The sequence below is a fragment of the Perca fluviatilis genome, chromosome 2 (assembly GCF_010015445.1).
Source record: "Perca fluviatilis chromosome 2, GENO_Pfluv_1.0, whole genome shotgun sequence".
Lineage (NCBI taxonomy): Eukaryota > Metazoa > Chordata > Actinopteri > Perciformes > Percidae > Perca > Perca fluviatilis.
Genome location: NC_053113.1, coordinates 34,470,591 through 34,586,757, shown reverse-complemented (window position 1 = coordinate 34,586,757; position 116,167 = coordinate 34,470,591). Strand labels below are relative to the sequence as shown.

Genomic DNA, 116,167 nt, shown 5'->3' with positions numbered 1-116,167 from the left:
GTTTCTATTTCAATAATATTTTTATTTTATTATATAATATGTATAACCAATGTGCACCTTTAATAGGTTCTCTGTTTTAATCCCATATTATAGAATGATTGCATTGCTGCAGGAAGAGGTCTCTCTACACTATTATCCCGAATTAGTTTACTTAACTAGAAATGTGTGTGGAAACCCATTGCCTTAAACCATTTAAGTTGTATTAGCACAGAGCAGTAAGTTGATGCAGTAGATAAAACCATAGGTAAACATAGTTCTTTTGTTCTGGAGTCATGCTAAAAATAAGTATGTCAATGACAAGAAACATAACAAATATAAAAAAGTCTACTTATCACTGTTAAAAAGAAAATACATTGATATACATATTGTTTTATCCTTGATTTTAATAATATTGTATTGAATAATTTTTTTTCAATGATACAGAAAAGCAAACAATTGACATAAACAATGATATTTTCCAGTGTTCTATGTTTCAAGAAGAATTGCCCTCAGGAGACAAGTATACTTATCTCTGTCATTTCCTTCTGCTTCAAAAATGCCTTCTCACTGTCCAGACCCAATCTGTTCCCACCCGGGTCTCGGTCATGGTGCAACAATAAATTTAGATAAACATGATCCTAAATCAACCATTCAAAATTAAAACCCAGATATAAAAAATGCTCACCCAAAACACTAACAGGACATTATTAAAACACACTTTAACTAGGACAAAAAATGTTCAGAACATATATATTTTGTCCGATGAGCCTTTGCAATAGCCTGACAAGCCAGACCCACATCAAGATGTTGGGTCTGGGAACTCACCATTGGCAGGGCTCAATCCAAGGGTTAAGGGATAAACGGGTGTCTTTCAAATTCCCTCTGCACTCATAGCCAACCATAGCAACGATAGTTGATAGATTAAACTTTTGCTGTATCCAGTCGGCTAAACTCCGAACACATCCTTTTTTAAGAATGACTTCAGTGCTTAACTCCAAGTCTTCCAGAGTCGTGACCAAAGCCAATTTGAAAGACTGCTGTTCGACAGCAGCAGCCATCTTCTTTGTTTTCAAGTAGCAGGGAATTTACACGGAACTGCCGCAACTCTGCCGTCCTTATTAAGCCCGCCCACCGACTCTATACACGATGTGATTGGCCTGGCCAGAATTTGGTTTTTCCAGCTCGCAAGCCAACGGAGAGTTGCTAGACTGACCCTGGCTGCAAATTACATTTGCTGCCGCTAGGGTGCGTCTAGATTTCTAGGCTACCTTTGCACCGCTTCAGCCAGAACAGTTCAAATGACCTCGCCCCTGCCCCAGCTTTAGTGCAGATTATATTTTACATGCAGCCCACAGAAAAGAATTAGACATGAGTTAATCAAAGGCCACTAGATGCAAGTCCATCTCGCTGCAGCCTGCGGGAAGGCGGTGCTTGACATAAATGTAAATGGTCTGAAAGAAAACCGAATATTCACCAATTTTAAAATGACATGAAATTATATTTTGAAACTTTAAAAGGACTGACAAATAAGAAAGCCTGAACATTTCAATGCCTTCCAACCTCTTTAATGTAAATTTCATGCGCCCCTTTTTCATGTATGTATGTATGCATTTAATGTTTTCAATGTGTTTATGTATCTGTACATGAATAATAAAGTTTTTTGAAGACAACAAAAAAAACGAAGCTGATATAGCCTCTTGTTTCACATTAGATGATAGAAACTGATGATGTAGGCTAAACACAAACGGCATTTCATGCAACAACAGTGAAGTTTTCTTGTAGTTACTGTAATTGGGTCGGTGTACTTTTTCGTTCATTTGATTTGCGATTTTGAAACGATATCCAAATTTGAAAAATTGGTAATTTTAAAGTTTGTTAATATTGATGACAATGTGTTCAAACAGAAAATGAGCCTTATTTCATTTAATTTAGCCCTCAAAGTAGAATGGTGTGTTGTTTCGTTATGGACTTTCATATTAACAGCAAGAATTCAGTCTCCATTACAACCAAATGTACAAAGGGGCGATTTTGCTTTATTAACAGGTGAACCAGAAGCATACGGTGAAACTTGAAAAATTAGAATATTGTGCAAAAGTTCATTTATTTAAGTAATTCAACTTAAAAGGTAAAACTAATATATTATATAGACTTACTACATGTAAAGCAAAATATTTCAAGCCTGTATTTGTTATAATTTTGATGATTATGGCTTACAGTTTATGAAAACCCTCAGAAAATTAGAATATTGTGAAAAGGTTCAATATTGTAGGCTCAAAGTGTCCTACTCTAATCAGCTAATTGATCCAAAACACCTGCAAAGGGTTCCTGAGCCTTTAAATGGTCTCTCAGTCTGGTTCAGTAGAATTCACAATCATGCGAGATGCTCCTCGGGTATTCGGCTTCACTCAATGACCTGCACAGTAACAAACCTAAGTATTTCAAAAGGCCGTACACACATACAGATATCTGAGGGTTGAAGTTGCATTTTAATGGGGCGGTGCAAGTTGCGGCTGTGGTTTAGCTGAAGCTAATGCCGCTTGAGTTTTCACGTTACAATATAAAAGGTGTTGACCGTTGACTTAGCTAGCATGCAAACAGTTAATTTACATATCTACGAGCATGTTAACAAACTACACCAAGAGACAAATACCGAGGAATATTGATAGAAAGCAGGGGAAACTAGTACTTTCATACTTTTTAGCATTGGCTAATTAGCAACCTGCCTGCCATTAGATGTTAGCTTTTGAGCTAGTTAGCAGCTAGCCCCAGCAGCTCATGAAGACAAGGCTTTCACTGGAGCAGTCTTACGTTATTTCCAAACCACTCCAATTACAGTTCACTGTTGTGGCATTTAGCCTACATCAGTTTCTATCATCTAATGTGAAACAAGCGGCTATATCAGCTTCGCTACCAGGCTGTCTTGGTCCGTTCGAATGTATGGGCAGTGACGTAGGCAAACAAAATTTGCTGACTTGGATGTAGCCCCGACTTCCCGCAGGCTGCTGCAAGAGGCTCCTCACTAGATGAGGCCATCCTCAGTCTGATGTACAGTAAGATGACGTACAGTAGAAGGAGGGAAACCTTTGTCTAAAAATCAATAAAACATACATGTAGTATGCCCACATGCTGTGGAGATATTTGCAATTATTTTTGGACTAATACTGTGATATTTTGTATTTTGGTTAAGGCAGAGAAGAACAACAAGAAACATTTAATGAACAAAAATAAATCCTAAAACATCTGAGGTTTGGAAATAGTTAAGTTGGTAACATACACTATAAATCGGGCAGTGGTGGCCTAAAGGTTAGAGAAGCGAGCTTGTGACCGGGAGATCATCGGTTCAATCCCCAGACCGACAGGATAAAATCTGGGTGGGGAAAGTGAAAGAACAGCGCTTTGCTCTCCCTCATTACCATCACTGAGGTGCCTTTGAGCAAGGCCCTTAACCTCCAACCGCTCTAGTGGAGCTACTCAGTGGCCAGCAGATCAGACTGTGGTTGTACTGGGCAGCTTCCAGGTATGAATGTGCAAATGAGAAGTTGTTCTCAATTGACTTACCTGGATAAATAAAGGTTAAATAAAAATAAATAAAATCTTATGCTGTGCACATCCAACAAAGTCTTCATCTTGGTTTTTTTGTGAATTTCCTTTTAATAGTTAGGGTGTTGTGGCGGTGGAGCAGGTCTGTGATGTAGGAGATAGAGAGCTTTGTGGGTGAGTAGGAGGACTTTAAACTGGAAGCGTTGGGAAACAGGGAGCCAGTGGAGGTTCTGATGGACAGGAGTGATGCGATCACAGGAACGGGTGTGGGTGAGGAGACGGGCAGCAGAGTTTTGGATGTATTGGAGTTTATTTAAGGCTTTTGCAGGTGAACCATAGAGGATGCTGTTGCAGTAGTCAATTCTGGAAGTGATGAAGGCGTCAATCAAAGTTTCGGCAGCAGAGAAGGTGAGTGATGGGTAGAGACGGGCAACGTTTTTGAGATGAAAGAAGGCAGTTCTGGTTATTTGGTTGATGTGGTTTTCAAAAGTCAGGTTGCTGTCGAAGATGACTCCCAGGTTACAGATGTGTTGGGATGGAGACAGGGTGGAGTTGTTAACAGTGAGACCGAAGTTATGGGTGTTCTTTGTGAGGGATTTCGGGCCGATGAGCATCAAGTCGGATTTATTGTAGTTGAGTTGGAGGAAGTTGGTTTGCATCCAGGTTTGAATATCAGTGAGGCAGTTGGTCAGGGTGGAGGATATAGCTGTGGTGATGGATTTGGTAGATGTATATCTGGACATCATTGGCGTGACAGCGGAAGTGAAGACCATGTTTGTGTATGATATTTCCGAGTGGCAGGATGTAAAGGATGAAAAGGAGAGGATCAAGCACCGAACCTTGGGGTCCCCTTGTGACAGAGGAGCAGTGGAGGAGGTGCAGTTGTTGATGTGTATGAACTGTTGTCTGTTGGTGAGATAGGAACAGAGCCAGGAGAGTGCGGTGCCACTGATGTTGCAGTAGGTTTCCAGTTGGGATGGAGTGGTTAATGGTGTCAAAGGCTGCAGTGAGGTCAAGCATGATAAGAATGGTGAGGTGGCCAGAGTCAGAGGAGAGGAGGAGGTCATTGGTAACTTAATCCAGATCAACCTGGTCTCACAGAATTCCGTGAAATGAACACAGCCCCTTAACTCAAAATCTGTGGCAAATTCCGTGATGGGCCCACGGAAGCGATGCCTATGTAAGTCAATGACAGGCATCATCCGTGGTCTACGCACAGATTCCCTGATCACAGAACAATTCTTTCTGCAAGTCAGGTTGCAGCAGAGAAGCTGTATACAGCTTTGCTATTATTGGTATTTTTAGCCCAATAACCACTGTTTTAATCAACATTTATTCACCAGATCTTATCATGGTTTATACGTATTTCTTTGAATGTTATTATTTTGGTCTATTTCAGCCAGGGAAGCTGGATTGGATTTAGTTGTTTATTGATATTTTTAAAACTACAACGCTACATCTATCAATATATATTTAGATGTTATCATAGTATGCATTTCTTTATTTTAATGATATTATTTTGGTCTTATTACTGGTGAAATATTACAGTAGGCCTATGCTGTAAGACAGAACGCTATACAATAATACGATACGATACTGATCCAAGCTGGGCGCATGCAAAGCCGATATCCCACAATGTAATGTGTGCATTCATAACAGAGAATTGGACAGCGATCAGCGGGTCTTTAATGACAGTAGCGTTTCAATGTACATATTTCATGAGTGGTTTTGTCACCAGCAACAACACATTGCTCTGTTTTGTTCCAGTAAGTTAATGCACCGTAATAACATTTAAAAGAAAAATCTGGTTGAAGACTTATAGGAAAGATAAAATTACATAATATTCATGTATTTGTCTCATGTACTGTTTGCTTGGTCGGCCGGCGGGCGGCGGCAGTCTGAAATGGAATGAAGCCCATTCATGGCAGACAGCAGAAACACAGGAGCCAAACAAATCCAGCCACCCACTCCGGAAGAACTACAAGTATGCTAGCTTTGTAACAGGTTCTGGGGCGCGTCTATAGTGGGAGTTGTAGTTTTTAAATATATTGGTATATTTCTCATAGTAGAAGTTGGCAGTGTAGAATTTTGGATACATCCTGGTTTTTTTTGGGATGGGGAGCACACTGGTATCATCAGATTTTAAAAATCTAATCGTTAAATAGGTGAAAATAGCTTATTACCATATTTGACAGTGCTTACAGTGGGTAAACTTTGGAGACCATATCTGTGTGTAGCACACTTCTGTTGCTAAATGACAAACCTTCAAACATTTACTGGGTTCAGTGGTTGGTGTATTTATGCCTAAGCTCTCTACAGCAAGGATTAACAAAGCCAAATCATCTACTATAGACCTATGGAAAGGTGCAGCAGCACAGGTATCAGTCCTAATGACCTCAGCATCACAAGAAGTAGAGGAGGGCGATTAGGCAAGGTGTGATTTCTGTTTTTGTTTATTTGTTTGTTTGTTTTGTTTTTTTCTTTCTTTTCCTCGAGACCACAGAGGGTGGAGGGTGGGAGAGGGTGGTTGGTCCTGTTTAAGTGTATTTGTCTGTTCTGATGTTTAAAATGAAAAAATAAAAATAAAAAATCGATCTTACATTTTTTTTACTGGATTCAGGGTTCAGAGGTTTCAAAGCAGAAGTAATATATCCTCTTCAGACTGACATATGTTACTGTCGAGGTTGAGACCTTTCCAAAATTTGTGTTTGCTTTAGTCCTATGACGTTTTCAATTTATCATGGAGACCAAGTTGAAGGTGATATGTTATTGTCCCCAGAGGGATATCTACCTTGAGTTAAAATGCTTCACACATAACACTTGACATATTGTTTTATCATACAGCTGACATATACTTACAGTAAAAAAAAATAACATCAACAAAGTGATATGTAGCCAGACTGAAGCACATCACACAGCCACAATCTATTGCTCATCTTTCACAAACAGTGACAAGAGCAACCTACACATAACCCTATGCATCATATCATGAAGCTATAGCACAACAAGCCTCAAGCAACATTATTTAAAGGGGTGATAGAATGATTATATAGGGTATTTTACACTGTTCCTTAAGGTCTCCTAATGGGGTATGTAACATTGGTTGGGCTGAAAATTGCCCGAATGCTATTTTATTGGCCCTTAACTACCCTGTGAATATGGCTCTATTTGTAACAAGAGCTTTTCTTCCAAAGATGGTATGCTAATGAATATTCAGAATGAGCTATGATTGGTTTGAGCAAACTACATAGAAACACATGGGAGACTCGGCAGCAGGCCTCATATTTCAGACACTGCAAAGTGGTACATTGTTTGTCGGGCTATTTCGTTATTAAATTCATTTCTGAGACTTTTTTAAGCGAGAAATCAACAATATAAAGCTCAAATATGGGCCGCTTTACGAAAATTGATGTCTAATTGCAAATTTGGTAAGACTGTGTGTCGGAGTTCAGCCGCTGGTGCTGCCTCGCTGCCCGGCGGTGCTGCCTCGCCGCCCGGCCTGCCTTCCTTCACAGACCCCGGCCTGCTATGAGGTACTTGGAGCTCCGTCACGACTGGCAGCCCACAGCAGGGACTACCAACACCGCTGCCCTGACAGAGCTCCAGGGCCTTCAACTCCTCTCTTCCTGCTAGCTAAATGGCCCGTTGTGTGAGAGTGAGAGCGCGGTCAGCGAGCTTGTTACACCAGCAATCTCTTACCACGTTACACACATGTCACGCCACTTATACAACATCTTACTAAATGTTTTATAAAGCTAACAACGGTGTCCGATTTCAAGTTAATGAATATTTGTGAAGACAAAGTGTTTCGTTAGCTGTGACTGTCCATTCAATCCTAGCTACAAATCACGGATAGTTAGCTTCCTTTTCGCCTTAATTCGAGTATATTTACAGTTTGAATTTCATCACGCCACTTACACAACATCTAACTAAATGTCTTATAAACCTAACAACGGTGTCCGATTTCAAGTTAATATTTGTGAAGACTAGCTAGCTAGGTGTTTCATTCGCTGTGACTGTCCCTTCAATCCTAGCTACAAATCACGTATAGTTAGCTTCCTTTTCCGCGTAATTCGAGTATTTTGTTACGCCACTTACACAACATCTAACTAAATGTCTTATAAACCTAACAATGGTGTCCGATTTCAAGTTAATTAATATTTGTGAAGACTAGGTGCTTCGTTAGCTGGGACTGTCCCTTCAATCCTAGCTACAAATCACGGATGGTTAGCTTCCTTTGCGGCGTAATTCGAGTATATTTACAGTTTGAATTTCGTCACGTCTCCTATACAACATCTAACTAAATGTCTTATAAAGCTAACAACTGTGTCCGATTTCAAGTTAATGAATATTTGTGAATTTCAGAGGAATTCTAAGAGGAGGCTAGCTAGCTAGCTCTCATTGATAGAGCTACATCCAGCCGCAGACTCTATCAATGAGACTCGCGGACAAGCGGCGTTTATTTCCCCAATCGTTTGTTTATATAACTCAACACATTATAATTACACACATTAAAAGATTAACTGGAACCTGTGGTAACAGATTGCTGGTGTAACAAGCTCGCTGACCGCGCTCTCACTCACACACACTGGGCATTTAGCTAGCAGGAAGAGGGGAGCTGCAGGCCCTGGAGCTCTTTCAGAGCAGTGGCGTTTAGTAGTCCATTAGCGGTGTTACCGGTGACTCTGCGTGGGTATGGAGTGCTGTGGGCTGCCAGTCGTAACGGAGCTCAATCGAGCTCACGGCAGGCCGGGGTCTGTGAAGGGAGGCAGGCCGGGCGGCGAGGCAGCTACACAGGCAGCACCGGCCGCTGAACTCCGACACACAGTCGGACAAAATTTGCAATTAGTCATCCATTTTCGTAAAACGGCCCATATTTGAGCTTTACATAGTTGATTTCTCGCATGAAAAAGTTTCAGAAGTGGATTTTGTAATGGAATAGCAGAGATCTGCGCGACCTACAGTAGATTCAGAAGACTACCTGATCTCAGGTCAGTTGTGTAGCCTATGTAAATGTTGGGGCGTGACCGTTCTCTTAATACACCCATGGCCGTGACAAAGGTTCCGGATTTTGAGATGCTTGCACAAGCAACTAGCTTTGTTGAGATTCGCCCGTTTGGCAGTTTCAAAATATGAGATTTTCATAGTAAAGGAGTGTCAATGGGATTTTGAGCTTCTATGTATGTCCTATTTACCCACTGAACTGTCGTTATTCAACTATGACAGGGTAAAATCGGTTTTGCATTCTATCACCCCTTTAAAGTTTTAATTGAGGTAGGTCCAAATTTGGGCCATAGTTTAGAAATATTTAGTTTACATTGGGGTGCCAGCAGAGGATAAGTTGGCATGGAGAATAAAGATAGATCAGACCATATTCTCTGTGCTTGCCTGGAGAGACTAGTTTTTATTCCTCTCCACAACCCTTCATGACAGTCACCTGACAAGCAAACTTTAAATGAAATGTTTATAGTTATTGTCATACTTTCTGACATAGGAATATGCTCTGTAATGCAGGGTTGTATAACATAAACCCTCTGATTCACCGTGAGTTTCTGCTCTAAATGAACACACACTTTCAACACGGGCCTTCCAGCCAAAGGTGTTGTCCATATGAACACCAAGGTGCCTATAGGAGCAGAGCCGATTGATTGGTTAATCATTTATGACCTCTGATACCCTCTGACCCATGTCATTACCAACTACTCAGTTTGCGAAAGAAAATGCCAAAACACATGTTATATACACATACCCATATTTAATTTCCTGAAAATGCTTCCTAAATCTAGTCCCTTCTTAATTTTGAAAAGGTAGTATCAGTAAAGGCTACAAAGGTTAGTATGGCTACAAGCTGTAACCACGGTGATTGATATGAGGATCATCTCTGAAAATAATACCATAAATTGATTTCAAAAAAGTCATTTATTTCTTCATTTTGTGTTTCTTTGTTCTGTGCACCATCCAATATTACCTGGCACATATTGTGGAATATGTTCTGTATGTCTGAATGATAAATGATGCTAATAAAAATGTATCTAAAATAAAAAAAGTTATTTATTTAAAAAAATAAATAATGCAGTGTGATGTTAAATCAAACAAAGTCCCACACATAAATATGGTCGTTTTTTTCCCTTTAGTCTTTGCTATTAACATTCATCAACTGCAAAATATTAAAATTGCGTTTTTAAATAACGATGCATGGAAAATAAAATAAAACATAAAAATGCTTCGCTTTGTAAATAGTTTATTTTTTGTTTTTCACAACAGAACAAGTCAAAATAAATGTAAAAATAAAAGTAAGTCAAACAAGCCATTTGGCTGTATTTCTAAACACTCAACTGTAGTTTTTTTTATAAAGGCCTAGTATTTTTCTGTGACAAGGCATATCAAACTGCTTAGCATAAAACACTATTTTTTCATTATTGGTATTTAAATATGTACATTGTAAGCGCTACTGTCGTTAAGGTTTTAAAGACCCGTTGATCGCTGTCCGATTCTCTGATATGAATGCGCCCAGCTTGGCCCATATCGTGGTGTTCTGTCTTACAGCATAGGCCTACTGTAATATTTCACCGGTAATAAGACCAAAATAATATTATTATAATAAAGAAATGCATACTATGATAACATCTAAATAAATGTTGATAGATGTAGCGTTATAGTTTTAAAAATATCAATAAACAACAAAGCAATCCAGCTTCCCTGGCAATAAAACCGAAATAATAACATTAAAAGAAATACATATAAACCATGGATAAGATCTCGTCAATGAATGTTGATTAAAACAGCGGTTATAGGGCTAAAAATAACAATAATAGCAAAGCTATATACAGCTTATCTGCTGCAGCCCGACTGGCAGAAAGATTTGTGCTGTGATCAGAGAATCTGTGCATTTTCATCGCTTCCGTGGGCCCATCACGGAATTTTCGGCAATCCTGTGAAACTGCCACAGATTTTGAGTTAAGTGGCCGTGTTCATTTCATGGAATTCTGTGGGACCAGGTTGTCCAGATTGAAATGGTTCAAACAGGTTATTGGAGGAGAGGTTTTGATTTGGGCAGCGACAACACATTCCAGGATTTTTGATAGGAAGGGGAGTTTGGATATTGGTCGGAAGTTGGACATGGTGTCCAGGTTTAGACCAGGTTTCTTGAGGATGGGGGTAACTGATGCAAGCTTGAGTGTTGTGGGGACAGATCCGGAACTGAGAGAGGAATTGATGATTGTAGTTGCAGAAATTCAGTGGCAGATTTGCAGCTGATGTTGTCGATGTGGAAGTTGAAATCTCCAAGGATTAAAAGGTGTGTATTTGTTAGGCTTAACTGTTTTATCAAATAAGAAAGGAAAAAAAGTTTAAGGGTATTAAGGCTTTAGAAAATCTAGCCATGAGGGGAAACTGTGGTCAATCACCGGTTATTTCAGAAGGACAGAGCATTCATATTTTCTGTTCTGCAGATGCATTGCCCGTGCAACAGAGAGGGGAGAAGGAGGGCTGCATTCTACCCACTGCAGCTTCAATGCAGATTATATTGTACATGCAGCCTACAGAAAAGACTTAGACATGAGTTAATCAAAGGCCACTGGATATGGCCATCTTCTCTCTGATGTACAGTAAGATGACGTACAGTAGAAGGAGGGAAGCTTTTATCTGAAAATCTATAAAGCACACCTGCAGTATAAACACATGCTGACAGTTGAGGGATGGAGATCTCTGCTCTCTGTATTGGCCTGATCCTGTCTCTGGGTTTGTGTGAACTGAACTCAGCTCTTGCCTTGAATGGTTCTGAGGATGATGTTAAACAAAGGGCTGGGCTTACTGAGGATAGGACTGGTGCTGGGGTCAGCACTCAGACTTCATCTGTGAAATGTAAGCGGCAGGGTACCACTCGTCTCCCTGTGTTCTCAACGGATGGTGACTACGTTATTGGGGGTGTTTTCTCCATACACCAATATGTTTACACAGTGAACAATAACTACACCACCATGCCTGAGCCACTACGATGCACAGGGAGGTTAGTAAGAGGGAGAAGTGGGGGATAAGAGGATGTTAGACTGTATGGAAAGAAATGTTGTGATTTTTATGATGTGCACAATGATGTTGGAAAGTTTTTGTGTATTAAAAACTTGCAAAAGTTAATTAAGTGCCAAATCACTATTTGGCCATATAAAGATAAGATAAGATAACATGACATGAAAAAAAAATAAGATAAGATAAACCTTTATTGATCCCTTAGAGGGGACATTCAAGTGTTGTGTAAAATGCAGGTATTGTATTCATAAAATTGTAGATATGAAAAATAAAGTGTTTTGTAATATTTCTTAAATGAAAATATATGTTTAACAAATGATTAACACATATTTACCAAACAAATACATATTTTAGATTTAGTTGACTGTGCATTAAGATTCTTGTGAATGTTGGACTGATATCTAATCCTGTGTTTTTTTAATTTCAGTTCTCCCAAATCATGCATTTCTGTTAAAATTGTGAATTGTAAAATTTAAACAGTGACATGAGTGTCTGTGTGCAGCATTAAAACCCGTGAACTGCGCTTCTCACGTGCAATGATCTTCGCCATCGAGGAGATAAACAACAGCACGGAGCTGCTGCCGGGAATCAAACTCGGTTATCAGATCTACGACTCGTGCGCCTCGGTGACCGTAGCGGTGCATGTGGCATTCCAGCTTTCAAATGGCCTGGACCCGGTGTTTTACACCGGTGACAATTGCTCACAATCTGGTATGGTGAAGGCTGTCGTTGGTGAGACTGGTTCCATGCCATCTATCAGCATGTCACGCATCATCGGGCCCTTTAACATTCCTCAAGTAAATATTTTGGATTTCTGGGAAACTTTTTGTAATTTAGACCAGTGCTGTTTTTGCCTGTCCTGAGAAATAATAACACTGTTGTTGTTGTTTGTTTTAGGTGAGCCACTTTGCCACTTGTGCATGTCTGTCCAATAAGCAGCAGTACCCAAATTTCTTCAGAACTGTCCCTAGTGATCAGTTCCAGGCGGACGCGCTGGCCAAGCTGGTAAAACACTTTGGCTGGACTTGGATAGGTGCTGTCCGGTCAGATTCGGATTATGGCAATAATGGTATGGCGTCTTTCCTGGACGCAGCACGCAAAGAGGGGATCTGTGTGGAATACTCTGAATCTTTCCATCGGACCCACCCACATAGCAGGATCCAGAGAGTAGCTGACGTTATCCGAAGGTTTGATGTTCCCTCTGCTTACACTGACCTGCACAAAAGCACAACAAAAATGTTCTGTAAAATATAAGATTGGAGATATTTTTATTACCTCAGTGGCAAATTAGAAATGTATATATTTTTCATCCTGTTTATGTAGTACTGATGTTATTATAAAAATGGTCAGTCAGACCAAATACTAAAGTTTCCTATCTTGATATGAATTAAAAAACTTAAATGTTTCTTCAGGTCGACAGCTATGGTTGTTGTGGCGTTTGTCGCCTTGGGAGACATTAGGATTCTGCTGGATGAGCTGTCGCTCGAGCCATCTCCACCTCGCCAGTGGATAGGCAGTGAAGCCTGGGTAACAGACCCAGAATTGCTGAAGTTCATCTTCTGCGCTGGAGCCATCGGATTTGGCATTGAGCGATCTGTCATCCCAGGTCTGAGAGACTTCTTGCTGGATCTCTCTCCCTCTAAAGTGTCTGTCTCTCCAGTGCTTACTGAGTTCTGGGAGGATGCATTCAACTGCAGGCTGGGAAAAAGTGAGAAAGTTTCTCAGATTTTTAGCATAGGACAGACAGCTGGACTTTTTTGGTTATGTTGTGTTGTTTTATTGGATGTCTGAGTGGATTTTCCTGTGTTAAAGACCATCCCCAGATTAACAGGGAAATTAACGATATTGATCAAAGACATGAGGTGGACATAAGGTTATGATTATCTTTCAGGAAAAATGTAGGCACTCTGCTGTCTTTGTGAAGATTATGTATGAACTTTGCTGAAGTGATTTCACAATGTCAACACTGAAGTCCTGAACACAAGCACACAGTAGACATTCTCCTGCCCACCAAGCTTAAGTAGGCTACAAATCAATTTCTTAAATTGTTCTTACTGGAATGTATTAGTTACAGTTAGTGTGAAGTTGTTATTATAGTGACAGTGATTACTGATCAGTCATTAGTTGTAATTTTTAAGTTCTTAATTGTAATATGCACAACAATTACAGAGACGTAGCCGTTGGCAAAAATGATCTAGATCTCAGGCTCCCTCCAACAATGAATATTTATAAAAAGAAAATCATGAAATAAAAATGAGAATCTAAGACATAAAATAGTGCAAAGTTAAAATATAAGGGTAAAGTATAAAATGAAATATATATGTGGTAGACAAAGTGTACAGTAATTGCAAAAATAATAAACTGTTGTAATGTCAGCAGGAATGTGGTAAATGTATGCGTAATGAGAGGTTGTGAAGTATCTTATGGCCTGTGTGATGAAGTTGTCCCTAAGCCTGGTAGTGCAGGACCGGATGCTGCGTTAGCGTCTGTCAGATGGCAGCAGGTAGAGCAGTTTGTGGCTGAAGTGATTTGGGTCTCTGATAATCCTGTTGGCCTTCTTCATGTACTGCTGAGGGTTAGAGGTCCTCCTTAAAACAGGTCAAAACAATAATTAAAGGAAAATACATGTTTGGCTTTTATAAATGTGACTTATTTTCTGATGACTGATTTGTGTTATTTTTTTGAGTTGGCTTACATGAAGGCTGAAAAAGATATGACTGAAACAGCTACTATTTAAAAAAGAAAAAGAAATGTAGGCAAAACAGTGCTTGATGGTGTATAATTGTTTTTAGTAGGATAGGGCTTATTAAAGAAATGTTTTTATTTATTCATTAATCACTATAGTAGTTGGTCGGCACGGAGACATGAGAGAGTGACAAATAAAGTATCTATCATCTATCTAATGATAAATACGCAACAGTATAGCTATGTGAGTTTCTACAAGGCATGTTTGACAGGTTAAATGGAACAAAAAAGAACAATAAACACAAAGAAAGAATGGTAATTTTAAGGTTAAAAAAAGACTTTCTCTGTCTCTGTGTGTTTTTAGGTGCGGCAAAAGACGAGAGATTATGTGATGGAACTGAAGACATAAAGACGCTCCAGAGCCCGTACACTGACACATCTCAGCTCCGGATCACTAACATGGTATACAAGGCTGTTTATGCAATAGCTCATGCCATTCATAAAGCAGTGTGCCAGGAAACAAATTCTACAACTCAGTGTGACAAATTCACCAGGATAGAGTCCAAAGAGGTCAGTTGAACATAAACCCCAATGCCATGTTTTGCTTTAATTTCTAAAATGAAATAATTGTTTTATTTAATATTTAATTTCTGTCCCTCACAGCTTTCCTTTATTTTATCTTCACAGGTTCTTACTCAGCTGAAGAAAGTAAATTTTTCCCGAAATGGTTATGATGTGTCGTTTGATGCCAACGGTGATCCTGTGGCCAGATATGAACTGGTTAACTGGCAAAAAAGTGAGAGTGGCAGCATTAAGTTGGTGACAGTAGGGCACTACGATGCATCACTGCCGGTAGGCCAGAAGTTCAAAGTCAACAGGAACATCACCTGGGTGGACGGTGGCACACAAGTAAGGAGCACAAAAGCAAAAATTTAACATCAAATATGATGATCTTATAGGGTCTGATATGTGTACGTACATTTCAAAGTAACAATATTTTCAGTATGACATTCTTCCTTCATATTTTACAAAAAAGTATTCCCTTGCTGAGCTGTAGAGGGATAGCAACAAAAGAAAAAGGGAATTTGTACAAAAAAAGACTATAACGTTGAAAGACAACCACTTGATTTGTCTAACTCAGACTGCTAAAACCTCATTTTGGCTTCAGCTGAACTTTAGAATGAATTTGACACAAAAACTATGGATTTTGTCCCTCAGCAATTACAATGACAATATACATATTGACATGTGAGTATTGTTTTAGCACAGGATTGAAAAAGCTTTGAAGCACACCTGAACATATGTGAGTTTGTTTCTCTCTATGTGCCAGGTTCCTGTGTCAGTGTGCACTGACAGCTGTCCTCCAGGAACCCGTAAAGTGCTGCAGAAAGGAAAACCCATCTGCTGTTATGATTGTATACTGTGTCCTGAGGGAGAGATTAGCAATGCTACAGGTATTGGTTTTTCTCCTGTACATAGTCAATATACTGAGCAAAATCAAATATACATTACAACCACTAGAATGCATTTTGTTTTATTTTTTCAGATTCCCCTGATTGTTTTCCTTGCCCCAAGGAGTTCTGGCCTAATGCAGAGAGAGACACTTGTCTCCCCAAGCCTGTAGAGTTTCTTTCCTACAACGAGGTCCTAGGAATCATCCTGGCTACATTCTCAGTTGGTGGTGCCTGTCTGGCCATTATAACAGCGGCTGTGTTCTATCGTCACAGGAAATCCCCGATTGTCAGGGCCAACAACTCTGAGCTGAGCTTCCTGCTGCTCTTCTCCCTGACTCTGTGTTTCTTATGTTCATTAACTTTCATTGGAGCACCCTCTGAGTGGTCCTGCATGCTGCGCCACACAGCCTTTGGGATCACCTTCGTTCTCTGTATGTCTTGTGTTCTTGGAAAAACAATAGTAGTGTTAATGGCCTTCAAAGCTACACTCCCAGGTAGTAATGTGATGAAATGGTTTGGTCCTCCACAGCAAAGAATGACTGTAGTGTCTTTCACGTTTATTCAAGTTTTAATATGTACTATTTGGTTGGTTCTTAGCCCCCCTTTTCCAATGAAAAACCTAACTATATACAAAAAGAGAATCATCCTGGAGTGTGCATTAGGCTCAGCTATTGGGTTCTGGGCTGTGCTCGGGTACATAGGCCTACTGGCTGTCTTTTGCTTTGTGTTAGCTGTCCTAGCTCGGAAATTACCTGATAATTTTAATGAGGCCAAGCTCATAACCTTCAGCATGCTGATATTCTGTGCAGTCTGGATCACCTTTATCCCAGCATATCTCAGCTCTCCTGGGAAATTTACTGTTGCTGTGGAGATATTTGCCATTCTGGCCTCCAGTTTTGGACTAATACTGTGTATATTTGCTCCAAAGTGTTTCATCATATTGTTTAAGCCAGAGAAGAACACCAAGAAACATTTAATGAACAAAAATCAACCCTAAAATATCTGAGGTTTGGAAATAGTTAAGATGGTAACATACACTATAAAGTTTATGCTGTGCACATCCAACACAGTCTTCATCTTGGCTTTATTGTGAATTTCCTTTTAATAGTTATCTTCTTATTTTACAAATATTCTTTCATCATGGGCTTAAAATATAAAATTAAGTGAATAAATAAAGTCAAAATTCACAACATAAATGTGTGTTTCTTTCTCTTTTATAAAGTAATTTCTATTTCAATAATACTTCCATATACACATTATGTAAAGGTCCAATATGTAATATATTTACTGTAATAAATCCAAAAATTACCCCAATGCGTCATCAGATATTAAGGAAACATGCTAAGTTGAAATACTATCTTTTCTGACAATGATAATGCCAATATTTTCTCCTTTTGAAATTTCCGTTCCGTGGCGGAATTTCTGTTTGTGTTTTGAACTGTGTGTTATCAACTGCCCAGTTTGACAGCCAGGCCGCGTTGCCAGAAATACCTGTAAAAACTAAAATCCAGCGTGATACAGTTGCGTGACCAGAGACGTTACAAATCCCGGGTAAATATTGGAGATGTAGTTTGAAAGATGGAAAAAGCTTAGAGCCCAAAAGGACGCCAACTTGGCTTATTTCCTTCTGAACAAGTAAGCATCAGCTTCAGGCTTATACATCATGGCTACAAGGGACAGGCATTTTATGTCATTTCAACATTTGTGTACTCACACATTGAATTATATAGCTAGAGTACCCGAGTTGGTTACTCACAAAAACAAATTGAAACACAGCCAGAAAAGTGATCCCGACTGGTTCTGTCTAACGCCGCAATGCTAACCCTGCTAACCGCTAACGTTACCGGAGGACCAGGCAAGTGGGCCACTGCTGTTTACAACGTGTAGCTTGTTCAGTGGTGGAAGCCGACAACGGTGAGTTATTTTAAGACAAGGGAGGGGGGCTGTAAATTGGGAAGACAGGACAGTGAGTTTGCAGTGTGTTTAGCGATTGTTGCTGTAATTCTAAGCCAATGAATTGTGTTCAGTCGGGTGGAGAGGACGGCAAGGTAGTGTTATTTTTAGCAGCTCCTACCGTAATTCTAAGCCTAGGAAGTGTGTCTGTCAGTTGGTTACAGAGCTCCGCGTGAGCACGGGCTTCTAGGACTGTCAATATAGCCAGCATCTAGCTACTCCGCTATGCTTTGAAGTAATGTCTGGCTATGTGAGACAAGCGTCGACAGGGACGGACTGTGGCTAAAAAACAGCCCTGGACTTTCTCCCAAATAGGCCCATCATCCGGCCATTCGCCCGTAGCCGTGCACGACAGACACTAGCCAGGATGTCCTGATACTATGCCACAATACTGTAGCCTATCAGACAAGGTATTCACAGCAAGTAACATCTCAAAACCAATGATGATAACTGGGGTTTTGTTTATTAATGAAGCCTCAGCCTTCAATGCCATTACATCTGCATTGAAAATAAAATACAAATAATGAATTGTCACTGGCTACAGAAACCCCAAATTACACAAACTTGTAATTATAAAACAGTACAGAGTATTACTGACAACACTTTCAGAGATAAAGTAGGCTACTTGCTGTACCTGAACATGGGGATTAGATTAGTGTAGTTTTAGGTCTATACCAAAACTACACTGACAGTATATATTTATTATTTATTATTATTATTTATTATTTAACACTTTTGATTCATATTAAGGCTGTGAAATGATGAAAATGACTAGGCCCTATCAATGTTGTCTGTGAAGCTTTCACAAACAACCACCAGGTCTTTGCCAGTTCCACAATAGTAAATGCAAATATGAAAGACAAGGAAAAACTGCACTCTGATGGAAGACAGACAGAAAGTGCAAGCTAGGATGTTTTGGTTAAATTTTTGGTTACAATTGGTGAATTATTTAGCCCCCTTCCCTGTTTGTTAGCACGTTTAGAGTGGTACCAATGCATGCCTGATGTTTTCCCGTTTAATTTAATACCATAATCTTCATCCTAGTGTGGCGACACGAGAGCTGACTGAACAGAGGAGGTAGTATTCTAAATGAAGCCTACCTCAAACACACAGACAACGCCACCCTGGGAATTTCACCCAGAGAATGCTATCACTTACTAATGAATGATTTTACGTCCAATTGCAAGATTGATATATTTAAGGTCACACAGGTCAATATACAAAGGCGCCAAAGACGATGTTCAACTTACAAAAGAATACAATTTTATTTCAATAAAAATCCATAAAGTTTAAAACAAACAATTTAAAACACATTCACACTAAAAAGGGGAAAAATAATTAGGGCTGAGGCTTAACAGTGGAGGGGGAGAGGGGGATCCTTGGGAAAGTCACCCGTGAACACACAAAAAAAAAAAAACACAACAATGAACACTGCAAATGAAAACGGGGAGACACAGCACACAGGAAAGGAGATACCACCACCCGGACACCAACACCACCACCTTCGGCTCTCAGCAACTAAAATTGGGATGAGAAAGGGGAAACAAACCCACACCACAATTAAAGGGGTTCACTCCACAAGAAAAAAAATCAATATAAACAAAGTTATAAAGAAACAAATTTAACACAATACAGATACAATATAAATGCAGAACCAGTATAGGTTCCCACAGGCCGTACAAAACAAGAATTCAAAAGAAAAAGACTTTGCTATAAACTCAAAAGAAACAAAACAGTTATAATTAACACAATAACATAACCAAGTCAATGTTTTAATAAAAAAACTCACTGAAGATAAGAAAAAATATAACTAAAACTTTTAACTAAATTTAAAAAACTGGAAAGAAAGTAAAGAAAGAAACAACTAAATCAACCAAATTAATGTAGGGAGCCAAACCCCTCAGCTACATACATTCATTCATATAAAAACAGGTGGTTTATACATTGGCCCAGTAGCCCTAAAGGCAACACAGGCGTGCAGCAATAGTTACGATACTAAGGATTTTTAAAGGACAGCAGCAATCCCGGCAAAAGCCTTCTTAGGCAAAACACAGCCTCGTCAAAACAGCAGCCTCGGCAAAACAGCAGCCAGTAGTTGAAGTACTAAGCAGCTAACAGGGACCTCTGGCAGCTTCAGTGTTCCTAGCGTTTACAGAAAATAATAATTAACACCAAATAAGTTTAACGAATAAATCCGACCCCATTTAGCCCACATACCGTTCAAGCAGAGTTTTAGTAGACCCAGAGGGAGGCAGCTCCGAGCATGCAAACCGCAGCAGCTATCAGTTTTACTCGCTTTTCATTCACCGCCGTTGAACCGGTAAGGTGAAGGACAACCCGCCAACCGAAGATCTACAAAGCGTTCAATATATAATAATGGCAACAAAATAACCATGACAATGAGTGTGGAGGCAGCCAAGCCGCTACCCTACCTGTAGCACAGCAAAACACCTCACGGAGTGAGCGACCCAGAAGTGTAGAGGACTTCTGTCACCAACGAGCAAGAGCGGAAGGGGGACAGCTAGCTGCTTTTATACAGGGCCCTTAGCCAGTGATTGGTCAAAAGAGCGCCAGGTAGTTAGGAGTTCAACTCATACTGCTACACTAGCAGCAAAAGAGAGCTCAACACAACCTCTCATATACAACCAAGTGAAATCGCGGTCAACCCGTGATTCATTTCTAACGCGTTTAATGTTTCAAATTAACCTAACAAAAATTATTAAACACGTTAAGTTTGACAGCACTAAATGGCACGATCATTTTCATAATCATGATGCACATGTTGAGCTGACTATGCAATTCGCTAAGATAGGGATAAAGGCAGCCTACAATGTTTCCTGCTCCTGGCACAATTAACTCACGTCTAATGATGTAGGCCGACTCTTCTTCTTCAGTTTTATGTTTACACGTAGCATATAAGTGATTGTATTTGCGCTCCCTGCTGTTGGCTGTTAATATCGCTTTAATAGACTTTGTTTTTTTGTGCCGACGGCCGTCAGTTGGACAGCCGTTCTGGAATTTTCCAGAACGCACAGATTGTCAGTCCGTCCCTGAGCGTCTAGCAACATTTTTGGGGATGCTCCTTCAGCGTGCTTTGGAGGAGGGTCTGGCAAAGCGAGGTCTCAGTCTGGCAATCTCCGTGAACTTTGAGTCTGGGGAGGAGGGGGCGGGGGAGATGACTATCTCCAGTATTTGTATTTGTACTGCAGTAACTATTTTAAACACTAGCTGTCAGTATTACATATAGCACCTTTAATATGGGGTTAAACCACAAAACCCATTAAATGTTTGTATGTGTTAGGCTTAACTGTTATATCAAATAAAAAAGGAAAAAAGGTGTAAGGATAGGACAAATTTAGGAAGACATCTTGCCTCTGTTTTAAGGCTTACAAAATCTAGCCATGAGGGGAAACTTTGGTCAATCACAGGTCATTTCAGAAGGTCAGAGCATTCATATTGTCTGTTCTGCAGATGCATTGCCAGTGCAACGGAGAGGGGAGAGAGAGGGCTACAGAAATATGTCTCTACTTCAAATTCTGGCATTTTTATTGTTGCATTTTACCCACTGCAGCATCAATGCAGATTATATAGTACATGCAGTCCACAGAAAAGACTTAGACATGAGTTAATCAAAGGCCCCTGGAGAAGGCCATCCTCTCTCTGATGTACAGTAAACTGATGTACAGTAAAAGGAGGGAAGCTTTTGTCTGACAATCTATAAAACACATGCAGTACAACCACATGCTGACTGTCGAGGGATGGAGATCTCTGCTCTCTGTATTGGCCTGATCCTGTCTCTGGGTTTGTGTGAACTGAACTCAGCTCTTGCCTTGAATGGTTCTGAGGATGATGTTAAACAAGGGGCTGGGCTTACAGAAGATAGGACTGGAGCTGGGGTCAACACTCAGACTTCATCTGTAAAATGTAAGCTCCAGGGTACCACTCGTCTCCCTGTGTTCTCAATGGATGGTGACTACATTATTGGGGGTGTTTTCTCTATACACCACTACATGCACACAGTGAAGCATAACTACACCACCATGCCTGAGCCACTAAGATGCACAGGAAGGTTAGTAAGAGGGTGAAGTGGGGGATAAGAGAATGTTAGTCTGTGTGGATAGAAATGTTGTAATATGTATAATGTGCTTACAATTGTATTGCAAAGGTTTTGTGTAGCATTAAAAACTTTAAAAAGTGAATTAAGTGCCAAATCAGTTTTTGGCCATATAACGTAAGATAAGATACACCTTTATTGACCCCCAGAGGGGAAATTCAGGTGTTGTGTAAATGGCAGGTATTATATTCAGAAAATAGATTTCAAACAAAGATTTCTTTTTTTTGTATATCCTAACTGAAAATATGTATGTTTAATAACTGATTTGTACAGATTTACCAAACAAATGAATAGGCCTTCTTTAGATTAAGTTGGACTGATATCTAATCCTGTGTTTTAGAATTTCACCTCACCTGTATTATGTATTTTTATAAAAATTGTGAATTGTAGGCTAATATTCAAACAGTGACATGAGTGTCTGTGTTCAGCATTAAAACCCGTGAACTGCGCTTTTCACGTGCAATGATCTTCGCCATCGAGGAGATAAACAACAGCACGGAGCTGCTGCAGGGAATAAAACTCGGTTATCAGATCTACGACTCGTGCGCCTCGGTGCCCGTGGCGGTGCATGTGGCATTCCAACTTTCAAATGGCCTGGACCCGGTGATTTACACCGGTGACAATTGCTCACAATCTGGTATGGTGAAGGCTGTCGTTGGTGAGACTGGGTCCTCGCCATCTATCAGCATGTCGCGCATCATCGGGCCCTTTAACATCCCTCAAGTAAATATTTTGGATTTCTGGGAAACCTTCTATAATAGAGACTGTTGTAGATTTTTTACCTGTTCTGTTAAATAGTTACACTGTTGTGTCCCTTTAGGTGAGCCACTTTGCCACTTGTGCATGCCTTTCTGATAAGCAGCAGTACCCAAATTTCTTTAGAACAATCCCTAGTGATCAGTTCCAGGCTGAAGCGCTAGCCAAGCTGGTAAAACACTTTGGCTGGAATTGGATAGGTGCTGTCCGGTCAGATTCGGATTATGGAAATAATGGTATGGAATCTTTTCTGGACGCAGCTCACAGAGAGGGGATCTGTGTGGAATACTCTGAATCTTTCTATCGGACCCACCCACGTAGCAGGATCCAGAGAGTAGCTGACGTTATCCGCAGGTATGATGTTCCCTGTGTTGACACTGACCTGCAAACAAAAGCACAACAAAAATGTTCTGTAAATGTAAAATGTAATCATTTTTTTTTTGTCGCTGCTATTGTTATACAAATGCTCTGTCAGACCAAATACTGAAGTATACCATATCATATGTCTGTTTGTGTTACCTATCTCAGTATAAATTTAAAAATCTTAAATGTTTCTTCAGGTCGACAGCTATGGTTGTTGTGGCATTTGCAGCCTTTGGAGAGGTGAGGCTTCTGCTGGAGGAGCTGTCGCTCGAGCCATCTCCACCTCGCCAGTGGATAGGCAGTGAAGCCTGGGTCACAGACACCGAATTGCTGAGGTTCAGCTTCTGTGCTGGAGCCATCGGATTTGGCATTCAGAAATCTGTCATCCCAGGTCTGAGAGACTTCTTGCTGGATCTCTCTCCCTCTAAAGTGGCTGCCTCTCCAGTGCTTACTGAGTTCTGGGAGGATGCATTCAACTGCAGGCTGGGAAAAAGTGAGAAAGTTGTCCTGATTTTTAACGTAGGAGAGACACTCACAGTTTGATTCTTGTGGTTATGTTGTGTTGTTTTTAGATTCTCTGTGTGGAATCTCCTGTGTTAAAGACTCAGCAGCTGCTTTAAGACCATCCCCAGACTGAAAGGGAAATTACCGATATTGATCAAAGACATGAGGTGGACATAAGGTGCATCTCATCTCTTTCTAAATTCACTTGTTATGATTATCTTTCAGGAAAAATGTAGGCACTCTGCTGTCTTTGTGAAGATTATGTATGAACTTTGCTGCAGTGATTTCACAATGTCAACACTGAAGTCCTGAACACAAGCACACAGTAGACATTCTCCAGGTCTCCAAGCTAAAGTGCTAATACAATTCTTAAATTTTTACTTACTCGTATGTATTAGTTACAGTAAGTGTGAAGTTGTTATTATAGTGACAGTGATTTCTGATCATGTATTTGTTTAAATTTTAAGTTCTTTATTGTAATATCCACAACAATTACAGAGAAGTAGTCATTGGTAAGGAAAATCTAGATCTCAGGCTCCCTCCAACAATGCTCATTAAATATGTTTAAAAAAAAGAAAATCATGTCATAAAATGAGAATCTAAGACATAAAATATTGCAAAGTTAAAAACATAATGGTAAAATATAAATGTGATGGACAAAGTGTACATAATTGCAAAAAAGAATAAACTATTATGTCAGCAGGCATGTAGTAAATGTATGTGTAATAAGAAGGATTAAAGTATAAAGGTAAAGTTCAGCAGTCTGATGGCCTGTGTGATGAAGCTGTCCATGAGCCTGGTAGTGCCGAACCACATGCTGCTGTTTGGCAGGTTAAATCCAACAAAAAAGAACAAAAAACATGAAAGAAAGAATGATAATTTAATGGCTAAAAAACACCTTTCTCTGTCTCTGTGTGTTTCAGGTGCAGCCACAGATGAGAGAGTGTGTGATGGAAATGAAGACATAAAGACGCTCCAGAGCCCGTACACTGACACATCCCAGCTCCGGATCACTAACATGGTATACAAGGCTGTTTATGCAATAGCTCATGCCATTCATAAAGCAGTGTGTCAGGAAACAAATTCTACAACTCAGTGTGACAAATTCACCAGAATAGAATCCAAAGAGGTCAGTTGAACATAAATGAAAACGCAAATGCCCTTTTTTGCTTTAATTTCTGAAATGAGTTATTAATTTTATTTAACATTATTTAATTGCTCTCCCTCACTGTTTTCCTTTATTTCATCGTATCAGGTTCTTACTCAGCTGAAGAAAGTAAATTTTTCCCGAAATGGTTATGATGTGTCATTTGATGCCAACGGGGATCCTGTGGCCAGATATGAGCTGGTTAACTGGCAAAAAAGTGAAAATGGCAGTATTAAGTTGGTGACAGTAGGGCAATACGATGCATCACTGCCAGTGGGCCAGAAGTTTCGTATCAACAGGAACCTCACCTGGGTGGACGGTGGGACACAAGTAAGGAGCACAAAGCAATAATGTAACATAAAATATGGTAATCTTAAAGGGTAACTACCGTTTTTTTTTTCAACCTGGACCCTATTTTCCAATGTTTTTGTGTTTAAGTGACTGAGGGGAACAACAATCTTTGAAATTGGTGAGGTATTAAACGAAATCCCTGCATTGCAACCCACCAGACTCCATGTAAATAAATAGTAATTTTAGCATCGTAAAATACACTTCATTCAAAGTCGACAGAAACAAAATAAAACTATGAAAAGCCGTTTTGGATTGTCTTTCCACTTTTCCAAACATCACAACTCTAGTTTTGGTTGAAATTAGTTTACCGATTTACATGCGAAAATATTTTGGCTCTATACACGTTAAAAGTATTGTTTTTTAAAATGGAGTCTGGTGGGTTTAGCGCTAGTGACTTCAGAGCTGTTTCTGGTTAAACAGAAAGGTCTCAAAGAGGTTTTAAAGTTCTATCACTGAAGGGATCCTTTCCATGTTGTCAGACACTTAAAATATTAATCAGAGCCTGTCAGTGGCAGTCGATCATGAACTTATTGTTCTTCTGAGTCAAACTTGAATTTTTGATGCTGTTTCCGACATTTATGTCATTTCTTTCGCTGTTTTTAAACGTTTTTGTCACTTATTTCAACACTTTTTATATTCCTGTTTAGTAAACCTAATTCATATGACAGTATAACAAATTTTTCATTTAAAAAAAAGCAGAAATTATGTGTTATTTTGAATAGTTAAGATCAGAGCATGGGTTCAATACAGCATACATCCATGCATCCATGTTATTTTTTAGGCAATTTGGTTGAAAGAAAGCCTGATATAAAAAACTTTGAAAACGGGTCAAATTCGACCAGAGGACAACACAAGGGTTAAACCATCTGTTGACTTTTCTTTCCTGAATAGAGAGGGTTCTGTAGTGGGGGGGACTCTGTGGTGGGTAATGACAAGGCCCCGACACCTATGGGGTTGCTTACTGCACGTTGTCCTGCGGTGGGATGTAAACACCAGCCAGAATGAATGAAGCAAATTCATGGGGGGAGTAAAACGGTTTGTAGATGATGAAGAAGGTTTCTAGAAGGATAGTTACGTATTGTAATACGAGATTCTATGAGTATAGGCATAGCCCTCAAAGAGAAGTTTTTTTTCCGCGCCCTTGTGCCCTGCACGGGCCTCTGTTACATCCGCAGTTACTGTATATTACATCTGCGAGACCAGAGATCTGCTCCCCACATCAGCATTGTACTTCAGCCAATGTTGGTGAAGCAGGTGGTCTGGATCTTAGAGGGCTATGCCTATACTCATGGAATCTGGAGTTACAATAAATAACTATCGTTCTATTTCGTATAGGCTTTGCCCTCTAAGAGCTGTTGCTATTGTGTTATGGTTGAAGCTGATGTAGTCAATGCCACCGTGGATGCTGATAACACTACCTCTGCACTTGTCTTGGGTGATAGCCTCACACAGCCAGTGAGACAGCTGCTGTTTCTAAAGAGCAGCACCTTGTGAGTGTTCTCTGTAGTGAACGAACAGCTGCTGTGTCCATCTAATGTTTGCCGTGCGTAAAACATACTGAGATAACATGTGCACTGGAAAAGTGTTTGTTATGACTTTTGGCGTGAATGATAGATTTGGCTGTAAATTAGCCACGTTCCGGTCCTCTCTATAATAGAAAGGCAGGATGGTAAGATCGACTGTGCACATAAGTCACTCACCCTCTTAGCCGACTTCAAGGCTAGGAGCAGCGCTGTTGTCAGGGACACCATTCTAAGGGAGATTTGTGCCAGAGGCTCAAAATGGGAACCCCAGAGCCCAGAGCCCTGGGATTAAATCCCATTGCGGTGCTAGGTGACGAACAACAGGTTTCTGTCGTCTGACCCCCTTCAACAAACACTTCACCAAGGGATGCACAAAAATCCATCTCTGTCCATAGCCTTTGTGGCAGGATGAAATGGCTGCAACATACACTTTAACTAGATGGAGCCAAATCATTATCCAGCAGTGTCTGAGGGTAGGTTAACACGAGAGGCAGAGGACACAACGTGGGGTCTGAGCCTTTCTCCAAACACCAGCACTGGAAAGCGCACCACTGTCCAGCGTAACACGCTGAACGAATAAAGCTGCTAGTCAGTCTGTGACTTAATCTGACTGTTCTGTTTAAAGATAAACATACCCAATTTAACCACAGGGTGGAGCTGTTGCCCAATCAGCGCAACGAGACACCCTAACCTCTCTAAGCACTCCCGTTCAGAGGCCAGGGCAACAGCCGTTGGCTTATTACTGGGGGGTGGGAGATCGCACCGTCCAGCTGCGACATTGCGTCCCTGTGCCATTCTTTTTCAATGTCGCCATGGTACCTGGTAAACGGTGCATAGCGGGACACTGGTGCCCTCAGTCTCCTCCATTGGGAGAATGCCTACTCAGCATCCACAAAAAAAAAAAAGCTTGGCTGTGGGCTGTGATGCGGAGGAGAAATTCGCTGCTACGGGCTTCCGCTCTAGGGACAGAGAGAGCCGCAGTGGCGGGGCTCCGTAATACACTTCTGTTTGTAGCTACAGTTCTCCCAACGGGGAGGAGGAAGAGCCGAAGAGATCCCCTTCTGGGATGTCTTGGTGTCGCCAGTGGTGGTATCCTGTCGGTCCGACTGGCTGTCATCGCCGTCACCTTCAACCCCAAGGGCCAAGACGGAGTCAGCCTGCCGCTTCAGTTCCTCCGTCGGTAGGAAGGTGCAGAACTGGCAAGCTGTCTGCAGGTAGTGCCAGCCTGGCTTACAGGCCAAAGCACACCTCGCAGCTTGGGTAGAGAACTGACAGCAGGATGTAGTCAGTCCATCAGCTGGTACACAGGCGGACACCGCTGTACTTCGAAGTCTTCATACAATTTGTCGCTTAAGAAAAAGTTGGAGCAGATCTCTGGTCTAGCAGCTGTAATATACCATGACTGCGGACGTAAGGCAGGGCACAAGGGCGCAAAAGAAATCTTCTCTATTGCGCATGCGCAAGGGATAAACCCAATAGCAACAGCTCTTGGAGGGCGAAGCCTATACAAAATAGAACAGGAGAACAGTGCTGTAGAACCACCAGAGTGCGAAATTTCTGCCTGCAAAGCCAAACGAACACGCCAGCACGTCTACCTCTTCTCCTCAGTCACTGCACTGCATGAGCCACAGTGAGCACACATTTGATGAGAATGTCTAATAAATACATGGAAGATACAAGAAAAGTGGGTAGAGTAATTTGAGAACTCAATTTTTAAAATGTGCTCTTGGGTATCGCAGCAGAAAACTGAGTTTACAACAAAAACTAAACAGAGCTCACCAAATCACCGAAGCGCCCTTGGTCAGCATCTTATTAGATGTTAGACTGTAACTTTGAAAGACATCCACTTGATTTGTCTAACTTGTCTATTGTTTTAAAGGGGTGATAAAATGCCAAACCGATTTTACCTTCTCATAGTTGAAAAACGACGTTTGGTGGGTAAATAGGACATGCATAGAACCTCAAAATCCCATTGACACCTCTTTCCTCTGCAAATCTCACAATTTGAAACTGCTGCTGAAAACGGGTGAATCTCAACAAAGCTAAAAGTTGACGTCAACTCCTCAACTCCTAGTCTTTGTCACGCCCCAACAATTGCATAGGCTACACCACTGACCTGAGGTCAGCTTAGTCTTCTGAATCTAGGTCACGCAGATCTCTGATATTACATGACTAAATTCACCTCTGAGACTTTTTTATGCGAGAAATCAACTATGTAGAGCTCAAATATGGGCTGTTTTCCAAAAACTTAGGGCTAATTGCAAATTTGGTAAGACAGTGTCGGACTTCAAGAGCTCCACAATCTGCCATGACAGCAGGCGGCTGCGGGCCGGGTTTGATGCCTTCCCGGTCAGCTTCTCCCCCTTCACAGACCCGCTGAGCTGGAGCTCTGTCAGGATCTCCCACACAAGCTGCACTGTGTACTTTAGAAAGAAGAAAGACAGTTTTGAAGTTTTTCAAGGATATTGGAAATGAACCACGTCGTAAATGTAGTGTTCCAGGCTGTACAATGGAATACTGGCCCAGAGAAAAGTGTTTAGAACGAGTATATCGGACAATGGAGCGGGAGTTTGGAGCAGCGCAGAGGACGTGCCTGCAGGGATTCATTCTCCGCTAAATTTCCCCACGCTGACTAGCTACAGGGTGAGTTTTGATTCTTTGGTGGCGGTTCCAAGGGTAACGTTACAACAACACTAGTTGTAATAAAAGTGTCGAAACTTTGCCTTTTGTCTCCGCTGTTTTAGGCGCGCTGCGCCCGGGCATGTCTGTGCATGTCACAGAGTGTGTGTGTGTGTGTGTGTGTGTGTGTGTAGCTCCGTGTGTGTGTGTGTGTGTGTGTGTGTGTGTAGCTCTATGTCTCTGTGTAGCTCTGTGTGTGTTTGTGTGTGTAGCTCCGTGTGTGTGTGTAGTTCCATGTGTGCGTGTGTGTGTAGCTCTGTGTGTGTAGCTCTGTGTGTTTGTGTAGCTCCATGTCTGTGTGTGTGTGTGTGTGTGTGTGTGTATGTGGTTCGCTCAACCAATCAGTGCGCAGCTCATCTAAATATTCATGAGCATACCATGGTTGGAAGAAAAGCTGTCGTTCCAAATAGGGCCAAAACACAAAGATGCATAAAATATCAACTGGGACATTTTCCGCCCAACGAATGTTAAATACCCTATTAGGAGACCTTAAGGAACAGTGAGAAATACTCTGTATAATCATTCTATCACCCCTTTAAGACAGGATGGAAAAAGTTTCGGAGTGCACCTGAATATGTGTGAGTTTGTTTTTCTTTATGTGCCAGGTTCCTGTGTCAGTGTGCACTGACAGCTGTCCTCCAGGAACTCGTAAAGTGCTGCAGAAAGGAAAACCCATCTGCTGTTATGATTGTTTACTGTGTCCTGAGGGAGAGATTAGCAATGCTACAGGTATATTCTTTTCCTCATACATAGCCAATGTACTGTACAACATCAAATATACATTATGACTGGGAAAAGCCCTTTTTGTTTCATTTTTTCAGATTCCCCTGATTGTTTTCCTTGCCCCAAGGAGTTCTGGCCTAATGCAGAGAGAGACACTTGTCTCCCCAAGCCTGTAGAGTTTCTTTCCTACAACGAGGTCCTAGGAATCATCCTGGCTACATTCTCAGTTGGTGGCGCCAGTCTGGCCATTATAACAGCGGCTGTGTTCTATCATCACAGGACATCCCCGATTGTCAGGGCCAACAACTCTGAGCTGAGCTTCCTGCTGCTCTTCTCCCTGACTCTATGTTTCTTATGTTCATTAACTTTCATTGGAGCACCCTCTGAGTGGTCCTGCATGCTGCGCCACACAGCGTTTGGAATCACCTTCGTCCTCTGTATGTCTTGTGTTCTTGGAAAAACAATAGTAGTGTTAATGGCCTTCAAAGCTACACTGCCAGGTAGTAATGTGATGAAATGGTTTGGTCCTCCACAGCAAAGAATGACTGTAGTGTCTTTCACACTTATTCAAGTTTTAATATGTACTATTTGGTTGGTTCTTAGCCCCCCTTTTCCAATGAAAAACCTAACCATATACAAAAAGAGAATCATCCTGGAGTGTGCATTAGGCTCAGCTATTGGGTTCTGGGCTGTGCTCGGGTACATAGGCCTACTGGCTGTCTTTTGCTTTGTGTTAGCTGTCCTAGCTCGGAAATTACCTGATAATTTTAATGAGGCCAAGCTCATCACCTTCAGCATGCTGATATTCTGTGCAGTCTGGATCACCTTTATTCCTGCATATCTCAGCTCTCCTGGGAAATTTACTGTTGCTGTGGAGATATTTGCCATTCTGGCCTCCAGTTTTGGACTGATACTGTGTATATTTGCTCCAAAGTGTTTCATTATATTGTTTAAGCCAGAGAAAAACACCAAGAAACATTTAATGAACAAAAATCAACCCTAAATTATCTGAGGTTTGGAAATAGTTAAGATGGTAAGATACACTATAAAGCTTATGCTGTGCACATCCAACAAAGTCTTCATCTTGGTTTTATTGTGAATTTCTTTTTAATAGTTATCTTCTTATTTTACAAATATTCTTTCATCATGGGCTTAAAATAAGTGTGTGTGTAATTAAGTGAATAAATAAAGTCAAAATTCACAACATAAATGTGTGGTTCTTTCTCTTTTATAAAGTAATTTCTATTTCAATAATACTTCCATATACACATTATTTAAAGGTCCAATATGTAATATATTTACTGTAATAAATCAAAAAATGACCCCAATGCGTCATCAGATATTAAGGAAACATTCTAAGTTGAAATACTATCTTTTCTGACAATGATAATGCCAATATTTTCTCTTTTTTCTATATTTTTTGAAATTTCCGTTCCGTGGCGGAATTTCTGTTTGTGTTTTAAACTGTGTGTTGTTATCAACTGCCCAATTTGACAGGCAGGCCGCGTTGCCAGAAATACCTGTAAAAACGCAAATCCAGCGTGCTACAGTTGTGTGACCAGAGACCAATCCAATCCAACTTTATTTGTTAAGCGCTTTAAAACAACCAAAGTTGAACAAAGTGCTGTACAGAAAAAAATATCAAACATCATAAATAAAATACATAACAATATAACATGAATACAATATATTAGTTGCAGAATGAAAACCAAGCAAACCAAATAATTAAAAGAAGTACATCAAGTCAACATCATACTAGGTGTCAAAGGCCACAGAGAAGAGATGGGTTTTAAGACGGGATTTAAAAACAGACACAGGAGAGGCCTGTTTAACGTGCAGAGGCAGATCATTCCATAATTTAGGGGCCGCCACAGCAAAGGCACGTTACAAATCCCGGGTAAATATTGGAGATGTAGCTATTTGAAAGCTGTAAACAGCTTAGAGCCCGAAAGGACGCCAAGTTGGCTGTTAACGTTACCGGAGGACCAGGCAAGCAGGCCACGGCTGTTTACAACGTGTAGCCTGTCTTGCAGCAGAAGCCAACAACGGTGAGTTATTTTAAGACAAGAGAGGGGGGCTGTAAATTGGGAAGAGAGGACTGTGAGTTTGCAGTGTATTTAGCAATAGTTGCCGTAATTCTAAGCCAATGAATTGTGTTCAGTCGGGTGGAGAGGACGGCAAGGTAGTGTTATTTTTAGCAGTTCCTACCATAATTCTAAGCCTAGGAAGTGTGTCTGTCAGTTGGTTACAGAGCTCCTTGTGAGCACGGCCTTCTATGACTGTCAATATAGCCAGCATCTAGCATTAGCTACACCGCTGTGCTTTGAAGTAATGTCTGGCTATGTGAGACAAGCGTCTAGCAACTTTGTTGGGGATGCTCCTTCAGCGCGCTTTGGAGGCCTGCCTGTTTTACATCTGGCTGGGGGACTACTGATGAAAATTAGCACTTTTGAGCTAACTCGGGAACATTTACATTGTTTCAATGTTGACTAATGTTCACTGTCCCCTTTCAAAAATAAAGAAATTGAAATTGAGGAGGGTCTGGCAAAGCGAGACTATGGATGCTGCGGTCTCAGCCTGGCAACCTCCGTGAACTTCAAGTCTGGGGAGGAGGGGGCGGGGGAGACGACTATCTCCAGTATTTTTTTTTGTACTGCAGTAACTATTTTGAACACTAGCTGTCAGTATTACATATTGCGCCTTTAAAATGGGGTTGTGTGGTTTAACCCCAGGTTTGTATTTGTTAGGCTTAACTGTTATATCAAATAAAACAGGAAAAAAGGTTGGACAAATTTAGGAAGACATCTTGCCTCTGTTTTAAGGCTTAGAAAATCTAGCCATGAGGGGAAACTTTGGTCAATCACAAGTCATTTCAGAAGGTCAGAGCATTCATATTGTCTGTTCTGCAGATGCATTGCCCATGCAACAGAGAGGGGAGAGGGAGGGCTGCAGAAAGATGTCTCTACTTCAAATTCTGGCATTTTTATTGTTGCATTTTACCCACTGCAGGTTGAATGCAGATTATATAGTACATGCAGTCCACAGAAAAGACTTAGACATGAGTTAATCAAAGGCCCCTGGAGAAGGCCATCCTCTCTCTGATGTACAGTAAACTGACGTACAGCAAAAGGAGGGAAGCTTTTGTCTGACAATCTATAAAACACATGCAGTACAACCACTGCCAGTGACAGTCGAGGGATGGAGATCTCTGCTCTCTGTATTGGCCTGATCCTGTCTCTGAGTTTGTGTGAACTGAACTCAGCTCTTGCCTTGAATGGTTCTGAGGATGATGTTAAACAAAGGGCTGGGCTTACAGAGGATAGGACTGGAGCTGGGGTCAGCACTCAGACTTCATCTGTGAAATGTAAGCTCCAGGGTACCACTCGTCTCCCTGTGTTCTCAATGGATGGTGACTACATTATTGGGGGTGTTTTCTCTATACACCACTACATGCAAACAGTGAAGCATAACTACACCACCATGCCTGAGCCACTAAGATGCACAGGAAGGTTAGTAAGAGGGAGAAGTGGGGGATAAGAGAATGTTAGTCTGCGTGTGGATAGAAATGTTGTAATATGTATAATGTGCTTACAATTGTATTGGAAAGGTTTTGTGTAGAATTAAAAACTTAAAAAAGTTAATTAAGTGCCAAATCAGTTTTTGGCCATATAACGTAAGATAAGATACACCTTTATTGACCCCCAGAGGGGAAATTCAGGTGTTGTGTAAATAGCAAGTATTATATTCAGAAAATAGTAGAGAAACATATAGATGAAAAACAAATATTTTTTTTTTGTATGTCTTAACTGAATATATGTATGTTTAACAACTGATTTGTACAGATTTACCAAACAAATGAATAGGCCTTCTTTAGATTAAGTTGACTCTGTGCATAAAGATTATTGTGAATGTTGGACTGATATCTAATCCTGTGTTTTAGAATTACCTCACCCGAATTATGTATTTTTATAAAAATTGTGAATTGTAGGCTAATATTCAAACAGTGACATGAGTGTCTATGTTCAGCATTAAAACCCGTGACCTGCGCTTCTCACGAGCAATGATCTTCGCCATCGGGGAGATAAACAACAGCACGGAGCTGCTGCCGGGAATCAAACTCGGTTATCAGATCTACGACTCGTGCGCCTCGGTGACCGTAGCGGTGCATGTGGCATTCCAGCTTTTAAATTGCCTGGACCCGGTGTTTTATACTGGTGACAACTGCTCACAATCTGGTATGGTGAAGGCTGTCGTTGGTGAGACTGGGTCCTCGCCATCTATCAGCATGTCACGCATCATCGGGCCCTTTAACATCCCTCAAGTAAATATTTTTGATTTCTGGGAAACCTTCTATAATAGAGACTTGTAGAATTTTTACCTGTTCTGTTAAATAATTACACTGTTGTGTCCCTTTAGGTGAGCCACCTTGCCACTTGTGCATGCCTGTCCGATAAGCAGCAGTACCCGAATTTCTTCAGAACCGTCCCTAGTGATCAGTTCCAGGCTGAAGCGCTGGCCAAGCTGGTAAAACACTTTGGCTGGACTTGGATAGGTGCTGTCCGGTCAGATTCGGACTATGGCAATAATGGTATGGCGTCTTTTCTGGACGCAGCTCACAGAGAGGGGATCTGTGTGGAATACTCTGAATCTTTCTATCGGACCCACCCACGCAGCAGGATCCAGAGAGTAGCAGACGTTATCCGCAGGTATGATGTTCCCTGTGTTGACACTGACCTGCATACAAAAGCACAGCAACAATGTTCTGTAAATGTAAAATGTAAAATTATTTATTACCCTAGTGGCAAATTGGAAATTATTTTTTTTTAATCATGTTTTTTTTGTCGCTGCTATTGTTATACAAATGCTCTGTCAGACCAAATACTTAAGTATACCATATCCTATGTCTGTTTGTGTTACCTATCTCAATATAAATTAAAAAATCTTAAATGTTTCTTCAGGTCGACAGCTATGGTTGTTGTGGCATTTGCAGCCTTTGGAGAGGTGAGGCTTCTGCTGGAGGAGCTGTCGCTCGAGCCATCTCCACCTCGCCAGTGGATAGGCAGTGAAGCCTGGGTCACAGACACCGAATTGCTGAGGTTCAGCTTCTGTGCTGGAGCCATCGGATTTGGCATTCAGAAATCTGTCATCCCAGGTCTGAGAGACTTCTTGCTGGATCTCTCTCCCTCTAAAGTGGCTGCCTCTCCAGTGCTTACTGAGTTCTGGGAGGATGCATTCAACTGCAGGCTGGGAAAAAGTGAGAAAGTTGTCCTGATTTTTAACGTAGGAGAGACACTCACAGTTTGATTCTTGTGGTTATGTTTTAGATTCTCTGTGTGGAATCTCCTGTGTTAAAGACTCAGCAGCTGCTTTAAGACCATCCCCAGATTGAAAGGGAAATTACTGATATTGATCAAAGACATGAGGTGGACATAAGGTGCATCTCATCTCTGTGAATAAACTCACTTGTTATGATTATCTTTCAGGAAAAATGTAGGCACTCTGCTGTCTTTGTGAAGATTATGTATGAACTTTGCTGCAGTGATTTCACAATGTCAACACTGAAGTCCTGAACACAAGCACACAGTAGACATTCTCCAGGTCTCCAAGTTAAAGTGCTAATACATTTCTTAAATTTGTACTTACTCGTATGTATTAGTTACAGTAAGTGTGAAGTTCTTATTATAGTGACAGTGATTTCTGATCATGTATTTGTTTAAATTTTAAGTTCTTTATTGTAATATCCACAACAATTACAGAGAAGTAGTCATTGGTAAGGAAAATCTAGATCTCAGGCTCCCTCCAACAATGCTCATTAAATATGTTTAAAAAAAAAAAATTATGTCATAAAATGAGAATCTAAGACATAAAATATTGCAAAGTTAAAAACATAATGGTAAAATATAAATGTGATGGACAAAGTGTACATAATTGCATAAAAGAATACACTTTAATGTCAGCAGGCATGTAGTAAATGTATGTGTAATAAGAAGTTTTAAAGTATAAAGGTAAAGTTCAGCAGTCTGATGGCCTGTGTGATGAAGCTGTCCATGAGCCTGGTAGTGCCGAGCCAGATGCTGCTGTTTGGTAGGTTAAATGCAACAAAAAAGAAAAAAAAAAACATGAAAGAAACCGGGTTAATTTAAAGGCTAAAAAACACCTTTCTCTGTCTCTGTGTGTTTCAGGTGCAGCCACAGATGAGAGAGTGTGTGATGGAACTGAAGACATAAAGATGCTCCAGAGCCCGTACACTGACACATCTCAGCTCCGGATCACTAACATGGTATACAAGGCTGTTTATGCAATAGCTCATGCCATTCATAAAGCAGTGTGTCAGGAAACAAATTCTACAACTCAGTGTGACAAATTCACCAGAATAGAATCCAAAGAGGTCAGTTGAACATCAATTAAAACCCCAATGCCCTTTTTTGCTTTAATTTCTGAAATGAGGTATTTGTTTTATTTAACATTATTTAATTGCTCTCCCTCACTGTTTTCCTTTATTTCATCTTCACAGGTTCTTACTCAGCTGAAGAAAGTAAATTTTTCCCGAAATGGGTACGATGTGTCATTTGATGCCAACGGTGATCCTGTGGCCAGATATGAGCTGGTTAACTGGCAAAAAAGTGAAAGTGGCAGCATTACGTTGGTGACAGTAGGACAATACGATGCATCACTGCCAGTGGGCCAGAAGTTTCGTATCAACAGGAACCTCACCTGGGTGGACGGTGGGACACAAGTAAGGAGCACAAAAGCAATAATGTAACGTAAAATATGGTAATCTTAAAGGGTAACTACCGTTTTTTATCAACCTGGATCCTATTTTCCAATGTTTTTGTATCTAAGTGACTGATGGGAACAACAATCTTTGAAATTGGTGAGGTATTAAACGAGATCGCTGCATTACAACCCACCAGATTCCATGTAAATAAATAGTAATTTTAGCATCGTAAAATACACTTCATTCAAAGTCGACAGAAACAAAACTATGAAAAGCCGTTTTGGATTGTCTTTCCACTTTTCCAACCATCACAACTCTAGTTTTGGTTGAAATTAGTTTACCGATTTACATGCGAAAATATTTTGGCTCTATACACGTTAAAAGTATTGTTTTTTAAAATGGAGTCTGGTGGGTTTAGCGCTAGTGACTTCAGAGCTGTTTCTGGTTAAACAGAAAGGTCTCAAAGAGGTCTTAAAGGTCTATCTCTGAAGGGATCCTTTCCATGTTGTCAGACACTTGGCAAAACAAGCACTTTTGTGATGGTATCCAAAAGCTGAGCCAAATTGCCCTATTAACTGACATTGTAGCTTGTTTCACCTCTGCTGACTTAATACTGGAAAAATTTCATAGATTGTTGTTCCCATCAGTCACTTAGACACACAAACATAGGAAAATAGGTTCCAGGTTGAAAAAAATGGTAGTTACCCTTTAAAGGGTATGCTATGTGTACATTGAAATAACTTTTAGTCACTGTATATTCCTCACGTCCATACTGTGAAGAGATCTATTACAAAGTTACAGTATTTTCAGTATGAATTTTTTCCTTTATATTTTCCAAAAAAGTATCCCCTAGATAAGCTGTAGCAGAGGGATGGTAACAAAAGAAAAAGGAATTTGTACAAAGAATCAGATTCAGAAATTCATTTACCAGGTAAGTAGCACTTACTAGGAATTTGCTTTGGTTGATGGTGCATACATAAAAAAAACAATAATATAAAATAAACAACCAATAAATATACAAACAAATAGCATATACATACAATTAACTGTTTGACATTAAGTCAATCATCATCATTAACAACAACGTAGAGGGATGTGCAAAAAGTTCAGGATATATAGAATGGATTGTGCAGTGGACAGGATGTAGGATTAAGATTCAATGTGTGGGGGACCGGGGCCTTGTTGGTCAGGCTTACTGCGCAGGGGAAGAAACTGTTTTTGTGGCTTAAGGTTTTGGTCCTGATGGACCGCAGCCTCCTGCCAGAAGGGAGGGGTCCAAACAGTTGGTGTCCGGGGCGTGAGGGATCAGCTACAATCTTTCCTTCATGCTTTAGCATCCTGGAGGCGTACAGATCCTAGAGAGACGGCAGATTGCAGACAATCACCTTGTCAGCAGAACGGATGTTGCGCTGCAGTCTGCCCTTGTCCTTAGCAGTAGCAGCAGCGTACCAGATGCTGATGGAGCAGGTGAGGATGGACTTGATGATGGCAGTGTAGAAGTGCACCATCATTGTCTTTGACAGGTTGAACTTCTTTAGCATCCTAAAGTTCACAATCATCTCCACTGTCTTCAGAGCATTTAGCTCCAAGTTGTTCTGACTGGACCAGGTCACCAGGTGATCAATCTCCCCGCTACAGGCGGAATCATCTCCACCAGAGTTGAGTCCAATAAGTGTAGTGTCATCCGCAAACTTCAGGATCTTGATGGACTGGTGACTGGAGGTGCAGCTGTTGGTGTACAGGGAGAAGAGCAGAGAGGAAAGGAGCCTTGAGGGGAACCAGTGCTGATGGTCAGAGAGTCACAGACGTGTTTCCCCAGCTTCACACACTGCTTCCTGTCAGACAAGAAGTCTGTGATCCACCTGCAAGTAGAGTCAGGCACATGCAGCTGGGTCAGTTTGTCCTGTAGTGAAGCCAGGAGGATGGTGTTGACAGAGCCTATGTCCACAAACAGGATCCTGGCGGTGAGGGTTTTGAGGTGAGCCACAACAAGGCGCTCAAAAGACTTCACAAACAAAGAGGTCAGGGTGACGTGATCTTTGTTTTCTTGCGGACAGGAATGATGGTGGAAGACTTGAAGCAGGCTGGTACATGACATGTCTCCAGTGAGGTGTTTGAGGTCCAGCTACTTTGCGGGGGTTTTGTTTTTTTAACCCTTGTGTTGTCTTCCCGCATATCATGATTTTTTGCAATGATATTGTCCTTCTGAGTCAAAGTTGAATTTTTTATGCTGTTTCCGACGTTTATGTCATTTCTTTCGCTGTTTTTAAACGTTTTTATCACTTATTTCAACGCTTTTTATATTCCTGTTTAATAAACCTAATTTATATGACATTATAACACATTTTTCATTTAAAAAAAAGCTGAAATTATGTGTTATTTTGACTAATAGTTAAGATCAGAGGATGGGTTCAATACAGCATACATCCATGCATCCATGTTATTTTTTAGGCAATTTGGTTGAAAGAAAGCCTGATATAAAAAAAACTTTGAAAACGGGTCAAATTCGACCAGAGGACAACACAAGGGTTAAACCATCTGTTGACTTTTCTTTCCTGAATAGAGAGGGTTCTGTAGTGGGGGGGACTCTGTGGTGGGTAATGACAAGGCCCCGACACCTATGGGGTTGCTTACTGCACGTTGTCCTGCGGTGGGATGTAAACACCAGCCAGAATGAATGAAGCAAATTCATGTGGGGAGTAGAAAAGTTTGTAGTTGATAAAGAAGGTTTCCAGAATACATAACTATCGTTCTATTTCGTATAGGCTTTGCCCGCTAAGAGCTGTTGCTATTGGGTTATCCAATCCAATCCACCTTTATTTATAAAGCACCTTAAAAACAACACTGTTGACCAAAGTGCTGAACACAGACTATGAATAAACAATAACATACAACAGAGGCACAACACAAAAATAATAAAACAATAAAAATAAATACAGCAATACAAAACTCAAAGTCAACCCTCAAACTGAGTTAAAAGCCAAAGAAAATAAATGAGTTTTAAGACGAGATTTAAAAGCAGCAAGAGACTCAGTCAGTCTGATGTGCAAAGGCAGCTCATTCCAGAGTCTCGGAGCTGCCACGGCAAACGCACGGTCACCTCTGGATTTACGTTTAGTCTTGGGGACGACCAGTAGTGTCTGGTCAGCCGACCGGAGCAAACAAGAGGGTGTGTAGGGCACGAGCAGATTAGACAGGTACTGGAGGGCCAGGCCATGCAGACATTTAAAAACAAATAACAGAATTTTAAAATCAGTGCCTAAGTGCACAGGGAGCCAGTGGAGTGATTGGAGGATGGGTGTAATATGGTCAAATTTTCTAGTTAAAGCACCACAGTAAAAAGAGCAGATTTTGTTTTTTTTGACTAGCTGTAATCGTGCCATATTTGATTTGCTAATACCAGTGTAAAGTGCATTGCAATAATCTAAATGAGTGGTGATAAAAGCATGGATTAAAATTTCTAAATCATGTCGAGATAGAACCGGTTTACTTTGGCTAGTTGCCTCAGCTGGAAGAAGCCGGTCTTCACCACTGCACCAATCTGCGCATCAAGTTTTAAACGACCGTCCAACTTGACGCCCAGGTTTGTAACCACAGGGCAAATGTGTCGGATTAGACAACCCACATCAACACGAACCGCAGCAGCTGAGTCACTAGGAGCAAATAACACAAACTCAGTTTTGCTCTCATTTAAATACAAAAAATTCATAGCCATCCATGCTTTCACTTCATGGGTGAAGCTGATGTAGTCAATACCACCTATGACACCAAGGTCCAGAAGCAGATAGCATAAACTAGCTCATATTCCTATACTCACACTGTAAAAGTTTTTATGTATCAAAATTTACATTGTTTTGTTAAAAACCTGGTCTCCATGACTGGCCTGTTTAATGTCGTGAGGCCCTGCCGCATGAATTCTGAAGGTGCTCCATGATTACAGATTAATATCATCATTAATTATTGCAAAGCACATTACTCACGAGCACAGTGGTGCAGGAGGATGGAGACGATGGTATACCAGATCAAACAGCGCATCATCTGCCGTTAAGTGCGGATAAGACCGAGTGAATTATAGAGGACTCAGACACATCACGCAATAAAAGTGGATGAAAGGGCATGGAGATGCCCACGACTGGAGCTGCGCAGATATCAGACACTGTCATGCCTCTGAGGGAGGCCGTGGATGCTGATAACACTCCCTCTGCACTTGTCTTGGGTGATAGCCTCACACAGCCGGTGAGACAGCCGCTGTTTCTAAAGAGCAGCGCCTTGTGAGTGTTCTCTGTAGTGAACGAACAGCTGCTGTGTCCGTCTAATGTTTGCCGTGCGTAAAACATACTGAGATATCACTGGAAAAGTATTTATGACTTTTGGCATGAATGATAGATTTGGCTGTAAATTAGCCACGTTCCAGTCCTCTCTATAATAGAAAGGCAGGATGGTAAGATCGACTGAGCACAGAAGTCACTCACCCTCTTAGCCGACGTCAAGGCTAGGAGCAGCGCTGTTGTCAGGGACAACATTCTAAGGGAGATTTGTGCCAGAGGCTCAAAATGGGAACCCCCGAGCCCAGAGCACTGAGATTAAATACCATTGCGGTGCTAGGTGACGAACAACAGGTTTCTGTCGTCTGACCCCCTTCAACAAACACTTCACCAAAGGATGCATAAAAACCCATCTCTGTCCATAGCCTTTGTGGCAGGATGAAATGGCTGCAACATACACTTTAACTAGATGGAGCCAAATCATTATCCAGTAATGTCTGAGGGTAGGTTAACACGAGAGACAGAGGACACGACGTGGGGTCTGAGCCTTTCTCCAAACACCAGCGCTGGAAAGCGCACCTCTGTCCAGCGTAACACGCTGAACGAATAAAGCTGCTAGTCAGTCTGACTTAATCCGACTGTTCTGTTTACAGATAAACATACCCAGTTTAACCACAGAGTGGAGCTGTTGCCTAAGCAGCGCAACGAGACACCCTAACCTCTCCAAGTGCTCCCGTTCAGAGGCCAGGGCAACAGCCGTTGGCTTATTACTGGGGGGTGGGAGATCGCACCGTCCAGCTGCAACATTGCGTCCCTGTGCCATTCTTTTTCAATGTCGCCATGGTACCTGGTAAACGGTGCATAGCGGGACACTGGTGCCCTCAGTCTCCTCCGTTGGGAGAATGCCTACTCAGCATCCACAAAAAAAAAAAAGCTTGGCTGCGGGCCGTGATGCAGAGGAGAAATTCGCTGCTACGGGCTTCCGCTCTAGGGACAGAGAGAGCCGCAGTGGCGGGGCTCCGTAATACACTTCTGTTTGTAGCTACAGTTCTCCCAACGGGAAGGAGGAAGAGCCGAAGAGATCCCCTTCTGGGATGTCTTGGTGTCGCCAGTGGTGGTATCCTGTCGGTCCGACTGGCTGTCATCGCCGTCACCTTCAACCCCAAGGGCCAAGACGGAGTCAGCCTGCCGCTTCAGTTCCTCCGTCGGTAGGCAGGTGCAGAACTGGCAAGCTGTCTGCAGGTAGTGCCAGCCTGGCTTACAGCTTGGGTAGAGAACTGACAGCAGGATGTAGTCAGTCCATCAGCTGGTACACAGGCGGACACCGCTGTACTTCGAATTCTTCATACAATTTGTCGCTTAAGAAAAAGTTGGAGCAGATCTCTGGTCTAGCAGCTGTAATATACCATGACTGCGGATGTAAGGCAGGGCACAAGGGCGCAAAAGAAATCTTCTCTATTGCGCATGCGCAAGGGATAAACCCAATAGCAACAGCTCTTGGAGGGCGAAGCCTATACGAAATAGAACAGGAGAACAGTGCTGTAGAACCACTGTTACATCATTACACCAGCCACTGCTAATAGGTAGGTAGTGGAGTGCGAAATTTCTGCCTGCAGAGCCAAACAAACACGCCAGCACGTCTACCTCTTCTCCTCAGACATTGCACTGCATGAGCCACAGTGAGCACACATTTGATGAGAATGTCTAATAAATCCATGGAAGATGCAAGAAAAGTGGGTAGAGTAATTTGAGAACTCAATTTTTAAAATGTGCTCTCGGGTATCGCAGCAGAAAACTGAGTTTACAAAAAAAAACTAAACAGAGCTCACCAAATCACCGAAGAGCCCTTCAGCATCTTGTTAGATGTTAGACTGTAACTTTGAAAGACAACCACTTGATTTGTATAACTTGTCTATTGTTTTAAAGGGGTGATGGAATGCAAAACCGATTTTACCTCGTCATAGTTGAAAAACGACAATTTGGTGGGTAAATAGGACATGCATAGAACCTCAAAATCCCATTGACACCTCTTTCCTCTGCAAATCTCACAATTTGAAACTGCTGCTGAAAACAGGCAAATCTCAACAAAGCTAAAAGTTGACGTCAACTCCTCAACTCCTAGTCTTTGTCACGCCCCAACATTTGCATAGGCTACACCACTGACCTGAGGTCAGCTTAGTCTTCTGAATCTAGGTCACGCAGATCTCTGATATTACATCACTAAATTCACTTCTGAGACTTTTAATGCGAGAAATCAACTATGTAGAGCTCAAACATGGGCTGTTTTACGAAAACTTATGGCTAATTGCAAATTTGGTAAGACAGTGTCGGACTTCAAGAGCTCCACAATCTGCTGTGACAGCAGGCGGCTGCTGGCCGGGTTTGATGCCTTCCCGGTCAGCCTCTCCCCCTTCACAGACCCGCTGAGCTGGAGCTCTGTCAGGATCTCCCACACGAGCTGCACTGTGTACTTTAGAAAGAAGAAAGACAGATTTGAAGTTTTTCAAGGATATTGGAAATGAACCACATCGTAAATGCAGTGTTCCAGGCTGTACAATGGAATACTGGCCCAGAGAAAAGTGTTTAGAACGAGTATATCGGACAATGGAGCGGGAGTTTGGATCTAACGCAGAGGCGCAGAGAACGTGCTTGCAGGGATTCACTGTTTTAGGCGCGCTGCAGCCACGGCTGCGCCCAGGCATGTCTGGGCATTTCACAGTCTGTGTGTGTAGCTCTGTGTGTGTGTGTGTGTGTGTGTGTGTGTGTGTGTGTGTGTGTAGCTATGTTTCTTTGTGTAGCCGTGTGTGCGTGTAGCTCCGTGTGTGTGTGTGTGTGGGGTTTGCTCAACCAATCAGCGCGCAGCTCATCTAAATATTCATGAGCATACCATATTTGGAAGAAAAGCTGTCATTCCAAATAGGGCCAAAACACAGGGATGCATACAAGGACCCATAAAATATCAACCGGCACATTTTCCGCCCAACAAATGTTACATACCCTATTAGCAGATCTTAAGGAACGGTGTGAAATACCCTATATAATCATTCTATCACCCCTTTAAGACAGGATTGAAAAAGTTTCGGAGTGCACCTGAATATGTGTGAGTTTGTTTTTCTTTATGTGCCAGGTTCCTGTGTCAGTGTGCACTGACAGCTGTCCTCCAGGAACTCGTAAAGTGCTGCAGAAAGGAAAACCCATCTGCTGTTATGATTGTTTACTGTGTCCTGAGGGAGAGATTAGCAATGCTACAGGTATATTCTTTTCCTCATACATAGCCAATGTACTGTACAACATCAAATATACATTACAACTGGGAAAAGCCCTTTTTGTTTCATTTTTTCAGATTCCCCTGATTGTTTTCCTTGCCCCAAGGAATTCTGGCCTAATGCAGAGAGAGACACTTGTCTCCCCAAGCCTGTAGAGTTTCTTTCCTACAACGAGGTCCTAGGAATCATCCTGGCTACATTCTCAGTTGGTGGCGCCTGTCTGGCCATTATAACAGCGGCTGTGTTCTATCGTCACAGGACATCCCCGATTGTCAGGGCCAACAACTCTGAGCTGAGCTTCCTGCTGCTCTTCTCCCTGACTCTATGTTTCTTATGTTCATTAACTTTCATTGGAGCACCCTCTGAGTGGTCCTGCATGCTGCGCCACACGGCGTTTGGGATCACCTTTGTTCTCTGTATGTCTTGTGTTCTTGGAAAAACAATAGTAGTGTTAATGGCCTTTAAAGCTACACTCCCAGGTAGTAATGTGATGAAATGGTTTGGTCCTCCACAGCAGAGAATGACTGTAGTGTCTTTCACATTTATTCAAGTTTTAATATGTACTATTTGGTTGGTTCTTAGTCCCCCTTTTCCAATGAAAAACCTAACCATATACAAAAAGAGAATCATCCTGGAGTGTGCATTAGGCTCAGCTATTGGGTTCTGGGCTGTGCTCGGGTACATAGGCCTACTGGCTGTCTTCTGCTTTGTGTTAGCTGTTCTAGCTCGGAAATTACCTGATAATTTTAATGAAGCCAAGCTCATCACCTTCAGCATGCTGATATTCTGTGCAGTCTGGATCACCTTTATTCCTGCATATCTCAGCTCTCCTGGGAAATTTACTGTGGCTGTGGAGATATTTGCCATTCTGGCCTCCAGTTTTGGACTAATACTGTGTATATTTGCTCCAAAGTGTTTCATCATATTGTTTAAGCCAGAGAAGAACACCAAGAAACATTTAATGAACAAAAATAAATCCTAAGACATCTGAGGTTTGGGAATAGTTAAGATTGCAACATACAGTATAGAGCTTATGCTGAGCACATCCAACACAGTCTTTATCTTGGATTTTTGTGTGAATGTCCTTTTAATGTTATTGACTTATTTTACAAATATTCTTTCATGATGGCCTGAAAATATAAAATTAAGTGAATAAATAAAGTAACAATTCACAAGACAAATGTGTGGTTCTTTCGCTTTCATAAAATAATTTATATTTCAATAACATGTCCATATACACATTATTTAATATGGGGTCAAACCACACAAAAAGTAGGAAGATATCCTGGCTCTGTTTAAAGGCTTTAGAAAATCTAGCCATGAGGGGAGACTTAGGTCAATCACAGGTCATGTTAGAGAGACAGAAACTTCATATTGGCTGTTCTGCAGATGCATTGTCCGTGCAACAGAGAGGGGAGAGGGAGTGCTGCAGGAAGAGGTTTCAAATTCTGCCGTTGTTTTTTGTATTCCACCCACTGTAGCTTAAATGCAGATTATCATGTACATGCAGCCTACAGAAAAGACTTAGACATGAGTTCACGACATACCACTGGAGAAGGCCATCCTTTCTCTGATGTACAGTAAACTGACGTACAGTAGAAGGAGGGAAGCTTTGTCTGAACATCTATAAAATACATGCAGCATGCCCACATCCAGATAGTTGAGGGATGGAGATCTCTGCTCTCTGTATTGGTCTGATCCTGTCTCTGGGTTTGTGTGAATTGAGCTCAGCTCTTGCCTTGAATGGTTCTGAGGATGGGGTTAAACAAAGGGCTGGGCTTACAGAGGATAGGACTGGAGCTGGGGTCAGCACTCAGACTGTGAGTTGTAAGCTCCAGAGTGCCACTCGTCTCCCTGTGTTCTCAATGGATGGTGACTACGTTATTGGGGGTGTTTTCTCCATACACTACTATATGCAAACAGTGAAGCATAACTACACCACCATGCCTGAGCCACTAAGATGCACAGGAAGGTTAGTAAGAGGGAGAAGTGGGGGATAAGAGGATGTTAGACTGTGTGGCGTAAGATATGTTTTGATATGATGTGCTTACAATCGTGTTGGAAAGGTTTTGTGTGGTATTTAAAACTTTAAAAAGTTCATTAAATGCCAATTCAGTATTTGGCCATAGAATATATATCTTTATTGGTGTTGTGTAAATTCCAGGTATTCTATTTAGAAAATAGTAGAGAATAATATATATGAAGAAGAAATATTTTTTTGTATTTCTTAACTGACAATATGTGTTTAACAACGGATTTGTACATATTTACTGAAAAAAAAGTAATACTTTAGATTTAGTTGACTGTGTGTTTTGAATGTTGGACTGATATCTAATCCTGTGTTTTAGAATTTCAACTCACCCATATTATGTATGTTTGTAAAAATTGTGAATTGTAGGCTAAAATTCAAACAGTAACATGAGTGTCTATGTTCAGCATTAACACCCGTGAACTGCACTTCTCACGTGCAATGATCTTCGCCATCGAGGAGATAAACAACAGCACGGAGCTGCTGCCGGGAATCAAACTCGGTTATCAGATCTACGACTCGTGCGCCTCGGTGCCCGTGGCGGTGCATGTGGCATTCCAGCTTTCAAATGGCCTGGACCCGGTCATTTACACCGGTGACAATTGCTCACAATCAGGTATAGTGATGGCTGTCATTGGTGAGACTGGGTCCACGCCATCCATCAGCATCTCGCGCATCATCGGGCCCTTTAACATCCCTCAAGTAAATATTTTGGATTTCTGGGAAACCTTTTGTAATTTAGACCAGTACTGATTTTATTTGCCTGTCCCGGTAAATAATTACACTTTTGTTTTCCTTTAGGTGAGCCACTTTGCCACTTGTGCATGTCTGTCCGATAAGCAGCAGTACCCGAGTTTCTTCAGAACCGTCCCTAGTGATCAGTTCCAGGCGGACGCGCTGGCCAAGCTGGTAAAACACTTTGGCTGGACTTGGATAGGTGCTGTCCGGTCAGATTCGGATTATGGCAATAATGGTATGGCGTCTTTCCTGGACGCAGCACGCAAAGAGGGGATCTGTGTGGAATACTCTGAATCTTTCTATCGGACCCAACCACGTAGCAGGATCCAGAGAGTAGCTGACGTTATCCGCAGGTTTGATGTTCCCTTTGTTGACACTGACCTTCTGCACACAAAAGCACAATATTGTTTAGGCAAATATAAGATGGAAGATTGTTTTATTATATTAGTGAAAATTCAGGAAATGTATTTTTTTTTCATAACGTTACATTCTCAAATGTATTACTGATATTGTTATCAGTGAGACCAAATACTGAAGTATATCTAATGTTTGTATGAACTACCTTGATACATATTTAAAAATGCTAATTTAATATTTTTACTGATATAGGCCTAATGCAATGCACTTTAATTTCTCTCCAGGTCGACAGCTATGGTTGTTGTGGCATTTGCAGCCTCTGGAGACCTGAGGCTTCTGCTGGAGGAGCTGTCGCTTGAGCCTTCCCCACGTCGCCAGTGGATAGGCAGTGAAGCCTGGGTAACAAACACAGACATGCTGAGGTTCAGCTTCTGTGCTGGAGCCATCGGATTTGCCATTGAGCGATCTGTCATCCCAGGTTTGAGAGACTTCTTACTGGATCTCTCTCCCTCTAAAGTGGCTGCCTCTCCAGTGCTTACTGAGTTCTGGGAGGATGCATTCAACTGCAGGTTGGGAAAAAGTGAGAAAGATGTGTATAGACAGTCTCCAGGCCACCGAGCTCAATAAAGATTAAAAATTGTATTTAATAATGTGTATCAGTTAAAGTTTATAGATCTAATTAGGCTGTTACTGTATACTGAGAATTATTTCGAATAATGTAGTTTAACACATTAAAACAGAGGTAGTTCATCAAAGGAAAAGGGGTAGATAGTGTATGCCTTTTACTATTGTGACCAATTGTCTTATGGCTGATTTGTGTTAATGCGAGCTAGTATACATACTTAAAACAAATAGGCCTTACAAACTGAAACAGCAACTATAAAAATAAATAAATAAATAAATAGAAAAAGAAATGTCTGCAAAACAATGCTTTGAAATGTGAAATTAGCATTTTAATACATAAATTACAACAATATAGATATTAGTTTCTGAAAGCCATGTTTGGCAGGTTAAGAAAATCAAATATTAAATAATAATAATAATAATAATAATAACAACAATAATAATAATAATAATAATAATAATAATAATAATAATGAACACAAGAAAGAATGATAATGCTGTTCCTGTGTGTTTTAGGTGCAGCTACGGATGAGAGAGTGTGTGATGGAACTGAAGACATAAAGACGCTCCATAGCCCGTACACTGACACATCTCAGCTCCGGATAACTAACATGGTATACAAGGCTGTTTATGCAATAGCTCATGCCATTCACAAAGCAGTGTGTCAGAAAACAAATTCTACAACTCAGTGTGACAAATTCACTATGACAGAGTCGAATGAGGTCAGTTGAATATAAGGAAAAACCTAAACCCTTTTTTTGCCGTAATGTACCTTCTCAGAAATGAGGTATTCATTTTATTTAACATTATTTAATTGCTCTCCCTCACTGTTTTCCTTTATCTCATCTTGACAGGTTCTTACTCAGCTGAAGAAAGTACATTTTTCCCAAAATGGTTATGATGTGTCATTTGATGCCAACGGGGATCCTGTGGCAAGATATGAGCTGGTTAACTGGCAAAAAAAAGAAAGTGGCAGTATTGAGATGGTAACAGTAGGACACTACGATGCATCACTGCCGGTGGGCCAGAAGTTCCGTATCAACAGGAACCTCACCTGGGTTAATGGTGGCACACAAGTAAAGAGCACAAAAGCAATAATTTTACATACAAAAATTTGGCGATCTTGAACGATAGGTGCTTTTAGTCCATGTTTGTAAAGTCCATATTGGCTGTAAAGAAATTCCAAAGTTACAGTATTTTGAGAGTCCCCTTTTATATTTTCTTTAAAAACAGCGTATCGAAAAGATTGTAACTTTGGAACATATTCACTTGATTTGTCCACTTCAGACTGCTGAAGCCTTATATGAGCTTCAGTTAGATTTTTTCCCCCAGTAATTACATTGCCATGGCTTTAGAAGGGGTTACAGTTTGGTTACAATGACCAATACACTTTTTCATTACACATATTGACATATGTGTAATGATTTAAGACAGACTTGGAAAAAATGTGAACCTATCCTTTAATCCTTAGAGTTTAAGAGCACACATGAACATGTATGAGTTTGTTTCTCTCTACTGTACATGCCAGGTTCCTGTGTCAGTGTGCACTAACAGCTGTTCTCCAGGAACTCGTAAAGTGCTGCAGAAAGGAAAACCCATCTGCTGTTACGATTGCATACCGTGTCCCGAGGGAGAGATTAGCAATGCTACAGGTATTTGTTTTTCTCCTAATCCATAGCCGATGTACTGTACAAAATCAAATATAGGCTACATTTTTTTGTTTTATTTTTTCAGATGCCCCTGATTGTTTTCCTTGCGCCAAGGAGTTCTGGCCTAATGTAGAGAGAGACACTTGTCTCCCCAAGCCTGTAGAGTTTCTTTCCTACAACGAGGTCCTAGGAATCATCTTGGCTGCATTCTCAGTTGGTGGCGCCTGTCTGGCCATTATAACAGCGGCTGTGTTCTATCGTAACAGGACATCACCGATTGTCAGGGCCAACAACTCTGAGCTGAGCTTCCTGCTGCTCTTCTCCCTGACTCTGTGTTTCTTATGTTCATTAACTTTCATTGGAGCACCCTCTGAGTGGTCCTGCATGCTGCGCCACACAGCGTTTGGGATCACCTTCGTCCTCTGTATGTCTTGCGTTCTTGGAAAAACAATAGTAGTGTTAATGGCCTTTAGAGCTACACTCCCAAGTAGTAATGTCATGAAATGGTTTGGTCCTCCACAGCAAAGAATGACTGTAGTGTCTTTCACATTTATTCAAGTTTTAATATGTACTATTTGGTTGGTTCTTAGTCCCCCTTTTCCAATGAAAAACCTAACCATATACAAAAAGAGAATCATCCTGGAGTGTGCATTAGGCTCAGCTATTGGGTTCTGGGCTGTGCTCGGGTACATAGGCCTACTGGCTGTCTTTTGCTTTGTGTTAGCTGTCCTAGCTCGGAAATTACCTGATAATTTTAATGAAGCCAAGCTCATCACCTTCAGCATGCTGATATTCTGTGCAGTCTGGATCACCTTTATCCCAGCATATCTCAGCTCTCCTGGGAAATTTACTGTTGCTGTGGAGATATTTGCCATTCTGGCCTCCAGTTTTGGACTAATACTGTGTATATTTGCTCCAAAGTGTTTCATCATATTGTTTAAGCCAGAGAAAAACACCAAGAAACATTTAATGAACAAAAACCAATCCTAAGACATCTGAGGTTTGGGAATAGCTAAAATGGCAACATACAGTATATAGCTTATACTGAGCACATCCAACACAGTCTTTATCTTGTTTTTTTGTGTGAATATCTTTATAATGTTATTGACTTATTTATAAATATTATTTCATCATGGGCTGAAAATATAAAATTCAGTAAATAAATAAAGTAAAAATTCACAAGATAAATGCATGGTTCTTTTTCTTTCATAAAATGATTTCTATTTCAATAAAATTCCCATATTCACATTATTTAATATGGGGTCAAACTACACAACCCATTACAGGTGTGCATTTGTTAGGTGTAACTATAAACCCCCACAAAAAAAAAAAAAATTTTTTTTTTTATAAAAAAAATTTGGAAAATTTTTTTGCTTTTTTTTTAGGCAAAAAAAAAAAAGGTTTAAGGGGAGGTAAAAATTAGAAAAATTTTTTTTTTTTTTTTTGCTTTTAGAAAATCTAGCCATGAGGGGAAACTTTGGTCAATCACAGGTCATATTAGAAAGACAGAGCATTCATATTGGTTGTTCTGCAGATGCATTGTCCGTGCAACAGAGAGGGGAGAGGGAGTGCTGCAGGAAGAGTTGTCAAAATCTGCCTTTTTTTTGTATTCCACCCACTGTAGCTTAAATGCAGATTATAATGTACACGCAGCCTATAGAAAAGACTTAGACATGACTTAACCAAACACCACTGGAGAAGGCCATCCTCTCTCTGATGTACGGTAAACTGACATACAGTAGAAGGAGGGAAGCTTTGTCTGAACATCTATAAAACACATGCAGTATGTCCACATCCAGATAGTTGAGGGATGGAGATCTCTGCTCTCTGTATTGGTCTGATCCTGTCTCTGGGTTTGTGTGAGCTGAACTCAGCTCTTGCCTTGAATGGTTCTGAGGATGATGTTAAACAAAGGGCTTGGCTTACAGAGGATAGGACTGGAGCTGGGGTCAGCACTCAGACTTCATCTGTGAAATGTAAGCTCCAGGGTACCAATTCTGCCTGGTTTTGGGGGGTTTTTTTGGGTGTTTTTTTTCCCTATGCAAACAGTGAAGCATAACTACACCGCCATGCCTGAGCCACTAAGATGCACAGGAAGGTTAGTAAGAGGGAGAAGTGGGGGATAAGAGGATGTTAGACTGTGTGGCGAAAGATATGTTTTGATATGATGTGCTTATTGCACGTATTGTGTATGTGCGTATTGGAAAGGTTTTGTGTGGTATTAAAAACTATAAAAAGTTCATTATATGCCTAATCAGTATTTGGCCATATAACATAATATAAGATAAGATAGACCTTTATTGGTGTTGTGTAAATTCCAGGTATTCTATTCAGAAAATGGTAGAGAATAATACATATGAAAAATAAATATTTTTTTTGTATTTCTTAATTGACAATATGTGTTTAACTACAGATTTGTACATATTTACTGAAAAAAGCAATACTTTAGATTTAGTTGACTGTGTGTTGTGAATGTTGGACTGATATCTAATCCTGTGTTTTAGAATTTCACCTCACCCATATTATGTATTTTTGTAAAAATTGTGAATTGTAGGCTAAAATTCAAACAGTGACATGAGTGTCTGTGTTCAGCATTACAACCCGTGAACTGCGCTTCTCACGTGCAATGATCTTCGCCATCGAGGAGATAAACAACAGCACGGAGCTGCTGCCGGGAATCAAACTCGGTTATCAGATCTACGACTCGTGCGCCTCGGTGCCCGTGGCGGTGCATGTGGCATTCCAGCTTTCAAATGGCCTGGATCCGGCGTTTTACACCGGTGACAATTGCTCACAATCAGGTATGGTGAAGGCTGTCGTTGGTGAGACTGGGTCCACACCATCCATCAGCATGTCGCGCATCATCGGGCCCTTTAACATCCCTCAAGTAAATATTTTGGATTTCTGGGAAACCTTTTGTAATTTAGACCAGTACTGATTTTATTTGCCTGTCCCGGTAAATAATTACACGTTTGTTTTCCTTTAGGTGAGCCACTTTGCTACTTGTGCATGTCTGTCTGATAAGCAGCAGTACCCGAGTTTCCTCAGAACCGTCCCTAGTGATCAGTTCCAGGCTGAAGCGCTGGCCAAGCTGGTAAAACACTTTGGCTGGACTTGGATAGGTGCTGTCCGGTCAGATTCGGATTATGGCAATAATGGTATGGCGTCTTTCCTGGACGCAGCACGCAAAGAGGGGATCTGTGTGGAATACTCTGAATCTTTCTATCGGACCCACCCACGTAGCAGGTTCCAGAAAGTAGCTGACGTTATCCGCAGGTCTGATGTTACCTGTGTTGAAACTGACCTGCACACAAAAGCACAAAAAATTTTCTGTAAAATAAATATTGGAACATTATATATTATCTCAGTGGCAAATTGTAAATGTTTTTTTTTCATCACGTTTATTTATTACTGCTATTGTTATAAAAATGCTCAGTCAGACCAATTACTATCCTATATCCTATGTCTGTTTGTGTTAACTATCTTTATATAAATTTAGGAATTTATATGTTTCTCCAGGTCGACAGCTATGGTTGTTGTGGCATTTGCAGCCTTTGGTGACCTGAGGCTTCTGCTGGAGGAGCTGTCACTCGAGCCATCTCCACCTCGCCAGTGGATAGGCAGTGAAGCCTGGGTAACAGACACAGAATTGCTGAGGTTCAGCTTCTGTGCTGGAGCCATCGGATTTGGCATTGAGCGATCTGTCATCCCAGGTCTGAGAGACTTCTTGCTGGATCTCTCTCCCTCTAAAGTGGCTGCCTCTCCAGTGCTTACTGAGTTCTGGGAGGATGCATTCAACTGCAGGCTGGGAAAAAGTGAGAAAGTTGTGCTGATTTTTAACATTGGACAGACATTCACAGTTGGATTGTTGTTGTTGTGTTGTTTTTAGATTCTCTCTGAGTGGAATCTCCTGTGTTAAAGACTCAGCAGCTGCTTTAAGACCAAACCCCAGACTGAAAGGGAAATTAACGATATTGATCAAAGACATGAGGTGGACATAAGGTGCATCTCATCTCTGTGACTAATCTCATTTGTTATGATTATCTTTCAGGAATAATGCAGGCACTCTGCTGCCTTGGTTAAGATTATGTATGAACTTTGCTGCAGTGATTTCACAATGTCAACACTGAAGTCCTGAACACAAGCACACAGTAGACATTCTCCAGGTCTCCAAGCTAAAGTACTAATCAATTCCTTAAATTTGTACTTACTCGCATGTATTAGTTACAGTAAGTGTGAAGTTGTTATTATAGTGGCAGTGATTTCTGATCATGTATTTGTTTTCATTTTAAGTTCTTTATTGTAATATCCACAACAATTACAGAGAAGTAGTCATTGGCAAGGAAAATCTAGATCCCAGGCTCCCTCCAACAATGCTCATTAAGTATGTAAACAAAAAAGAAAATCATGCAATAAAATGAGATTCCAAGACATAAAATATTGCAAAGTTAAAAAATAATAGTAAAATAGAACATATATAAAATATATATGTGTTAAACAAATTGTACAGTAATTGCAAAAAAGAAGAAACTGTAATGTCAGCAGGCATGTAGTAAATGCATGTGTGATAAGAAGTTGTAAAGTATAAAGGTAAAGTGACAGTATAAACTATAAAAGGTAAAGGTAAAGTGACAGTATAAACTATGATAGGTAAAGTGACAGCATAAAGGTAAGGTGACAGTATAAAGTATAAAGTGACAGCGTCGTAGTGATGAGCTCAAGAATTCAGCAGTCTAATGGCCTGTGTGATGAAGCTGACCCTGAGCCTGGTAGTGCAGGATCAGATGCTGCTGTTTGGCAAGTTAAATGGAACAAAAAAGAACAAAAAACATGAAAGAAACCGGGTTAATTTAAAGGCTAAAAAACACCTTTCTCTGTCTCTGTGTGTTTCAGGTGCAGCCACAGATGAGAGAGTATGTGATGGAACAGAAGACATAAAGACACTCCAGAGCCCGTACACTGACACATCTCAGCTCCGGATCACTAACATGGTATACAAGGCTGTTTATGCAATAGCTCATGCCATTCATAAAGCAGTGTGCCAGAAAACAAATTCTACAACTCAGTGTGACAAATTCACCAAAATAGAATCCAAAGAGGTCAGTTGAACATAAATGAAAAACCCCAATGCCCTTTTTTGCTTTAATTTCTGAAATGAGGTATTTGTTTTATTTAACATTATTTAATTGCTCTCCCTCACTGTTTTCCTTTATTTCATCTTCACAGGTTCTTACTCAGCTGAAGAAAGTAAATTTTTCCCGAAATGGGTACGATGTGTCATTTGATGCCAACGGTGATCCTGTGGCCAGATATGAGCTGGTTAACTGGCAACAAAGTGAGAGTGGCAGCATAGAGATGGTGACAGTAGGACAATACGATGCATCACTGCCGGTGGGCCAGAAGTTTCGTATCAACAGGAACCTCACCTGGGTGGACGGAGGGACACAAGTAAGGAGCACAAAAGCGAAACAAGCTACAGTGTAAGTTAATATGGCAATTGTCCAGCTTGTATTTACCTTCACAAAAGTCTTTCCACTTTTCCAACCATCACAACTCTAGTTTCGGTTGAAATTAACAAATAGTTTACTGATTTACATGTGAAAATATGTTGGCTCTATACACGTTAAAAGTATTGCTTTTTTAAATGGAGTCTGGTGGGTTTAGCGCTAGTGACTTCAGAGCTGTTTCTGGTTAAACAGAAAGGTCTCAAAGAGGTCTTAAAGTTCTATCTCTGAAGGTATCTTTTCCATGTTGTTGTTGGAAACTTAGAATATTAATCAGAGCCTGTCAGTGGCAAAACAAGCACTTTTGTGAAGGTATACACAAGCTGGACAATTGCCCTATTAACTTACATTGTAGCTTGTTTCGCTGCTGCCGACTGCAGCGATCTTGCTTAATACTGGAAAAATTTCAAAGATTGTTGTTCCCATCAGTCACTTAGACACAAAAACATAGGAAAATAGGGTCCAGGTTGAAAAAAACAGTACTTACCCTTTAAAAGGTATGATATGTGTACATTGAAATAACTTTTAGTCACTGTATATTCCTCATTTCCATACTGGCTGTGAAGAGGTCCATTACAAAGTTACAGTACTTTCAGTATTACATTTTTCCAAAAAAGTATTCCCTTGCTAAGCTGTAGCAGAGGAATGGTAACAAAAGAAAAAGGCAATTTGTACAAAGAATCAGATTCAGAAATACATTTATTGCCAGGTATGTAGCACTTACTAGGAATTTGCTTTGGTTGATGGTGCATATACAAAAACAATATAAAAAAACAAACAATGAATACACAAACAAATAGCATATACATACATATAACAATAGTTACGTATTGTAACTCCATAATCTATGAGTATAGGCATAGCCCTCTAAGAGCTGTTGCTATTGGGTTTATCCCTCGCGAATGCGCGGTCGTGAAGATTTCTTTCGTGCCCTTCTTTTCATGCACGGGCCTCTCTTACGTCCTGAGTTACTGTATATTACAGCTGCGAGACCAGAGATCTGCTCCCAACATCAGCATTTTTCTTCAGCCAACATTAGTGAAGCAGGTGGCCCGGATCTTAGAGAGCTATGCCTATACTCATAGAATCTGGAGTTACAATACGTAACTATTGTTCCATTTCGTATAGGCTTCGCCCTCTAAGAGCTGTTGCTATTGGGTTAAGGGTGAAGCTGATATAGTCCATGCCACCTGTGACACCAAAATCCACAAGCAGATAGCATAGACTACCTCCTCTTCCTTCTCACACTGTACAGGTTTTGTTATGTAACACAATTATATTGTTTGCTTAAAAACCTGATAGGCTATCCCCATGACTGGCCTGCTTAATGTTGTGAGGCCCTGCTGCATGGATTCTGAAGATGCTCCATAATTAAGATTAAGATCATCATTAATTAATGCAAAGCTCATTCCTCATGGCACTCTGTTGCCGGAGGATGGAGACATGGCAAATCAGATCTAATAGCGCATCACATGCCGTTAAGTTTGGATAAGACCAAGTGAATCATGGGGACACATCGCGCAATGAAAGCGGATAAAAAAAAGGCACGGAGATGCCCAAGACGCCATTGCGCAGATGTCAGCCACTGTCATACCTCTGAGGAGGGCCGAGGGTGCTGATAACGCTCTCGTGGAGTGTGCCCCAATGCCACTCCCTTTACACTATAAGCGTGAGTGGTAACCTCACACAGCTGGTGAGACAGCCGCTGTTTTGAAAGAGCTGCGTGAGTGTTATACTGTATATTGAACGAACGCTGCTCCGCCTGATGTTTGTTCAGATTTTCGGCATGAATGAAGAATATGGCTGTAAAATGGCTGCGCTCCCGTCCTCTCTAATAGAAAAGCAGGATGGTGAGACCGACAGCGCGCATAAGTCACTCACTCTCCTTGCCGACGTCAAGGCTATGAGGAGCACTGTTGTCAGGAACAACATTCTGAGAGAACTGTGCCAGAGAACACCTGAGCCCGGAGCCCTGGGATTAAATCCCATAAAAGGTGCTTTAGAAAGCATAACAGGTTTCTGTCGTCTGATCCCTTTCAACAAATGCTTCACTAAGGGATGCACAAAAATCCCATCTCTCTCTACTGTCCTTGTGGCACGATGAAAAAGGCTGCAACATATCATTTAAAAACTTAGCCAAATCATTATCCAGTAGGTTAACACAAGAGGCAGAGGACACAAGGTGGTGTCCGAGCCTTTCTCCACACACCAGCACCGGAAAGGGGAACGCCGTTAAGCGTAACAGGCTGAATGAATAAGGCAGCTACTCATTCTGTGACTTAAGATCTGTGTATTCACATACAGCATATTGGCTCACACAGTGGGCTCTGCTGTTACAGATCAACAGACCCGATTTAACCACAGGGTGGAGCTTTTGCCTAAGTAATGCAACAAGACACCCTAACCTCTCCAAGCGCTCCTGTTCATCGACCAGCAATTGGCTTATCACTGCGGGATGGGAGATTGCACAGTCCAGCTGCAACAGTGCATCCCTGTGCCATATGGCAGCTGTCATGATGATGACGTCCCCCGAGTCGGGAGCGTGTGTTCTAGTGCCACTAGAATGGCCGCCAGGCTCTCTTCCTGAATGCGGGGAAAAACGAGACCAGTCTCGCGCCTTCATAGAGAACCACAGTGCGCACTGTGCCTTCTCTCGTGAGGCGAACAGATCCATTTTCGCCCTCCCAACCTGTTCCACAGCATCTGAATGAGAGTGGGATCTAATTTCCGCTCGTTGTGAGAGGCACGTCAGGTCTGCCGCGCGGTTTAGTAACCCCGGAGTGTACGCCACTCTGATTAAGAGCAGGTGTCTGTGTGACCTTAGCAGCAGGCTCCTGGCTATTTCTAATAGCTAGCTGAATGTACCTGCCGCTGTGACATTGTCTTTTCTTATCGGCACGTCAACCTGACTGACTCAGAGCAAAGTGTTTCAGCACTTTAGCACCGTGGCATGCTCCAGGCAATCTGAAGAGATCACCAACAGACGCATCACTGACAGTGCTGACACCACCCTGTGAGGCGCAATGTGTGACGGCGGAGAGTTTAATGCATCCAGCCTGGTTTTCATAGTGGCAGAGTTTATGTCCACACCAGATAAACTACCGCCTGTGAGGGGATCAGCGAACCCTTTGCCAGTTTATGGCAAATTTAGTGTTTGTGGATGCTGCACAGCCTCCACTGTGTGGAGTGCAGCTCTCTTTGAGGGTGTTGTTTACGTGTGAGAAATCACGTGTGTTTGAACTGTTTGGCCTTTCATGCTTGAGGATTAGGTCGTCTAACAGAACCATGATCCCTTCTGCATAATGGCTGAAAAACCGCCTTGACAGGGTGTATGATGGGCCAGAGTGCAGCTTAATGGCAGCTGGATGTGTTTTGAACTCCCAGGAAGGAGACGCACAGGAATTTTCTGTGTTTGGAGGTGACCAGAATGTGAACGTGCCCTCAGGTCGATAGAGTGAACCAATCGCCGGAACGGTCGCTCCAGGATGCACCCGTTGAACAAAGACAGGTCCATCACTCTCATCCCTCCCGTTTGCTCCTGTTTGAGGAAATAACTGGAGTAAAACCTGTCGTTCTCCTATGGGAGGGCTGGCGAATTGAAGCATATAGCAGTTTGTGATTAGCTTCAACATCCATGTGTTCATCATGGGTAACATGCTTTTCCACACAGCACAGCGTTTCAAGAGCTGGCATGCACATGTGTGTGTGAGGGTAACGTGTGTCTCAGTAGCTGTAAGATGCTCAGACGGGACAAAAGCAGACTGACTGAGAGGAAACTGCTCTTTAGGAGAAACTGTGTGGCCCTTAAAAGCGCCGTTATGTTTCCAACCCTCAGCTGGAGTGAGACATGAGTTCACGGCCTCCCGTCTCTGTCACTGCCACTGACGCCGCTGTTTGCGAGTCGGCTCAGGGGTGGATTGGAGCGGGTGGGTGCTGCCCGCAGGGCCTTATGGCCGTGTTGGCGTTTGGCGGGGGAGGAGGGCGGTATGGGGTAGCTGGAGCCGGTGCATGGGGAGGCGCAGCCGCAGCGTGCGGGGCGCCGTCTCCTCGAGCTGACATCTTGGTGCCGCTATTGTGGCCGAGGCGCCACACTCCAGGAGCTGTGTTCCCACATCCCCTCTATAATTCGTGGCTGTCCAAGGTGTGGTCCAAACAACCTGCCAGGGGCAATGAGACCGTCCAAGAGCACACGTCCACTATTGGCTGGGAGTTGTGACCTGTGCAGGCAGATGTTCCGCTGTGAAATGTGCAGCCAGAAAGCGATACAACTCCGGGGGACAGCCAAGACTTAGCGGTCATGGCGGAGACATCAGAGCGATGTTGTTCTGCGCCGCAGTCACCCAGGCGGCACACAGGTGCACGCAGTCAGTGAAGTGAGCATGGACCTGGTCCCAGGGATATGGCGGTGTGGGCTTCCGTCGGCCAAAAAAAGGGCCCTTCAGAAGCAAGATGGAGGCAAGACCGCTGGGAACTCTGTTACCGTGTCGCCTTGGACCCTGGTGAACGGTGCATAGCGGGACATTGGTGCTGTCTGTCTCCCGGGTTCGGGGAATGCTTACTCAGCATTCACACAGGTCGAGAAAAACAACCTTAGCGGTGGGCAGAGACCCCACCCGATGCGGAGGAGAAAGCCGCTGATGCGGTGCTCCCCTTCTGCGATGGAGACAGCTGCAGTGGTGGGGCTCCGTAATCCTTTTCTGTTTCGAGCTCCAGTTCTCCCAATGGGGAGGAAGGAGAGCCGGTGCTGGCTAGAGAACCATCTCTGGGAGGATCCAAGTCAGCAGACTCTTGCCCGCCAAAGAGATCCCTTTCCGGGATGTCCGGGTGTCGCCGCTGTTGGTATCCTTACCTTATCTGACTGTCCGCCCGGCTGTCATCGCCTACCGCTTCAGTTCCTCCGTCGGTAAGCGGACGCCGAACTTCTTCAGCTGCCGCAAGAAGTAAATCCTCTGCTGGGCTAATGTTCAGCTCCCATTTGAGATCCTGGAAGATGATTCGAGCCCAGGAATCAAAAGGACTCCACAATATTGACCGTAGGGTCACCCAGGGTGATGGGTGCAGGTGCGGACGCAGCCTTGAGGGGAACCGGTGCTGATGGTCAGAGAGTCAGAGATTTGTTTCCCCAGCTTCACACACTGCTTCCTGTCAGACAAGAAGTCTGTGATCCCCCTGCAAGTGGAGTCAGGCACATGCAGCTGGCTCAGTTTGTCCTGTAGTGAAGCCAGGAGGATGGTGTTGACAGAGCTTATGTCCACAAACATAGTGGTGGCGGTGAGGGTTTTGAGGTGAGCCACAACAAGGCGCTCAAAAGACTTCACAAACAAAGAGGTCAGGGTGACGTGATCTTTGTTTTCTTGGGGACAGGAATGATGGTGGAAGACTTGAAGCAGGCTGGCACGACATGTCTCCAGTGAGGTGTTTGAGGTCCAGCTACTTAGCGGGGTTTTTGTTTTTTAACCCTTGTGTTGTCTTCCCGTCGATCATGAACTTATTGTCCTTCTGAGTCAAAGTTGAATTTTTGATGCTGTTTCCGACGTTTATGTCATTTCTTTCTGTGCTGTTTTTAAAAGTTTTTGTCACTTATTTCAACGCTTTTAATATTTCTGTTTAATAAACCTAATTCATATGATGACCGTAGGGTCACCCAGGGTGATGGGTGCAGGTGCGGACGCAGCCTTGAGGGGAACCGGTGCTGATGGTCAGAGAGTCAGAGATGTGTTTCCCCAGCTTCACACACTGCTTCCTGTCAGACAAGAAGTCTGTGATCCCCCTGCAAGTGGAGTCAGGCACATGCAGCTGGCTCAGTTTGTCCTGTAGTGAAGCCAGGAGGATGGTGTTGACAGAGCTTATGTCCACAAACATAGTGGTGGCGGTGAGGGTTTTGAGGTGAGCCACAACAAGGCGCTCAAAAGACTTCACAAACAAAGAGGTCAGGGTGACGTGATCTTTGTTTTCTTGGGGACAGGAATGATGGTGGAAGACTTGAAGCAGGCTGGCATGACATGTCTCCAGTGAGGTGTTTGAGGTCCAGCTACTTTGCGGGGTTTTTGTTTTTTAACCCTTGTGTTGTCTTCCCGTCGATCATGAACTTATTGTCCTTCTGAGTCAAAGTTGAATTTTTGATGCTGTTTCCGACGTTTATGTCATTTCTTTCTGTGCTGTTTTTAAAAGTTTTTGTCACTTATTTCAACGCTTTTAATATTCCTGTTTAATAAACCTAATTCATATGATGACCGTAGGGTCACCCAGGGTGATGGGTGCAGGTGCGGACGCAGCCTTGAGGGGAACCGGTGCTGATGGTCAGAGAGTCAGAGATGTGTTTCCCCAGCTTCACACACTGCTTCCTGTCAGACGGGACGTCTGTGATCCACCTGCAGGTGGAGTCGGGCACATGAAGCTGGGTCAGCTGTCCTGCAGCAATGCCGGGAGGACAAGCTGAAGTCCACAAATAGGATCCTGGCGTAGGTTCCTAAGGAGTCCAGGTGCCGGAGGATGAAATGAAGAGCCATGTTGACTGCGTCGTTTACAGACCTGTTGGCTTTATAGGCGAACTGCAGGCGGTCCAGGGGCGTTCGGTGAGGGTTTTGAGGTGAGCCAGAACAAGGCGCTCAAAAGACTTCATAACCACAGAGGTCAGGGCGACGGGTCTGTAGTCATTTAGTCCTGTGATCCTTGTTTTCTTGGGGACAGGAATGATGGTGGAGGACTAGCAGGCTGGTACATGACATGTCTCCAGTGAGGTGAGTGAGTTAAAGATGTCTGTGAACACTAGAGACAGCTTATGAGCGCATTGCTTCTAGGTGAAGGGAGAAACATTCTGGTATGGCTGCTCTGCGGGTGTTTCGTTTTTTAAAACCGTCTGTTGACATTTCTTTCCTGAATAGAGCAGTGGCGGCGCCAGAGTTTTCGTTTGCTGGTGCTATGGGGTTGCTTGACGTTTCAGTGAGGTTGCTCTGAAATTTAGAGTTTCCCTTGACACATGTAGCCTACACACCCATGCGCAGATACGCACCCACCTCCACAGCTATTTACTAAGTGAGCGAACGAGAGGGAGAGAGAGAGAGATTGATGTTTTTCATGCACTAAAGTTGCCAATACAACAGCACCATAGAACTGATTACCCCCGAATATATTTCAAATACCAGCCAACAAGCCAGGTTTACACAATCAATAATGCAGCTTTCATACAGTAGCTTATATTTGCAGAAGAGTAATGCAACAGGCCAAATACATAAACACACGTTTTTCATATCTGTAGTGACTTAATATATCTAAATAAGCCACTGAGGGCGAACGGCTGAACCTGTTTCGAACAAATTTTCAGGGCTATAAATAAACCAATGTCCTTTGGATTCAATGATCCATTTATTCACAGTTCTGTAAAACACATTTTCACTCTAATGTTCTACTACAAGACAAGATGGTAAGATAAGAGTGAAGTTCTTGCATAGACCCATATTAGATGACTCCTCACCCACTGTGGTCTCACTGTGCGATCCCCTGGTCATTTACAGCAGTGTAACGTTAGTTAGTTAGTAACGTTAATGTGTGCTGCACCCCTTGGCCGAATGGTATCACCTGTGTCATGTTTTTATTCTAAAAATAAACGGTTTGTTTTATTAATGTATTTAATTTTTTTAATATAAATTATAGCATTAAGGGCCGTTACAGAGTCAACGCATCGGTACGCATACGCGTCCGCAAGGCTACGCATCGCTACGCTTCGGCCGCCATTATGCGTCGATGCGTAGCCAAATGTGTCGTCCCAGTTTTTGATACGCGCCGATGCGCACAATACTATGCGTTGTCGGTGGGGGCGACACTGCACGTATTGTACATAAAAAATATTGAATCAACATATCTGTGCAATTTCGTCAAACATAGGACTACTGAGTCACATTTTTCGGTATGTATTAATGTTGTGTGTAGTCTATGCTGTGTGCCCTCCTCAAGAGGCGAGAGAGAGACCCAAATGTATCTATATATTTTTAAAACCTGCTAAACCATTTATGTGAACCCCTTTTTATCAATGTATTGGTCAGTGCTACCCAATCGTAGCATACTGTACTGGTGGGGAAACAAGCATCTGATAAAAAGAAATCAGCCAGCCAGCTGCTCCCTGACCATAGGTATATATCTATGCTCCCTGACGAGAGCCACTCTCTGGGAGGGTCTGGCTCTGCCGACCGAACACCGTGGAGCACTCTGCTACCCCCTGTTGCGTGGGCGGTGTATTGCATTTCACGCATCGCCCGTGACGCTTGGGTCTACTTGCGTCCGCTGTTTAGACCATAAAAGGGAGCGCGTCGCTCGTCGCGTTGCTCGCGTTGCTGCGTTGCTCGCGTTGCTCGCGTTGACTCTGTAACGGCCCTAACACATTAACGAAAATCTTTTTTTTATAAATAACCCACACCAATATCTTGGGGGTGCTGAGGGGGTGCTATGGGAATCCTATGGGTAGCAACAGCACCCCCAAACCACTCCCTGGCGCCGCCTATGGAATAGAGAGGGTTGTTGTAGTGGAGGGGGGAGGGGAGACTCTGGGGTGGGTAGTGACAAGGCCCTGACACCTACGGGGGTGGGGGAGGTGTGGCAGGAGGGCTGTAGCAGGTGAGTGGAGTCATGGGGGATGGGGACAGGTCTGCATGGTCTTTTAAAACGATGTTGGACAGGCACCAGTCATTGATGGAGGGGGGTGGCCTTTAGTTTGTAGTTGCTTATCTGTCTGAGCCCACTCCAGACAGAAACCGATTCATTAGTTAAAAACTGTTGGAGTTTCTCAGTGTACAGTTTTTTTTGCATCTCTCACAGCTTTGCTAAACCTGTATTTTGACTCTTTAAACCAGTCCCCGTCTCTGCTCCTAAACGCCTCTTCCTTCACCAACCTTAGCTGTCTGAGTTTGGTTGTGAACCAGGGCTTGTAAATGAGTATGTTACATGCACACCAATATTCAACTATTATTCCAAATATGACATTATTCCGAATTTGATACAGGTCATGTACATAGCATATTCCGGTTGGGTATTCTGAATAAGGTGTTATTCAGAATATAGCATTTTCCGATTAAGACATGTGGGATATTCCGGTATTATTCAGGTTTCAGAGGCATTCTTTGGACATGTATTCAGCGCATTTGGAATATGTGTCTCAATCTGTTTGTTTTTTAACGCAGGATTATGGTCAGCTCTGTGTGTTGCTATGGTTACTGTACACAAACCAACCAGCCAACAGTTTGCAAGGCTGCAGACCCGATAAGAAGGAGAAACACAGCTACTTTTAAACATTATTGAAGACTTGGGTATCAACAGGTTTTTGAATATGCACACACATCGCTACGCCAACCTTTTCAAGAAGCAGTGTCACAATTGACGACTGGAGAGGAGGCTTTTAAAGTGCACAATTTGTGTATTTATTAATAAAACTACAATAAAACATACTCAAACTGAAATACAAAAAATATTAAACAGAGGCAAAATAACAGCAAACAAACAAAACGGCAACCTCACAGCAAGCTGCCATGTCTTTTCTTTCTTCTCCTGAAGCCCTTTTAACTCAGCCTCCCCTAATTGGACCCTACCACCTGCACATGTGATTATAGGGTGAGCTAACCTGAGCAAGCAACATTACCACTTAGTTTCTCAAAACATAATTACAATTGGATAGATCAGTTACTGCTGAAATTACTATTTATACATATGTGCACCCACAACAATAGGCACCCCAAATATTATGTATTTGTAAAAATGTAATTTACTGCAGAACTATCGTACCTATTGTTCTCCACCTTAGGATTGCCCAGCCCCTACCTACAAAAAGGACCTAATGAAGCAAACCTGCATGCATTATCCCTGATTAATCTGGTGAGCAGCTGATCTAAATTCACTTCTGACAACATTTTGGGTGAGAAATGAACTGTTTAGATTTCGAATATAGGCAGTCTTGCGTAAATTGATGCCAAATTGACAATTTGCTTCAAAGTTTTCGGAGTTGAGAAGCTCCATAACCCACCTAGACACACACGCTCTAATGCATCACACAGGTTCCTATACCATACAAAGGTGTTTCCCATAAAAAAAGCCACTTTTAAAGTTCACAAAATGACAAAGTGCAAAAACATTAAAGCCCAGCAAGAACTTTTTGGTGCATGTTTTGAATAAGTCTCATAACACGTCTAACAACCCTCCCATATCTAGTTCTCACCCCAAGTATTCTATCACTAGCAGTGTTGAGTGTTCTAGATCTGACTACAGAACCTACAACTGAAGACTGTAAGTCAGGTGGTGGCACGGAAGCAAGGGGTCTCAAGTCAGCCTGGCCTGCAGGACAGTCAGTACTAACTTTTAAGTCAAGCAATACTGTGTGGTCTGGTGCGTCAACAGGTAAGTCACAGGCCGCTGTATGGTCTGATCGGTCAACAATTTCTTCCAGGTCAGGAGGTAAGTCAAAGGAAAGAGTCTGGCCTTGTAAGTCAGCAAATGAAGCGGTCGGCTGACCTCCAATTGAAGCTGGGAGTTGAGAGACCCACGAGACAGTCCTGTCCTCAGGGTCACGGTCAGGTAACGCAACAGACCTCATCATCCTCCAGCAGAGAGTCAATTTTTAGCTCCAGTGGTCAAATCACTGACACAAGAACTGCCATCATCAGACTCGGTAGGTATAGGCAGGAAGTTGACAGGCATTATTCAATTCCTGTGGACCACTTTCTCTTGGCCTGTGGCACAGTTGCTGATCTTGAAGGTATGTGTGTTATCATGTTTCTCCACAACAGTGAATAGATTCCTCTCCCAGCGATCAGCTAATTTCCTCTTCCCGCATTCACCTTTATTTGCTGAGAGGTCTCTGTTTCCAATATCCACAGCTGCACCCTTGAGCTTCTTGTTGTAAAGATCAGCTTGCCTCTGCTGCTGCTTTGTGGCAGAGATCTGAGCAACTTTTATGGCTTCTGCCAAGTCATGCCTGAGACGTTGCACATAAACATCATAATCTACCACTTGATCATCCAGAAGAGCAGATCCAGACATTAGGTCAAATGGAGCAAACCCCGTGGTTTCATGCACTGTGGCATTATAGGAGAAGGTAAGAGATCTCAGCAGCTGTGGCCACCTGTGCTTGGCTTTGTGGGCTAGGGCCCTTATCATACTCCCAAGGGTGCGATTGAACCTCTCAACAGCTCTATTGCCCATAGCGTGGTATGGAGTGGTATGCAAATTTTGGACACCAGCCACAAGTAACATCTTGGCGATCAGACTGCTTTCAAAATTGGCACCCTGGTCTGAATGTATACATTCAGGGAAGCCATACACAGAGAAGAAGTTGTTCCAGAGTTGTTGACCAACATCTTTAGTTGACTGGTTGGGACAGAGGTAGGCCTGAGCCAGCTTGGTAAAGTGGTCAGTCACCACAAACACATCAAGGGATTTATTAGGAGTCTTCAGCTGACCAAAAATCAATGCAAACCAACTCAAGAGGTCTGGATGTTGTGATGCTCTCAAGTGATGTTCTGGCTTCAGGCTCAGGGGACTTGCTAAGCACACAGCGACGACAGCACCGCACATATCCTCTTATGTCTCTCTCTATTCCATGGTAGTAAAATCTCTGTCTTGACAGGTAGTGTGTCCGCCTTTGGCCCTGATGACCGGCCTTATCATGCCCCCCTCTGAGGACCTTCTCTTTCAGCGCAGAGGGCACGACATACTGGTAAGTCTTCCTCTTTGTAACAGCATCCTTTGAGACACAATAGAGCACTCCTGTCTTGATGGTAAGCCTTTCCCAATGCCTGAGGAGCCTCAGAGCCTCAGCCGGCTCATGTGCATGCTCTCGTCTTGACGGCCGCCGCTGGTATTCCACAAACTGAAGCACATGGCTCAAACAGGGGTCTGCATGCTGCAAATACATCAACTTGTCTTTGGGCAGAGGTCAGATATCTGACAATTCACATGGCTAGATGTACTGCACAAGCTGAGGCAGGAGAAAGGCTTGGGGAGGCGGGTGTTCTTGGTCCAAAGAGCGCCTTAGAGCAGCAGATACTGCTTCTTGGGAGATGGACGGGTTTGGGGATCCTACCCCAGCACTTCAGGAGGCCACAGTCGAGCAATGGAGCATCTGCAGCACGGCTTATGGGTCACAGGACTGCTGACAAGCATCCTGCACACATTCAGGGTTCAAGGCATTTGCCTCCTCCATCAGCGCACCATAAGGGACCTTCGTCAGACGACGGAGCACACTAGGCTGCACAAAAGGTTCACAGCTGAGGGCGTCCGCGACCACATTCTTAGGGCCTGGAATGTACCTTATTTCGAAGTCAAAAGGAGCGAGCTTCGCCACAAACCTCTGTTCACAGACATCAATCTTTGGCTTACTAAGAATGTAGGTCAGCAGGTTGTTGTCAGTCCACACATTAAAGGTGTGGCCTCTCAACCAGTGGCTGAATTTATCACAAATGGCCCATTTGAGCACCAGGAACTCCAACCTGTGCGCCGGGTAGTGGGACGGGGCGTAGTTTAGAGATTTGCTGGCGAAGGCAATCGGACGAGCTACATCATCACCTTCAGACAGTTGAGATTGCTCAGCACCAAGGCCATTAGAGGAGGCATCGACGGAGAGCAGGAAAGGCCTACTGAAGTCCGGATGAGCCAGGGTGACATTATCCAACAGAGCCTGTCTGTCTCCTGAACGCTTCACTGCACTCTGGCGTCCAGTCAGCAGAAGTGAGTTTCCTGGTCACAGGTGGCCTCCTTTTTCCCTTACTGTATCGTGGCTTCTTATTCCAGAGGTCAGGGCAAAGAGGGGCTTGCTGATGCTAGTAGCCCTCGAAGAACTGCTGGTAAAACCCAACCATGCCAAGGAATGACCTTATCTTGGAAGGAGATGGGATGTTGTTGCTCTCTTCCATCAATTCCCTCTCACACAGGTCAACAATGGCCCTGACCTTCTCCATGCCAGTGGAGATGCCATCTTTGTTCACAAAGTGGCCCAAGAACTTCACAGAGGACCGCATGAGGTGGCACTTTTTGGGAGCTAACTTCAGGTTGTGCACCCTCAATCTCTCAAATACCATCTCCAGTCTTTGCAGCGCTAGCTGTTCGTTAGGAGCAAACACAAGGATGTTGTCCAAATAGCAAAGGAGGCTTAAGAAGTTTTGATCTCCAAAGATGTTCATCATCATCCTCATAAACGTGGCAGGGCTGTTACACAGTCCCTGAGGGAGCCTATTGTATTCAAACAGCCCAAATGGTGAGGTGAACACCATGAACTTTTTGTCCTCTTCATGACCTTCCACATTGTAGAAGCCAGACGTCAAATCCATGGTCGAAAAGAATGCATTCCCTCCAAGAGCAGCCAAAGCGTTCGATGTGGGCATATGGCAACTGGCCCTACACTAATACCCTCCTCGTGCAGGCCAGCTAGTTTCCCTGCTGAGTAGGGGCACCAGCGTGGGCAGCAGCTGAGTCAGAAGCAGGGGGGGCTGAACATTTGACTGCCCGGTGTCCAGCAGCATGGCAGTGGAAGCAGAGACATTCATTTCGGAAGTGGGACACAGTGTCATGATCGTCGCGGCCACAAATGGCACATGGGCCCCAAGCCCTGGTGTGACTGCCAGACCTAGGCTGTCTGGAGCGTGGATAAAACTCCCACTGAAGCAAGCGCTCTAGGAGAGTGATAACGTTCAAGAGAGCATCCCTCACTTGTCAACGGCTTATCAGCCACAGCAGGTTGAAAAGCAGGGGACGGGGGGCTTACTGCAGTCTGAACATGGCTATACAGAGCTTCTTCAGCCTGAGCAGAAGGCAAGCTATTAGGTGGGTGCATAGCACATTGCCTTTGCTGCAGACACTTCTTCTGGTGATGCTCATCCAGTCTCACCAGAACATCATTGGCAGTCCACTCTTCAAGTGGCTTACTGCTAAAGGCCAAGGACAACTGAGGGTCGGGACAGTGAGTGACAAACATGACCGCCACTTCACTAGAAGGGTTATCGACAGTCTTGCCTTGTCTCTCTAGTCTCTTAGCAGCAGTGTCAACAGCTTTGTTGAGCCGAATCCAGTAGTCATCAGCACTCTCAGTGGGAAAGGGTTTTGTGTCATAAAAGTCAGCCAGAAGCATAAAAGAAGTCACTGAGTCGCTAAAGTGTTGTTTGAGTATGTCGAAAATGGGCTGGGGACCTGATTTTATGTCCAGACAAGGCTTGCTACGCAGCCCTACCTTCACTACATCTCGTGCTCTACTTTGTAGCTTGCTTAACACTTCCTCTGCCTGATCATATAACTTTACATCTCTCTTTTTCAGATACAATTTAACAGCCTCTTCCCATTCTGAAATGGAAATGTTATCTGTTTTATCCCCCCTGAATGGTTGTGGATCATAGCTATGGTGACTGAGAGTTAGATTAACTTTAGCGAGATCAGCAATGCTAGAATGAGCTACACTCACATCACCAGTTGGGATGGATGTGAGATAATGTTCTCTCCAATGCTGGTTCCAAACTGCTTCGCTAAATCAGAGGTGTCAAGTAACGAAGTACAAATACTTCGTTACCTTACTTAAGTAGAAATTTTGGGTATCTATACTGGAGTAATTATTTTACAGCATACTTTTTACTTCTGCTCCTTACATTTTCACGCAATTATCTGTACCTACTACTCCTTACATTTTAAAAATAGCCTTGTTACTGCTATTTCAGCTCGGCTTGTTTTCATTCCGGCTCGTCATCGTTCAAAAAAACACACACAAAAAAACCCTATCCAAATCGCTCCATCCGGAGAGAGTGAATTTCATTGTGATTGGATGAGAAGTATAAACATATACCATTCCGACACCCTTTTGGTTTGTACGCGATCCATCGCACCTGCACAGACCTGGTGCTAATATGCCACCGGTGCCTTAACGACCGTTATCTATCGGACCGAATAGCAACGCGGATTTTGGTGCCTTATTTAGGTGCCACTTCTAAATGACTGCGCTTCTCTCTGATGCTCCGAAAACGGACGTTAGAGGGAACTGAAACATCGCCGCACGAAACGCTAGTTAACACTACAGTTGGCAGCAGGTAATGTTAGCCTACCGTTAGCTAGAAGCTGGAGTAAACACGGTTAAAATGCTGACAGCTAAACAGTGTAAAAGTATGTCTGTATTTCACTGGAGAGGATTCTAACACCAGACTGTAGCTGCCGTTGTCTGAAAAACAAAGAAGAGATGTGTCACCTTTTCTGAGTTTGCAGGTATGCTTTTAATATAACATTATTATAGTCATTATGGCCTTTAGAAAAATGTTTTTTGTTTGGGACTAAGCTTTTGTCCTTAATGGCATTTTTTCCCCCTTACATCAGTGGTCTTCAATGTTTTTTAAGCCAAGGACCCCTTAACTTAAAGTGAGATGTAGCAGGGACCCCCTACTACATATTGTATGAAATTAAGTTGTATATTAAACTGGGCCTACAATAACTGTAAGGGCAACCTAAAGCCTTCCTACATACCCTTTTTTCATAAGCTATTAAAATATGAATTGTTGGCATGATTTTATAAATCATATTTTAATGTTACATGGCACAGTAAATCTAGGATTAACTGTATATGTGGGCTGATATCTTAGTGACTACCTTACCTATAGGCCAGTAAGCCTATCATCAGTGGGAATTTATATTAGCTAAAAATATGTTGGAATTATGTTAAGGCATTTAAATTTTTTTTTTTAAAGACTCAAAAATGTACAATAATTTGGAGGCCCCCCTGCAATGACTCTGAGGTCAATGACTCTGAGATCTTCAACAGGGGGTCTGTTGAAGATCTCTGCCTTACATTACTTTTACTTTTATACTTTAAGTAGTTTTGAAACCAGTACTTTTACACTTGTACTTAAGTAAAAAGCTTGAGCTGATACTTCAACAAGTCTTTTCAAACCCTAGTATCTATACTTCTACTTGAGTAATGAATGTGAATACTTTTGACACCTCTGCACTAAATCACCAAGAACATGCACTGAAACATGTTCGGCAGGCTGGTCACCTGTCTGAATATCTGTAGTGGCATAGGCGCCATCACAGTCAGTCCCATTCACTTCAGCATAATACATGGCAGATGTCATAATCCCCTTTGACCGCATACGGTCCGTAGCGGTGGCTAAAGCCACAATCTCTGACCCCTACCAATACCAGATAAGTTTAACTCATCCATTGTCAACGTAATGCAAATGTCAATATCTCACAACATGTTTAAATGGAAGAATAGCAACAATACCACAATAAAAATTGTAAATGAAAAAAACCCTCAAAATTGTCAAAATAGGCTACTCACTTTTTAGCACTCACGTCACTTGGGAAACACTTTTTTTTTGTTTTACTTACTTGAAATGCAATATACTCTCTCAAGAGAAAGAAAAATCACATCAATATGTAGGCTAATTACATGAAAATAAACAGTATATACAAATTGACCAGCATCATCATAATCCTCGTCCTTAAATCACGCTATTCTCATTCATCAGTCAGTCTGTCCTGCGCCACTCAAGGCAACTCACTGCACTGTCGTTGCGCTGACGTTCACAAGGTGGAATGGCAGGGCTCCCTCACGAAGCAGCAGCAGGGAAGAACGGGTCACGGCACCATTTGTAGCGGGTGTGTACTCTCTCTTGCGTTGTGTTGTGTTACAGACGAAACCGTCACTCTTCGTTGGCTATCACAGCCGTTTATTCTGGTAAATAGCAGAATAGTGTCTCACAATCACATTCGTCACTATAAAGAGCTCCAGTTAGCTAAAATGAAAACAGAAATTATTTAGTTTACTGTTGTCACGGTTGTATCATAAAAGTTAGGTTATCAAGCTATGCTAACCAGACTAGCAAGCTAGCACAACATGGTGAGCTTTTTCATTTAAGCTAAAACAAAAGAAACAAAACAAAACTGGCCTCTAATATAAAATTTGAGACCTCCCATGTGGATATACTACATGCATAGTAACATATTAACATAGTATGATAGTGTGATAGTGTGTAGGAATTTACCCTAAAGTCTGCAGAATAGCACCAATAGATGCCGCTCATGTTACAGAAAAAGCCTATCTCATTTGGAAACTACTGACAAAATGAAAAGTTAGTAAGTGGAATTATTAACTCCGCTACATGTACAGTCCAAACACTTCTGAAGATCCGCCACAGCTTCACTGGTCCACTTCTTCGATGTCCTCACAACCGGTTTAAAATGTTTTAGTTTCTGCCTGTATGAGGGAATCAGGCATGGTCTGAGTGCAGTGCGGGGGACTTGTGGCATTTCTGACTGTTGTGTAACAGTGGCATTTCTGACTATTCTCCTCTCTGGTTGGACATTCAATAAACTGTCTGTATTTGGGGAATTCATGGCTGAGTTTACCTTTGTTGAGTCACAGAGGACAATAACAAGGGAATCTGGGTTATTCCACTCCAAACACAGAATCTGGTCGGCAAGCGCGTGCTGTGCTTCCTGCACGTTGGCCTGTGGTGGGATGTGAACACCAGCCAGAATGAATGAAGCAAATTCACGGGAGGAGTAGAAGGGTTTTCAGTTGATAAAGAAGGTTTCCAGAACAGGAGAACAGCGCTGGAGAATCATTGTTACATCATTACACCAGCCACTGTTAATGTAAAAGCAGATACCTCCACGTTTCGATTTGCCAGAGAGAGCTGTGTCACGGTTCCCTCTGAACAGCTGGAAGCCAGCCAGCTTTAGGACAGTCTGGTATCAATTCACTGAGCCACGTCTCCGTGAAGAACAAAGCAGCAGATGTAGAGGAGTCACTGTTTTTCCTCAACAGTAGCTGTTGCTCGTTGAGTTTGTTGCACAGTGAATGCACATTGGACAGAAATATTCCAGGTAGTTAGGGTTGGGTACCTTTCGCATCTGAACCAATACCACTACCGATACCGGTACCTGGATTTTGGTTCCGGTACCCAACGGTACTTTTTTCGGTACTTTCCCTCTCTAATTACAAAAACTTATATATTTATATTTATATAATTACAAACCTATTTACTTAGAACATTGTTATTTATTTAGAATATTTTACACTGACAGAAATTAAACAATAATAAAACCCCTCCCTCTCTCTTTCCAAACCTGTCCCTACAACCTATTAAATTGAATAATTATACATTTCTTACTCACTGTAACTTTTATTGTTGTATTTGTATATTATTAGGGCCCGAGCACGAAAGTGCAAGGCCCCAACGGTGCCTTGCACTGAAAGTGCGAAGGAACCTATGGTTTTTCGTCAGATTATTTTTCCGAGTCCATCGTCACATTTTTGAGGGAGTTAGCATGCACGAAAACTCACAACAATTTGCAAACATGTCACAACTGGTGAAAATTGCAAAGATTCAAAATAATTACTCATATGCACCACTATGTGGCGCTATTGCAGAAAAACCCGCGTTTGGCCCTATAACTCCCAAGCCGTACATCGCACATTCAAAAACCATATATCTTCGCATTCCCTGGATCCAGCTGAATCTCCTGATATAGGCCACGCCCATTTCCGCCTAGACTTTTATGCGTGAAAAATGGCGATTTATTGAAAACTTACTTTGCCGAACTCCTCCTAGACCGTGCGACCGATCTGCATTAAACTTGGCAGGTAGCATCTCTAGACGGACCTGACAAAAAGTTATCCAAAGATTTTTTATAGGATAAAAATTGCACATATTACGTACAAACAAATGTGTGTAGCTAAGTATGAAAACATCAACTTTGCCATATCTCAACCAAAATAATTGCTATTAACGCAAAACTTAAGATTCTTGTTTGCCATGACCTTCTGGAGGTGCCCCACACATTTTACGAACATTGCCCACTAGGGGGCACTACAAGTACATAAAGTTTATACCTCATGAACTGCTCATCCGATTTTTACAAAATTTGATGGGTACCATCTAGGGCCACTCATGAGGCCACCCCTATAGTAAGGTACGGACTGGTCAAAGTGGGCGTGGCCTATGTGACCCTAATTGGTTTTAGCCCTTGGGCACATTTTTGACGGCCTCAATATATACGAAAACTCACAAAAATTGGCGCCCACATAAACACCTGGGGGCTTTGCGAGACTGTACAGCGATTTGGCCCATACCTGTAAGCGGGCTCCATAGCACCCCTAATGTTACAAACCTTAACTTGGACATAGTTTGTTCCGATCTTCACCAGATTTAATACCCATATTGCTCTAATCATTGCAGACATATTTCCCATTTACATTCATTAGCTCCGCCCAACCGGAAGGCGGCCATTTTTAATTATGCATTTTTCAGGTGTTTTACATTCTTTCAAACTCGTCCTAGGCCGTGACTTCAATCTTCTTGAATCTTTGCAGGAAGTATCCGTTGACCCTCATAATGAAAAGTTATCCAGAGAATTTTGATAGTTGAAAAAATGCGGAAGTTATAGCAACTTACTGTCTAAACAGGAAGTGCGTTATCTTGTCAACAATTATTCCGATTGCCCCGAAACTTGACAAGGATGTTCCTCCTGGCCTGTTTAGCAACTGTGCCAAAGTTGGCTGCAATCAGCCATTAGATGGCGCTGTTTTAATTTTTTTTATTTAATCATCAAAATATTGACATACGGGAAGCCTACTTTGTCTAACTACTCCTGGGACGTGAGTCCGATCGGCACGAAAACTTGCATATACACTCGGAGGACCCTCGTGACAAAAAGTTATCAAAAGAATATTGATAGCTGAAACAAAGCGCAAGTTATGGAGGAACAACTTCCTGTAGGTGGGAGTGGAAACAGGAATGGTTATATCTTGCCAACGGCTATTCCAATGGACACAAAACTTAATAAAGTTGTTCCTCATGTGCCAATGAGGCCGTTTGCCAAATATGTCGTCAATTGGCCTTTAGATGGCGCTGTTTTAATTTTTTTTTATTAATTTGCTAATTTGCTTTGAGCGAAACCTACTTTTTTTAACTCCTCCTAGAGCATGAGTCCCATCTGCACAAAAATGTGCATGTAGACTCGGTGGACCCTCATGACAAAAATACATCAAAAGAATTTTGATAGCTAACACAATGCGCAAGTTACAGAGGACCAACTTCCTGTAGGGGGCTGTCGAAACAGGAAGTTGCGTATCTTAACAAGATTTATTCCCGATTGACACCAAATATGACAAAGTTGTTACGTATAGGGGTTTGAGCATCCACGCCAAATTTATAGTGCATCGGCCATTAGATGGCGCTGTTAGAATTTTTTTTATGAATTATTCACATCGCGATATATGGGAAACATACTTTGTCTAACTCCTCCTGGGCCGTGGGTCCAATCTGCACGAAAACTTGGATATAGACTCGGTTGACCCTCATGACTAAAAGTTATCAAAAGAAGGGGCAAGAAGCGAGGGCCCGTCATCGCTGCTTGCAGCTTTAATTATATTTGAGCCTGTTTTTGTTTAATCATGACCATTTTTAATTGCTCTTTAATGTTTCATGTAAAGCACTTTGAATTGCCTTGTTGCTGAAAGGTGCTATAGAAATAAAGTTGCCTTGCCTTACAACCTCAGCCTGTCAGTCAGTCCCCAGGGTATAGAAACCACTGTTGTGCTTGCTCTAGTGATGGGACAACCAACTCTTTTACGTGAGTCGGTTCAACCGGACGGTCGTTGGTTGGCCTACCGAGTTAATAGATTCGGTCACCGGTTCGCGGCGGGGGGGGGGGCTGGAAAACTCGAGAGGTTACATTCAGTCTCAACATATTATTTACACACTCATACTGACCGACACTAGACTCACGCACTGGCCACGGTTACATTCGGTACCCTGGTGGGCGGTCTCCTCGTGACAGTCTAACTACCATGTAGCAACATTCACTTCTAACATTGAACTTAATATAACTACCAAGATAACATTACGTGTATGTTGTATTACATTGTATGTGATATAGGCCTAATACTTTCCCCTTGGTAATGTAGCCTATGAATTTCCATGAACACAATTCTAAAATGCACGAGACACAAAGGCTTCTGCTATCGGTAACTCAAACTTGCCGAGAACCTAAACACCCGTGATTACATAGAATCATGCATTAGGCACGGTTACGGTCTCTTTCAGTAGCCTGGTGCACGGTCTCCTGGTGACAGCCTACCTATCACGTAACAAACATTTAACTTAACATAACTACTAAGATAAGATGACGTGCATTTGTATGTGATGTCCATCGATAATGTAGTCTATGAATTTGTATGTACACAATCATCTAAGATGCACGAGAAATAAAGGCTTCTGGGATCGGTTGATAACTCAAACTTGCCGAGAACCTATAGACACCCGTTTGAATATAGACTCATGCAGTACCCTTGGTTACGGTCTTTACAGTCTCGTTCAGTAGCCTGGTGCGCGGTCTCCTTGTGACAGCCTACCTACCATGTAGCAACATTCACTTCTCTAACAATTAACTTAACATAACTACCAAAATAACATGACGTGTATTTGTATGTGATGTACTGTACTTCCCCATCGATAATGTGTGAATTGCCATGAACACAATCCTCTAAGATGCACCAGAAACAAGGCTTGGTTAATAACTCAAACTTGCCGAGAACCAAGACACTGCTTGATTACATTAGACTTGAGTGGGCTGGCCGGTTGCACAGTTACATTTGGTCTCGTTCAGTAGCCTGGTGCGCGGTCTAGGTAGCTCATTTCCTGATTGATTCTACCACCACTCCAGTGGAGGCACTAATGAGCTAGATTACTACACACACAGTAGCAGAAGAATACCAGCTACACACAACGGCACGAATGAAGTAAAAAAAACAGGAGTGAGTCGGTTCATTGACGTATGGCACTCGAGTCTCCCGGTTCAGTGACACAAGTCGGGTTAATTAAACGGCTCTTCGGTCAGTTGGTCAACACTAGCCTGCTCGTGTCATAGGAAGTGTAACGTCAAGCACCACGACCGCTTTCGGCTCCCCATTAATAATTAATAATAATAAATAATTAATAATTATTATTATTAATCATATCACGGTGAAAGGTGTCTGCGTGATGTTGAAAAACTGTAACCACACTTGAAACCACTTTATCGGCATCGCCGTGACTTACTGTGACTTCAACAAAACTACAGAGCCAACGTCGCTCTGTCCGCACCTCTGCGCACGAGTGTGTGTCGGACCTCTGCTCTCTGTCAACATGCAGAGAGGACAGATAAGCTTGCGCTTACTCTCAGGTACCGAAATTTGGCACCGTTTGATTTCACGTGAACCAATACTCAGTAGTACCGACGTGATTCGGTCGGTACCGGTAAAAGTACCGGGTTCGGTACCCAACCCTACAGGTAGTGGAGTGCGAAATCACAGCCTGCGAAACCAAAGGAGCATGCCATAACGTCTACCTCTTCTCCTCCGTCGTTTCACTGCTTGGGCCACGGTGAGCACACCTTTGACGAGAATGTCCAATAAATTCACGGAAGACACAAGAAAAGTGGGAACTAAGTATGATGGTGTTGTTTCCCTGATCTTCATGAGCTCATCTCTGGTGAAAGAGCTCTGGGTTTTGCAGCAGAATACAAAATAAAACAGAGTGCACCAAATTACTGAAGCGCCTGCAGTCGGCGCCATCTTAGATGTAAGACTATAAATTTGAAAGACAACCACTTGATTTGTCTAACTCAGACTGTAGAAGCCTCATTTTAGCTTCAGCTGAACTATTGAACACAGTTTCTTCAACAATACACATATTGACACATAAGTATTGTTTGAAAAAATTAAAAAGTTTTGTAGCGTTTGTTCATCTTTACTGTATGTGCCAGGTTCCTGTGTCAGTGTGCACGGACAGCTGTTCTCCAGGAACTCGTAAAGTGCTGCAGAAAGGAAAATCCATCTGCTGTTATGATTGTTTACCATGTCCTGAGGGAGAGATTAGCAATGCTACAGGTATTTTCTTCTCCTAATCCATAGCCAGTGTACTGTACAACATGAAATATGTTTTTTACAACTGGTAAAAGCCCTTTTTGTTTCATTTTTTCAGATTCCCCTGATTGTTTCCCTTGCCCCAAGGAGTTCTGGCCTAATGCAGAGAGAGACACTTGTCTCCCCAAGCCTGTAGAGTTTCTTTCCTACAACGAGGTCCTAGGAATCATCCTGGCTACATTCTCAGTTGGTGGTGCCTGTCTGGCCATTATAACAGCGGCTGTGTTCTATCGTCACAGGACATCCCCGATTGTCAGGGCCAACAACTCTGAGCTGAGCTTCCTGCTGCTCTTCTCCCTGACTCTATGTTTCTTATGTTCATTAACTTTCATTGGAGCACCCTCTGAGTGGTCCTGCATGCTGCGCCACACAGCGTTTGGAATCACCTTTGTCCTCTGTATGTCTTGTGTTCTTGGAAAAACAATAGTAGTGTTAATGGCCTTCAAAGCTACACTCCCAGGTAGTAATGTGATGAAATGGTTTGGTCCTCCACAGCAAAGAATGACTGTATTGTCTTTCACGTTTATTCAAGTTTTAATATGTACTACTTGGTTGGGTCTTAGTCCCCCTTTTCCAATGAAAAACCTAACCATATACAAAAAGAGAATCATCCTGGAGTGTGCATTAGGCTCAGCTATTGGGTTCTGGGCTGTGCTCGGGTACATAGGCCTACTGTCTTTCTTTTGCTTTGTGTTAGCTGTACTAGCTCGGAAATTACCTGATAATTTTAATGAGGCCAAGCTCATCACCTTCAGCATGCTGATATTCTGTGCAGTATGGATCACATTTATTCCTGCATATCTCAGCTCTCCTGGGAAATTTACTGTGGCTGTGGAGATATTTGCCATTCTGGCCTCCAGTTTTGGACTAATACTGTGTATATTTGCTCCAAAGTGTTTCATCATATTGTTTAAGCCAGAGAAAAACACCAAGAAACATTTAATGAACAAAAATCAATTCTAAGCCATCTGAGGTTTGGAAATAGTTAAGATGGCAACATACAATATAAAGCTTATGCTGTGCACATCAAACACAGGCTTAGTCTTGTTGATTTTAAATAGTTTTTCTCTTTAAATTCAACATTCTCACATTTTTTAATAGTCATTTTGTGAATTTCCTAATATGGTATCATCTTATTTTGCAAAGATTGTTTCATTGGTGGCCTGGAATTTAAAATTAAGTGAATAAAACAAGTACAAATTCACAAGATAAAAATGTGTCTCTCTTTTATGAAATAATTTATATTTCAATATTATTTTCATATATGCATTGTTTCATATGGGACTGAAATAGTTAAAATTAAAAATGACTGACAATATCTCAAATTGAATAATCAAATGCAAAATATTTTGCTTTAATAAATCTAGCCATAAGGGGAGACTTTGGTCAAGCACAGGTCTTTCAGAGGGACTGAACATTCATATTGGCTCTGATGTACAGTAAACTGACGTACAGTAGAAGGAGGGAAGCTTTAAAACACCTGCAGTATGCCCACATGCTGACAGTTGAGGGATGGAGATCTCTTCTCTCTGTATCGGCCTGATCCTGTCTCTGGGTTTGTGTGAGCTGAACTCAGCTCTTGCCTTGAATGGTTCTGAGGATGATGTTAAACAAAGGGCTGGGCTTACTGAGGATAGGACTGGTGCTGTGGTCAGCACTCAGACTTCATCTGTGAAATGTAAGCTCCAGGGTACCACTCTTCTCCCTGTGTTCTCAACGGATGGTGATTATGTTATTGGGGGTGTTTTCTCAATACACCACTACATGAACACAGTGAAGCATAACTACACCACCATGCCTGAGCCACCAAGATGCACAGGAAGGTTAGTAAGAGGTAGAAGTGTTATACTGTGTAGGGATAGAAATGTTTTGATTTGTATGATGTGCTTACAATGGTATTGGAAATGTTTTGTGTAGAATTAAAATTCTTAAATAATCCAAATCAATATGCTTAATTGGTATTATATTTACAGTATAGAATAGTAACTCAGTTTAACAACTGAATAATAATTATTTACCAGAATAAAAAATAACATCTTTAGATATTGTGAATTTTGGGCTGATATTGTGTGTTTTGAATTTTGGTGCTTAGTTCTCCTGTTTTATTTATTTTTTGTTAAAATAGTGAATTGTAAATTTGAACAGTGACATGACTGTCCGTGTGCAGCATTGATTCCCGTGAACTGCGCTTCTCACGCGCAATGATCTTCGCCATCGAGGAGATAAACAACAGCACGGAGCTGCTGCCGGGAATCAAACTCGTTTATCAGATCTACGACTCGTGCGCCTCGGTGCCCGTGGCGGTGCATGTGGCATTCCAGCTTTCAAATGGCCTGGACCCGGTGTTTTACACCGGCGACAATTGCTTACAATCTGGTATGGTGATGGCTGTTGTTGGTGAGTCTGGGTCCTCGCCATCCATCAGCATGTTGCGCATCATCGGGCCCTTTAACATTCCTCAAGTAAATATTTTGATTTCATGGGAAACTGTCATATGCTGTACTTTGCCTGTCCCGTGAAATAATTACACTGTTATTTCTCTTTAGGTGAGCCACTTTGCCACTTGTGCATGTCTGTCCAATAAGCAGCAGTACCCGACTTTCTTCAGAACTGTCCCTAGTGATCAGTTCCAGGCTGACGCGCTGGCCAAGCTGGTAAAACACTTTGGCTGGACTTGGATAGGTGCTGTCCGGTCAGATTCGGACTATGGCAATAATGGTATGGCGTCTTTCCTGGACGCAGCACACAGAGAGGGGATCTGTGTGGAATACTCTGAATCTTTCTATCGGACCCACCCACGTAGCAGGTTCCAGAGAGTAGCTGACGTTATCCGCAGGTATGATGTTCCCTGTGTTGACACTGACCTACGCTCAAAAGCACAGCAAAAATGTTCTGTAAAATTTAAGATGGAAGATTATTTATTATCTATTGGGACATTTTTATTTTTTCACCACGTTTATTTATTGAAGTATTAGTCAGAAATGGTCAGTCAGACCAAATACTAAAGTAGGCTGTCCTATGTCCTATTTGTATGCGTTAACTATCTTGATAAAACTTAAATGTTTCTCCAGGTCGACAGCGATGGTTGTTGTGGCATTTGCAGACTTTGGTGACCTGAGGCTTCTGCTGGAGGAGCTGTTGCTCAAGCCATCTCCACCTCGCCAGTGGATAGGCAGTGAAGCCTGGGTCACAGACACAGAATTGCTGAGGTTCAGCTTCTGTGCTGGAGCCATCGGATTTGGCATTGAGCGATCTGTCATCCCAGGTCTGAGAGACTTCTTGCTGGATCTCTCTCCTTCTGAAGTTGCTGCCTCTCCAGTGCTTACTGAGTTCTGGGAGGATGCATTCAACTGCAGGCTGGGAAAAAGTGAGAAAGTTGGGCTGATTTTAAAATGTAGGAGAGACACTCACAGTTGGATTCTTGTGGTTGTGTTGTTTTTTGATTCTCTGATTGGAATCTCCTGTGTTAAAGATTCAGCAGCTGCTTTAAGACCAAACCCCGGAATGACAGGGAAATTACCAATAATGATCAAAGACATGAGGTGGACATAAGGTGCAGCTAATCTCTGTGAATAATTGCGCTTGTTATGATTATCTTTCAGGTCAAGTTTAAGCAATTTGCTTTATGGTGAAGATTTTTTTATGAACGTTGCTGCAGTGGTTTCCTAATGTCAACACTGAAACAACAAAACACCTTCCTTCCCACCAAAAAAATTTTTTGTTTATATTTATTTGATGTATTAATTACAATACAAGAAATGTTAGTTAAAGCGATTTCTGATAATTTTTTTTCATTTTTAATTTCTTTATTGTAATATGCACAACAATTACAGAGAAGCAGTAGCTGGCAAGAAAAATCTAGATATCAGGCTCTCTCCAACAATGCTCATTAAATATATAAAAACTAAATAATGCAATAAAAATGAGAATCAAGACTGACAATCAATCAGTACATTAAATAGTGCAAAGTTAAAATATAGGGTTAAAATATGAAGTTTTAAATAAAATATATATGTGATAAATGCAGCGTACAGTGATTGCAAATACAAAAACTATTGTCAGCAGGGATGTAGAAGTTATAAAGTAAGTAAGGTGCAATGGTAAAGTGACAGTATCATAGTGATGAGCTCAGGAGTTCAGCAGTCTTATTGCCTGTGTGATGAAGTTGTCCCTGAGCCTGGTAGTGCAGGACCAACCAGATGCTGCATTAGGGCCTGTCAGATGGCAGCAGGTGGCTGAGGTGATTTGGGTCTCTCATAATCTTGTTGGCCTTTTTCCTGCAAGAAAGAAATTAACTGTGCTTTGAAGTATAATGTTAAATAAACAATATAGTTACGTGTCTCTACAAAGGGATGTTTGGCAGGTTACATGGAACAAAAAAGAATAAAACACAAAGAAAGAATGATAATTTAAAGGCTAAAAAGCACCTTTCTCTGTCTCTGTGTTTTTAGATGCAGCAAAAGACGAGAGATTATGTGATGGAACTGAAGACATAAAGACGCTCCAGAGCCCTTACACTGACACATCTCAGCTCCGGATCACTAACATGGTTTACAAGGCTGTTTATGCAATAGCTCATGCCATTCATAAAGCAGTGTGCCAGAAAACAAATTCTACAACTCACTGTGATAAATTCACCAGGATAGAATCCAAAGAGGTCAGTTTAACCCTTGTATTGTCTTCCCGTCAACCATGCATTTGTTGTCCTCCGGTTTGCTTGTTTATAAGGCATAAAGTAGCCTCTTAATGATTACCCAATTGTATATCTTTTTAGTCAACTTCATAAATTGTTACCATGTTTGACACTTCTTTATGGAATTATTTGCGAATAAACATCATTTAGATGAAATTATCGGTAATTGCCAACAACAAAAACTCACAATCGTGACAACATAAGGGTTGACATAAGTGAAAACCCCAATGCCCTTTTTGGTTTAATGTACCAATTCTTTAAAGGGGTGATAGAATGCAAAACCGATTTTACCTTGTCATAGTTGAAAAATGACAGTTTGGTGGGTAAATAGGACATACATAGAACCTAAAAATCCCATTGACACCTCTTTCCTCTGCAAATCTCACAATTTGAAACTGCCTCTGAAAACGGGCAAATCCCTCCTCCTCATCTGGCTCTAGTCTTTTACAACATTTACATAGGCTACACAACTGAGCTGAGATCAGGTAGTCATCAGAATCTAGGTCGTGCAGATCTCTGCTATTCCATTACAAAATTCACTTCTGAGACTTTATTATGCGAGAAATCAACTATGTAAAGCTCAAATATGGGTTGTTTTATGAAAATTGATGGCTAATTGCAAATTTTGTCCAACTGTGTGTCGGAGTTCAGCAGCCGGTGCTGCCTGGGTTGCTACATTGCCGCCTGGCCTGTCCTTCACAGACCCCGGCCTGCTGTGAGCTAGATTGAGCTCCGTCACGGCCGGCAGCCTGCAGCTCGATGTTCTCCCTCTCCTCTTCCTGCTAAATGGCCGGAGTGTGACTGAGAGTGTGGTCAGCGAGCTTGTTACGCCTGCAATCTCTTACCACAGGTTCCAGTTAATCTTATAATGCATATGTGTGTTAAGTTATTTAAACAAACGATTGGGGAAATAAACGCCTGTTATCCACGAGTCTCATTGATAGAGCCCGCGGTGAGCTGGAGTCCATCAATGAGAGCTAGCTAGCCTCCTCCTAACGAGACCTCTGAAATTAATAAAAATGCATTAAATTGAAATCAGACAAGTGTTAGCTAAGCTTTGTAAGACCTTTTGGTAGCTGTGATATACATGCTGTGACAAAATTCAAAGTGTAAATATACTATAGTTATGCCGATAGTGTAGCTAGCTAGCCGCTATCTTTACCCATTGGATTGAAGGGACACTAGCAGCTAACGAAACCCCTCATTTTCACAAAAATGCATTAAATTTAAATCGGACACAAGTGTTAGCTTTGTAAGATCTTGGGGTAGCTGTAATATAAGTGGCGTGACAAAATTCAAACTGTAAATATACTATGCCGGCAGTCGGCCAGCTCCGCGGAGCCCCAAGCCCCGGTAGTCCACTAACCCAGAAACGGTGACTTTGCCCTGGGCTCATCAGACTGTGTGGAGCTCCTGAAGTCCTTACCAAATTTGCAATTAGCCATCACTTTTTTCATATTTGAGCTTTATGTAGTTGATTTCTCGCATAAAACAGTCTCAGAAGTGAATTTAATAGTAGTAACGAAATAACGAAACAGCAGTACTACTCCACTACATCTCTAATGTATTTGTATGTGGGTTGCTCAACCAATCAGTGCGCAGCTCATTTAAATATTCATGAGCATACCATATTTGGAAGAAAAGCTCTTGTTCAAAATAGGGCCATATTCACAGGGTAGTTAGTGGCCCACAGACAAGCACTTGGGCCATTTTCAGCCCAACCAATGTTACATACCCTATTAGGAGACCTTAAGGAACAGTGTGAAATACCCTATATAATCATTCTATCACCCCTTCAATTAAATATTCATTTTATTTATGATTTAGTTTCTCTTCCTCACTGTTTTACAGGTTCTTACTCAGCTGAAGAAAGTAAATTTTTCCCAAAACGGTTATGATGTGTCATTCGATGCCAACGGTGATCCTGTGGCCAGATACGAGCTGGTTAATTGGCAAAAAAGTCAGAGTGGCAGGATTGAGATGGTGACAGTAGGGCAATACGATGCATCACTGCCGGTGGGCCAGAAGTTCCGTATCAACAAGAACCTCACCTGGGGGGATGGTGGCACACAAGTAAGGAGCACAAAAGCAATAATTTAACAACAAATTTGGTGATCCTAAAGGGTATGATATGCAGATGTGTATAAAGTACTAGAGACCCATACTTGAGTAAAAGTACAAGTGCTCTATCAAAAAAGTGACTTGAGTACACTTAAGTAGAAGTACTAAAGTATTCAACATTTTTTGTACTTAAGTATTGCAAGTAGTTCATTTTAAAATCTACTACTCAAGTACTGAAAGTAAAATACAAGTATTGTGTTATTTAGTTATTAAAGAAAGCAGTCAAAAGTTTGACTATCATATTGTTTATATTATGTCAAATGTTTAGCCTAAGGCTGCAGCCAAAGGAATTAACAAATATTAAATATATTAAAAATAACAAATATTAACAAATACTGAAATAAAATGTACAGTTATCACACTGTGCAAGTAAAATGAACATCATCTCCAGCACAGTAACGATTAAAGCCCCAAAAAACGTATCACACACTAACATGTGTGATGTAGCTACAGGAAAGTTAGCAAGCTAGCAACATCCAGATAAACTAGCAGCTTCACATCACAGGGTCAAACATCCAGATAAACTAGCAGCTTCACATCACAGGGTCAAACGGTTAACATTCAGTACTCACTGCAGACTGAAACAACTCAGGAATAGCTTCCTCTGCAACAATAGCTAAATAGAAAGAGTACAAACTTACATCGTCTCTGACTTCTGAACGGGTAACCGTAATGAAAAGAAACACAACGCGATCTCTGGGATTTCTTACGTAACTAACGTACACACACTCTAACCTCAAAAAAGTGTTCCCTTCATGAGCTCCGACAGATGGATAGTGTTATAATCCCATCCTGTAGGCTTATTGGCTGCCCAGATGGGGTGGGTGTGGCCTATCTCCGTCATAGGAATTAGAGCGGAAGCGAAAGAGGGTTTTGAGGTTCGGTCTGGGGTGTCGAGGAGACAGACCGCACAAGAGTATCAGCGTTTCCTGAGCTAATTGATATTTCTCCCTATCCGTTTATGTTACGTTATGTCCACGTTTCAATCTACACTAAATGAACTGTCTTCACCGAGTGACGAAGGCTGGAGATCGGGCTGGCCAATCAGGAAAAAAACAGAGGCCCTGCCAAAGAAGTCAGCCGGAGCGAAAGCATAAGACTTCTGAAAAACAGATATCAAGGATTGGGAGCATTATTCAGCTCTGTTGGGAAACCCAGATAAAACGAGAACCAGCAGTTACAGGGAGGGTTTTGAAGTAACATTGATTTGGGGGCTCGTCCGGATCAAAACAGTGATGATTCGTTTGTAGCAGTGACAGTTACCCTGCTAGTCAGTTAGCAATTAGCCCATTAGCTGAAGTCTTTCAGTTTTCTAAATAGCATTGTTTACTGTTTACTTTTCAGCTTCATCAAGCCTAGTTTGAGCAACTGTATTTGTTGGGAAGGGCAACAGAGTTGATATTTTAGCTCATAAAGAGCTCAAAAAGTGTGCGCAGCCAGGCTTTAATTAGAGAGGCGCACAATTTGGTGATCAGATTAGCCACTTGAGTCCGACTTCCATCACAGACAGAGTTTATTGTTCTCTGACGAATAGGTAGGTAATGTTAGAACTGTTTTAGTTGCTGCAGACACAGGCCTTGTGTGTCATGGATGAGAACAGTAACGACATCGGTTTCTCCAGGTCATTTTTCCGGGGATTCAGCCTTGAATGTTGTGACTGTAGCCCTGATTGTAAAGCTGACGTGCACAAGGTTTTGACTGTAACCCCAAATGTAATTTTAAATGTAGGCAACACAAAGTTTAGACTATAGGGCAGGTGGACTTTTTCTCAAAATATCACAACTATCCAAATCTCGGAGAACACAGACAGGATGAGTTATATTTTGAATGTGCACAAGTTTTGAACATGAGCAGAAATCTTGCTGAAACACATCTGAACTGTTACATCATAATGATTGTGTTGGGCCTTTGCTTCAATCCAAGCAAGGTAATGAATGCCTGAGTGATGGCTGAGTAACAATGAAAATGGAGCCTAGGTATTCATCTGCGTACCATCCGCAGTCACAGGGAGCTACATGTATAGAGCAGTCATAGCACATTAAAGAGCATGATAAGGACCTTTGTTGAAGCACATCCGACGGAGTGGGATGAGGCCATCCCGTTGTTATTTACTGTTTGGGATGCTTCCATTGAGTCTCTCAGTTTCAGTTCTTTTAAAGTCATTTTTGGTCACGAGGTGAGGGGTCCGTTGCACCTTTAAACAGCAGGTTATTGAAACCTAGGATAAACACGTCAGACAGATAAGGGAGCTGTTTAGGTCTCTGGAGAGAGTTGGCCTGGTCCAGGCGGCCTAGCATTGGCTCTTAGTAATAAAGGGTAGCAAGTATAACTCAGCTTTGTTGTAAAACCTAGACAAAACGAGAACAAACTGTTACAGGGATGGTTTTGACTTGACAAAAATAACAAAAGAAAAAGGGAATTTGTACTAAAGAGACAGTAACTTTGGACTCAGACTGCAGAAACCTAATTTTAGCTTCAGCTGAACCCATTTTGGACAAAACTGGAGCAGTTATATTGACAATACACATTCACACATAAGTACTGTTTTAAGTCAGGATTAAAAAGGATTTGTTGCACACCTGAAGATGTATGAGTTTGTTTCTCTCTATGTGCCAGGTGCCTGTGTCAGTGTGCACTGACAGCTGTCCTCCAGGAACTCGTAAAGTGCTGCAGAAAGGAAAACCCATCTGCTGTTATGATTGTATACTGTGTCCTGAGGGAGAGATTAGTAATGCTACAGGTATTTTCTTCTCCTAATCCATAGCCAGTGTACTGTACAACATCAAATATACATTACGACTGGTAAAAGCCCTTTTTGTTTAATTTTTTCAGATTCGCCTGATTGTTTCCCTTGCCCCAAGGAGTTCTGGCCTAATGCAGAGAGAGACACTTGTCTCCCCATGCCTGTAGAGTTTCTTTCCTACAACGAGATCCTAGGAATCACCCTGGCTACATTCTCAGTTGGTGGTGCCTGTCTGGCCATTATAACAGCGGCTGTGTTCTATCGTCACAGGACATCCCCGATTGTCAGGGCCAACAACTCTGAGCTGAGCTTCCTGCTGCTCTTCTCCCTGACTCTGTGTTTCTTATGTTCATTAACTTTCATTGGAGCACCCTCTGAGTGGTCCTGCATGCTGCGCCACACAGCGTTTGGAATCACCTTCGTCCTCTGTATGTCTTGTGTTCTTGGAAAAACAATAGTAGTGTTAATGGCCTTCAAAGCTACACTCCCAGGTAGTAATGTCATGAAATGGTTTGGTCCTCCACAGCAAAGAATGACTGTATTGTCTTTCACGTTTATTCAAGTTTTAATATGTACTATTTGGTTGGGTCTTAGTCCCCCTTTTCCAATGAAAAACCTAACCATATACAAAAAGAGAATCATCCTGGAGTGTGCATTAGGCTCAGCTATTGGGTTCTGGGCTGTGCTCGGGTACATAGGCCTACTGGCTGTCTTTTGCTTTGTGCTAGCTGTCCTAGCTCGGAAATTACCTGATAATTTTAATGAGGCCAAGCTCATCACCTTCAGCATGCTGATATTCTGTGCAGTATGGATCACCTTTATTCCTGCATATATCAGCTCTCCTGGGAAATTTACTGTGGCTGTGGAGATATTTGCCATTCTGGCCTCCAGTTTTGGACTAATACTGTGTATATTTGCTCCAAAGTGTTTCATCATATTGTTTAAGCCAAAGAAGAACACCAAGAAACATTTAATGAACAAAAATCAATCCTAAGACATCTGAGCTTTGGATATATTTAAGATGGCAACATACAGTATAGAGCTTATGCTTAGCACATCCAACACCGTCTTCATCTTCTTGTTTAAAATGTTTATTTCATATTCAATATTTTTTAATTGTCATTTTGTGAATGTCGTATTAAGATGTTGATGTATTATTTTACAAATATTCTTTCATAATAGGCTGAAAATTTGAAACAAAATAGTTAAAATTCACAACGTAAATGTGTGGTTCTTTCGTTTTTATAAAATAATTTCTATTTCAATAATTCTCTGTATCCACCTTACTTAATATGCAAATAAACAGCACAGCCCATTAAAGGTACACAAGTGTTAGGCTTAACTGTAATGAGCTCAAACAAATCGAAAAAGATGAAAGGGTAGGACAAAAATTTTATATCTGGTGCTTACATTGGAAGATTCATGGACACTTAATGCAGATTATTTTGTACGTACAGCCTACAAAATATGCTTTGACAATATTGCATCAAAGACCAATGGGTGAGGGCATCCTCTGTCTGATGTACAGTCAGCTGATGTACCATAGTAGGAGGGAAGCTTTTGTCTGAAAATCTATATAAACCAGTGTAAAGACACAGTATTCTCATCCAGATAGTTGAGCGATGGAGATCTCTGCTCTCTGTATTGGCCTGATCCTGTCTTTGGGTTTGTGTGGGCTGAACTCAGATGGTTCTGAGGATGATGTTAAACAAAGGACTGGGCTTACTCAGGATAGGATTGGCGCAAATGTGAAATGTAAGCTCCAGGGTACCACTCGTCTCCCTGTGTTCTCAATGGATGGTGACTACATTATTGGGGGTGTGTTCTCTATACATCACTACATGAAAACAGTGAAGCATAACTACACCACCATGCCTGAGCCACTAAGATGCACAGGAAGGTTAGTAAGAGGGAGAAGTGGGGGATAAGAGGATGTTAGTCTGTGTGAGGATAGAAATGTTTTGATTTGTATGATGTGAATACAATTATATTGGAAAAGTTTTGTATAGAATCAAAAAACGAAACAAACAAATCTTTTTTTTCACATACATTTACAAATCAGTAGGTAATATTCGCAGTTGAAAATACTAGATATGAAAAATTAGATTTTTGTATTTTTTAACATATAAGTTTAACAACTGAATTATAATTGTTAACCTAGATGGAAAAAACGACTTTAGATTAAGTTGATTCTATGCATTTGATTATTATGAATGTTGGACCGATATCTAATCCTGTGTTTTGGATTTTGGTGGTTGTTTCTCCCGTTTGATGTATTTTCTGTTAAAATAGGGAACTGTAAATTTGAACAGTGACATGAGTGTTTGTGTGCAGCATTGACTCCCGTGAACTGCGCTTCTCACACGCAATGATCTTCGCCATCGAGGAGATAAACAACAGCACGGAGCTGCTGCCGGGAATCAAACTCGGTTATCAGATCTATGACTCGTGCGCCTCGGTGCCCGTGACGGTGCACGTGGCATTCCAGCTTTCAAATGGTCTGGACCCGGTGTTTTACATTGCCGACAATTGCTCACAATCTGGTATGGTGAAGGCTGTTGTTGGTGAGTCTGGGTCCTCGCCATCCATCAGCATGTCGCGCATCATCGGGCCCTTTAACATTCCTCAAGTAAATATTCAGAATTTCTGGCAAACTCTGTGTAATACAGAACAGTTCTGTTTTTGCCTGTGCCGTGAAATAATTACACTGTTATTTCCCTTCAGGTGAGCTACTTTGCCACTTGTGCATGTCTGTCCAATAAGCAACAGTACCCAAATTTCTTCAGAACAATCCCTAGTGATCAGTTCCAGGCTGACGCGCTGGCCAAGCTGGTAAAACACTTTGGCTGGACTTGGATAGGTGCTGTCCGGTCAGATTCGGATTATGGCAATAATGGTATGGCATCTTTTCTGGACGCAGCACAGAGAGAGGGGATCTGTGTGGAATACTCAGAATCTTTCTATCGGACCCACCCACGTAGCAGGATCCAGAGAGTAGCCGACGTTATCCGCAGGTTTGATGTTCCCTGTGTTAACACTGACCTTCTGCACACAAAAGCACATCATTGTTTAGGCAAATATAATATTGAAGATTGTTTTATTATATTAGTGAAAATTCTGAAATTTATCTTTTTTTCATGACGTTACTTTCTCAAATATATTACTGATATTGTTATCAGTGAGACCAAATACTAAAGTATATCTAATGTTTGTATGAACTATCTTGATACGTAATTAAAAACGCTAATTTAAATCTTTTTACTGACATAGACATAATGCAATGCACTATAATTTCTCTCCAGGTCGACCGCTATGGTTGTTGTGGCATTTGCAGCCTCTGGAGATCTGAGGCTTCTGCTGGAGGAGCTGTTGCTTGAGCCTTCCCCACCTCGCCAGTGGATAGGCAGTGAAGCCTGGGTAACAGACACAGAATTGCTGAGGTTCAGCTTCTGTGCTGGAGCCATCGGATTTGGCATTGAGCGATCCGTCATCCCAGGTCTGAGAGACTTCTTGCTGGATCTCTCTCCCTCTAAAGTGGCTGCCTCTCCAGTGCTTACTGAGTTCTGGGAGGATGCATTCAACTGCAGGCTGGGAAAAAGTGAGAAAGTTGTATATAGACTCTCCAGGCCACCAAGCTCAATACAGATTAAAAATTGTATTTACTAATGTGTATTAGTTAAAGTTTATAGATCTAAGTAGGCTGTTACTGTATACTGAGAATTATTTCAAATAATGTAGTTTAACCCATTAAAACAGAGGTAGTTCATCAAAGGAAAAGGTGTTGATATCGTATGCCTTTTACTATTGTGACCAATTGTCTTATGCCTGATTTCTGTTAATGAGAGCTAGTAAACATTGAGTTTCTGCAAGCCATGTATGGCAGGTTAAGAAAAGCCAAAATTTAATAATAATAATAATAATAAACACAAGAAAGAATGATAATGCTGTCTCTGTGTGTCTCAGGTGCAGCCACAGATAAGAGATTATGTGATGGAACTGAAGACATAAAGACACTCCAGAGCCCGTACACTGACACATCTAAGCTTCGAATCACTAACATGGTATACAAGGCTGTTTATGCAATAGCTCATGCCATTTATAAACCAGTGTGTCAGAAAACAAATTCTACAACTCAGTGTGAAAAATTCACTAGGATAGAGTCCAAAGAGGTCAGTTGAATGTAAGGAAAAACGCTGATGCCTTTTTTGTTTTAATGTACCTTCTCTGAAATGAGGTATTCATTTTATTTAACATTATTTCCTTGCTCTCCCTCACTGTTTTATTTCATCTTGACAGGTTCTTACTCAGCTGAAGAAAGTACATTTTTCACAAAATGGTTATGATGTGTCATTTGATGCCAACGGGGATCCTGTGGCAAGATACGAGCTGGTTAACTGGCAAAAAAGTGAGAGTGGCAGCATTGAGATGGTAACAGTAGGGCACTACGATGCATCACTGCCGGTGAGCCAGAAGTTCCGTATCAACAGGAACCTCACCTGGGTGGACGGTGGGACACAAGTAAGGAGCACAAAAACAATAATTTAACTTATTAAAATTTGGCGATCTTGAAGGATAAGTGTTTTTGGTCCATGTTTGTAAAGTCCATATTGGCTGTAAAGAAATTCCAAAGTTACAGTATTTTGAGAGTCCCCCTTTATATTTTCTTTAAAAAGAGAGTATCTAAAATATTGTAACTTTGGAACATATTCACTTGATTTGTCCAGTTCAGACTGCTGAATCATTATATGAGCTTCAGTTGTATTTTGTCCCCCAGTAATTACATTGACATGGCTTTAGGAGGGGTTACAGTTTGGTTACAATGACCAATACACTTTTCACTACACATATTGACATATGGGTATTGATTGAAGACAGACTTGGAAAACATTTGAACCTATCCTTTAATCCTCAGAGTTTAAGAGCACACCTGAATATGTATGAGTTTGTTTTGCCAGGTGCCTGTGTCAGTGTGCACTGACAGCTGTCCTCCAGGAACTCATAAAGTACTGCGAAAAGGAAAACCCATCTGCTGTTATGATTGTATACTGTGTCCTGAGGGAGAGATTAGCAATGCTACAGGTATTTGTTTTTCTCCTAATCCATAGCGATGTACTTTTCAACATCAAACTACATTAACTGCTAAAAGCCCTTTTTGTATTTTTTTTCCAGATTCCCCTGATTGTTTCCCTTGCCCCAAGGAGTTCTGGCCCAATGCAGAGAGAGACACTTGTCTCCCCAAACCTGTAGAGTTTCTGTCCTACAACGAGGTCCTAGGAGTCATCCTGGCTACATTCTCAGTTGGTGGCGCCTGTCTGGCCATTATAACAGCGGCTGTGTTCTATCGTCACAGGACATCCCCGATTGTTAGGGCCAACAACTCTGAGCTGAGCTTCCTGCTGCTCTTCTCCCTGACTCTGTGTTTCTTATGTTCATTAACTTTCATTGGAGCACCCTCTGAGTGGTCCTGCATGCTGCGCCACACAGCGTTTGGAATCACCTTTGTCCTCTGTATGTCTTGTGTTCTTGGAAAAACAATAGTAGTGTTAATGGCCTTCAAAGCTACACTCCCAGGTAGTAATGTGATGAAATGGTTTGGTCCTCCACAGCAAAGAATGACTGTAGTGTCTTTCACGTTTATTCAAGTTTTAATATGTACTATTTGGTTGGGTCTTAGCCCCCCTTTTCCAATGAAAAACCTAACTATATACAAAAAGAGAATCATCCTGGAGTGTGCATTAGGCTCAGCTATTGGGTTCTGGGCTGTACTCGGGTACATAGGCCTACTGGCTGTCTTTTGCTTTGTGTTAGCTGTCCTAGCTCGGAAATTACCTGATAATTTTAATGAGGCCAAGCTCATCACCTTCAGCATGCTGATATTCTGTGCAGTCTGGATCACCTTTATTCCTGCATATCTCAGCTCTCCTGGGAAATTTACTGTTGCTGTGGAGATATTTGCCATTCTGGCCTCCAGTTTTGGACTAATACTGTGTATATTTGCTCCAAAGTGTTTCATTATATTGTTTAAGCCAGAGAAGAACACCAAGAAACATTTAATGAACAAAAATCCATCCTAAGACATCTGAGGTTTGGAAATATTTAAGATGGCAACATACAGTATAAAGCTTATGCTGAGCACATCCATCAATTATTTATATTTACAAATATTTCCCTAATTTTAATGTAATTTTGTCAATGTCCTTAGTTGTACTTTACAAACCTTTTTCATCATGCACTAAAACATATAAAATAAAGTGAATAAATAAAGTCCAAATACATAACATCCGTCCTGAGGTCTTTCTGTACAATTCATAAAATCATTGCTATTTGAGTAATACGTCGCTATGGCTAAAATACAGTTTAAATGGTGTGAATATGAAACATCAGAAGACAAAATTCTCTCATTTTGTTATAGCACCCATCCCTAAATCTCCAAATGGCTCAGCTAACTGTTGCAATTAATGTAGAATTTCTAAACAATAGTGCTAGCAAGACAAGTTCATTGATGTAGCACGTTTAAAAACTGGAGGATCCCCTGGAGTTGACCATAGTGCTATGCAAGTTAAAGTGAACCGCACAATCTTAACCGGTAATGTCACCAAAAACAACAACAACAAATAATAAATGGCAATGGAAAAATACAAGGCAATGTATTATTTCCACAAATCTAAAACAGAAAAAAAAACTTGTAAGCTCAATTACTGTACAAAATACTTAAGTATATTAAAACGACTTAGAGCAAACAAAGCCCATTGAAAACAAGTATAGTACGTCTTGAGTTTTGTGTTTTGTTTTGTGCCTCTTCTGCAGCGCTGTGGAGGAATGTCTGGCAATGCGAGACTACTCTAAACCAATCGCAATTGTCATGGGCGGCGCTAAGTTCTAGACGCAGCAACGGTGTCTCTGCAAAATAGTATCATGAAGGAACTTCTTTTGGGGAAACCTTTGCACCTTGCAAAATAAAACCTCTCATTAATATATTAAATGAAGTTAACTGTTCACACAATACAGTAACGTGAGCTATTTAAATTAGCTGGATACATGGTTAAACATAATTTCCTCTTACCAGTGTATTGACGTGGTTACTTCGTTCACAGCATCCCCACCAAATGGTTCCAAAACGTCCTAGTTAGATAGTAAATGCTGTAAACATGTTCTTTGTAAATCTTTACAATCATTCCTTGAAAGAACCAAGCAGGCCTGCTTTATTTCCTGTAGTGAACAGATTTTGAGAACCGCAACAAATAGAGATTGAAAGGTGAGGGGCAAAGCCGGGAGAAGAAGTTCTTTCTTCTTAAAGAAGAAGTTACAGGTCTGTGAGAGCCAGAAATCTTGCTTGTTTGTAGATGACCAAATACTTCTTTTACCAAGGAATTTACCAATTAATCATTAAAAATCCCACAATGGGATTTTCTTGATTTTTTTTTCTCATTTTGTTTCTCATAGTTGAAGTGTACCTGTGACGAAAATTACAGGCCTCTCTCATCTTTTTAAGTGGGAGAACTTGCACAATTGGTGGCTGACTAAATACTTTTTTGCCCCAGTGTAATGCTCTATCGCTGTGGTCTCTCCCCTCTCCATGTCTGTCAAGGTATCATAATACAGGTAGACTGACATACTGAGTACAAATAAGCTGTATCTGCATCCTTCTGATGCGCCAGCGGGGGAATGTCGCCACCAGACACCACAATTATGGTAGACTGAGAAATACAGAGAGCCTTCCCTGACAATGATAAGCCTAATCCGCAATGTGTGAACTTGTTTGGCAAGGGCTATAATGTAAATGATGTCCATTTATATGCAAAAGTTCTGCACTCTAGCTTTAAAATGCAACAGTTAAAAGGATTGTTAAATTTTTTTTAATTAATAAAATTCCCAGTAAGGGACTGTTCGTTATTTATTTCAGGGGCCTAGACATAACCCTCCCCTCGCCAGTATTCATTTTTCTATGACCCTCCAAAATGATTTTGAAAAAAGGCATGACACTCCCCAAACAATTTATCAATACCTTCTATACTGGTTTGTGCTTGGTAAAGATATACAGGTTACCATTGTTTTTTTACAGCAACGATATACATGATTAAACCTATGCACTCTCATCTGATGCATCACACTCCTCTGTTATGGTGTGGTGGCCATTTCAGTAGATTTACTCACTAACGTTGTTGTGGAAACATAATAAGCATGAAAACTAAATGCACACTTCCTGCATTACTTCAAATACTAAGTTACTCCTCTAGTAAACTAGTATTCACGTTAAATAAAACAATAAAACATTGAGACCATTCAGGAAAGCACTCTGGGTAACATTCAACACACAAACTGGTTGCTATGGACTCCTCACTAGGCTTCCTCCACTTCGCCGCTTAAACAAAGTGGAATAAACGTAAGTCCAAATCTACACAAAACCCGCAATCAGTTAGTAAGCTGACATCAAATGTGGCATTTAGGAAATCTTTATTGCAACCTTGGCATGGTAAGATGTCCAGACTAGCAACATTCATTTTCGTTTTTTGCATACTGCTGCTCGCATCGTCAGCCAGGAAATATTTTTTTTACTAAAGCAGTATATGAAATCATATGTATTACCTACCACCATTTACTTGTTTTGTGTTATTTAGCTAAGATATTTATAAAATATCTGGTCATGCCAGACGTAATTATTCCACTCATTTTTTAAACAATGCAATTATCCGTTTCAGCCACCAGGGGGGCAGTGCTCCCTGTGCCACACAGCCAGAGGTGTATAGTCCAGGTGCCAGAAAGTAGAAATCCTGTCCAGCAGCTGTCCCAACCATCACTAAACCAGCTCCTCTACCAGGTAGATGAGCTCGTTAGTGAAAACACCTGTTCTAGATGTAGAGGCAGATCCAAAAACATGGCAGGATTTTTACTTTCTGGCACCTGGACTATACACCTCTGCACACAGCCAAACTCATGGGTCAGACCCATCTGGTAGCGAAGGAGGGCCGAGACTGAGCGCTACATGGAAAAATATGCACCAAACAAGCCACTTTGAAATTTAGCTGTTTCTATGAATACAAAAGTTGGTTAACTCCCCCCCCTCTTGAGAATTTTTTTTTGGATGACCCTCCCCTCAACAAAGAATAAAAAGACAAGACCCTCCCCGATTTTCCTCTGGTGGTCCATTCCATAAATACCGAACGGTCCCTAACAGATTTTTCATAGTTCTGGTGAGTCACTGTGATTACAGAAAATGTTTCCATTTAAATATTTATCATCCTGGAATTTATATTCTCCATGGCAACCTGGAGTTGATCCAGTTTTAGCTTTGTGTTTTAGTGTTCCAATGTCGGAAGCGGCCTACACTTTATCCATGGTAAAACTGCTTTGCGCTGGCTGTTCCATTATTTTTCTATACCTCCCAACTAGGCGCAGCACTACCCTTGGCATCGTGCAACGCTCGTTCCTGCTGACATTTTAAGGCGCAACCAATTCCAGGAGCCTGTTGCACAAAAGTAGAATGAAGAAATCCAGGATAAATGAAAAAGCGCAGCTTGACTTAGTGTGATCCACTCATCGCGGCTTAATCGGCAGGATAAGTAGGTGAAGCTATGTCAAGCCAGGTGTAGATAGCTAGGATAAGTGCACGTTCACGGCTTTCTTAAATAGATGGAGAAGACGTGTGCAGCATATGTTTTACCCGCTGAGCAGCAGCTTCTAATGGAAAATTACGAGGATGTGAAACATATAATATGCAAAAAGGGAAATACGGCTGTTATCAAACGGAAAAAAAAGCCCGACAGACAATAGCGGACTTCCTAAAAAACTTTAATAATCTAGTCACTCCACGTTTTTACAAAGTTGTACATTCGTTCGTACACACATTTTAATTGCTTTAATATGCTTGTTTTAAGTGTTGGTTTTATTGCTGTATCTGTTTTTATGTGCTAAATGTGCTGGTTTTACACTAAAGTGTCTTTGAGTAGCCTGTAAAGCACTATATAAATAAAATGTATTATTATTTAGCCTACTTTGCCTTAAAAGTGAGCAGAGGGAATTCTTGTTCCTCTGGAAATTTACCCTAAGGACTAGGCTTAATTTCAAACCCTTATTCATAATGCGAGAATATGTTTTACAACCATGCACAAATCTCCATAAGCTATGTCTAATTCTAAATATCTTTCTACAATTAATGTTCAAACAGAACAAACATGACTGGACAAAAACTAGAAAAATAAGTAAGTGACTTCAATACACACTGTAAGCATATTATATATTATTATATGTAGCCTTTTATTATTCATGTTTTTTTTTCTCACTCCCAAGCTTGAAGATGACAAGTCACAGCACCAAAATAAAATGATTAAGAAGTGTGGCATTCCAATACATTCTCACTCACATTTGGTAAAAATGGACGTTTGGTCAGGTGCCATTGTCGTTGTTATTGACGCTAAAAGTCCCCTTTTTGAGTCCGCTGCACAGCCTGTTAGCCTGCTCTGGAGCAGGCTAGCTGCAAAGAATAATTCATCCAGGATAACCTGAATATCCCGGCTTAATCCCTTATCCTGGTTTTGTGCCCCCGGACGCTCCTGCGCTGCGCTCTGCCTCTTTGCTTTGAGCCATACCTCGCGGTTTTGCAGCGGATCATGTGCAAGAGGCTTAACACACAAAGTAGACACCCAAAACCCAACAAATTAAATCCTGCTCATTCATTTCCTTTATGTGTTTATTACAGTTTGTGATTAAATGTTTTGTTGTTAAAAATTGAATAATATATAATGTCAATAATATAGTCTGCTTGATGTGAGCCACGTATTGTCCTCTCTCTTGCACCATAGCTTTTCATTGTGATTGGTTTATCCAGCGATGACTCATATGACCTAAGAAATGATGCAGGCATCAGTTTTTATATAGTGTACTGCATTAGCTCTTCAGAGAATATGTTGGAGAACCATCTTCTCCAGTACACACAGTCTTAATGGGGTCAGTATGGACACTGCATTCTACCCTTGTAGGGGCTTCTACCTGCTTCTTTGGGCATTATTTAGCCTTCTTTTTTCAGTGTTCTCTGATGTAAAGAAAAGGGAAGCACTAAGTTTAGAGAGAGGTGTGGTGAAAGAAGAAGATACTTTAATAGAGAGACTGAGTGGTTTGGGGATAGAGGGAGTGAGTGGTGCTGGTTCTACCTTACCTCAGTGTGTGAAACTGTCAGATAGTGAGCCTCTGGCCCTGCAGTCGGAAGGGGATGTTGTGATTGGTGGGCTTTTCCCTCTCCATTATGTAGCTCCTAAGCCACAGCACAGCTACCACAGCAAACCTCAGCTCACACCTTGCAGTGGGTAAGTGTGAGGATACTGTTGATATCTGGTATGGTCCCACTTTAAAAAATGTTTTTTTTCATTTTTATTTTTTATTTTTACACAAACTGAAATCACTGAAATAATTCCCTCTTGCTGTGATTGTATCTCTGTATTGCTCTTACACTGTTCTCATGCTTTTATATTGTGCTGTCATACTTCCTTTTGTTTCTCATGACGAAGAGACTACATTCAATTTTATTTAATTCTCTGCAGCTTTGACCACAGAGCCTTCCACTGGATGATGGCCATGGTGTTTGCAGTGGAGGAAATTAACCGTAATTCAAGTCTGTTACCAGGTGTTAAACTAGGCTACCGGATCATAGACAGCTGTGACGATGTCCACACCAGCCTGCAAGCTCTTTTGTCTTTAGTCAGTTACTCCAAAGCTGTGATGAGTGAGGTGAAACAAATGTCAGAAATTGAAACAAGATTAGATATGCCCAATGACAGGGGTACAAGATCAGAGAGGGTAAAGACAGGAGAAAACAAAAGAAAGAAAAGGATGCTGAGCACAGTGAAACATAGAGGCAGTGAAATTAGTGAAGCAATGCCTCACAGTCTTGAAAATAATGGAAAGTACATAAATGGAAACGTAACAGAGGAGAAAATGGATACAAATACACAATCTCAAAGTTTTTCCTTATGTCTGGCTGATTCTCCTGTGCCTGCTGTGATCGGCCTTGCATCCTCTTCCCCTACAAGAGCTGTAGCTCAAACTCTTGGCCCTTTCAACCTCCCACTGGTAAGAAAGGAATGAAAAAGTAGACACAGTACTATATTTTCACATAGGATGTCCTTTCCACTACTTGTTTTTTAAAAATAAATAACACAACAATGTTTGATACGGTTTTGTTTTTGGTATTTGTCTTATCTCAATACAGTTAACTTTGTCTCCCAATAGGTGAGTTATTTTGCCACTTGTACCTGTCTTTCTGACAAGCATATGTACCCGTCATTCTTGCGGACTGTGCCGAGTGATTTCTTTCAAGTTAGAGGTCTTGTTCAGCTGGTCACCTTCTTAGGCTGGCTCTGGGTCGGCACAATAGGGACCACGGTGAGATAAGGACTTTTTTTTTTACCCCATCAATAGTCAGTTAACACAATAACGTGATTTACAAAACATTTCTCTATATATTTCAGGATGACTACAGTCAGTATGGCATCCAAGCATTTTCTAATCAGTTTAGACAACAAGGTGGGTGTCTGGCATTTCATCAGACTATCCCAACATCCCCCACAGCGGCTGAGATACAGGAGATGGTAGACACTCTGCAAAGTTCAACCGCACGGGTAATGGTGGTCTTTGCCACGGAGGGACAGCTGCTGGATCTTTTCTTAGAGGTAACCACTCTATATATCTGTTAATGTATATGTATAGGCATAACATATGCTATTTTATGCAGTATTTAAAGTAATAATATGATAATTAGGAGTGCCAAAAGATTGTTGGTGCTCATGCTCATTTGTTTGTTTTCTTATCAAATTTCTTTGGGTGTGCCTTATTTTCCAGCTGGCTCAGAGAAATGTGACAGGGATCCAGTGGGTAGCTAGTGAAGCCTGGGTGACCGCTAGCCTGCTGACCTCTTCCCACTTTCACCCTGTTCTAGAGGGCACGCTGGGCTTCTCCTTCCCTACAGTCAGGATCCCCGGCTTCAAAGAATTCCTGTTGAATGTCTACCCCTCTCCCAAACCTGGGATGACATTTGTCAACATGTTCTGGGAAGAGCTGTTTGGCTGCAGGCTAGAGTTTAAAGAAGACCACTCCAAAGAAAATCAAGCAGTGGATAACTTTGAATTCAATGCTTTTGGTTACAAAACAGACTCTCAAAACAATTCTGGGTACTTGGTCAGACCTATTGTAGGAAAAACAAGCATGGTCAAGGAGTCTGCTGATGAAAACTATAAAGGTGCTGCTGAAAAGCCTGTTTGCACTGGTTCAGAGGATCTGAGGTACACTAACAGCAGTTTTACGGATGTATCAGATGTATCCTATAATGTGTATAAAGCTGTATACGCCATTGCCCATGCACTGCACACTTTATTGAACTGTGATTCTGCAGGACATAACAAGGGAACATGTGATAATCACAAATTATTTACGTCTAGGCAGGTAAGTTGAACCACTAAAAATATCTTAATCAATTGTTTATTTGAATTAGGCTATGTAATTATTTTAATGTTTCCTTGGGTTCTTGGATCATTCTTTTGGCCTGCTGTTCTCTTTTGTTCTTTGTTTTTTCTTCCTCCTTTCATACAGTTGCTGCATCATCTGAAGATAGTGAATTTTACCAACCAGTTTGAGGAGAAGGTATATTTTGACTCCAACGGAGAGCCGGTCCCTCTCTATGACATCATTAACTGGCAGAAGGATAGCAAGGGGATAATTAGGTGAAATATTATACTTTAATAGACAGGAATGCAACTGTGTTTAAGGATTCATGATTGCTACAATTTTGTATGTGTATTTCGGCTTTTTACGCATTCATCTGAGTTATGATACATACGTGTCACTTGTGTGGCCTAATTACATTTTAAAATAATTCCATGCTGTGTTTAGATTTATTAAAGTGGGAAGCTATGACGGTTCGGCTCCATTGAGAAGACAGTTGCAGATAGAGCAGAACACCATTGTGTGGACAAAAGGACAGTCACAGGTGGGTCATATGTCCCCTAAAACAATATCATTAAAATGATTTAAGTTTCTTTACAGGATAGAACATTGAAATTATTACCTGATTATTAAAATTGCTGTTCATTTTCTTCAGTAGAAAAACAAGCATCTATTCTGCAGCAAAGCAAATCTTGATGTGTAATTTTGCACCTATTTTTATTCAGGTGCCTGCATCTCAGTGTAGTGCTCCATGCTCCCCTGGCAGCAGGCAGGCCAGACGTCCAGGAGAGCCCCACTGCTGCTTTGATTGCTTGCCTTGTGCAGATGGACAGATCACCAACCAGACTGGTAGCCCATACTTGCTTTGTGTATTCATATATTTTCTAAGCAAAAGGCCATTAAAACCAGAAAAAAATGTTGTTGTTATTTGGAAGCAAACTGTTGTGTAGAGTTTGTGTGTGTTTACACAGTGTGTATCTACTGTATGTGTCTCCAAAGGTTCCACTGAGTGCACAAAATGTCCTGAATACTACTGGTCAGACAAAGACAAGGTGAAATGCATAGCCGGAATCGAAGAATTCTTGTCTTTCCACGACACCATGGGCATCATCCTTGTCACCCTCACATTGCTGGGTGTCGTCATGACAACCATCGTCACTGCTGTCTTCTACCGTTTCCGTTCCACACCGATTGTCAAGGCCAACAACTCAGAAATAAGTTTCTTGCTTCTCCTGTCACTCAAGCTTTGCTTCTTGTGTCCCCTTCTGTTCATTGGCCAGCCATCTATGTGGACATGCAGGCTCCGCCAGGCAGCATTCGGCATCAGCTTTGTCCTCTGTCTGTCCTGCCTCCTCGTTAAGACCATCGTGGTTCTCTTGGCCTTCCGGGCTAATGCACCTGGTTCCAGGGGTCTGAAGTTGTTTGGTCCCTCTCAACAGAGGATTCTGATCCTCTGCACTACAGCTCCTCAGGTGGGAGAGCTATTTTGTTGACTACTTTATTATTTTGTGTGTTTTTAAAGAATTGCTCATCTTTCCATCTTGCCATCAGGTTTGTCTCTGTGCTGGTTGGCTTTTGGGCGCAGCTCCCTTCCCATTCAAGAACCCAAACTATCAAGCCACGACTGGAAAAGTAAGAATTACAGCATACTATAATGTCTTTTATGATACTACCATTAGGAGTCAGACATATTCAAATCATACACATAAGGGCTGTAAAGGAACACGCCGACTTATTGGGACTTTATGTATGGACTTATCTAACTCTGGGGGATTCTGGTGAATAAGCTAAAGTCCCAATAAGTCGGCATGTTCCTTTAATGTTTGTTATTGAAATCAGAAAGGAACCCAACATATTCACATAACATTATTATTTCACACCCTGATACAAACTGCACTATATGTTTTAATTGATCTGTATATATTGTTGAACATACTTAGATTGTTGTGGAGTGTAAGGAACCATGGCCCCCTGGATTTTATCTGGTCCTGGGCTACATTGGTCTGCTGGCCTTCATATGCCTACTCCTTGCGTTTCTCGGACGCAAACTACCTGATACCTTCAATGAGGCGAAGCTCATCACCTTCAGCATGCTGATCTTCTTGGCCGTCTGGATCTCTTTCATTCCAGCTTATGTTAGCTCTCCTGGGAAGTTCACTGTGGCTGTGGAAGTATTTGCTATATTAGCTTCAAGTTTTGGACTGTTACTTTGTATTTTTGTACCCAAATGTTATATAATATTATTGCAGCCTCAGAGGAACATAAAGAAAGGCATGACTAGAAAATATCTTACATGAACTTAACATTTATCATCATCAACGTTTTATTCAAAACTCAAGGTCCATTCAAAAGACACAGACATGACATACCTTAAAAACAAATAGAAACATATACAAAGAAATTATGTTGTTATAGGTGGTCATTTTAAGTCGCCATCAAGCAAACAAAAGCACCTGCTTTTCAATTTGAAATTATGAAAATACATTTAAATAAGTTTTAATATTTTAATGTGAAACAAAATAAAATGCCACATTAAACCAGTCCCATGTTTTGAATTGTAGTACGGACCTGACTGAAAGTTTGCCTAATTACTGTAAATGAATATGACTGGAGTGTGTGAATACCTTTTCCTGTTACTAGCATTGTTTCTCAATGTGGTGGTACAGCCCACCCCCAGGGGGCGTCAAAGGATGACAGAGGGTGGCTTTGAGGTGCCCTTGGGGGCGTTTGTTTTAAAGCGAGTTTACACCAAAGATCACAACAATACGAGTTTACACTTTAAACTACTTTTAAAAAACAGTGGTCTGCAACATTAAAACCTGCCAGTTTACGCCACTGTAGTCTATATCTACTTCTGGGACTGCTCCATTGCCGTTGGAAATTCTGCCAGATTTCACTCTTTTACGTTACCTTGCGTTTTGTTTGTGTTGGCATTTTTTAACTCCAGTGGATTTATGAGGACTATGGTTAACAGCTCTTCAGATCTCTGTAGGGTAAATCCAGGGACCTGAAAAATGGGACCTGTAAAATGGATGGGGGGGGCTGGTCCAGAAAAGGTTGAGAACCACTGCTGTACAGCATCTCATAAACTATAACCCTTTATCTGGGGAGAAGTTAATTTCTTCTATTAGATTTCTAATAATAAGAGGTATTGGTGTTTTTATCCTCTCTATGCACTGAGCTTGAAAACTATTTTTTTCTGGGGCCATGACTGGTACAGATACTCTGGAAGCTTAGTGATTTGAAACAGTGTCACAAAACCACTAGTCTGGATCAACAACGTTAATTTTGTTCCGGCGATGTGTGTTGCCGTTTTTTTTCTATGGACAAAATACACATGGTGATACAGAGCAAATTACGTGTAACCATGTATACAGCTAATTTAAATAGCTCATATTATTGTATTTTGTGAACAGTTAACTTCATTTAATATTGTATGTGGCGTTTTCTTTTACGGGGTGCAAATGTTACACCTAAAGAAGTTCCTTCCCGAGGCCATTTTGTAGAGCCACCGTCTTTGCAACCGGAGCGTAGCGCCGTGATTGTGATTGGTTTAAAGAAATGCCAACATCACAGTTTTTTTTCCTATCCTGTAATGTATATATACAGTGCCTTGCGAAAGTATTCGGCCCCCTTGAACGTTTCGACCTTTTGCCACATTTCAGGCCTCAAACATAAAGATATAAAACTGTAATTTTTTGTGAAGAATCAACAACAAGTGGGTCCCAATTATGAAGTGGAACGAAATTCATTGGCTATTTCAAACTTTTTTAACAAATAAAAAACTGAAAAAGTGGGCGTGCAAAATTATTCAGCCCCTTTACTTTCAGTGCAGCAAACTCTCTCCAGAAGTTCAGTGAGGATCTCTGAATGATCCAATGTTGACCTAAATGACTTATGATGATAAATAGAATCCAGCTGTGTGTAATCAAGTCTCCGTATAAATGCACCTGCTCTGTGATAGTCTCAGAGGTCCGTGTAAAGCGCAGAGAGCATCATGAAGAACAAGGAACACACCAGGCAGGTCCGAGATACTGTTGTGGAGAAGTTTAAAGCCGGATTTGGATACAAAAAGATTTCCCAAGCTTTAAACATCCCAAGGAGCACTGTGCAAGCGATAATATTGAAATGGAAGGAGTATCAGACCACTACAAATCTACGAAGACCCGGCCGTCCCTCTAAACTTTCAGCTCATACAATGAGAAGACTGATCAGAGATGCAGCCAAGAGGCCCTGGATCACTCTGGATGAACTGCAGAGATCTACAGCTGAGGTGGGAGACTCTGTCCATAGGACAACAATCAGTCGTATACTGCACAAATCTGGCCTTTATGGAAGAGTGGCAAGAAGAAAGCCATTTCTTAAAGATATCCATAAAAAGTGTTGTTTAAAGTTTGCCAAAAGCCACCTGGGAGACACACCAAACATGTGGAAGAAGGTGCTGTGGTCAGATGAAACCAAAATCGAACTTTTCGGAACAATGCAAAACGTTATGTTTGCGTAAAAGCAACACAGCTCATCACCCTGAACACACCATCCCCACTGTCAAACATGGTGGTGGCAGCATCATGGTTTGGGCCTGCTTTTCTTCAGCAGGGACAGGGAAGATGGTTAAAATTGATGGGAAGATGGATGGAGCCAAATACAGGACCATTCTGGAAGAAAACCTGATGGAGTCTGCAAAAGACCTGAGACTGGGACTGAGATTTGTCTTCCAACAAGACAATGATCCAAAACATGAAGCAAAATCTACAATGGAATGGTTCACAAATAAACATATCCAGGTGTTAGAATGGCCAAGTCAAAGTCCAGACCTGAATCCAATCGAGAATCTGTGGAAAGAACTGAAAACTGCTGTTCACAAACGCTCTCCATCCAACCTCACTGAGCTCGAGCTGCTTTGCAAGGAGGAATGGGCAAATATTTCAGTCTCTCGATGTGCAAAACTGATAGAGACATACCCCAAGCGACTTACAGCTGTAATCGTAGCAAAAGGTGGCGCTACAAAGTATTAACTTAAGGGGGCTGAATAATTTTGCACGCCCAATATTTCAGTTTTTTATTTGTTTAAAAGGTTTGAAATATCCAATAAATTTCGTTCCACTTCATGATTGTGTCCCACTTGTTGTTGATTCTTCACAAAAAATTACAGTTTTATATCTTTATGTTTGAGGCCTGAAATGTGGCAAAAGGTCGAAAAGTTCAAGGGGGCCGAATACTTCCGCAAGGCACTGTATGTCCATAGTGCTGTGGAGATAGGTCTGGTAATGTGAGACTACAAAACCACCAAAACACTTTTTTGTAGAACCTTAGCAGTGGCATGGACCATTGCAGCAGACCAGGAGCGTGCTCCATGACTTCCTCCAGGGAGGGGGTGTGCCATCCAGAGCATGCCCCCTCCGGCTTGTAGACCTGAACCGGACGAGGGGGAGGGATTAAACTGCATGCAGCCTGGTTGTGAAGAGGGTCGTCTCGTCCAGAGCAACGGTTACTGGAACAGATGGACTGCTTGGACACAGCCATGGAGACTGGAGGCGACGACAAGGGGCTATCAGACTCTAGAGACGAAGGGGGGATGTGGTCACCAGCAAGTGAGGGGAAATCCAGCTTGCCTGGAATGGAAAATACAGAGCTAATGTCTAATAATGGCTAGAATGTAATAAACTTCTACAAGGAAACGAATCTATCCAGCTGCCTTCCTGTCAGCTCCGATAACAATTCATGCTAAAAGTATGCTGTTTTAATTATTTTTAGGACAAGATGATAATATCGGATCACAACAGCCCATAATACAATCATCATTAATTAACAGTTTGGTATACGAAGCTGACATTTTAACTTCACCCACCTTTAATCATGATCATCTTTGTGCACAATTGTGCATCTTTTTTTCTGTTGATTGCCCTGTTGCTTTTGGCCCTGTGTTGTGTGATTGTGCCCCATGCTCCTCCGTCCGTGTGCATTTCAACATCATAATCTAAAAGCCATGTTTATTTATTTATGGTAATCTGGTTTTCTCTACAAACAGTTGAGTAATAACTGAAATTAGGTACACATATCTGTCTGACCATGTAACAAAGCACATAGTATTTTGCAAATATCATAGTCTTTTGAATTGAATTGAATTTGTTTATTTTGCACAATAAAATCAAAACAACAGTAACACAAGAAAACTATTTAAAATAAAGATTGTGCAGGTGAGATTAAGAAAACCCCTAGGGGCTTATAGAAGGAATCTCACCTAAGGAAGAGAAGTACAAAATATATAATGAGCAGTTACAATTACAACAGTCCTAAACAAACATCAACAAATTGAACACAAGTAAGCACTGAATTTAAAAAGTAGGTTGGCTAGATAAACAACAAAGGCATGACATAAATTACAAAAATATAGATACAATGAGGATATGTGGACTTATGTGCGCATGTGTGAGTAGTCATGAGAGACAAGAATGCCAAACAAAATCATATATGAATAGTTCAGATCAAAACAGGTCCTAAGCCTCTTTTTATATTTTTTGACAGAAGTTGACTGAAATGTAGTGTTGTGCTCCCCTGTTTCTAATAGAGAATTGACAGAGCCTAGAATGGAACATTGAAAGATGTAAATATTTGGCATGTCTTGTATTATAACTGTGTACGTCAGCATTAGACTGAAAAAAATACAACACAAGAAATCAAAAGGGAAGCTGCTGGTGCAAAATTTTGAAAATAAAAACATAAGTTTGTTACTTATTTTTATTAAAGATTGATAGAATCTTGAGCTCTTTAAAGAGAGGGGCTGAATTGTCAGTCCTGCTACTAAATGTGGCAATTCTGAAAAATTTCTTTTGCATAGTATATAGCTTATCAAGGTAGCTTGGATAAGTACCTCCCCAAATAATTTTGCAATACATGGGCTATCGATGAATTAGGCTATAATAAAGAGTAAATAAACATTTCTGATGAACCAAACTTCGAAATTTGCCAATGATGCCAATGGATTTAGAAATCTTACTGCAAACAAAATAAATATGCTTCTTCCAGCTTAGACTATCATATATCAGGATTCCAAGAAAACTTGTAGATGAACCCTGGGTAATTGAATCATTTCCAATGTAAACTGCAAAGAACTATAAATGTGATGAAGTTATTTTTTTTAACATTAAGGTATAATTTGTTTAACTGAAACCATTTGGAAATCTTTCCTAAATCAGAATTTTCTTTGGCCATGAGGACAGAAAAATCTGAATGGTAAAACAATAAATTGGTATCATCAGCAAAAATGATGGGAAACAAGGAGGATAATGCTGCAGACAAGTCATTTATATAATTAAGGAACAGAAGTGGTCCTAGAATAGATCCCTGTAGGACCCCGCATATTATATATAGTGGCTCTATTAAATGTCCATCCATTGATATTAACAAACTCTTTGTGATTATGAATATAATTGCAAAACCATGTATAATGGATTCCAGCAAATCCATAGTGTAAGAGGTTTTGGAGTAAGATATCATGATTAACTGTATCAAAAGCTTTGGATAAATCAAGAAATATTCCTAAGGCATATTTATTGTTATTTAATGCAGTATGTATTTTGTCAACCAGTTGAAGCACAGCCATTTCTGTAGAATAATGTTTCCTAAATCCATAATGATGTTCATACAGGATGTTGCACTTCTGCAGATGTTTCATCATTCTATTATAAACCAACTTTTTCCAAAATCGTGGAGAAACATGGAAGTACAAAACTAGGAGGGTAATTATTAAATGAACTTCGGTCTCCAAAAAGTACAGGATCTACTTTAGCAATTTTCAATTAATTTGGTATTATTCCAGTTTCTAAAGATTTTGTATAAATAGAAGTCATTGGCTTAATAATTGAGGACAGTTCAACAGTTAAGTTTGGGACAGTTGAATACATTTTTATTTAATTATTATTGATTTCCTTGTATAGTGTGTACAATTCTAAACTCATTGACCTTGGATCAATCCAAAATAAAGCTCATGGGTGTAGCAGGGTAGAAGATCAGCAGAACGTCTTTTCCAAACAAACTCAGCCTCACAAAGTCACCACTAAATATCTTTATTTCTTCAAAATATACATTAAAGTGACATGCTCCTTGGAATTATACTTATTTATTCTTATCTACACTGTACTATAGTTGCAATGCTGAATTATTAGTTGTATACAACTAGCTTGTCAATACAAATGTGACATTATTCATAATTTGCTAAAACTATTTTAAAATAACATTGAATAGAATGTTTAAAGGTTAATTTATATGTTACTTCTTTTCTTTTCCCATGAGGTGCTGTTTTGTATTCTTTTCTGGCTTCAGTAAAATAATGTAACATTTTGGAGCAAACAGGCAAAACAACAAGCCAAAGCTGGAAGCCAGAATGGCAAATGACTCCACTGAATCTGCATAAATTCCAGGAGAGCTGATATAAGCAGGGATAAATGCTAGCCACACAGCACAGAAGATCAGAATGCTAAAAGTGATGAACTTGGCCTCATTGAATTTGCCAGGCAACCTACGGGCCAGAAAAGCCAGTACAAAGCACAGACAGGCCTGTAGACCAATATATCCCAGAACACACCAGAATGCAAGGCTGGAGCCCACACTGCACTCCAGTATGATCTTTGAGCGTTCATATTGTGTATTTCGGGATGGAAAAGGGGGCGCATTAATGAGCCAGGCAGTACAGATAACCACCTGAATTAGAGTGCAACTGAAGATAATGGCCCTCTGCTGCTTGGGCCCCAGCCACTTCATGATGTTGTCCCCTGGCCTGGTGGCAGTGAAAGCAGCCAACACCACTAGGGTCTTCCCCAGGATGCAAGAGATACAAAGTGAAAATGTGATGCTAAAGGCAGTGTGGCGCAGCATGCAGGACCAAGTTGTTGGCTCTCCAATGAACACCAGGGAACACAGGAAACACAGAGTCAAAGCGAACAGGATGAAAAAGCTGAGTTCAGAGTTATTCACACGGACGATGGCTGTGTTTCTATGGTAGAAAAAGACTGCAAAGACAACTATAGTGAGGCAAGCACCCATCACAGAGATCACTGTCAGGGCTAAACCTACGGAATCATAGGCCAAGAACTCCACCTTCTTGGGGATGCAGGCTGTTCTGTCGTTGTTTGACCAGAAGTCCTCGGGACAAAATGTGCAATCTATTGAATCTAAGGGGAATAGGGTCAAAAAAAGAGCAGCTCAAAACATTTGGTATTCAATTATTATCTGATGTTAATAGAATATATGAGATTTTAATTGTTATGATTTGTATTGCTTGGTTTTAAGCTCACTTGTCTCATTGCTAATTTTGCCACTGTCACATGGTACACAGTCAAAGCAGCAGACAGGCTCCCCACGACGGACAGCCTTCCTGGACCCTGGAAGACAGCTGGTACTGCATACAGACACCAGCACCTAGGGAGGAGACAATGGCTTTCAGCTCTGCAGTACATAAGGAGTTTGCTAAAATTATTATGTTAATTCCTGTTAGTACAATTTCCAAAAAAACATTTTAAAGCAAAAACACCAATATTTGCTGGTTCCAGATTTTTCGAACGTGAAAATGCTGCTTTTCTCTGTTAAGCATCACTGTAAATTGAATATCTTTGCATTCTGTACACTTCATTGAAAATAACAAGCAATTTGCAGACGTCACTTTAGACTCTTGCAATTTATGTCACAAAGTGTAGGCAGGCAGCTGGTGTTTTTGCATATGTTTATTGTAAATAGTCTTGAGTGTGGTGTTTTTCTTTGGGTTGTTTTGTTTTCTTTGCTTGCCTGGCAAAGACACTGAGGACCCCAAACGCACCTGAGGCGCATCTCTTAATCAAGGGAGAGGCGTAGGATTGACACAAGGACACTCTCAACCACACCTGAAGTGCATCTCCTAATCAGGGGAGAGAGGTGAGGTGGGAGCTACATGTGTTCTGGGGCTGAGAGCAAAAGAGATTCAGATGTAGAATACTTGTGGCGCATCTAATAAAATAAACTGTACTTTTGCTGCTGCTATTGAAATTGACTCATATAAAGACAATTTTAAAATCAAATCAAATGTGTGTGGGTGTGTGTATCAAGCCTGAGGATTTAAAGGACCTTAATGTCTACTTTGTGACATTTATGAGCATTTTTCTAGTTTCTGGCATTTTATACATGGAAAGAAAACAGTGGAGAGGTATAGCTGTAATTTGCAAACTAAGGACTTGGTTATTTTCAATAACCTATTTAAAAATTTGAAGTTATATTCAGTATGTTTTACAATAGCTCAATGATCCATTTAACATCATCAAGTGGAAACAATTGACCGTGGCTTGAAAAATGTGGTAAAAATAATAAATGGTTAAAATATGCTCACATTAAGTTTCAGTATTTAATTTGGTTGAAAAAAAGTACTCCAAGATAGCAGCCTTTGTTTGTGTTGTAAATGCAACTCTTCATTTTCCTGCAATCAGCATTGAAATGAAACATTACAAATTTTTATTAAAGAAGAGTTCCACCATAAGGAATACAACAAGAAGCATTAGATCACCATACATGTGATGCTGTATGGCGTGCTTTGAATCTGTTGACTGCATGAATGCGAAGGAACTCACATCAGATCCAGCTCATCCTGCCCACCTGACTTACCTCCACCTCAACCTACAGAACTTCAACAGTTGGCATCTGATGAAGGTAAAAACACAGTGTGAGCAGCTTGCCTCACTCTGATGCCCTGCCCACATTATCCTGTCCTCCTGGATCACCAGCTCCTCTCTGCCAGGCTTGGTTCCGTCAAACAACCCCACGTTGACAAATTCAATGTTCCCGCCTGTGCCTCTCTGCCAGTTGAGGATATCATAATAGGGTATGGAGTCGCCCTTCAGGTCAAAGTTCACCTCCTCCCTGGCAATGTTGAATGTCACTTCCTGGATGTAATGCTGGAGCTTGGAAACCAATAGATCATACAAAATGCTCAAACAATATTTGCAGTGCAATAACAGCATAAAAAAACAACAACAGAAAAATACCTGCCAGGGGTGTATGTTGTTGCTTTGAGCACATGAGTTGTTTTGAAAGGGGCCACTGCCTGGGTGACAGAGAAGAAGGTTGTGCAGGGAATGAGCAATTGCATATACAGCCTTATACACATTATAGGCCACTCTTGGGCTGGATGTATTCATGTAGGCTGAATGCTGCTTCAACAGGGACTCCTGCCCTGAGCAGGGAGGCAAATGGGAGTCGGGTGACAGAGAAGGATTGCAACCATACAGGGCCTCCCACAGCTCCTTAACCAGAATATTATTGGGATACGTCTGAGGGTTGACTTTCTGCAGATAGTCACTGAGTCTGGAGATATGACCTTTTCTGATTCCAAACCCGATGGTGCCTCCTAGGTAGGGATAATACTCGCTCCCTGTAAAGACAGACGCTGTGACCCAGGCCTCACTAGCCACCCACTGGATTCCAGTGATGTTCTGTTTCATATAGTCCCTCAAGAAAGGTGTCATCTCCCCCTCGGCTGAAAATACCACCACCACTTTTGCCGAAGAGCTACGCATCACCTTTATCGAGAGGCAGATGATGAAGCAGGAAGGAGTTTCACAACAATGGGAAAAGGAAGAAAAAAAAGTAGGTTAAAACTAAGTGACATTGAGCAAGACTCGCAGGTACATGATGTGAATTAATTGCTATTTTAAAGTCACTATATGTATAGTCTGGATCAACGGAAGTACATTTCCAGGATAATTGACATCCGGCGCTTGGCTCACGCGCCGGATGTCGCTCAGCTTCTGCTCGGTGTGTTGCCGTTCTCAAAATCCCTTTGTTTCGGGAAACAACAAAAATCCTTGAGCTAGCAAGCTACATGCTAAAAATGGCAAGTTCTGAAAATTGAAAATTTGGACCGTGCAACAAGTCAGATCTGCATGGTTCTTTTGGGGAAAAATTACATCAGTATTGTTAAATTTGTATGACAAAATAACATTTTATAAAACACAGAGGATGGCACTGATGTGTGATCAGACATTGTAAAAGGGTCTTGAGGTAATTAAAAACTCTCTAATGCTATTAAACTTAACTCAGTGTATCTTTGCATCTACCTGCATGATCTCCAGAGCCCTCTTGCGATTGTAGAGCAGAGGGATCATTTCTAGGTACGCTACACACACTTTGGTACCCTGTAATTCTCTCAGTAAACCTTGCACAGCGAAGCGCCCATATTCATGGTCCCCTCGCACCAGCCCCACCCAAGTCCAGTTGAAGTGTAGCAGCAGCTGAGCAATGGCTTTCACCTGGGTTCAACAGAAAAGTGTGCCAATTTACTTGATCTCAAAACACAGACATAAAAAAAGGTTAACTGACATAATTGTATTTGTATGTTTAATAAATATTTGCTCTTGTATTACTGCCAGACAAACACATACATATATGAGAATTTCAAAAAATAAATTTTTAGACTGAAAGAGTTTCAACCCTTTTTGATCTGAGGCCAAACTCTCACCTGATAGTCGTCATTAGGTATTACTCTGAAGAAGGTGGGATATTGTCTTCTGTCAGTGAGACACGCACAGGAAGAAAAGTAGCTGATCTGTGTAAAGAAGAGAAAAAGTACAGTAAAACAGATTATAGGGTAACATGCTAATGTTTTGGGGGGATTACAGAGGGAAAGTCATCATTACCATTGGGATTCTGAATGGCTGCAGGATTCTTGACACCACGATAGATTGAGCAGAACCAGATTCCCCAATCACAGCGAGGAGTGGCGAGGCACCGCTGCACATGGGAGAGTCATCCTCGCTCAGCCCATTCAACACAGCCACAGCAGCCCTCTGACCAGTCAGTGGATATGCACATGAATCAAAGATTTTGTACCCAAGGGTGTAATTGGGCAAAAGCTCCGCACTCTGATTTATCTCCTCCACTGCCAGCCTCATAGTCTGAGCCCAGCGGAAAGCCCTGGGATCAAAGCTGTAGCCCAGCAGACACACACACACACACACACACACACACACACACACACATTGAACCCAGCAGGTGTGGAGAAAAGGTTAATTTAAAGGTAGAGATAAAGTTTTAATTTGAAGTAACTGAACAGATCCTTTTTTGCTTTGTCCATATTTTCTTATCCTTTGTATGTAATATGTAACCAAAATATTTCTTTGGTAATGCTTTATTGTACAGGCCATTTTTGTTGTTGTAATTTCCTAATGATGTTATCTTGAAAACTCATGCAATTTGAAAAATAGATTCAACTATTACACTTCCAAGTCATTAATTCAAATTATTTGCTTGTGTAATATAGACCAAATTCCCATTTTCCAAATATAAATAGTACCAAATTACATATTTCTCTCCAGGAAACTTCTAGAGAATTATTTGTAAAATGATTAAGGACTTACACACCCATAAAATAAAGCATTACTGTGACTTTTTGTGTGTCTCTCTCTCTCTGGAACTGTATTTTCTCAAGCCTAAATCGCTAACTTAAACTCAAAATGCAATTCAGTACAAGCCATCACTGTAGCCTATATGCTAATGTTTTCTTACATGTCAGGCTAAATCTTTACTGTATACTACTGTAGTATCTGGTAAATACAAATATATGCTGAACAATCCATGCACAACAAGAGTTGTAGAAAAAAACATGTTTGTTCTACAAAATCAGACATCATTTAATTGGAAAAAGTTCTCCCACTATGATTTTCACAAACTCACCCATTGCACTTCACTGGCGGTGGTCTGTAGGTGCAGTTGAGGTCTGGCATCTCCTGGTTATAGTGAAGGGGGAAGATCCCCCCAATAACATAGTCACCCTTGGTCACAAAGCCTGGCTGAAAGCTGTTTTGAAGTGTGCACACTTTGGTTGCAGATGGGGGTGGAGAGGTGAAGCTGGAAATTGGGATATACTTTATAGTGAGGACACAGAGAGAGTAAAGCAAGGGAAATAACACAAGTGGAGTCATATTGTTCACACATTCTCCCAAAGAGAGAGTGAGCAAGGAATTAGACAAGTTATATACAGGCTGTGACCTTCCCATATGTGCATCTTATTAATGACAGGGTGACACTGGATTGGATATCAGCAGCCTCACCTCACCACTCTGATTGCCAACTGAAATTGCTCCCAATGGTCAGGCAAGCACTTTGCATGGTAGCTTGTGTGTGAGTGTGTGTGTGTGTGTGTGTGTTCTTGTTTAACTACTGAGTCCAGTATACTTGTGGGGTCCCAACAGCTTTGTGGGGCGAAAATGCTGGACCCCACAACTTTAAAGGGCTGTTTGAGGGTTACGACTTGGTTTTAGGATTAGGGATAGAATTCGGTTATGGTTAGGGTGAGGGTAAGGGTTAAGGTTAGGCATTTAGTTGTGATGGTTAAAGTTAGGTTAAGGGGCTAGGGAATGCATTATGTCAATGATGGGTCCCCACAAAGATAGTGCCACAAACCTGTGTGTGTGTGTGTGTGTGTGTGTGTGTGTGTGTGTGTGTGTGTGTGTGTGTGTGTGTGTGTGTGTGTGTGTGAATCAAGTTGTAAAGCGCTTTGGATAAGCGTCATAAATGCTACCATTTACACTCGTTTATTGTGCTTTACATAATTCAATTCAATTCAATTCAATTTTATTTATAGTATCAAATCATAACACAAGTTATCTCGAGACACTTTACAGATAGAGTATGTCTAAACCACACTCTATAATTTACAAAGCCCCAACAATTACAGTAATTCCCTAAAGAGCAAGCAGTGCGACAGTGGCGAGGAAAAACTCCCTCTGGGAAAGAAACCTCGGACAGACCCAGGCTAAGTAGTGGAGACTTGCATCCTTGAGCGATGTCTACATATCAAAGAGGGGACGTCTGTATACTGCATTGGAACTGTCTGTACCCATTATTTCAATGAATGAGCGTTTGTTTACAGCAAAGACTTTGTTTCGTTCTCAAATGATAATCCAACTTTATTTTATCAAGATTCAAACATTTCTCTGGTACACAAATGTTACGAAAATTATGGCCACTTTTAATGAAAATAAGTTTTACTTAATCAAAAGTAACTTGGCTGCATGCATTAATGTCAAGGACTACAGTATTAGCAACATAATTGATTTTGTCTAGGCTACATTTATATAAAATATATTCTTAAAGCTACATTTAAAAGATTGATTACACCAGTGCACTTGTTTAATTGTAGGTCATTTTTATGACCTGTGTGTAACGGTGAAGTTTGCATTTTAAAGAGGGCTCCCTTCATACTGTGAATTGTATGTTGTATTTGCCCTTTATAACTTCATAAACATTTTAATAAAAAACATTTCCCAATCTTAGGGAGGTTGCAAATCA

General features: G+C 41.5%; 9 protein-coding genes across 9 annotated transcripts; 8 read left to right on the top strand and 1 right to left on the bottom strand.

Annotated features, from left to right (window-relative positions):
* Positions 1 to 11,483: 11,483 nt before the first annotated feature.
* LOC120551680 (extracellular calcium-sensing receptor-like) lies at positions 11,484 to 16,680 on the top strand. The gene is made up of 8 exons (XM_039789173.1): positions 11,484 to 11,527; positions 12,047 to 12,341; positions 12,442 to 12,731; positions 12,957 to 13,252; positions 14,594 to 14,799; positions 14,917 to 15,138; positions 15,560 to 15,683; positions 15,776 to 16,680. The coding sequence occupies exons 1-8, from the start codon at positions 11,499 to 11,501 to the stop codon at positions 16,678 to 16,680; spliced, it is 2,367 nt and encodes a 788-aa protein (XP_039645107.1). The 5' UTR covers positions 11,484 to 11,498.
* Positions 16,681 to 22,212: 5,532 nt separating this feature from the next.
* LOC120570300 (extracellular calcium-sensing receptor-like) lies at positions 22,213 to 30,923 on the top strand. The gene is made up of 7 exons (XM_039818577.1): positions 22,213 to 22,473; positions 22,571 to 22,860; positions 23,067 to 23,362; positions 24,297 to 24,502; positions 24,629 to 24,850; positions 29,679 to 29,802; positions 29,895 to 30,923. Exons 1-7 carry the CDS (start codon positions 22,213 to 22,215, stop codon positions 30,797 to 30,799), a joined length of 2,304 nt encoding a protein of 767 aa, XP_039674511.1. The 3' UTR covers positions 30,800 to 30,923.
* Positions 30,924 to 33,261: 2,338 nt separating this feature from the next.
* LOC120551668 (extracellular calcium-sensing receptor-like) lies at positions 33,262 to 45,027 on the top strand. Its single transcript, XM_039789162.1, has 8 exons — positions 33,262 to 33,305; positions 33,823 to 34,117; positions 34,213 to 34,502; positions 34,755 to 35,050; positions 35,979 to 36,184; positions 36,311 to 36,532; positions 43,907 to 44,030; positions 44,123 to 45,027. Exons 1-8 carry the CDS (start codon positions 33,277 to 33,279, stop codon positions 45,025 to 45,027), a joined length of 2,367 nt encoding a protein of 788 aa, XP_039645096.1. The 5' UTR covers positions 33,262 to 33,276.
* Positions 45,028 to 45,973: 946 nt separating this feature from the next.
* On the top strand, positions 45,974 to 50,572 carry LOC120549004 (extracellular calcium-sensing receptor-like). Its single transcript, XM_039785550.1, has 8 exons — positions 45,974 to 46,017; positions 46,482 to 46,776; positions 46,876 to 47,165; positions 47,454 to 47,749; positions 48,310 to 48,515; positions 48,648 to 48,869; positions 49,322 to 49,445; positions 49,528 to 50,572. The coding sequence occupies exons 1-8, from the start codon at positions 45,989 to 45,991 to the stop codon at positions 50,430 to 50,432; spliced, it is 2,367 nt and encodes a 788-aa protein (XP_039641484.1). The 5' UTR covers positions 45,974 to 45,988; the 3' UTR covers positions 50,433 to 50,572.
* A 924-nt stretch (positions 50,573 to 51,496) lies between these two features.
* LOC120548119 (extracellular calcium-sensing receptor-like) lies at positions 51,497 to 78,889 on the top strand. The gene is made up of 8 exons (XM_039784143.1): positions 51,497 to 51,540; positions 52,035 to 52,329; positions 52,429 to 52,718; positions 52,962 to 53,257; positions 54,336 to 54,541; positions 54,669 to 54,890; positions 77,711 to 77,834; positions 77,929 to 78,889. The coding sequence occupies exons 1-8, from the start codon at positions 51,512 to 51,514 to the stop codon at positions 78,831 to 78,833; spliced, it is 2,367 nt and encodes a 788-aa protein (XP_039640077.1). The 5' UTR covers positions 51,497 to 51,511; the 3' UTR covers positions 78,834 to 78,889.
* Positions 78,890 to 79,619: 730 nt separating this feature from the next.
* On the top strand, positions 79,620 to 88,421 carry LOC120548955 (extracellular calcium-sensing receptor-like). Its single transcript, XM_039785461.1, has 8 exons — positions 79,620 to 79,693; positions 80,038 to 80,332; positions 80,417 to 80,706; positions 80,942 to 81,237; positions 82,322 to 82,527; positions 84,415 to 84,636; positions 87,301 to 87,424; positions 87,517 to 88,421. Exons 1-8 carry the CDS (start codon positions 79,635 to 79,637, stop codon positions 88,419 to 88,421), a joined length of 2,397 nt encoding a protein of 798 aa, XP_039641395.1. The 5' UTR covers positions 79,620 to 79,634.
* A 793-nt stretch (positions 88,422 to 89,214) lies between these two features.
* On the top strand, positions 89,215 to 93,501 carry LOC120548858 (extracellular calcium-sensing receptor-like). Its single transcript, XM_039785380.1, has 8 exons — positions 89,215 to 89,327; positions 89,762 to 90,056; positions 90,152 to 90,441; positions 90,730 to 91,025; positions 91,391 to 91,596; positions 91,724 to 91,945; positions 92,383 to 92,506; positions 92,597 to 93,501. The coding sequence occupies exons 1-8, from the start codon at positions 89,221 to 89,223 to the stop codon at positions 93,499 to 93,501; spliced, it is 2,445 nt and encodes an 814-aa protein (XP_039641314.1). The 5' UTR covers positions 89,215 to 89,220.
* A 4,297-nt stretch (positions 93,502 to 97,798) lies between these two features.
* On the top strand, positions 97,799 to 103,155 carry LOC120551659 (extracellular calcium-sensing receptor). The gene is made up of 14 exons (XM_039789157.1): positions 97,799 to 97,814; positions 98,601 to 98,727; positions 98,962 to 99,118; positions 99,326 to 99,490; positions 99,650 to 99,802; positions 99,889 to 100,089; positions 100,259 to 100,528; positions 100,670 to 100,858; positions 101,006 to 101,136; positions 101,306 to 101,402; positions 101,584 to 101,707; positions 101,858 to 102,330; positions 102,410 to 102,490; positions 102,799 to 103,155. Exons 1-14 carry the CDS (start codon positions 97,799 to 97,801, stop codon positions 103,153 to 103,155), a joined length of 2,541 nt encoding a protein of 846 aa, XP_039645091.1.
* Positions 103,156 to 108,974: 5,819 nt separating this feature from the next.
* On the bottom strand, positions 108,975 to 114,654 carry LOC120548421 (extracellular calcium-sensing receptor-like). Its single transcript, XM_039784688.1, has 8 exons — positions 114,551 to 114,654; positions 113,515 to 113,803; positions 113,337 to 113,423; positions 112,936 to 113,127; positions 111,865 to 112,398; positions 111,556 to 111,780; positions 110,152 to 110,275; positions 108,975 to 110,028 (listed from the first exon to the last, which is right to left on the bottom strand). Exons 1-8 carry the CDS (start codon positions 114,598 to 114,600, stop codon positions 109,127 to 109,129), a joined length of 2,403 nt encoding a protein of 800 aa, XP_039640622.1. The 5' UTR covers positions 114,601 to 114,654; the 3' UTR covers positions 108,975 to 109,126.
* Positions 114,655 to 116,167: the final 1,513 nt, after the last annotated feature.

Excerpts from the sequence above, each read along its gene's own strand:
- LOC120551659 (XM_039789157.1), top strand. Across the intron at positions 99,803-99,888 it reads TCGGCACAATAGGGACCACG|GATGACTACAGTCAGTATGG; the intron begins GTGAGATAAGGA and ends TATATATTTCAG. Across the intron at positions 101,708-101,857 it reads ACAGATCACCAACCAGACTG|GTTCCACTGAGTGCACAAAA; the intron begins GTAGCCCATACT and ends GTGTCTCCAAAG.
- LOC120549004 (XM_039785550.1), top strand. The coding sequence starts at position 45,989 with ATGCCTGAGCCACTAAGATGCACAGGAAG. Across the intron at positions 46,777-46,875 it reads GGCCCTTTAACATCCCTCAA|GTGAGCCACTTTGCCACTTG; the intron begins GTAAATATTTTG and ends GTTTTCCTTTAG. Across the intron at positions 47,166-47,453 it reads GTAGCTGACGTTATCCGCAG|GTCGACAGCTATGGTTGTTG; the intron begins GTTTGATGTTCC and ends ATTTCTCTCCAG.
- LOC120551680 (XM_039789173.1), top strand. The coding sequence starts at position 11,499 with ATGCCTGAGCCACTACGATGCACAGGGAG. Across the intron at positions 13,253-14,593 it reads CAACTGCAGGCTGGGAAAAA|GTGCGGCAAAAGACGAGAGA; the intron begins GTGAGAAAGTTT and ends GTGTGTTTTTAG. Across the intron at positions 15,684-15,775 it reads AGAGATTAGCAATGCTACAG|ATTCCCCTGATTGTTTTCCT; the intron begins GTATTGGTTTTT and ends TTATTTTTTCAG.
- LOC120548119 (XM_039784143.1), top strand. The coding sequence starts at position 51,512 with ATGCCTGAGCCACTAAGATGCACAGGAAG. Across the intron at positions 52,330-52,428 it reads GGCCCTTTAACATCCCTCAA|GTGAGCCACTTTGCTACTTG; the intron begins GTAAATATTTTG and ends GTTTTCCTTTAG. Across the intron at positions 77,835-77,928 it reads AGAGATTAGCAATGCTACAG|ATTCCCCTGATTGTTTCCCT; the intron begins GTATTTTCTTCT and ends TCATTTTTTCAG.
- LOC120570300 (XM_039818577.1), top strand. The coding sequence starts at position 22,213 with ATGATCTTCGCCATCGAGGAGATAAACAACAGCACGGAGCTGCTGCAG. Across the intron at positions 22,861-23,066 it reads GTAGCTGACGTTATCCGCAG|GTCGACAGCTATGGTTGTTG; the intron begins GTATGATGTTCC and ends ATGTTTCTTCAG. Across the intron at positions 29,803-29,894 it reads AGAGATTAGCAATGCTACAG|ATTCCCCTGATTGTTTTCCT; the intron begins GTATATTCTTTT and ends TCATTTTTTCAG.
- LOC120551668 (XM_039789162.1), top strand. The coding sequence starts at position 33,277 with ATGCCTGAGCCACTAAGATGCACAGGAAG. Across the intron at positions 34,503-34,754 it reads GTAGCAGACGTTATCCGCAG|GTCGACAGCTATGGTTGTTG; the intron begins GTATGATGTTCC and ends ATGTTTCTTCAG. Across the intron at positions 44,031-44,122 it reads AGAGATTAGCAATGCTACAG|ATTCCCCTGATTGTTTTCCT; the intron begins GTATATTCTTTT and ends TCATTTTTTCAG.
- LOC120548858 (XM_039785380.1), top strand. The coding sequence starts at position 89,221 with ATGGATGGTGACTACATTATTGGGGGTGTGTTCTCTATACATCACTAC. Across the intron at positions 90,442-90,729 it reads GTAGCCGACGTTATCCGCAG|GTCGACCGCTATGGTTGTTG; the intron begins GTTTGATGTTCC and ends ATTTCTCTCCAG. Across the intron at positions 91,946-92,382 it reads GGGTGGACGGTGGGACACAA|GTGCCTGTGTCAGTGTGCAC; the intron begins GTAAGGAGCACA and ends TTGTTTTGCCAG.
- LOC120548955 (XM_039785461.1), top strand. The coding sequence starts at position 79,635 with ATGAACACAGTGAAGCATAACTACACCACCATGCCTGAGCCACCAAGA. Across the intron at positions 81,238-82,321 it reads CAACTGCAGGCTGGGAAAAA|ATGCAGCAAAAGACGAGAGA; the intron begins GTGAGAAAGTTG and ends CTGTGTTTTTAG. Across the intron at positions 84,637-87,300 it reads GGGGGGATGGTGGCACACAA|GTGCCTGTGTCAGTGTGCAC; the intron begins GTAAGGAGCACA and ends TCTATGTGCCAG.
- LOC120548421 (XM_039784688.1), bottom strand. The coding sequence starts at position 114,600 with ATGCCAGACCTCAACTGCACCTACAGACCACCGCCAGTGAAGTGCAAT. Across the intron at positions 113,804-114,550 it reads CCGCCAGTGAAGTGCAATGG|CTTTGATCCCAGGGCTTTCC; the intron begins GTGAGTTTGTGA and ends GCTGGGCTACAG. Across the intron at positions 110,276-111,555 it reads GGGCAGGGCATCAGAGTGAG|GTGCTGGTGTCTGTATGCAG; the intron begins GCAAGCTGCTCA and ends TCTCCTCCCTAG.